A 143698-nucleotide genomic window follows, 5' to 3' on the forward strand; every position below is an offset into this window, starting at 1 on the left:
ATCTCTGTGAGTTTGAGGCCAGCCTGATCTTCATGGTGAGTGCCAGGCCAGCCTGAACTACACGGTGAATGCCAGGTCAATTGGGCCACGTAATGAAACTCTGTCTCAAAATAACAAGACCAACAATAGAAACATGTAGAAATTCAGACTCAGAGAGACTGTGCAATGTACCTGAACCTTCACAGTGCTGAGCATAGCATCAGAAGATCAAGACTGAGGGGCCTGGCTGTGATCTCACGATGACATCTTGGAAACATCAGGACCCAAACCTGGAGAAGGCGTTCAGGCCTGGGGTGGTGTGGTTGAGGAATGGATCGTCAGACGGAAGCTGTCTCTAGCGCTGAGTCACCCTGGCCCCTGGTTGACATGTGACAAGAGGAAGGTGGCTACCTAGGCTTCACAGGCCACTCTGCTCTCTCCTCTCCCCAACCCACCAACCTATGGGTCCCACATACAGGGACCACCACAAGGTTCACCCCTTCCGGTGCCTGTGTAACCAGCCTCCGGGGCATGTGTGCTCTTAGGTTGACGTTGATGCGGTTGGCTGTCATCTCAAAGTTCAGCCACAGATGTGAGGGAAGGCACTGAGAACCGGAAGTATAGGATTCAGGGACTTGTGTGGAAGCAACAGATCTGGTTGGAAGTGTCAAGCTGCAGCAGGAGATAGAGCTGGGAGTGGGGGTGGGAGGTAGAGAGGTAGAGAGGGCACAGCTCCTGGGTCCCAGAGGGGTGGGCTGAGCACAGTGGCCTCTCTTTCTCTTCACCTGAGTGATGTAACATCAGAAGAAACTTCTTAACTGTGGCAAGCCCTGACCATCTGCTACCTGCATGGAGACATTCTTATGCAGGAGACATGAGATAGTGGGGAGGTAGAGGACCGCAAGTTCCTGCCTTAAGATCAAAGAGCCGAGAAGAGCCTATCTGCATGTTTGGAAAAGTCAGAGAGGCACCATGTGTTCACGAAGGCCAGAAGACCATATCGACTTCAGACCCCACTGGGGTTTCTACCTTCTGTGTTCCCACCTGTCACGAAGTTCTGAGTGGGGTCCTCTTAGAGAAAGATGCGGAACAGAGGTGGAGAGAGGCTTGGTGGGTAGAGGGAAGCTTTATCATGTGACACCATTGACAAAGTCTGGCCTCCACCTGCAGCCAGCAGCTCTTGAGCAGTCTGGCTTCCCTGAAGACTTTACTCTCTTACCCTACCGTGGCTGGATCTTCCCCAAGGTTCCAGAGGACATGAGGACTGGAAAACAGGCCACTGTGAACTGGTACCCAACTGAAACATCACAGCAGGCTGCATGTGATCATTGCTCCTGACTCGGACACAGTGCCTGGGCCCCTTGGAGCTGTTGAAGAGGGCAATGATGGCCTGCGGGACATGCAGAAGCAGTAGCAGCCCATGTTGGAGAGCATCAAACCGCCACCTCCCGAGATGGTAGAGTCCCAACATTCTCTCACGGTCACAGTGAGAAAGTAAGGGAGGGGCTCTCAGGCTTTCTCTGAGAGCCTGCCCTTTTTCTCCTGAAGAGAGCGATGAGGTCAGCTTCTGCCCCAAGATCCTTTATTCTCAACCAGGCTTGCCTCCCTTTCACGCTGGCGTGGAAAACATCTCACCTCCCTTTACCAAACCTGCCTCAGAAGGCATCTTCAGACTCCGGTGACCTGGAGCCTCCCATGATGCTCCAGAGCACGTGCCCAACCTTCCTAATGCTATAACCCTTTAAATTGTAGTGATCCTCCAACCATAAAATGATTTCCATTGCTACCTCATAACTGTAATTTGGCTACTCCTACAAGCTACCAGTCGATACATCCAGCAAGTGTTTCTAGGGACACTCTGCGTCCCTGCCTTTGCAAGTCTCTGGCCCTGAGGAACTCACATCTTGATGGTAGAGATAGGAAAATACCGAGGTTTGGAACAAAACAACATGATCAGACATTCCCTGAAGCAGATGCGGGCACAGGAGGGGAGGGGAAGGCTTTGCAAGACAGGCGTCAAATCTAACCATCCAGAGAAATGCTGTCTTGACATTCCTCAACTCTAACTTAATATAAAAGCCCGTGTTGAGAAAAGTCTTAAGACATATGCAGAGACAGGCTGATAGTTTATTTGGTGTCCCTGTGTCTTGTACACTGGGACTTAATATCTCCCAGTGGCCTAATGAGGACATAAAGCCCCTTGGATAGGATTAGTGTGGCCGTGGATTGACAATAGCATGTGACAATCAGGGATTCAGGGTTTTCTATGGAGTTGTGGCTTTCGGTGTGAGGGCTTCTGTTCTTGTTCATAGTGAGAGATGTTTTGGAAGTATCTACTGAACACCCAATTTTTTGTAGCCTCAGGCCCTGTCCAGTGAGTCTGGGCATGATTCTGGCCACAGAACTGAAAGGTTTTCATGGGAGGAGAGGAGATGGGAAGGAAGTCTCATGAATAGGGTGCAGTGTACAGAAGGCCAGAAGGCAGACACACCACTCAGTTGGCCTGCAGACAGATGTGAATGAAAGAGAAAATGTCTTAATGCTTTAACTGGGAGAAGGCGTTTCCTCCCTTCACCAAAGGCGGGTCTCATGGCTTTCCATATCTTCCCACTTACACCGTTATCACCTCAGCAAATTTTAGAACACTTCATCAACCTCAGATGAAACCATATACATTTTAGAGCCTCCCCAGTTCCCTCTGAACCTGGCCCAACTCTAGGAAACCGTGGCTCTGTTCCAACAGTGGAGCAACTAGACGTTGGATCTTGCAGGTTCTGTCTCAACAGCGTCAACCCAGAGAGTACCAAGGCTTGGACCTCATTGGAAAAACCTACCCAGCTCATGTTTCCTTTCTTCCTTCCTCCCTCCCTCTCCCTCCCCCTCTTTCTTTCCTTTCTTCCTCCTCCAACTCCTCTTTCTTTCTTTAAGGCAGAGTCTTGGCCCTGCCTGGCCTCAGACTTACTGTGTAGACCAGGCTGGCCCCAAACTGTCCTCAACCCTCCCTCCTGGGAGTTCAGGTGGGAGTCACCATGCTCCTAGTCATGGCCATCTCCTGACGCTGTCTCTTTTAAGCTCACACACTACCCAAGTTGAACATCCCGGTTCCAAAATGTTTGGGACAACAAGTATTCTGGATTTTGGTGCAGTTTTCAGATAGGGGGGAAATCCAAAAATTTTGTATATCCATTAATAATATAGCTTAAGGAGCTGGAGAGATGGCTCAGTGGTTAAGATCATTGCCTGCTCTTCCAAAGGTCCTGAGTTCAATTCCCGGCAACCACATGACAGCTCACAACCATCTGTAATGAGGTCTGGCGTGCAGACATACACACAGACAGAATATTGTATACATAATAAATAAATATTTAAAAAAATAATATAGCTTAAATTTGGAGCATGCCTTTAACTCCAGCACTTGGAGGCAGAGGTAGGTGAATCTCTTGAGTTTGAGGCCAGACTGGTTCTAATTGAGTTCTGAGATAAGCAGGGTTACACAGAGAAACCCTATCTTAAAAAACAAACTAACAAGTGTGTGTATGAGAGAGAGAGAGAGAGAGAGAGAGAGAGAGAGAGAGAGAGAGAGAAGAGAAGAGAAGAGAAGAGAAGAGAAGAGAAGAGAAGAGAAGAGAAGAGAAGAGAAGGGGAGGGGAGGGGAGTTGGTGCTTGGTTATGGGACCCAAGTCCAAAAAAAGGCATTCCTTTGTGTTTTTGTACCTGATACATGCAGCCTGAAGGTAATTTTACCCACTGTTGTTAGGGAGCCGTGTTTTGACTTCACTTGCCTTGCATGCTAGAATCTTCTACTGTGGCATACCAAGCTTTTAAATTCTGGAGCATTTTGACCTTTTGTGCTTTTGGGTCAGGGATCATCAACCTATATTTTATTTTACTTTTTACATACTTTATTTCTTTTCAGATTTTTTAAAATGTATTTTATGTGTATAGGTGCTTTGCCTGTATCTCCATCTATGCACCACATGCATGCAATGGACTCAGAGGCCAGAAGAGGGTGTCGGATCACCTGGGACTGGAGATAGAGATGGTCGTGAGCTTCCATGTAGTTTCTGTCTGAGCATTAAACCCAGGTCTCCTGGAAGAGTAGCCAGTGCTCTTGACCTCTGAGCTGTCTCTCAAACCCCTGATTTTACTATTATTTATTTATTTGTTTTCATATTTTTATTTTTTTATATGTATGAATGTGCACCCCCTGAGTGCATGGGATAGTTATGAGCTACCATGTGGATGCTGGGAACTGAACCCAAGTCCTCTGCAAGAGCAAAAAGTGCTCTTAACCACTGAGCCATCTCTCCAGCTCTGGCCTTTACCCTTATTTTATTTTTAAACGTGTGTGTGTGTGTGTGTGTGTGTGTTTATCTGTGTGTATCTGTGTATGGGTATGCACATATGAGTGCAGTGCCCTCCAAGGCCAGAAGAGGGAGTCATATCCTCTTGAGGTGGAATTCCAGGCTTCTGGGAGCTGCTCACTATGGGTACTGGGAATGGAACTCCAGTCCTCTGCAGAAGCAACAAGTGCATTTAAGTACTGAGCATCTCTCCAGCCCCTCAACCTGTACTGTATTTCACCACATCCACACTGCGCTGTTTCTGAGCTACTTAGTTCCTCTCCCTTAGGACAGGATCCTGAGTTTATCTAGACCTGCAAAGATTCTAGTTATAAGCTCATTCATTTTCTATCCTTTCTTATAGGAAGACCTAACCATTCTCTCTTTGAACACCCTCTCTCTCTCTCTCTCTCTCTCTCTCTCTCTCTCTCACACACACACACACACACACACACACACACACACACACACACACACACACACACACACACACACACACACTCACACCCTGGCTGACATGAAGCTGGCTATATAGACCACACTTATAGAGCTCTATCTACTTCTGCTTGAGATTAAAGTATGTGTTCTGTGCTCTGTGTTTACTATCTCTTTAGAAAGGAGGAGGCTAAGTCCGTTCTCCTTTTTCTTCTTCCAGCTGGAATAAGGCTATAAAGGCCACAGTTTTTGTAGCCGCTCTGAGTCATGGCCTGGCTTTATAAAAACCATACCACTCAGAGGAACAAGAGACAAAAGACTGGGTCCCTGTCACCTAGGGGTGACATTTTAATCTTGGGTTTCCTACCTCTGGGCTATTGTTTTTGTTTTTTATTATTATTAAAATCAACTTCCTTGAATTCTAACAGACAGAAAGTGAAAAATCACCTATTTGGGTGTGTTTTTCCATATGTGTGTGTGCATGTGTCATGATATTTAAAGTCTAAAGGTCAACCACAGTGTTGTTCCTCAGGAACTGCCCCCCTTTCTGACACCAGATCTCTTACTGGCCTGGAGCTCATCAATTACGTTAGACTGGCTGGCTGGCCGGAAAATCCCAGAAATCTGCCTGTGTCTGCCTCCCTAGCCCTGGGATTATAGTCACACACCAATGTACTTGACTTTTTATGTGGACTCTGAAGATCAAACTGAGGTCTTCATGTGTGTGCTGTGTGCTGGCTAGTTTTATGTCAGTTTAACACATGCTAGACCCATGTGGAAAGGAGGAACTTCAATTGAGAAAATGTTCCCAGCAGACTGGCCTGTGGCGCTTCTTCTTGATTGGTCGTTGATGACGGAGGACCCAACTCACTGTGGGTAGTGCTATTCCCTAGGTTGGTGGTCCTGGAAGTTATAAGAAAGCAGGCTGAGCAAGCCACGAGGAGTGAGCCAATAAGAAACACTCTTCCACGGCCTCTTCTCCAGTTCCTATTTCAAGGTTCCTGCCCAATTTGAGTTCCTGCCTTGACTTCCCTCAGGGATGAACTGTGATGTGAAAATGAAACCAAAATAAATCCCTTCCTCCTCAGGTTGCTTTTGGTTATGACATTTCACCTCAGCCATAGAAGCCATGACTATGACATGCTGCAAGCAGCTTACCCATTGAACCATCTCTCCAACTCTGAAAAGCACCCATTTAAAGTGTTTGGTTTATTGAAGTTTGAGGGATGCTCCTTCCCATTTAACTAGTACCTCAAGATACAGGATAGCTCCAATCCTCCCCCAAAGTTCCTTGCATACTTCATAGTCAGTCACTATTCCCTGGGTAACAACTGTCAGTCCACTTCCTGCCTTACAGATTCATTCCAACAGCGTGTATGTGCACACATGTATGTATGTACACATATGAGTACAGATGCCTACAGAATCTATAAAGGAACATCAGATCCCTGAGAGCAGGTATGAACTGCCCACTGTGGGTACGGGGAGCTGAACTCAGGTCCTCTGCAAGCACAGTATGTGCTTTTAACTGTTGAATCATCTTCCCAACGCCTTCTCTGAGCTACTTTTACCTGAGGAAGAACTAGATGGGCTACCTTGCTGAATTCAACATTTTTTCAGAGCTATTTATTTATGTCTGATGGAGAGAGAACTAAATAGAGACATTGTCTACACAGCTCGGCTCCTAAGCAGATCTGGTGTTTGCTTAAATCCCCATGCTTTCTTGGAAAATCTTTGATTCTCCAACCCTGATTTCCCATACCCCATGCTTTAGGTCAGTTCCCTGGGGAATAGGTCTGGAGTGAAGTTCACAGACAGGAAGGTTTGTTAGAGAGTCCTCAGTGTGTTAAGGTGCATGGATTGGGACGGCTACAACAGAGACTGCCCACCCCACAGGGAGTTCTGATGCTGGAGTGACTTCCAGAGATGCCTGGGACCTTAGTATGTCCAAATAGACTTGCCTCCAGATATAGGCTACCCCAGGTACAGGTAGACCTTATAGCCTAACCTTGGTAGCCTTTTTCATTAGCAAACAATTCCCAGGGAAGAGTCAAGAACTATTGTAGGCAGAAACTGCTCGTTGGTTTTCTGGCCGCCCGGATGCAAGTAATCACACAGAAACTGTATTAATTACAACACTGTTTGGTCAAAGACTTAGACATATTTCTGGCTAACTCATATATCTTAAATTAACCCATTTCTATTAATCTGTGTATCACCACAAGACTGTTGCCTACCGGTAGGCGTCTTTCTCCTTTGGCAGCTTTCTATCCTCTGTGAAAATAAAAGAAGAACCTCTTTTCCAAAGCAACATATACCTAGACCCAAATTTTGAAGTCATGATACCTTTAAAATATATATGTTGATTCAGCTTAGCAACCTGTAAAATGAAATGTCTCTCTGTACTTAACTCATTCACAGTCAAAAAAATTCAAAGAAAACACAATAATATACACAATCCAGACTCTCTGTGTATTTTCCATCTTTATGTGGCTTATTTTATTATCTTTACTTCTTCAATCTATGACTGTCTGTATTTTGTCTCTTTAAAGACTTTGTCTTATTCTTTAAAACTATTTCTTTTTATAACTGTCTATACTATTTTTCTTCCCTCTCTCAAGCCTACATACATTTTTAAACACACTGTGACCTGTTCAGAGGTTTATTTCTGTCTGATCTGCCTTTATTGCAGATCTGTAATCATTTTCTGACAAGGAGTGCTTTTAAAATGGTAAGCAGCTTGGGCGCAGTGGCCCTGGATGCTGGCTCTGCCTCTCTCTGCCTTCCAATATGGCGGAGCTATCTTTACCATCACCTCTGGGACCTCCAGGTGGGAACCATACTCACCACCTCAACTCTGGTAACCATTTGGCTCATGCTGCCCCCAAGTAATTTGCAGCACACTGCCCATAAACCCCAAAAGTGCTCAGCTTCCTGAAAGAGCCAAACTGTTTATACAATTCGCATGAACCAGGAAGTCTTAAAGTTTTTGTTGCTACCACTGAGTCAGGAAGCCTTCTCTTAAAGGAATTGTGCCTCTGCTTGTTTCTAGCAAACAGAGCCCATCTGAGAAAATGCTGCTATCATGAAGCTGTGCTTAACTCTGTTTCTTTTGTGTCTAGAATTTCTTCCCAAGCTCTTTCAGGTTTTATGTGGATCTAATTGGCCCATGTTGGTGTACCATTGTATAGACAGAGACTGCTCATTTGTCTCCCAGTCACTCAGACCTGAATAACCACATAGAAACTATATTAATTACAACACTGTTTGGCCAATAGCTCAGGCATATTTCTAGCTAACTCTTACATCTTAAATTAAGCCATTTCTTTTAATGTGTGTATCACCATGAGTCTGTGACTTACCATTAAGGTTCTGTCTGGCCACTGATGTCTTTCTCCGTCAGCAGCTACATGGTCTCTTTTTGACTCTGCCTACTCTCTCTATATATCTCTGTTTGGATTTCCTGCCTGGCTTTACTCTGCTGAGCCTTTGGCCAAAACAGCTTCTTTAATAACCAATGGTAATAAAACATATTCATAGCATACGGAGGGAAATCCCACATCAAGCCATAAGTCACCAAAGTGCACAGCAGCAGAGAAAATGAGTGTTGTGGCTATGGTAGGAATCCAGGGGGTTCATCCTAGCAGCCGTGACACAGTGTGTGCTGATGAGTGTCCTCAGAGGTCATTTAGATGTGCGGGAGCTGTGTGAACCCATCAGCCTTCAGTCCCCTCTGTGCTCCACACCTGCCCCTGGCAACCGGGCATGTGTGGTGAGTCTCCATGGATTTGTGAGTCATACCCCTTCACTATGCACCCTGGGGAGAAAGCCTGCTGGGGAGATGCATGGTTCTCCATGGGTCAGAGGTCCCCTCCTGGGGACCAGTATTGCCTTGCTTCCTCTATACCTATTATGTGCACTTCACTACCCTCTCCCCGCATTACCCACACCTGAGAGGCTAAGGGTTCTGATTTCTTTTTCACCCTCATTTGTCCAGTAAGCTGGCCTTAGTTAGGCCTAAGTTTCTCCAGCTGCATTTCTGACATCTTTCCCAAAGGTGACTGTCCCTGCCTCCTTGTCTTTGTTCTTTCTTATTTTAAGCATCATTCACGATGCCTTCTCTGGACTTAATTAAAACCTGTGACATGTCGCTTCCTTCTGAGTCACATTTTTTCATCCATTGTGTCTAAGATTCGGCCTTACTTTCCCTACTCTGTCTGGGGTTCAGCACTACCCAGTGTGGTGGTTTGAAAGAAAGTGCCCCCCCTGCAAGAGAGTGGCACTATTAAGAGATGAGGCCTTGTTGGAGTAGGTGTGGCCTTGTTGGAGTAGGTGTGGTCTTGTTGGGGTAGGTATGGTCTTGTTGGAGGAAGTGTGTCACTGTGGGGGCGGGCTTTGAGGTTTCAAATATGCTCTGGATACCGCCCAGTGTCTCGATCCACTTCCTGTTGCATTCTGATCAAGATGTAGCCAGCACCATGTCTTCCTGCATGCCGCCATTCTCCCTGCCATGATGATAATGGACCGAACTAAGGGAAACTGTAAGCAAGTCACCCTAATTAAATGTTTTCTTTTAATGTAATTTCTCTTAAATGTAAGAGTTGCCGTGGTCGTGGTGTCTCTTCACAGCAATAAAAACCCTCACTAAGACACCCAGCATGTGGTCTCACGGGGTGTCTCCTGTCAACAGTGTCACCTCTGACTAGTTAGAGGGATGGCTCCCAAGTTATTACTGTCCCTGGAACGTTGACATTCATATGGCACACCCAAATCCAGACTTAAAAATAAAGGAATGCTCAAGGAGGGTATTCATGCTACTCTAAGGATTATTGTAGGGGCTGGAGAAAAGGGCTTAGCCCTTAAAAGCACTGACTGCTCTTCCAGAGGACCGGGGTTCAATTCCCAGCACCCACATATCAGATCACAACTGTCTGTAACTCCAGATCTACCACTCTCACACAGAAATATATACAGATTAAAACACCAGTACAAAAATATTAAAAAGAATTATTTTATTATTTTATATGTATGTATGTGTACATGCTTATAGGATCCCACAGAGGGCCAGAAATGGAACAGTGGCAGGCAGGCATGGTGGCAGAAGCAGGAAGTTAGCAGATCAGGTTTTCATTCTACAAACAGGAAGTGGGAAAGGAGGAAACAACAGAAATTAGGGTGAAGCTATCAATCCTCAGATCTGCCTCTAAGGACGCATTTCCTCCAGCAAAATTCCACCTCCCATAGGTTCCACAGCCTCCCCAAACATTGCACCAACTGGGGATCAGGTATTCAAACACACCAGCCTGTAAGGGGGCATTTCTTACTCAGACAACCACTAGGACCTTTAATACTTTTGTAGCAAAGTGAATATACTTTATATCATGATGTACAAAGACAAATAGTAACACAGTTCAGACTCCTAGCCGTTTCTTCTGTATTGGCTTTGAGATCTGCCCACGGACACCCGCTTTCATCTAATCGATCTGACCTGCAGGCTCTGGGAGTCTGTGGTTTCCATGTCACTGGCTTCAATCAACATTAGTTCCTCCAGAGTTTGTGGTGACATGCTGGCGCTGGGCTGTGGCGCTTCTGCAGCTCTGTCGGTTCTCTAAGGAGAAGCACAAATGCTGCCCTGGGCTGGGGGCCTGGCCTCGAAGTCTCTCTTGGATGTGGCCAAATGACTTCCAAATCATGATTTTTTTGTTTTGTTTTTGTTTTTGTTTTTGTTTTTTATTTTTTGGTTTTTGTTTTTTTTTTTTTTGTTGTTTTTTTGTTTTTTGGTTTGGTTTGGTTTTTTGAGACAGGGTTTTTCTGTAGCTTTGGAGCCTGTTCTGGAATTAGCTCTTGTAGACCAGGTTGGCCTCGAACTCACAGAGATCTGCCTGCCTCTGCCTCCCAAATGCTGGGATTAAAGGTGTGCACCACCACCCCCGGTCAATTCATGATTCTTATGACAGCATGGGGTGTACCCTTGCCTAGAGGTCTTCTCTAGGAAACCCCACCGTACTATTGCTCACATTGCCTTTCTTGGCCACAGAGAAGGCTGAGAATCTTGTATGTGTCTATCAGACACATGTACTTTTGTTTTCTTCAGTGAGATCCTTTTTTTTTGTTTGCAAGAGGCTTTTCAAGCCATGTCCTGTGATACTTATGACAGCAGAACCCCGCAGGTTAAGTGATGCAGGGGGAAATCCACTTAGATGTCTGTATTCTGGGGCCTACCTCCCACTTAACGTTTATTATTTATGACTTGAAGTAAATGTCTTCCTCTCTGATGTTTCCAGTTTATTCACTCGTGCAATGCACAGTTCAGTAGGTTTTTGTGGATGTACAATGTATGAATCACCGCTTGATGTCCAGAAGAAACCCTGTACCCACCAGCTGCCACTCTCCTCACCCTTTCCCGTTGGCCCCTGCAAACAGGGATTTCTGTCAGGAGTCTCTGTGGGTTACCTTTTCTGGGCATTATGCAGAGATGGACTGTACAGTACACGGCCTTTTGTATCTGACTGCTTTCACTTGGCATGGGGGTTTCAAGATTCAACACCTCACAGCAGGTAGCTGTAGCCCATCACTTCTTTGGTTCATTGATGACCCTGTCTTTGTAGACAACACTTTGTTAACACATTCGTTAGCAGATAGATTTGGGTGGTTTTTAGTGAATCCTCGACTGAATTGTACACACATTTTGTTATTTATGGTCCTCAACCTGTGGGTTGTGACCCTTTTGCCAAACTTCTAGCTCCAAAAATATTTATGCTATGATTCATAACAGTAACAAAATTACAGTTATGAGGTAGCAATGAAAATAATTTCAGGTTGGGGGTCTCCACAACATAAGGGACTGTATTAATGGATCCCAGCGTTAGAAAGGTGGAGAACCACTGCTGTTCAGAACTCTGTCCCATATAAAATAGACCTGATGAGTCGTAAGGTGACCTGTATGCTTAAGCTTTTGAACTGTCAAACTGCTCTCCACAACCAACACTGCGTTGCATTCCCATTGGCTAGGTCTTCCAGTCTTTAGTGCCCTGCTCCTTACCTTTATGATCCTAGCCATACTGGGAGGGACAGAGAATTCACCTTTATGTTCTTCGAAGTTTTGAAAATTTAAATCATATTATTTATTTTTTATTATTATTTGCTTGTGTTTTGGTTTTCTTTTGAGACAAATCTCATGTAGTCCAGGTTGGCCTCAAACTCCTGACATAGCCAAGCCTCTGATTTATGTTTCCCAGATGTGCCATGGCGTCAAAATTTTTTTTTTCATTTGCTTATTGGTCATTTATATAAAAAGATATCAACCTTCAATCCCAAGTCATGAACACTTAAAATTTTTTTTCTAAGAGTTTTATAGCTCATTGATCTAGTTTGAGTTACTTTTTGTATAGGATATGAGGTAGGGACCTAAATTTATTCTTTTTCTATTTGTTTGTTGTTTGTTTGCTAGATTTATTTTTGAGACAGGTATCATGTGACCCAAGCTTGCCTAGAACTTGCTGTGTAACTGAGGATGACCTTGAACCTCTGGTTGACCTGCTTCTCCTGAGTGCTGGAATTACAGCACACACACACGCACACAGGCATACACAAGTACACACGTGCACACACGCATGCACACCTGGTCTTCCAGGTGTCCAGCAGCATTTGTTGAATACACTGTTCTTTCTTCCACTGAATTATCTTTATAGTCTTGACAAAAGTCACTTGACAATATGCCAGGGTTTATTTCTGGACTTTCAGTTTTATTCTGTCCATCCAGATGGTAATTTTGACACCAGGACCATACTGTTTTGATTACTATTGCTTTGTAGTGATGACGCTGCTCTTCCATATGGAAACTAGAAAGCGCACATTTACTGCTTGCCTTGGAGGAAGAGGTGGCAGGTGGTTCTTAAAGTGTAGTCCCTGGACCTGCAGCATCAACATCAGCACCAACTAGAGCAATGGTTTCCAACCTGTGGGTTGCAACCTATCAGATATCCTGCTTGTCGGATATTTGTATCACGATTCAGAACAGCCACAAAATTACAGTTATGAAATAGCAAGGAAAAATCATTATACGTTTGGGGGACTCGGTGTCACCCACAACGTGAGGAGCTGCGGTGGCAGAAAAGTTGAGAACCATTGCTCTAGACACTCGTCAGAAATGCCCTCTCTCAGGCAGTGCCCCAAACTTGCTCCACTAAAATCTCTGGGCCTGTGGCCCAGCAGTCGGCATCCTAACAGGCTCTCAAGTGATACTGCTGGGCGCTAAGGCCTGGCATTCATTGCATTGCATCAGCACTGTCTTGCTGCCCACGGGGACAACCGCAAACACATATGGTTATTGATTGAGCACTGGGGTTGTAGTCAATCCAAACACACTCAATTTCAAAGTTAATGTGGAATGAGAATAAAAAAGACCTCATTCATGATTCTCACATTGATTTTTCACATACATACGGGATTAAGTAAAACGCACCATTAAAACTGATTTCAGGTTCCAGGGAGATGGCTCAGTGGTTTAATGCAATTACCAGACAAGCACGAACACCTGAATTCACATCCCTAGATCCCACATGTTTTAGTTCGCTTTCTCTGTTGCTGTGAAAATATTCTAACCGAAAGCAGCTTAGGGACGAAACAGGTTTATTTAGCTATACTTCCGTGTTACAGTCCACTGAGGGATGCCACAGCAGGCACTCAAGCAGAAGCTTGAAGTAGAAACCGTGGAGGGAATACTGTCTGCCATGGATACTTGCTGGATCAGTCTCTGGCTCACTGGCAAGTGGTGATGTGCACCTGTAATTCCAGCGCTCAGGAGGCAGAAGCAGGCAGAGCTCTGTGAGTTCGAGGCCAGCTTGGCCCACATAGAGAGTTCCAAGCCAGCTAGGACTACACAGTAAGATAGTCTTTCAAAACAAACAAATAAACAACCCCTTCAAAAAATGGGGTGGGGGTCCTTGCTGGAAAGATGGCTCAGTGGTGAAGAGTGCTAGCTACTCCTACGGAAGATTTGATTCCCAGTACCTACATAGTTGCTCACAACTGTCTGTGACTCCAGTTCCTAGGGGTCTGACACCCTCTCCTGGCCTCCAAGGAGCCCTGGCATGCACGTGGCACACAGACATATATTCAGGCAAAACAGCCATACATATAAAATAATTCTTAAAAAAGAAAGAGAAAACCAAACCAAACCAAACCAAACCAAAAAAAATAAAAACCCTCAAAAAACCAAAAAAAAAAAAAACCCAAAACAAACAAACAAAAAACCTGATCCCTGTGCGAGGCACGCACTAAGGACTCAGGGCACCAGCAGCTCAATTTCCCGGAATAGAGACTACAGTGAGAACAGGGGGTGGGTGGGGGGCAGGCAGGTCCTTCCCAGTTTACACTGGTTCAGAATAGTGGTCAGGGCCATTGTTTGTATTTTCTTTGGAGTTTAACTTCTCCCTGAGGGATCTGATGTTACACAGAACCTGGGCTAGCTCTCATTTTTCAGACAAGGAAAAGACATCAGTGCAATGCACAGTGCAGAGCCTCGAGTTGGGGCTTCTGATTTCTGTGGGCGGATCCTGACACCTGGGGACTCTCCCTCCAGCCAGCTGTCAAAATCCACAGTAGCACAGACCTGTAAACCCAACTTGGTGACTGTGGAGTGAGTCCTCCAAGATCAACATTTGCAGTGGCTGAAGTACACTTCATGTTTTATGGAGCCATTTCCCACTCCTTAGTGTGTCTGAGCTGACCTGCCTCTCATCAAACTTACCTGACGGTGGAGTAATCTCAAAGCCATCAGAGTCTTATCCTGTAACACTGACCAAACATGGTACAGCTGGGGCTAGCCCCGGCCTCCTAACTGACATGTTGATTTTTCTATATATGTGCTGTGTGGTCAGGCTGATGGAGGAGGACATAGTGGGCCTGGAAGAGGGCAATGAAGAGGAGAGAAAGGCACCTATCATTTCCTGGATACCTACCACGCTGTAGGCCCTGTGTGTACATCAACTGTTTAAAAACATCAATATCCACATTTAGGAACTAAGAGCTGGAGAGGGGAACAAGATGTCACAGTGGGCAAAGGAGCTTTTCTGCCAAACTTGATGATCTGAGTTAAAATCCAGGAACCCACATGGTAAAATCAAAGAACCGGCTTCTGCAAGCTGTCCTCTGATGTCCACACACATGTCGTGGTGCATGTATATCCACACATACACACACAAGTAAATAAATGTAAAAAAAATAAAAATAAATAAATAAAGGGATGCTGGAAACCTGGATCCTGGGTCAGTTGGGGTGATTTCAGAGAATGTTCCAGGCCTGTCAAAGCAGGGGTAGGGGGATGGTGGATAAGAAGAGGTAAGGGAAGTGTCTCCCAGATACCTCATGAGGTATGTTTTAAGTCCTGAAGGCCCCGCCCCTCTGTCCTGGTGCCTCAGCATCCAAGGTAGGACAGAGAAGTCCCAAAGATGCAGGGGTAAGACCTCCTTAAAGCCATGAGTAGGTTCTGGGACCCTAGCATCAAGACCAAGGAGAGGTGATAGGTATAGACTAGACTGGCCAAGTGCTGGGCTTGAAGGCAGGCCCCTCTACACATAGCTACAACCAAGTTTCTTTTCTTTTCATTTTTTTCTTCTTCTTCTCCTTTTTTTTTGTTTTTGTTTTTGTTTTTCAAGACAAGGTTTCTCTGTATAAAAGCCCTGGCTGTTCTGGAACTCACTCTGTAGAATAGGCTGACCTTGAACTCATAGAGATCTGCCTGCCTCTGCCTCCGGAATACTGGGATTAAAGACATGAATGAGCCACCACCAACCGGCTACACTCATGTTCCTTAAAGTATTATATATGTTAGCTTTTTATTTAATCTTAACATTAAATTTATTTACTCTTTATATGTTTTGAGTGTGTGTGTGTGTGTGTGTGTGTGTGTGTGTGTGTGTGTGTGGTGTTTGGTTTGACTGGGCATCCAAGAAAACCATAACTCCAGAGCCCCTCACAACCAAGTAGGTCCCGATGACTAATTCTGGACATGAGCGTAAGCAGAGATGATTGGGCTAGACTACTTCCAGGCCTGGTACCCCAAAGACCCCCCTGAAGTGCTGCTGCTGCTCTCTTGGCTTCCTTCCTCTTAAAAGATGTTGTGAACTGGTGGTAGCTGGAGGGTTTGCTGACATCGCTAGAGAGAAGCTAGAGGGTTTCTGAACGTCTGAGTGGGGCTTCCCTCTTCCAGGCTGAACTGCAACCTGGAAGTGGATGAGTGACCACAGTACAAAGCAACCTGCCTGGACCGACTGGATCTCTGAAGTCCTCTGCCTCTGAAGTCCACTTGCTGGGGTGAGGCTGCCGAGGGCTTCTTACCTGTAACCCGACATACCTGTGCAGTTGGAAAGGGACAGAATGACCTTCGATAGGGTCTTTGCTGGGTAGGAAGTAATCATGGTCCGAGAGACCACGACTAGCCCGCTAGCATCATTGGACAGGTGCCCTGTAACCTTCGCAGCCATTATTCCCGTGTGTCTTCTGGGTTTAGCTTTGCCCTGCTGCACCAGAAGCTGGAAAGAATGGAGGAGGCCCTGGGGCTGCCCTCCACCCTCCCAGCTGCTCTACTACCGGTTCCCCTGGCAGCCTTCTGTATAGTAGGAGTTCACTAGCATGTTTTTGTGGAGGAGGATTTGAAGGAGGGATTTGAGTTTTTCCCTAGAGACGCCAGAGAGACAGTTTCGTCTCCGCACAACAGGCTCGCCCAGCTCCTCATATAAACTGTTTCTGTGGTTACCTGTCTTCTGGGATGTTTGCAGTGGGTGGGCATGGCAGGTGCGATCTGCCAGGGTATGCTGGGAGTTGATGAAGGAGCTACTGTGCCCCTCCCTGGTACCCAGAAAGCCAGTTGTCCCTAGTATGGGAGATGTCAACCAAGCCCCCCTCCTCACCAGGAAACTGAAACCACACTGAGTGTCAGGGGGGCAAAGCCCCAAAGAAGGATCCTGACCCTCCTCACTGTCTGTTTTATAGGTGGGGAAACTGAGACTGAGAGAATCATTCTTGGCAAGATGACTGAATGAGTTGGGAGAAGTAACTTCAACGGGAATCCAGGTCTTCCTGTCTCCAGGCCAGGCTCTTCCCTTTAACGAGGCGCGGGAAGGTGGGTGATAGGTGCACACGGGACTGGCGTGGAGAGGGAGGGAGGAGGGCCTGGCGGGCGGCCCAGAAGGTGCTGGGGTGCCTAGGGCGACTCAGGCCTCACTTCCACTTCCCTGGCCACCAGGGCCGCACTTCCTGCCAAGAACTGTGGGGGCGGGGGGCGCTGGAGTAAAGCCGGCCCCTCCGGGCGCCGCCTCTCGGCCTCTCCCACACCCGCAGGCCAGAGGCCAAGGGTGAGGGAGGAGGGACCAGCACTCGGCCCCTCCCCTGTACCAGAGTCCCGTGGGACTGACACCCAGCCGGGAATCTGCGAGTGGTCAGAGTGGTAAGAACCAGGGGTCGCGCATCGAGGGTCCAGCAGTGGGTGTGTCACAGGACGGGGGCGTGGTCGGACTGCGGCCGGGGAGGGGCTAAGTCTGGGGGCGTGGTTGCGACGGGGGGGCGGGTCCTTGGGAAACTTGAGTGTCCGCCCCCGCCGTGCGCCCCGCCCCGGCCTCCGCCTCCGGGTCCCGCCTTCTCGTCCCTTCCTTCCCGGGCTGGCGGCGGCTGCGGGTGGTGGACCTGCGGAGCGGCGGCGGTCGCCCACACCTAGCTCCCTCCTGAGCCGGTGGATCCTTTTGTCTCTCCGAGCGGCGAAAGTCGCAGAGCCGACGCGGCGGCTGCGGGCGCACGGACGCCCGAACTCATAGTCACTTCCCTGGCCTCAGCCGCCGCCGAACTTGGTCTCGAGAAGCCGGCGGACCGCGTCCAGTGCCGGAGCCGGTAGGAAAGGGGCGACTGCGGGGCCGCGGGGCTGCGTGGAGGGAGCGTGTGTGTAACCGCTCGTTGCGACCCGGCTGTGTGAGTGCGCGGGTGTGTGCGTACCGGTGCTGATGGTGCCTGTTTCTCTGCGTGGTGGACTTGCAGCAGACCGCGGACCGTGGCGTGGCTCTAGAATGGCGTGTCCTCGTGGGGATCGGTGTGCTCGGTGGGATGTGCACTTTTCAGACTGCGTTTGTGGAATTGTGTGTCAGGGTGCAGTTGCCGGTGGGGACTAGTGCAGGGCAAGTATGGAGGGGGAGCCGCTGTGCGCAGCGTGGGGGTGGAGGGGTGGGCGTGGGCGGTCAGGCCCCCCCAAGCTGAGCCCCCGGTTGGTGTCGCTCGGCGCAGTGCGTAGCTCAGGAACATGATGGTACGGTTAGGACACGACCAGCACAGTGCTTGCCTCATGGGTAGCGGGCATTAATCCTTCCCCACTGGGGGGAAGGGGGGGAGGCCCACAGGGTCCATGTGGGACGCTTGTGGGCTTCTAAAAGGGGTGGGGACCCATGCGGTAGTGATCAGCTCTGGGATAGTGGGAAAGATCAACCGAGCCCTGGCCTTGCCATTACCAGACCTGAGACCTGAGCCAGACACGCCACCTTCTTGGGTCGCAGTTGGCGTCTCTATCTATCAGTACGGTCCCTCTGGAGCTGTCTTTATGGAGCTGAGAACGAACTATGTGCAGTTCTTGACACAGAGTCTTGCACACAGTAGGTGCTCTTCACAGGATTCTCATCTCTTTAAAAAGAAATTTGTTTTGTCTATATTGTGGATGACGCTCTCATTTCCTCCTCTGCTGTGGTTTGTGCCTCCTTCCTGGCTCTACTTGACAGCGAAAGCTTGGGAGATTCGAGAAAGTTTAGGCGGCTGGGTGCGCTGCCTCCTCTCCTCACCGCAGGCTGCGTGGCGCGGCCTTCGCGGGTGTGGAAGCCCGCCGTGCAAGGCACCACCCAGCAAAGCTCCTGCGTCCGCGAAGGGTTCCAAAAGCCTGCGACTACAGACTCGGGAGTCCTTTTGTTCAACAAGTGCCGGGGGGGGGGGGGGGGGTGTCGCTGTTGGAATTCGAGTCGCTGTGTGAAAGTGGCGGTCTCCGTTGACACGCAGTCTATGGTTTCTGGAGCCTTCCTCCCCGCCTGGTCATTGGGGAGGCCACCCTCTGTTCTCCTAGCCTCTACCGGGTGCTCCCAAGAGGAGGGTATTTGCCAGGACTCCAAACCCTGTTAGACACCGCCCCCACCCCCCAAGCCCCACCTGCCTCTGCTCCCATGCAGTCATCCCGAAGCAGGAGGCCGAGGTCCGCGTGGCGCCACTCCTTCCAGTTCCACCCCTTGATTAAAAAAAGAAAAGAAAAGAAAAAGATATATTTAATAGTATTAAAACCTGGTTAAAAAAAAAAAAACCGCACTGCCCTGGATATGCATGCTGTTCTCGACGGTTTACTCAGCCCACTGCACTTCAGCATTTGCTCTGCGCCAGCCCAAGTGGCGAGTGGCGTGTGGGGCTGCTGCCGCGGCCCTGCCAAGTCCCTTGATGGCTTCCTATCGCTGCCTTGTTCTTCTTAGGACCCTTCCCAGTTTAAAAACAGCCTTTTAGCAAGGGAGGAACAGAATCTTTTGATGTCAGGGACTCTCAAAATGGAGCTCTGGTGGGGACTGGGCTGGGCTGGGGATGCCTGCCACCTGCCACCTGCCCTTGTACGGGATGCTCCTAGGTGCTCTCGCAGAAGCTGGAAGACCTAGCAGGCACTGAGACATGGGAACAGAAACCTCTGGTTTGGGTCCTTTGGTTTGTCTCCAGAGCCCTGAGGTCTTTGGGATGATGGCCATCCAGGGATGTCAAGCTGATTTATCATCCTGATTTGATGTCGGGGACTTACTTTAGAAAGCCACCTGTTTTGAGCCTTATAAAATGATTTTATATCCTAAAGAGAAAATGGCTTTTAACTGGAATCTTATCTCCCCCAAATCAGATTTAATAATTATTTTTAAAAATCAATCTGACTTTCTCCGCTCAAAAGACAGACCCAAAAGCTGTCTTGTTTTGTTTTGCTTTCCTGGTTAAAGCCAGCCCTTTGTCTCAAGCAAATCAGTATTTTGGCCCTCTATCTATTTCTGTTTCACTTTTGAAAGCGCCTGTAATTACGGAGCTCTTGAGGTTTTATTGGATAATGTGCCAATGGGAAGGCCCAGGGGCTGTGCCTCTCCCTGTCTCTCAGGATATAGTGCCACTGCCTAACGGGTGGATTCCTTTGAGCCCTACTTTTACAGTGTTTCCTAGGTGAAACATAGCTGTCAATGTGTCTTAACAGATCAGAAGCCATGACTTTGAGAATGGATGTCTGGAGGCTGTTGTCTTGTGAGAGAGCAGAGCAGGTGGACAACCCAGAAGAACAGGGGCTTACCCAAACTCTGGCTAGATACTTACTTGTGACCAACAGTGTGTGTGTGTGTGTGTGTGTGTGTGTGTGTGTGTGTGGGAGAGAGAGAGAGAGAGAGAGAGAGAGAGAGAGAGAGAGAGGAGACAGAGATAGAATGAGAGAACTTGAAGGAATTGATTTAGACATAGACCCAGTCCCCCTCTCTGACCACAAGGCTGTGCAGAATTAGATGTTCCCATGGAGGAAGAAGGGATGGGTCCAGGGCCTCTTGCTAGGTTAGCTCCATCCTTACCCAGAGAGACTGGTTTCTTTTATCAGGTGGTGGACCTGTTTCTCTTAGGCTTTTTGAGCTCAGCACTCACGATCCCAAGCATTGCCTTCCACATCCAGTTCCACACTGGCTAGGCAGCAGGATGCTTTCTGTGTCTTCCTCTCAAACTTCCTCTCAGACTCTGTATTGCCCCTTAGAAATGGTGGAACTCTGGGTGTACCTGTAATCCTATGATAATCCCAGGCCCTCCCAGGGAGCCCTACTTGGGATTGAAGGTTAAGCTATTTGGCAGCTTGGTTCTTTACCTAGATTAGGATCTGGTTTGTATTGGGACCTGTTGCATATTCCAGCAAGTCCCAAGCCACGCTTGTTTGGTGTGAGGGAATGCTTTCAGTTTATGAGTTGCTGGCCCAGGCTTGATGGGGGATTATGTATGTTTTTGGAGTTTGTCAGGATCTGATGTAATCGTGCTTGGGAAGGGAGGGCCCATTTGGAGTTAGGATGAGCCGACACTTGGAGCTTTTAATTGTGCTCTGCCTTGCCCTCCCCCCCAAACCTACAGTTGTTTGGGGCTACTTTGGGGTGTCTGTGTGTCTTTAATTCTCACTTAGTTCTTGTAGTGAGATCCTTTTAGGTTGGGTTCTTAATCTGTGGAGGATGTAATTACATATGGAGGTATCAGGATGGGCTGAGGGGCTAATCCCTTAGTGCCCCTTGTCTACGTAAGAGGAGAACAACGTTCATTTCAAAACAACCTGTTAGTGGGGCAGGTTGTAATATATAACTGCAGGTAATCAATAGTTTGATAGGTAGGACGTTTCTTCAGTGCTGATGAGCAAGGCATGAGCTTAAAGAATTTACACACACACACACACACGTTAGAGAGCCCTACCTTGACCATGTTGGTTCAAGTAAAAATGAATTTCCAAGGCAAAGCTTTACGCCTCAGCATTTATGAACCATGACTAACTGAACACTCCCTTCTCCCAGGCTTTCCCCACTCACCCTCTCCCGCCAGCCTGAGGGCAGGAGGCAGCGGGCAGGAGGCAGTGCTGCTGGGAGCTCTTTTCCTTTACCTTAATGACCCTGGCGCAACGCTCACCAACCTAGTGGTTCTGCTTTCCTGGTACCGTATTTGTTTCTTTGTGGTGTTTTGGGTGCAGCCTAAGTTGGCAAGCAGCCAGGAGCCTGGGGGTGGAGGTGCCAGTTCAGCTCTACCTCTTTCCATTCCGCAGTCTTCTCCAGGAGCCAGCAAGGGGCCTCTGACTAGGAAAGCTCAAGACTGGTAACCACAGCTTGGTGAAGATTCCCATGATCCTAAAGAAGAGGAAGAAAGGGAGCGGGGCCGTAGTGCTGTGGTCAAGTTCTTGTCTGCCGCACCTGAGGCTCTAGGCTCCACCCCCAGGACTGCCAATTAAATTTAAAATGGAGCAGGCCTGGGTCGGGGGGTAGGGGAACTCAACTTGCACAGCCTTCATGGATTTTGCTTCAGTATCCTCGGGTCTCTGTTGAAACCCTTCCTTGCTCTAAGTCTGCCTCAGCCAAGGAGGAGTCCCTCAGTAGGAGTAGCCTAGGCAGTGCACCTGCCGAATCCCCCAGACTGGTAGGTGACACACACCTATGTTAATCCCTTGGCTGCAGCCCTGGTTCCATGTTCCGGGATAGGATATAGGGTTCATGATACCCATCCCAGCTGGTACAAAACTGTGTTGAGCCCACATCTTCTACCTATCGTGACTAGACAATCTTCTCTCCTCAGCTGTGGAAGCTCTGTGTCTCAGGTAGGGATGAGGGTTCTTTTCTGTCCCTCATTGATCCTGGTGAATCTTCAAAGTGAATCTGGAATGCCTGCCTCTTCCCCTCAGCCAGAGCTACCTCCTCCCATGTACTGTGCCTTCTGGTGCTCTTGCTATGGCATTGCCACGAGCAGCTGCGTGTAGGGGATGCACATTCGGGCATCTCGCTCCCCCAGTCAGGTTTGTCCTCTTACAGAGTAAGTGCTATTTCCCATGCTTCCTGCCAGCCTCTTCCAGTCAGGGTCTGGGAAGGCTGGACCTGAGCTTTTATATACCACTGGTGCAAAATTAGGGTCTTAACCTGAGAATGGGGTGGGCAAGTCATCAAAAAGCCTTTGGAGGTCAAGGGACCCATGTAGGGGAGCCCCTGCCCAGGCTAGGAGGAAGGGAGCTTCCAGGGGTGGGTGGGGGGAATGCCTTCTAAGTGGGAGATGAGGGGAGAGTAGAAGGGCCGGGTGGTTGCTAACCTCTCTCTCTCTCTCCTCCAGAATTCTGTAACTACGAGATTCTTACCTCTGCAATGCTGTACTATAACTCAGATGAAGTTATGGCCCTTTTAAGTGTATGGTGCAATGATATTTCTCTCAGTCTACAGTTACATAACCACCACCATCATGTGGTGAAGGCTCCTGAATCTTTTCCGAGTGAGGCTTCATGCTCATGGGCAGTCACTCCCCGGCCCGAGCTCCATCCACACAGCCACTTGTCCTCAGACTCCCTTGCTTTACCTTTTCTCCCTCCTTCCTCTTCCTAGGTTTGAACCGAGAGAGCTCTTCCTCGGGGTCATTTTGGAGTCTTCTAGGTAGACGTGACTTGAACTGGGCTCTTGTCCATCTCATATCTACATGGCGAGCTCTCTGATTGGCTTCCCTGGCCTGTACCTGGCATAGTCCTGGTCCCTAAGATAGGCTCCGAGGACACGAGCCGGGCTGACTAGAGTGAGTCATCATAGTTCTTTCATCCAATACCCAGTAGACCGAGCGCACAGCAGAGTGTTGGGATTTGGGGCACAGGGTGTATGTGCTTGAGATGCTGTGGGGGCCTTGCTGCAATTACCGTCTCCTTCATGAAGAACCTGGGAAGCAAATGGCATCAAATCTGTCTCTTAGAGATAAGAGCGGAGGAGGCCCAGAGCAAAATAAAGAGCCTAAGACTGTCTGTGTCCCGAAAGGTGAAGACCCAGAGCTAAGCCAGGCCTTGTGCCCTGCTTTGGTTGTCACTATGTGCCTGGTGTGACCTGGCCTGGTCCGTCTTCTTGTACGGACTCGTCATCATTTCCTAAGCTAAGGTAGCACCTTCCAGGGCACGAGTGGCACACGGCATGTCTTTGTTTGCCTCCATGTCTGGTCCAGCTGGCAGCAGTAGCTGGATTGTGGCCATGTAGAGAGTTCTCTTGGGACGTAAGTGGCGAGGGTGGGCTCCTTGGGTGGGGGAGTGCTTGAGTATCGAGGTGTGCTCCAACGCTTTCCACATTTCAGAAGGAATGCTCTCCTTGCACTTGTGGGTACTAAGGAAGCTGGGGGAGGAAGGTACCCTGTTTGACCGGGTGCACCAGCAGAGGCGTGAAGTGGCACATGCACCCGTGCGGGCAGTGTTCAGACCTGAGACCTCCAGACACACCATCAGGTCCCAGGCTACTTCTTTCCCATTGATACAGGCAACTGTCATGGTAGACAATGAGGATGTCTTGTTTCCTTCCATTTGCAAAATAGCTTGAGAGAAAACAGGGACGTCTGGCCCAGCTACAGCGTGTTCTCTCTGATGTGTTGTCTGGGAGGATTCTGGGCCCACCTGGACCTTCAGAAGAAAGGTGACAAGTCTGTGGCCACTGTCGCTGGTTAAGCCTCCTTGGATGGCAGCACCTCTGTGCCATTAGATATTGTTCTTCCAAAATTCATGTTGGCGTGTGTGTGTGTGTGTGTGTGTGTGTGTGTGTGTGTGTAAAGGCTACTGGAAGGGAGCTGGGAATGTCTGGGTTTGGAGTTTGGAAGACCATTTTGGGTCTTCTTGATCTCGTGGCTTTTGAAATCCCTTTCCTGGGTTTCCTCTTGCATCTACTGGGTCGCTAATATTGGGGCTTTCCAATATTCCAGATGACTTTGCAAGTTGCTTCTCATGCTCTATGAGGCTGGGCTTCCTGCCCCTTGCCCTGAGAGTCTTGGAAAGCCTGTGCTGGTGTGTTTTCAGGCTGAGGAGGTTTGGTTGGAGTGTTCACTGTCAGACCCAGAGTGGTGTGCTCACAAATTATACATGTTCCTTCTCAGTGAGGGAATGCTCTGCCCTCTGCTTTCTGTCTGCAAAGGGTGGTGCTGCCTGGAAGCAGAACCAATGGCAGTCCTCACCCCTCCCTATCCCTCCCACCCTCACCCCTTCCTGTCACTCCCACCCTTCCCCTTTGCCTCCCTGTACATAATTTTTGGAGGAAACTGAGAACCTCTTAAAGATCGGTCATTTCCAGCACCATGCAGGGTTATTTTTCGTTTGTTTGTTTTCCTATTTACTATTGGGGCATTGTTAGATGCTGTCCTGGGGCTGGAGAGATGGCTCAGCAGTTGGGAGCACTGACTGCTCATCCAGAGAACCCGGTTCAATGCCCAGCACCCACATGGCATCTTACAACTGCCTGTAACTCTAAGATCTGATACCCTCAACACATACATGCAGCCAAAACCACAATGCACATAACTATAAATAAATAAAAAAAATGATGCTGTCCAGCCTGGGGTCCAAACAGGGTTTTTCCACACAACCCTTGTCCAAGTGTAGCTGGGTAGAGATCTTGTTTGTTAAAAACCCTTCCACAGTGTTTGTGTGGGTCCTGTGCTTGATGGCACAGCCTTGATAGGGCACAGCCATGACTTCCAGGTGCAGTATGTGACCTGCATCTGCTGCCTGGGCATTTTCAGTTAGTGAAGTTAGAAGCTAGCCCGTCTGGGACGCAGCCATGTCAGAACTCTGGCCTGCCTGGAGGGTGCCACTGCCTTCATCCTGGAGTCTCAGACAAAGCATTGCTTCTCTTGCTACCCTCTGTTCCTAATGCTATTCTCCTGCTGCATCTGATGTAGTGTGGCCTGATGGTCCCCTGATCCCACTGTCAGGTGACATCCTGTAGTTTGGGGACATTAGTGAGAATGGGGCAGATGAAATAAAAGCACAGGTGAGGGTTCAGGGCCTTTGAGTCAGGGGACCCCGCAATATAGGGGTTCTTTGTAGCCAGTAGCTCCCTCTCATAGCTTGTCTTGGGGAAGTTACTGGCTCTCTAGGAAAATCCTGTCACCAGGGTCATCACTGTCATCACCACCAGACATTACTATCACTGCTCATAGTTGTTACCACCACCTATTGCCACCATCAGAACTACCGTTATCATTACTACCATCACGACAGTCATCAGCGCTGTTATCCCCACTGTCACCATCACCACCACCACCATTGTTGTGGTCACCACCACCACCACCACCACCACTACCACCATCATTGTGGTCACCACCACCCCCACTACCACCATCACCACCACCACCACCACCACCACCATCACCACCACCACTACTACCACCACCACCATCATTGTGGTCACCACCACCACCACCACCATCATCATTGTGGTCATCATCACCGCCACCACCTGTGGTTACCATCACCACCACCACCACCGTCAACACCACCATCATCATTGTGGTCACGATCACCACCACCACCTATGGTTACCATTACCACCACCACCACCACCACCACCATCATCATTGTGGTCACCATCACCACCACCACCACCATCATCACCACCATCACCACCACCATCACCACCACCACTACCACCACCATCATCATTGTGGTCACCACCACTACCACCATCACCACCACCTGTGGTTACCATCACCACCACCACCACCATCACCACCACCACCACCACCACCACCACCACCACTATAATATCACCATTATCACCACCATCACCATTGTCATCATAATCATCACCTAGTCTCTGCATTGATTCAGTCGTTGGGCCATGTTCATGCCTTGAGGTTATGGGTAGTAGTTATGAGGGACCTTGCATAGGATGACTGTAGGCATAGATATCTCGAATGGATGTGTGGTAGAATATTATTCTGTGACTGGCTCCAGAATTACTCATCAAGAAGCTTTTGGGGAAAAAAAATCTTATCCATTTTTTCAGGCCAGTGTTGTCTGGCTTGTGGTATTCTCTATGCCCCTCCGGAGAGCCCAGCTGTCTTGCTTAAGCACTGTTTGCCCACCTGTCCCAAGGCAACAAGCCTCTGAAGCTGGAACCCTGTAGATTTCTCCTGGTTGGCATTCCCTTACTGGCATAGAGCCAGGAGCACGATGGATGCCCAGATGTGTGCTGGAACAACCCCCACTTGCTCAACTATAGGATGGTGATTGCATTGAATTATTTAAAATCTCCACAGCTCGCCTGAGGGGCTTGCTCTGAAGGCTTGCGTGGCCAGGCCAGTGCACTAGTGGCATTTCCTATGTGTGTCACTGATGGGTGTGTGTTTGTTCTGAGCATTTGTTAAAACTGTGGCATAGCGGTCTGGGAGCCATCGAGACTTATGGGTTGCTGAGATGACCCCTGCCCGGCTAATGTCTGGCTTTGACTTGGCATAGAAAGCTTTACTGTCTAGATTTCAGTCTCCTCATTTGTCAGATGAGGGTTTATTGCTGGATAAGTTCCAAATACCCCCGTCAGCTCCACAGTTCAGGAAAAAAAATGGTTTAAAAAAATGTAAACATGTGTGGTAAGACATATCCAGCGAAGAGCATACTGAGAAATTGATGTAGCTAGACTGACTGTAGAAAGAAAGAAAGAAAAAATATTAATGAAGAACCTTGTAGAAAATGCAGACACCTTGGCACCCACGGTGTTGAGAGTGGCAGCACAGGACCCACGAGTGGGGCACAGGCAAGACAGAAGCAGGAGTGGGGTGTGGGAGCCCGGGAGCTGAGCTCTGAGGCTTTTTCTGCTGGTCCCACCGCCCAGCCTTTGCTCTTAACTCCCTGGCAGGTGGGATGACAAGGCAGGGCTCCTGGGAAGGAGGTAGAAGGCAGCCTTGCCCACAGTGGGAGGCCACCAAAGGTCTGCACATAGGCTCAACCCTTGGGCTCTGGACTCAGTGCCTTATTTAGAAGCTGTGTACTGCTCCCACTGGATGCTTTAGGAAGGAAAGCTACTGGCGAGGATGCGGTCCTCCTCATTCTAATGACGGGTTTTCATACTTGGGAGAGTCTATGCTGATGATCTAAGAGACTGGGAGGCGGTGCTTCTTATTGTGATTAATTGTTAATTAGGGAGAGGGCAGCTCCATGAAGTATTGCATAGGACAAGTAATCATACTATTTTTCAGACCAAAGTATATTTAGTGATGTAAAACTCTGACCAGATTTTGCTTCAAATTGATCTTGTGCGAGAACTCCTAAGAATTCCTTTAAAATTAACACACAGTCGGACAGTAGGAGTTAGTTCCTGGAGTTGATCACTGGGAGTTTAAGCATTTCCTAAGTATGGGGTTGGGAACCAAAATATGCGATTATACAGACAGCTTCATTTTACTTAAGTTTGAGAGGGAAAAGTCAAAGGAGGCCCATGGGAAGGAGGTGGCTAAACTGAGAAGAACAGGCAGAGTATGGCTGGGAGCTGAGGGGATGTGTCTTCCCTGCTCTTCTGTGTTTCTGCATAGTCTGAGTTTTCCATAAGTCTGTGACTTTTGTAATTAGAAAGAAAAACAGACTGGAGAGATGGCTCAGCAGTGAAGAGCACTGACTTGAGTTCTGTTCCCAGCACCCACATGGTGGCTCCCAACCATCTGTAGCTTCAGTTCCAGGGGGTCTGATGCCCTCTTTTGTCCTCCATGGGCAGAGACATACATGCAGCTAAATAAATCTAAAAAAAAGAAAGAAAGAAAAGAAAAGAAGGAAGAAAGAAAGAGAGAGAAAAAGAAAGAGAAAGAAAGAAAGAAAGATAGGTGCCAGATGTTGTGACCCATGCTTGTAATTCCATCTCTTAGGTGGAGGCAGGAGGGTCGGTAGTTCAAGGCCAGCCTCAGTGACAGTGAGTTTGAGGACAAACTGAACCTTGTCTAAAAAACAAAATATCACCACCACCAACAACAAAAAAATGAGAGAAGGAGGAATGAAGGAAGGAAGGTTGGTTGGCTGTTAAAGGAGCCTTGGCACAAGTCGTCCTTGCTCATCTCTTCCGTGGCTTACTCTCTTTAATTTGTTTACTCAACTTCCTTCTTATTCCCAGACTGTCTGGAACCCGCAACGTCCATACTTGTGACCGTGTGAATTAATGGAAATGTATCATAAATACACCATTAGAATTTGCTAACTCAATCTAAACTCAATACGGAGTAAAATGCATTAGGTGGATATAAGGGGCAATGTCCAGAGTCCTCCAAGAACTCGGCCTTGTCTCTGCGGCCGAGTGCAGTCTGTTCCCGACCCGCACTCCTGTACTCTGCCTTGTTTGTTTCCCTTGTCTCTTGATCTGAAGAAGGCTTCCAGCTCCTCATGACTTCATATGGAGCATTAATTTAAAAAAAAACTTACTTATTTTGTGTGTGTGTGTGTATGTGTGTGTGCACGTGCACACGTGCGTGCAGTTTTGGAGGTTACAGGACAACCTACCAGGGCCAGTTCTTTCCTTCCACCGTGTGGGTCCAAGGCATCAAACTCAGGCCGTTGGACTTGGCAGCAGGCACCTTTATCTGCTGAGCCATCTTGACAGCCCTCACTTGGGGTATTTTGAAGCCCTGGTGCCAGGGGTCTCAGCTCACTTTTCGTTGTCCTTCTTCAGATACCGTCTCCCGTCCATCTACTCATCAGACCGGCTGATGTGCCCAGTTTCCCTTTCGAGAATAACCTTTTGGGTCCCTGTCCAGCCATTCCTTATGACCTGGAGGTGGGACCTGCTGGCATCCTGCCTTGGGAACCAGAGGTCTCCTCGTGAGAATTCTTCATTTTCTCCTTTGACTGAGATGGTGCAGGCTGCTGCTGACTGGTGCGGGGCCTTCTCAGCCTTAGTTTGGGTCAGGCCAGACTTTTGGTGGCATCCCTCCAAAGGCTGTTATTCCCTGACGCTGTTCAGCAGTTCAGTCTGCCAGGGTCAGGCTATTGAATCAGCAGTGGAAAGTTAAGGAGATGAGGCCGCCATAAGAGAAATGGGCTAATATAAAAATTAACTTTCGGGCGAATGAGGGAGAGAGGTGTTGGGAGATGGGCTGCCTCCAGGCAAGTAGCGTTGCGTGGCGTGTGGGAAACCTAGGGTTGTCTGTGAGGCCAGTCAGTGGCTGCTTATTGTTTCTTGGATTAGATGTGTTTCAAAGCACAGTTTGAAGGCCTAGTCTCTGTATTTATGATATGGAGAAAGAAAATTGCACTTGTCAGCAATATTCCGCTGTGCCTGGTGTATAACTTCAAGACCTTCACTGTAAGAAAACCAATTTTTAAAAAAGAAAGAAACGGAAAAAAGAGCAGGGCTCTAGTGTTCAGAAATTGCTCTTCCTCATGCTGGGTCCTCTGGCAATTCCAGCACCAAGGCAGAAAGTCAGCTTGCCCATCACTGAAGACAGGTATGTTTCTATGGAGACCAGGTACTCACTGTGGTTTCCTGGGTACCCCAATCATCCCAGAAATGGAAGAAGCCCCACCTTAGGCATGTGCATGAATTAACCTTCTCTAGGCAGAGGTGATCTGTTTATTTTACTGGCAGTGTGGTTTCTGACGTCATTTTGCTTTCAGTTCTCTTCTGCTTAATTATTGATAGCTTTCCCCTTCTCTGCCAGAAACACTTAAATGTATTAAGACCATCTACCCAATACAACAAGACACCTTTGGAACCTTTTGCTAGAGGTAGCAAGCTTGTTTAGCAAGAAGAATGAGTTCCCTGTAGATCTCAGCAAATGAGTTCAACCGTTATGGGCTGTGAGCCCAGCCTTGAGCCAGGGCCCAGTACACTATAGGCTCTGGGCTGCTGAGTCTCTGTTAAGGCCATCGTCACTACATTCCCAGTGTTCTTCCATTAAATACCTGAAAGAATATCCTTAAAAGGCCAGGCGTGGTGCACACACACACCTTTAAACCCAGTACCTGGGAGGCAGAAATGGTGGGTCTCTGGTGAGTTCAAGGTCACTCTAGTTCTATCTAGTGAGTTTTAGGACAGCCAGGACTACGTGGTGACAGCCTGTCTCCAAACAAACAAAAAGTCTTGGAAGACAGAGAGGGGCCAGCAGATGGCTTAGCTAGTAAGGACAATTGCTACTAACCTTAACAACCTGAGTTCCATCCCTGGGCTTGCACGGTGGAAGGAGAGAATTCACTCTACAGGTAGGTATGACTTCTACAGGCAATAAATAAATAAATGTAAAATTAAAAAAAAACAGAGGTGGAGAGGTTTATTCAGGTTCACTATTTCGGAGGTTTGTGTGACTAGTCACTTGGCCCCGTGGTGTGACACAGGAAGTGTTGTGGTTGTGGGGGGAGGGAGGAAGATGCCAGGGTCCCATTGTTCCTTTTGGGGACATGCCCTTGATGACCTACCTGACTTCCTTCCACTAGGCCCCACCTCTTGATGTTCACCAAAGCCTGCGGTGTTGCTGTGATTGGGTTTTATCAACCTGACCCAAACCTAGATAAGGCTGGAAAAAGGAAATCTTAATGAAGAAAACGTCTCCATTGGATTAGCCTGTGTGCACGGCTGTGGTGCCTTTTCTCGATTAATGATTGGTATGGGAGGGCACGTCCCACAGTGGGCAGTGCTGCCTCTGTGCAGGTGGTCCTGGGCTGTATAAGGAAGCCAACTGAGCAAGCCAGGAAGAGCATGTCAGTGAGCAGCACTCCTCCACACATTCTGCTTCAGTTCCTGCCTCCAGGTTCCAACCCTGACTTCCCTCAGTGATGGACTGTGATCTTAGTGTTCCAAGATGAAGTAAACCCTTTCCTCCCTAAGTTTGCTTCATGTCCTGGATTTTATCACAACAATAGAAACCTTAATTAAGATGGAAATGGGTACCAGGCTGGTGGGGTATTTCTGTGACCAACCTGATCATGTGTTTTGGGAGAGGGTTTGGGTTGGAAAGGCCATTGAGTGCTCAAATTTTAACGGGCTGTTCTCTGGGAGCTTGTGTAGTTTGAGGGAAGTAAAGACTATCAGGGCTGTATCAGTCATATTTTGAGTTAGAGTCTGTGGTTCTGACCAGCTGGAGCTGAAGGACTGACTGTGATTAACAAGACCAGAACCACGCAAGTGAAACCTTTGCACAGCTGAGACAATCAATACTGGTTATCTGGGACTGAAGAGTCAGCCGTGATTGAGAAGAGACCAGCATCATTGAGGAGAAATCTTCTGGGAAGTGTTTCCTCAGAGTCAGCACACAGAAGCTATCATACAGATGGGCCAAGGCTGTACCTCATGCTTGTGGATGAACTTCATAATGTTTAAGAGTCTTCCATGTGGTACAGGTTTTGAAGGCATGAAGGGGTCATGGAGAACAGCTGAGACTTGGCCCTGTGAGAGGCCAGGGGAGGCCATTGGTGCAGGTGCAGCCTTAGTTGCAGTAGAAACCTCAGGACTGAAAAGATCGTGGAGAGAGTTGATGCTTGGCACCATGTGGCAGGGTCAGAGTCCCTGAAGAGAGTCTGGTGGTGAAGGTGCAGCCCAGTTGCCCTGGAGACCCCAGCATTTTGAAGACACTAGTACCGTGGGATGACCGCCAAAGGGCAGCTGCAGGTGTCGAGTCGGGCCAGCCTGAGCTGTGAGATGAGAAATGTGTTCTGTGGTTGGAACTGCACAGGCCTAGAAGATCACGAGTGAGTCCCAGATGTCTGATAGTGAACAGTTTGGACTTTGATTTTGCTTCGATTTCAGTGTAACTGTGTCCTGCTTGGGTGTTTTGAGGAAACTGAACTTTTAAAATATTGAAAGACTGTGGGACTTTTAAAGTTAAGCTATTTTTTGGTTGTTGTTGCTACATCAATAGACGATCTTGGGGACAAACGAGAAAGGAAAGGTTGTAGTTATAGTGATGTGTCTATGTGTCAAGCTGTAAGTTGGACGTGTTGGTTTTGTCAGCTTGTTACAAACCTGGACATAGCTGAGGGAATCTTATTTGGAAAAATGCCTCTATAACAGTGGCCTGTAGGCCAGGCGTGGTGGCACACACTTTTGATCCCAGCACTTGGGAGGCGTCAGAGGCCAGCCTGATTTCCAAATAAGTCGTAGGGTAGACAGAGCTACACAATGAGATGCTTTTGTTGTTGTTGTTTGTTTTGTTTTTGGAAGTGGCCTCTAAGCAAGTCTGTGGGTGGGGACATTTTCTTGATTAATGAAGCAGACAGAGCAAGCCACTGTTTCAGTTCCTGTCTTGGCTTCCATTGATAATGGGCTGTGACCTGTCAGCTAAAATAAACCCTTTCCTCCCCAGAATGCTTTGATCCGGGGGGTTTAACCACAGCAATAGAAAAATTAATTAAGTATATGGGCCTTTGGGGATACTTAGTCTGAGCCCTCATAGCCACGGGGCTTTATGAAGATGATAGGCTCTTGGCTCCCTGCCGACCTGTGGGTGGAGAGGGAGTACATGCCTTGCTGGGATGATCCAGCAGCTGTGTGGTAACCACCCTAGTTTACCATAGAAACCAGGCGGCATTAGTGCACGCCTTTAATCTCAGCCCTAGAGAGGAATATAAGACAGGAGGAGACAGCTCTCTGACATAGTCTCATTCTGAGATTCCTGGAGGCAGGATCGCCATTTTGGACTGAGGTAGAGGTAAGAGCCAGAGGCTCACTGTTTTGCTTTTCTGAACTTCAGGCAAGCATTATTTATTAAAATACAAATGAAATATTACTACATTTCCTCTTTTTGTCTAAAAATAAAAAAGAAGGCTATAACTAATATAAGAAAAACTATATACAATAAGTACAATGACTATATACAATGTATATAGGCAATAAACATCAATAATGTCTAGTCCATTTGCATTTGACAAATAACATAGGCTCTTTTTATGATAGTGAGACATGTCTGCTCCTGGCAGCACCAATCTACTTCAGAGAAGATAATGGACATCAAAGAAACTCCACATGGAGTTTACTTTCTTTGTGACAAAAGTCAACTGCTGGGCAAGAAAATGTCCTTGCCTTGACTGCTGACAGTATGCTGTACTAACTGGACAATCAGGGCACAAAAGAAAGTGACTGCCAAACATTGTCAAGACAAGGTGGGACAGCCCTTCAGAATATCCTGCTTCACAGAAATGTCTGTTGGATATGCTAGGCCTGTAGGCTGAAGATGGACGCCCCAACATTGCAGTGGAACTGTGGGTGACCGTCCAGGCAGCTGGCTGTTTCTGTCATTTCTCACATTTTTTGGAAGTTGTTTGATTGCACTTCTTGCTTACTCAGTTAATATTATTTCCTTCTTGGGTCTCTGAGGGAGTTGAATACTAAATAGTTGTAGTTATAGTTTTCCTTGTTTACCTGATACAGAAGGCAAGTTATAATAGAAAGTAAATTAGGTATAAGACTTTGGAAGGAAAAGAATGAATTAAAGTATAATTCATATACCACAAAAGTCATTGATTAAAAAAATTCTTTGGTACTAGAAAAATAGCCCAGCAGTTAAGAGCACTTGTTGCTCTTATAGAGGACCTGAGTTTGATTCCCAGCATCTACATGGTATCTCACAACCCACCTGTAACTCCCAGGCACTCATGTGGTACATATTCAAACACATAAAATAAATCATAATTTTTTAAATGCACAATTCTGTCATTTTTAGTGTACACAGTATATTGATACAAATTGATACTGTCTGATTTTACCATATGTTCATCACTTTAAGAAAGACATCTAGTAGGCATTAGCAGTCCAGTCTCTCTTGCCCTGGGCCTGCAAACCCATCACATGTGTTCTGTTTGCATGGATTTGCCAGCTTTGGACATTGCAAGTAAACAGAACTATCAAACATATAGCCTTTTGTGTCCAGCTACTTCTATTGAATATGCTTTGGTGCTTCCTGTGGGCATGTAGTACCACATGCAGAGGTGCTCTGTGCCTTTACATGGCACTGTGATAGTTCACTGCAGGGATATGTGTGTGGTGTGTGGTGTGTGTGTATCCCTGGATGATGACTTTGACCTATAAGGTAAAATGAACTCTTTCTTCCCCAGATGCTTTGATCTAGTTATTTAACCATGGCAATAGAAACCTAGGTAAGACTAGTATATGGACCTTTGGGAATATTTAGTCCTAACCATCATAGCCACAGGCTCTATGAAGATGATAGGCTCTTGGCTCCCTGCTGACCTGTGGGAGGATATATATGTACACACACACACACACACACACACATACACACACACTCCTTCCTTTTTCTCCTTTGGATTGTTTGTCTGTTGATGAACATTTGGGCTGTTTCACTTTGGGACATTTGCTTACAAGTCTCCATGTGGACATAGGTTTTGTTTCTCCTAGGTATGTAGTGAAATTCACTTTCATAGAGTGTGACCAAGGGAGGCAGGCAGAAGGTGATCTTTGAGGTTATTGGCTGCCTGCAAGCCTCAGTTTGTGGGGTTGCAAGTGCGGAAAGCCCTTCTGCACAATACTAGGAAACAAAGCCTGACCTTAGCCACCCCCAGCCAGGGAAGCCTAGACAGTTCAGCCAGGAGACATTCAAGGTCAGTGGAAAGGGCTCCTGGTTCTAAAGAAAGCCCCCCAATCCCAAAGGCTTTCAGAGCATCTATCTTATCCTGCCTGGAAAGCTGATATAATTTCTGGAAGTAGGGTGGCCTTTTTGTGACTTTATGACTGAAGATCCTGGATCAAGGCCAGCAAAACAGATAAACAAACTATGTCTTTTTTGTTTGTTTGTTTGTTTGTGCCTATTACTCTACGCGGATCTACAGTGGACGGTGGGAGACTGTGTGGGGGGGTCGTTCTGCAGGCCGCTGGGCGGCGCTGACTGACGGTCACGGAACTACATGTGGTGCCAGGCCAGGAATCGAACTCGGGTCCTCGGGCAGAGCGGTCGGGCGCTCTCCCCCTTGAGCTATCTCTCTCCAGCTGACAAACTAGGTCTTTGATGGCCTCTTCCACTCTGAGCTCTGTAGTGTAAGGCAGAGAAAACCCTTTTTTTTTGTCTAAGCCACTGTTTATAATCAAATGTGTTCTTCATGGATTACATGCCCAGCGCAGGGTGTTTCATGTCTAGGTCCCCAGATAGATCACTGCTGCTAGGCACATATCGTGGCTGGCTTGGGAGACTTGCTGGTCCCTTCTCTGTTATTTCCCTCTTCTTAACAGGCTAGACTGTCTGTTGGTCACCAGGACGCGGGGTCACCTAGACGGACATAAAGGACTTTGGTAATTGCCATTTTGCTGCTCTGTGCTTTCGTAAGTAGTGTTCCTTCTGCTGGGAACACCATTCCCCCTCTACCTATCTGTACCTGGCAGTTGGCTACGCATCCTTCTAGTGCTGTGCTGAGGAATGGCTCAGTGGACAAGATCACTTGCTCAGGAACCCGAGTTTGAATTCCCAGCAGAGCTAGACATGGTTTTAACCCCAGTGCTGGAGGCTAGGCAGTAATAGGGGGATCTCAGGAGTTAGCTGGCTGCTAGGTTCAGTGAGAGACCCTGACTGGAGAGAATAAGGCCGCGTGTAATGGAGCGGGACGCTAGACCTCAATGGCCTCTCTGTGTGGACGGGGGTGTGTGGATCCGAATGCACACATTCTAATACACCACACAGGCAGACACTCATGCACACAGATACAAATTTAACAAGACCCAATATCATAGGCCATGTCACCTTCTTCTTCCTGGAGTGCCCTTTGTAGTTTTTAATCAAAATGGTGGAATGGCATCTTCTAAAGAAACTGTCTTTCTTCCCAGTTGATGGAGTCCCCAGAAGTGCTCAGAGAGCAGGGCCTAAGCAGGCCCTCTTCTTCTCTCTGCACCTAGTCTTGTTCTGGCCTTCATTCAGCCTGGGATGGAAGGAGCTGAGGCAGAGGGAGGCTGAGATTATTGCGGACGCTGATGTGTTAGACACACACACACACACACACACACACACACACACACACACACACCTACTACCATGTGCCCGTACTCCAAAGCGCCCTGCTTTAGCAGCCATGAACTACAGCAACAGTGACAGAGTCCACTGTCTGAGCTTCTTGTGTGCTAACCTGGGTAATGGTACCTGTTCATCACACAAATAGGAGTGCCTACTGCAGGCCTGGGCTCCTTCCAGGCCTTTGGCTCTCACCAGTGGAAAAGCATCCTTCTCCTCTCTGAACGTCATTGTGGCTCCTTCAGAGACACCCTGGGTGTTGGCTCCTGTCTTCTTATCTTTCATTTCTCAGTAGGCTCCAAGAACATGGTCTAAAGGATGGACTTCAGGGGCCAGCGAGATGGCTCTCTGGGAAAGATGCCTGCCTCTAAGCCTGATGTCCTGAGTTCAAACCCCAGGACCCGCGTGGTGAAGGGAGAGAACTGACTCCTGCAAGTTGTCACCTGAGTGCCACACATGTGCCATAGCATGCATGCAAGCACACACACGCAATAAAAATAATAATGCTATAAATTAATAAATCATATATAGATATTCCCTGTAGCGCCTGCACTACGGGACGGTACACGAGCTGGGAGCTAGGCTGGAGATTTAAAAACACATGCACACACAGACATGGGGACACGGGTCATCCTTGAAACAAGAATGCCAAGAATGCCCACTTTATTGTGTTCAGGGGCAGCTTATACAGGGCTCTGGCCACGCCATGACCCAGCTCTCGGGATCTTTCGGCTGCAGCCACCAGAACCCACTCCTCTGTCTCATGTTCAGAGCAGCTGCAAACACAGGAAAACAAGTTAGCTCAGGTGAGGGCAGCTCAGAGCATCTGCAAGCAAGTTATTTACAGGAAATTCAGGGTCTGGGGGTCCACAGCCCCCAACAATTCCCCAAAGGTTGAATGTCAGCAAACAAATAGCCATCTTAGGAAAAGGAAAGAATATTGAACAAAATGAGCAAGTCCCATTGTTGCATCGCGGCCTTTGAAAAGGACCAGCTACATCTTGCTGGTTTGGGGGGAATGGGGGTTCCTGTGCCCGGTGCTGTAGATTCACTCCTCCCTGTCTTTAGGGGTGAAACCTAAAGATGTTATGTAAAATCCAATTAAAATAAAAATTAAATGCAAATACTGATTCATTGTAATGTTAATTTTGAGCCCTGGATCAATCAGAGGCTGTGGAAATGCCAAAGTTGTTAAAGCTGTGGTTGCCATGGTGACGGTGCTGCACAGAGAGGGGGGCCTTGTGCAGAGTCCTTCTGGGGGATTGCTGTCTGCTGACCTCTGCAGGGCAGGGTAGGGTTCTGCAATTTGGGCCCTGGGTGTCAGGAGACCTTGTGAACATGCGCCCGAGACTCCGTTCATCTACACTACCTGCTGGTTTCCGTGGGAGAGAAAGCCACCCTTTCTGCCTCAGTTTCCCGTGCTTTAGAAGCAGCCACCCCGCAGTTTGTGTCCCAGTAGCCACTGAACACTTACTTGGAAATTATGGTGTTTATTGGTTCTGAATCTGCCCCTTAAAGTTCTTAGCTCAGATGAGGGCAGGGACAGGCCCTGCCATTCTGTCCAGCTACCCTTGATGACAATGGCAGTGTTTCCGTTCTATGGTCTATGGCTGCTTCTGTGGGCCTCGCTGGCTTCTGACTCCGAGTGCCCCTTGCCAGGCATGAGGATCTGAGTTTGGTTTCCATAATCCATGTAAAAAAGCTGGATATAGTGGTTTGTGTGTGCAACCCCAGCCCTGGGGAGGTTGAGACAGGTAGACTCCTCTGGGCTTGATAGCCAGCCAGCTTAGCCACTTGTTGAGTTCCAGGCCAGCAACAGATCCCGTCTCACCAACCAAACTGGATGGTGCCTGAGGAATGACCTCTGACCCCTCCACATGCACGACCAGTACATGCACACCCATGTGCACCTGCACGCTCGTGAATGCACACGTGCACACACCACAAAAGCATTGGGGTTCAGAAGGTGACTTGTCTGTATTTCCTGGGCTTTGTGGTGGCAGTGCCAGAGTAGGCATGGGGTCCCTGGCTTTGGAAGGCAGCTATGTCCGCTGCTATACTGCTTTACCTGCCTCTGTATCACCAGCACACATGCTCTCCTATTCTTCCCGTCCTTAGAGTGAGTCTGCGGAGAGGTTCGTTTTAGTGTCACGTAGATTGGCTTTGCGTGGAACAGTGCTGGATCCAAGACGATCTTGGTGTGTTTGAGGGAGCCGGTCTGCTGTGGCTTCCCGCTGCAGCCTGTGACTTTAAGATGCGTGGCACACAGCTGCAAGCACATATTAAACACCTGCCTGGGGTGGACCTGGCTCCCAGCCTTTATCAGAGTCCTGCTTTTTCTGGCTCAGCTGGGGCTAATTAGTGCCTCTACCGGCTGGCGTTGGGTTCACTTACTGGCTGTGTGAAACTGGCCTGGTCTTTCTCCATACTCCGTGAGGCCGTTGGGAAATGAAGCAGCTGTTGGGACTTTTAAATTGTGTGGGAAATAGGCTGCGGTTCTGATATCTAACCTGCACAGCCTCTGAACCATCGTCTGCAGTGCGGCTGTCTTTCAGGGCCCTGGTACTAAAGAATGGATGGAGGTCCCCAGAGTGCGCACTGTGTGTCCCCCCCCTCCCCACAGCAACTAGAGTCCCTTTCAGGGCCCTCATGAGAATAAGACTGGGAGATTACAGGTTCCACGGGGAGCTTTGCTCGCAGTCTGGCTTGTGGCTGTCAGGGTTAATTAACAAACCTGTCTTTCCTCTGAGTTTCTCCTCCACGTGGATGCATGTGGTGGGGGTGTGTGGTCTTCCTACCCAAAGGCAGTGGCCAAGAGGCTGTGAATAGATGCACCCAGTCTGCCGGGTGGAAAGTGACTTGGGTGTGTGTTAAAGGAGGCTGGCATGCCACCCTCGGGTTGTGACGGGAAATGGCAGAACCCTACAATAGGACCTGCTTTGAAAAATCTTAATGGCCCCTCTTTGGAGGTGGGGTTGGGGACAAGGCTGGGAATTAGCTACCTGAGTGTTTACGCCTTCATCCATATTGCTGCCCTGATCTTACCCCTCACCTGTGAAGGTAGGCGTGCTGGCTGGTTTCATGTCAACTTGACACAAGTTAAACTCATCTGAGAGGAGGAAACTTCAATTAAGAAAATGCTTCTATAAGATCAGGCTGTAGACAAGCCTGTATGTATGGCATTTTCTTAATTAGTGATTGATGGGGAGGGCCCAGCCCATTGTAGATGATGCTATCCCTGGGCTGGTGGTCCCGGGTTCTGTAAGAAAGCAGGCTGAGCAAGCTGGTAAGCAGTACCCCTCCATCGCCTCTTCATCAGCTCCTGCCTCCAGGTTCCTGCCCTGATTGAGTTCCTGTCCTGACTTCCTCCTATGATAAACCATCAAGTGGAAACCTACGCTGAATAAACCCTCTCCTCCCCGGGTTTCTTTGGTCGTGATGTTTCATCACAGAAATAGTAACCCTAACTAAGACAACAGGTGAGGCCATTCTGGCCAGAGCTCCAGGTTAGGGAGCTGAGTACTCGCCCAGGAGGAGCTTCTACTGAGTCTCCCTGGTACTTGTTTCTCTCTCTCTCCAGCCTTAGTAAGGAAATGATACTCTTGTGATTTCTCCCTTTTGAGCAGAATTTCGACCACGCACACACACACCCCAACCCTGTGCATTAGAATTGGCCAGCACTTGCTAACAGATGCCTGAGGCTCCTAGCATGGGCGGCTGGCCATCGCAGCCTTTCCTCCCGTGTCCACCCTGTCTCCCAAGGAGTTGGACAGCCGCCATTCACCAGATGTACACCCCTCCTTTCAGGCCCCAGCTTTTGGTCAATTCATGCCCTTCTTCACAGAAAGAATACCTCGGCCTGGGAGACTCCCTCCATGAACCCGTGGTCCCTACACTGCAGTAGAGGGGAAGGAGGGAGGGAAGTGTAAGCACCTCTCAGCAGCAGTAGCCCGTTCTGTGGCCTCCCTCTGACCTCATGCTCTGTACACTGCACTTGGAATCTCGCCTCACCTGCCACTCCTGTGACATGCAGCCAGAGCTGAGCTGTAAAAACGCCTCTCAGCGCTCCGCTGGAGCTAAATGATTCCAAACGCACATTCTATAGCACTTAGTCCTGCTAGGGCAGACTTGGCAGTGCCATCCCTGGGGTCACTGGCTCTCTGGAGGTGACCTGTGGGAGACCCAGGTACTTCTCTCTGTTCCTACAGAGTGGAGAGTATGTTGGAGTTGGACCTCTTTTCATTTCCTGAGTTCCCAGCCAAGATGGGTCTCTGAGCCTCAGTTTCCCCATGTGTGAGTCATATTGACTTGCTTGGAGTGTCGTGGGGAATTCTGTGAGCTTTCTTTTTTTCTTTTTTTAATCATACTCATGTGAGTTTCTTATTTCGGTAACACTGGAGAGGGTTTTTTTTTTTTTAAATTTTTATTTTTAAGCCCAGGACAGAATCCAGTTTGTCAGAGTCATCTGTGGGCGTTGGTAGCCTTACCTTCAGCAGGACTTGAATTTGGCTAAGAGCCCTGGCTTATTCCCGTGGAGAACGAAGATATTTAGAGCCAAACTGTGGGGGGCTTAATTCTCTGGGAAGCATTTGCTGCAGACAGCGCTAACGTTAATGACTTGCTATATATGTCTTCACAAGGGAGTGATTTGTGGCTGACGCCAGACCCATAACTTTCCATTTCCCAAAGCTTCATTTATAATGGCCCCTTAGATTTAGGAAGTAAGAAGGACTTGAACTGATGGGGTTTCGGAACAGGAGTGCTATGGGGGGAGCTGGTCCTGTGGGACACTGAGGTAGCCACGAAGACACCACTATCTCTTCAGGAATGGTCCACAGCGAGCAGGCGATGACCGAAAACCTATGTTATGGAAAAGGATGCAGACCCAGGGAGGTTCAATGATTTGACCAGGTTAGCAGCTCCCAGGTGACAGGACTGTGACACCTGTGACCCTCGGTCTAGAACAGAGCTTCATGCAGGGCAGCTGCGACGTTTGTGTTCCAGCGTGATGGCTTGTTTCACGTGCCAACTTGACTGGGCTAAGGGGCATCTAGGTAGATAGTAACGTGTCATTTCTGTGTATTGCTGGAAGAGAGCATGGGAGCCAGCAGATAGAGCAGAGGCATTTAGACCAACAGATTCCCCAGTGTGGGTGAGTATGGTATAGTCCTTGAGGGTCTAAAGTAGTCACACTAACCAAATGTATTGGTTATTTGTCTTGTTGATATGACAATATAATTTACAAAAGGGTTTACTTGGGTTCCCAGTTTGAGGGTACAATCCATCATCGTGGGGAATCCAGGACCTTGAATCAGCTGGTCACATTACATCCAATCAGGAAGCAGAAAGAGAAACAATGGTGGGGTGCTGGGCTGCTGCTCAGCTCGCTTTTCATATTTTGTTTGGGTCCACATTCCAGCCAATGGGACGATGCTGCGCACATCAGGGTGGGCCTTCCCATTGCAGTGCCGTCACTCTGGAAACACCCTCTTAGATACACCCTGAGTATACAACCAGTCTCCATGGTGATTCTAAGAAGTTGACGATGAAGATTAATCATCACCCAGCGGGGAGAGTGGACATCATCGCTCCTCTTTGGACACCAAGCTCCTGGTTCTTGAGTCTCTGGATTTAGGTAGAATCCCCAACCAACTGGTTCTCCTGAGCTCCAATTTATGGGCAGCAGGTTGTGGGACCTCTCAGCCTCCGTAGCCATGAGGACCTCATCCTCTTGCTGTAGGTCTCTAGCTTACAGTCCCTGAATCCTTGGAGAGCCCTCACCGATTACAGCAGGATTTGAGCTACTTTCCAGCCCACACCTTCTCCATTCAGGATGTTTGGTTATGGGACAGGGAAGTGTTGTTGGGGACCTAATTATGAAAATTAATTGGCTTCTGTCGTACTGGGGCTTGGGATGTGATATATGGACTTTGGGGGAGCACACTCAGCCTCTTATACATGAAAGTGATAGTTTTCCTAAATAAGTGACAGCTAGCAGCATTAACCCTAGAGAAGGGAGAGCTTTGGATACCAGTCTTGTTCTCTCTAGGAATGAGCTTCCTGCCCACCCCTGTTGCCTGTCGAGACTGTTTTCTCCATGCACGGGATCTGCCGGTCTCTATGTGTGGAAATGCAGAGTCCCCAGACCATGCCTGGCTTTGCCAGCCTGTTAGCTGCTGGCGGCTGAGCAGTTTACACTTTTAGTGTAGATTCTCAGCCCTCCATCCACCCGCGGAGTGTCTCCTCAGCAACTCCTGGAAACCCCCCTCTTCCCCGGCCCTTGCTGTCACAGCTGAGGATAAGGGCTGTCCCCTCCAGCACTGTTCTCTAGCCCTGTGTGAGGCACACAGTCCTCAGACCGCTCTTTGGAGATTTGCTTGCAGGCCGCAAAGTGCGGTTCCCTCTCTGGCACAGGCTGGCATCCCTGTGCTACACCTGGGGTTCTGGCCACTTTCCCAGGAGTCCTCGGCTGCCTGCCGTTAGCTGAACATGCAGCCTCTGCCCTCTGATCTTGAAGACTGGTTGTTTTGTTTTGTTTTGTTTTGTTTTGCCTCTTCTACCCCAGAAGAAGAAGAGGTACCATCGCCAAGCACAGGACTGGATTCTTTCTTTACTGTTCTTGTTACCTCTCCAAACCTGGAGCCCCTGAGAAGTGCTAGCTTGTAGGATAGAAGAGGTCAGTGTGGTTCTCAGTGGGCAGAAGATGTATTCTTGGGGAGCGGGCAGGGGATGTCCCCTGGAAGCAGTAGCATCCAGGCCCTGAGGTAGCTCAGATGGAAGCAGGCCCCTTTCCGTGTGTGCATCAGTCTGGGCGCTCTGTCTGTCTGGGTAGTTCATTTGCCTCCGCTAGAGCTCCAGCACACCCCTCAGCTCCCTTTCTCCTCCCGAGGAAGTCTTTCTAGTCATCTATGAACCTAGAAAGGTGGCCATGGACGGTGTTACCTCAGTCCCCAGCTGAGCTGACTGTCCCTGCTGGGCTTTGGCAGGGAGGGGAGCCCCTTGTCCCTGATACCATTTCACAGGGTTGGATCTGCTTTGCGGGTCCCTGGACTGCCGGCCCCCCAGGCTCTGCTCTCACTCAGGCTTGTGAGGGGCTTACAGAAGGAGCTGCTGTCTTTCAACTGCTCTGAAGAGAGGCTGCCGGGGCTGCAGAGGACCTCTGGCCCTCCCGAGTGTGTGTTTTATTCATGTTCCGGAAAGGTTTAATTAATACAAGCCTTACCCCAAATTGGGGGTGTAACTCAGTTGGTAGAATGCTTGCCTGGCATGCCTGGAGCCCTGCATTTAACTCAGCATTGCAGAAAGCCATCTGGGGTGGTGAGTATCTGTAGTTATATTCCATCACTCAGAGGTAGAGGCAGGATGAAGTTCAAAGTTATCCTTGGTTACATAGAGACTTCAGGGATAACCTGGGCTATATGTACCCCTGTCTCCCCTGAAGTTTGGAGACCACTAAGCGGGACAATCTCCAGGCCCTTTCACCTCTCACCCATTGCTCTGGAAACCTGCGTCTCTTCTTTACACCTTCTGGCGTTCCCAAGAGGTCATAGGTCAGGCTGGGTGGCCTTGGGTCTGTGACAACCCTGACAGCCATGTAAGATGGTCAACAAGTAAAGTACTTGGTATGTGGGAAGAGCCTGTGACAGGGAGACTAGCATCTGTCCCTCAGATGGCCTCCCCACATGTCTCAGGCTGAAGACACTCTGTAGAGGGGCGGGCAAAAGCCACACTCCTGCTCCAGGGCGGTGGCCAGGCCTTGGGCTGTCATTATCACTGACCCTCCGCCCTCAGCCTTGTGGATAAGGGCTACCCTAAGAGGGGATGAACATGGCTTTGGGAAAGAGTGACACATGGGTCCCCTCTCAAGTTACATGGAGGTGGCAGATGCTGGGGGCAGTATACTACCATGTTCCCTGGTCAATAGGAAGGACACCAAGAAGAAGCCTATGATGTTTCCATCTCACTGACAAGACCTGAGGTAAACTGAGCTCAGTGCCAAGTGAGTAGTTTTCTCAACAGAGCCGGTGTGGGAAGGCTGGATTCAGAAGCCTTTAGTCAGGGGCGTTTACCTTTCAAGCACTTGTCAGTTCAAGGGAATGTGTCCGACTCTAAGGACAGACACAGGGCATCTCAGGGCTGTGAGGGGATTGTGGAGTCACAGACTGAGGGGTTCCTGGGACATTGGTTGAGTTGGGCCATGCCTGAGCTGGGCCATGCCTGAGGCCTACTGCAAGAGGCCCACCATGCTTGGCCTCTGCCCCTGTTCTTCCTCAGCCCTCTGAGCCCTGTGGATGATAGACAGAATTTTCTCATTTTAAAATTGATTGATTCCTCTGGGATGGAACCAGCCACTCAGAGGGTTGAACCGTGAATCAGGTGGCCAAGAGTCATCGTCGGGCCTTTCTACCTGAGCTCAGGGGTGGAGTTTAGCGTCTTTCTGACCCCTGTTCCTGTTGGCCTAAGTTGCAGGTCAAGCTGGTGCTGGAGCACGGCTTTTCACACCCGCACACACATCTAGGTCAGGGACTTCCTGTTTGTCACCTGGCCACACACCCAGAGTGGGAGCTTCCTGTGTTCCAGGTCTTCCCAGCTCAAGGCTCAGGATCTCACCTCTGCCCCTGCTGTCCAGTTTGAGTTGGAATTTTTTAGCACTCACTCTCAAAGACCATGCGTTCTGGCAGTCAACCCTAGCCATTTGGGCTTTGATTTGGTTTTATTTATTCTTTGACACGGTATCTTACCGGGTCACTCTGGCTGGCCTAGGACTTGCTATGTTGATAGACAATGCTAGCCGTGAACTCACAGAGATCTGTCTGTCTCCTCGTCACTAGTTCCGTGATGAAAAGATCTGATCTGCCACTGCGCTCAGTCTTGGTTTTGATTTTTGAAGAAAAAAATTAAAAATTTTTGTTTTGGTTTTTTGTTTTCTCTGCTTAGCCTTGGCTGTCCTGGAACTCGCTCTGTAGACTAGGCTGGCCTCGAACCCACAGAGATCCACCTGCCTCTGTCTCCCGAGTGCTAGGAATCAAGGCGTGCCCCACCACACCTGGTTTGAAGAAAAAAATTTAATTCAGTTCTTACACACAAATTTCGGTAAGACTAGAAAATGCAGAAAAGCAAATTAAAAGAAAATATAAAGAGCCTTTTCTCCACGGCCAGCGAGTTGGCTCAGCAGGTAAAGGCACTTCTGTATTAGCTCTGACAACCTGAGTGTGTCCCTAGGATCCTCACGGTAGAGAGAACTAACTCCTACATGCTGACTTCACACATGTACTTTGGTGTACATTCCCTCCCACACATAAACATGTACGCACACCACACACAGATACAGTTCTGACAAGTCTTCACAATTCTCCCAACTGTCTTGGTTGTACCCTGACTAGCATGCTGTTTAGCATGTCTCTCCATTTGTTTCTGTCCATGAAAGGAGTTGCTCTGTCTGGAAGCAGAGTACACAGTCCAGCGGCCTCCAATGGCGCCCGGCTGGGAAGGGGTCAAACCATCTTATTCTTATTCTCCGTGGACACCTGAACATATGGATAAATCAGTGTGTGTGTGCTTCAGCTAAAACCCGAGTCTGCTTGCCCTTTATTCTGGTGGAGTGTCCTGCAGAGACCAGTACTGTCACAGAGTTCACTCCCTGTCCCTCTCGCCTTGCCCTGTGCCCGGGGAGGAGTGTGGGTCACACCCACATGACTTGGTCTTCTCTCCACACATGTGCAGAACCGTAAGTGAGTTGCAGCGTCTGCACGTTAGATGTACTTGTGTGCCATGCTTCCTGCCAGGTTGTCTTTTGCCAGGACAGAGCATTCAGTGATAACACTGTGGTCCAGGGTTCTGGGGGGCGGCAGGGGTGTGTGGTAGACAGTGCTTTGCAAACATTGGTTCTTCTTCTCCCTTTGTCATCTGCATTTAGGTTGGTTCAGTAGCTGTGATGGACATCTGATTCTCATGCATGCAGGAGGCTGCCTCCCTCTGCATCCCTGTGTCTTCACCCTTGTGTGGTCTCCATCCCGGTGTGGCCCGACCTTAATGGTTTGAGTCTAGAAAATAAAATACAGTGGGACTAGGTATCACTGATACCAGAGTCTAAGGCTGGGGCCACCATGCTGGGTCTTTACTTTTTTAAAAAATATTTTTGTAAAACTGGGATGGAGTCCAGGACCTCATGCATGCTGCACAAGACCTCTGTGCTGAGCTATATCCCCAGCTCCTCTCATTTTCTCTGGGATCAAATGCCCTGGAGGAAGCCAAATGCCCTGTGGAAGAACCTCAGGAAGAGTCCCTGCCTGTGGGAGAACTGAGCCTGCCTGTGGGAGGATTGACCCATCAGAGGATGAGCTCAGGGCTAGCATTAGAGCAAGGCTTGGACCACGCCCCCTCCCTGCACTTGGCCCTAAGGTCTGTGGTTCCAGGGTCTGCTGCAAAGCTCCAAGTGCAGCCAGGTCCTCAAGAAGGCCCAGCTGTGTCCCCATAGCACCTTGGGGGGCTGCCCTCTGGCGACCAGTGACTTGCAGCTGAATGGCTTAATCTGCATTAAGGTATTGCTGAGCATCCTTGGGCTCGGGGGACAGATTTGCTATTTTTAGCAGGGAGTGTGATAAATCCTGTTAGTCTACACAGTGGAAGAGAGGGGTTGTTTATCGCGAAGAGTGGCTTAAGAACTATCACGACTCTGCTACGGGACCCTACCCATGCCACCCCACTTATATGAGATGTTCCAGGTAGACAAAGGTGGACCTGTTGGAATTTCTGTCTGAATGCTGAAACGCTGTTCAGCTCTCCGACCTGACTCGTTAATTTATATTTCCTCTCGGGACCCCATGGAACTTCAAGTCTCTGATTTGGGGGCCAGAGGAGAAACTGAGCCAAGAATAGTGTAGCCTGGGCCTTCTTGTGTAGGCTCCTCATCTTTGTGAGTCTCGTCCCTAGCTCGCCTTACACAGCTGCAGTGATGAGCTTCGGGGACAACCCAGCAACACAGTGTAAGCTCCGGATGCCATGTGTCACCCCGGGATAGTTAAAACCCGGCACAGACAATGACAAATGACAGAGGAGATGTGGAGCCATCGGGACCCTTGTGCCCTGCCAGGGAGTGAGAAGCAGTGCAGCCGCCTTGAGAAGCCCTTTCATGGCTCCTCAGATGATCGCACACAGAGCTGACAGATGACTCCGTGGTTCTACCTCCAGGCAAACAGTAGAAAAGTGTGTGCACACAAAGACCCGGATATTCACAGCAGCCTTATTCCTAATAGTTCCCAGTGTGGAAACAGCCCAGGTGTCCGTCAGGTTAAATGGATAAAAACAAAATGAGGTAGATCCATACAGTGGAATATTACACAGACATAAAAAGAAAGGAGACGCCCATTGACTCATGCTTCCACATGAGGGAATCTTGGAGATATTATATTCGGTGAAAGAAGCCAGACACAGATGACGGTATATTGTGTTACTTAAATGAAATTTCTGGAATATACAAATCTAAAGACACCAAAAAGTAGAATGTATTTTGGGGACAGGGAGGAGGGAGACCAGAAGTGACTGCTGATCTTCCTTTTGAGACAACAAAAGAATGTTCCTGGGGTTAGACAGCTGTGGTAGCATACTACCCATGAGTCAGCTGGACGCCGTTGGGTTGGATAGCAACCAACAGTAAAGAACAAGTCACTTACTGTACATGCACAGTGACTGGGGTTCAGGTCTCCACACAGAAGCCGGGCAGATGCGGTGGTCACCTTAATCCCGGAACTCAGGGCAGCCACAGGAGAGTGCTCCCTAGGACAGTCAAGTCGGACAGCTGAACCCGCCCGAACAGGTGAGCTCCAAGCTCAACCCTGCCTCTGAATGATGCGGAGAGTGATCGAGGGCACTCGATGTTGACTTTGGGCCTCCGAATATACACACGCCACACACATCACACATATGCACACGTGAGAAGAAGAGGAGGCAGGGGAGCAGGAGCAGGTCACCTTAGCAGTACCACCACCACCATGCAGACATGAGAAGACAGTATTTTGACAGGCAATGGGGAGTCTCATAAGGGGATGGAAGGTAAACTGGGGGATATTATCCTAGCTATGAAGAGAAATGCATCAGGCAGGGATAGCTGTTAGTTTTACAGGGTTATAAATGAGCTTGCTTGAGCAATCTTTTAGCCTTGACTTTCCCATTTGTAAAGTGGGATTACTCCCACTTTGTAGGGCTACTATGGGCCTGGAGGCTGAAGATGGTTGCCCCAACATTGCAAAGAAACTTTGGGTGACTGTCCAGGCAGTCAGCTGTCTCTATCATTTCTAGAGTTTTTTGGAAATCATTTGCAATGCACTTTTTGTTTATTTAAGCAATACTTTAAACTTCTGTTGTCTTTGATGGAGTTGAAGACTAGATAGTTATAGCTGCAGTTTTTCTTAGATATGCTAGAAAGTAAGTTAGGTATAAAATTTTGGATTTACTAAGATAGGATAGACTTTGGAGTATTTTCTTTAAATTTACCAGACACAGGTGAACTGGAATTCAGTACACTGTGAATGTAATTTTTATTTGATAATTGTTCTTATTGCATACAATCTTACTATGTTAATGTAAAAAAATTTTCATTTTTGTTTAGAAAGAAAAAAGGGGAATGATGGGGTCTATTATGTTCAGGTGTGTGACTTTTGTTTATGCTGCATCTGTTTAACTGTGTGAAGCTGTGATTCTTTGCCTGTCTAAAACACCTGATAGGACTGATAAAGAGCTGAATGGCCAATAGCGAGGCAGGAGCAAGGGTAGGCGGGGCTGGCAGACAGAGAGTATAAATAGAAGGAGAACCGAGGAAGAGAGCGCAATGAGAAAACAAGGAGAAGACATTAGGGGTCAGCCACCCAGCCACCCAACCAGCCATGGAGTAAGAGTGAAAGCAAGAGATACAGAAGTAAGAAAAGGAAGACGTCCAGAGGCCAAAGGTAGTCAGGGATAATTTATGTTAAGAAAAGCTGGGTAGAAATTAGCCAAGCAAAAGTCATTCATAACAAAGACTAAACCCCCATGCGTGATTTATTTGGGGACTGGGAGTCAGGCCCCCCAAAAGAGTGTGACATCACACAACGTAGGGCTGAAGACTTTCTGGGGTGACAGTGTGTGTCTCCCTGCTCTGGTAGGTGTCACAGGTGGTGACTCTGATGATTGTCCATTGCTTATGCCCAGCACGGGACTGAGTACCAGATGTGCGTGAGGAAGGTAGAACAGTGGCCAGACCCCGACCTGTATCCAGAGTCAGCTTGCAGGACCCTTTGCCACAGCCTGCTTGGAGCTGTGGTCATAGAGTTTGTCTCACTCCCATGTGTCTCACTTGAAGCAGCTCAGTCAATCAGTGCTGTCTCTGCTTGATAAGGGACCAGAAAGTGACTTCACAGCAGCGGCCCAGGCAGCCAGAGCGCGATGATAGTGGGGCAGTGCCGATATTGGCTCATAGGTGCGGTACCAGCAAGGAGAATATGAGAAGCATGCCGAATACCTCCTGCTTGCCTGTTCCTGGCACCCCTATGAACTGGTTGTTCGACCCCCAGGTTGAGGACTGCTAGCCTAGAGGAACCAACTCACTCAGCAGGTCTCAGAATCTGCTTGCTCACCCTGTACTTGGCGGAGCTTAGCAACAGGTCCTGAGGAGCAGTCCCTGGGGCTCACAAGCCTCCTGAGGTGACTAACTGTTGGTCCTTCCTGCTGTTGGAGCGTCAGAGGCCCTGGGGCTCCTGTCCTTTGTCTTGTGATGTGGGGTGTTCTTGGTTAAGCCCAGATTAAGATGTTTTCTTGTACTACAAAAACAAAAAATTTTGTGTTTTTGCATTTGCGTGTGTATGCATGTGCCTTAATTAGGGTTGCTACTGCTGTGATGAAACACCATGACCAAAAGCAACTTGGGCAGGAAAGGGTTTGGCTTACATATCTTGAATCCTGGCTCCTTGAGGGAACCTAAAATAGGAATTCAAACCAGGCAGGAACCTAAAGACGGGAACTGATGTAGAGGCTGTGGAGGGGAGTTGCTTACTGGCTTGCTCAGCCTGCTTCTCTGTAGAACCCAGGCACCACCCATCTTGGGCTGGGCCCTCTCCCATTGATCACTAATTGAGAAAATGCCCTACAGGCTTGCCTGTGGCTCGATCTTGTAGAGGCAATTTCTCAACTAAGGCTCCCTCCTCTGGGATGACTCTATAGATTGTGTCAAGTTGACATAAAACTAGCCGGCACACGTGTGTGTGTGTGTGTGTGTGTGTGTGTGTGTGTGTGTGTGTGTGTGTTTTCCCACAGTAACATACAATGACTTCCTATCACCCTTTTCTTTACACTGCTGATATTTGGGACTGAGCTCCTTCCGGAAGCCAGTCAGGGAACCGTGGCTTCAGCTGAGCTCTTAACCAACTGAGAGGGGCCTGTAGAATTTCCTGTCTCTGTGAACCAGGTGTCCTGACGTGAACAGGAGGGAACACGTGTGCTGACTGTCCTCAGGGTAGCCTGGGACCCAGGCTATGGAAGATGAAGCAGGACATCGTAGGCTCTGGGCTAGAAGTTGTGACAAGGACTTAAGCCTGGTGTTTCCAGAAGGCGCTAGAGGAATGTTCCGGTTGTTATTGGGCTTTGCATACCAGGTGACTCAGAATACTCTTTACCATGGCCGAGGGTGGCTCGGAGGTCAGCAGCAGTGGGCACTGGCTTACTCCCTGGGTATAGGAGGATAAGGTGTGGAGGGGACTGAGCTGGGGGCACAGTCTAGATGGAATCGATCCAGTCTCACACAGCCAGAGTGCTGCCCCCCCCCAACTTCCTACAGTGATGGCCTTTCAGATGCTGGCTCACCTCTCAGGACTGAGTAGGGCCCTGCAGCTTGCTGACACTCCAGGTCCTTGTCTCCCTGTGCCCACATTCTATGTGGCCCCTGACCCCTGGAGCTCTCCTGATCATGCCACCCATGTCACAGGCCTGGACTTACTCCTCTGGGTTAAGCTGTCCCACTTTTTCCTCTCCTTGCAGAGCATCTGGTGTAGATTCTAGATTTGGCATTGATGTGCAATAGATTTGGAATAAATTATATGGCCTGGTGCAGCCAGCCAAGGAAGGACCTCTTCCCATACTAGGGACAGGTTCTCTAGGGGTCCTGCTTCAAACAAGCTGCCCTGGGCACTGTCCAACAACCCCCAGGTCCAGATTTGTACTAGAAGTCATGGCACAGACCACTGGGTACCATGGGGTTCCCTGGGTTCAGCCTTAGCCATGATGGAGTTGGGAGGTTTGGGAGGGGAGGAGTGGTGTCTTGAAGCAGAAATTCTTTCTGACACGTGAACCCTCCCAAAGCCTCAAGGAGTAGGGGTGAGAGGTCCCTTACTGTAGCATCCTGTAGTTGGAAGGGGTTGTATAGGATTAGAGACAGTTTGTTCATTGCTAAGAAACATCAAAAAATTGGCATAGATTGAGTGAGCACTGGCTGGGGTGGGGCCTCATATTGGAGCCTCTACATGGTCTGGGCAGGTCTGCCTTGCCGTCAGTCAAGACTGGCCAGCCCCAGCTCCTGGACACAGCCCAAACAAGACTTAATCCTTCGCCTTCTTGGCTTCGTCAATGGGAGAGTGCATCTGTATGTGTCAGGGCCCAGAACAGAGTCACCAGCGTGGAGCATGGGGAAAAGTTTCCCGCTGAAGGAGACTCTGGACTGCTCAGGACATCACCATGTTGACATGGGAGGGGCTCAGCTGAGTGCGTTCCAGGCACAAGGAACAATGTGTGCTAGTGTGCCGGGGGCCTAGTGTGCCGGGGGCCTAGTGTGCCGGGACCTTGAGATTGGCTCAAGGCATGCCTTTTTGTGAGCGCCATCAATCTCTGCTTGGGTTTTGTTTGGTCTCCCTCCCCAACTTTCCGAGTGCAGGGAGGCACAGTTCGTTCCTGCCACATGCAAGTCTCTGTTCTGAGGCTGGAATCCAAGGCTGTGGTCTGGGAGTAGCATTTGCCTCTCTTCTCAGAGGCTTTCCCCACCCTCCTCTTCGAAGCAGGCCGTGCTATGGAACTGAAGCGAGGTGGGCCGCCTTGCCTTTGACAGCTGGCCTGAGGCTAGGCATGGAAATCAGTGCCCTGCCACGCTGAGGCAAGAACTGCCCTTCGTGTAGCCACGAGTGTGGGAGTTGCTCTGCTTCCAGACCTCGGCTCCTCTGCACCCTGGAAGCCACTGTGACCACGTGTCTGTATGGAGCAAGCCATACCGAAGCCGGTGCGATCAGCCTCGGTTGTGCCGTCCCGGTATCGAAATGACTGCAGTCGTGGTTGCTAAACATTCATGCGCACCTTCTCTGGGGCCACAGACTTCCCTGTGACCCGAGAAGTTCAGGAAGCCAGCCCTGGGCTGTGTGGGCTGCCAAGTTTCACTACTGGCCTTCTTAGGTAAACCTGCACTTCCCCTCTGCCTGCTAGGCGGGCACAGCTCAGCTCTGCTTTGCCCTCTGCAGTTTAGAAATCTTGCTATCTTCAAAGTGGGCAGGCTGCTGAGGCAAGGGGCCCCAAGTGTCTAACTGGGCTGGATGCCGCAACTTGAGAACAGTTCAAACAGACCTCACCTAAAGTCAGTTTAATACCGAGGTGCTGACTTCCTCAGGATGCTACCTCTCAGGCTGGGAACCCCACCAGGCAGGAGGATTGCCTTTCTGTGGAGATCAGGACAGCTGTTGTCTCCAGTCAAAGCAAGGACCAGTATTGGACCGGAGAAAGAAAGAAGGGAAGAAAGGAAGTGGCGGGAGGAAGAGATGGAGGAGGGAGAGTAACAGGAGAAGGGAGGAGCAGAAGGGGGAGGAAAAGAAGAAAGAGTGTGGGGTGGGGGTGTCTTTTCTCAAAGAAGATCTAGAGTTTGAGAATTTTAAGATTTGTTTTATTTTGATTTTATCTCTGTGTGTGTGTGTGTGTGCATTTGTGGGTGTGTGCGTGCATTTGTGAGTGTAGGTGCTTACAGAGGCCAGAGATTCCTCTAGAACTGGGGTGACAGGCAATTGTGAGCTACCTGATAGGGGTGCCAGGAACCACACTTGGGTCTTCTGCAAGATCAGTATCGCAGTTAGGGTGTCTATCACCGTGACCTTTACAGCTCTTATAAAGAAAACCATTTGTTTCGTTAGGGCTGGTTTACAGTTCAGAGGTTTAGTCCATTGGTGTCATGGCGAGAAGCAAGGCAGCGTTCAGGCAGACATGGCTTTGGAGAGGTATCTGAAAGTTCTCTATCTTGACCCAAAGGCCACAGGAGGTGGGTGAACTCTCACACTGGGCATGGCTTGAGCGTATCTGAGCGTCAAAGTCTGCGCCCACAGTGACACACTTCCTCCACACCTGTCAATGGTGCCACTCCCTCCAGAGGCCATTCTCTCTCAAAGCACCCTAAGCAGTAAGCGCTTGTAACTGTTGAGCTATCTTTCCAGCCCTATTTTATTTTTTAATTATATGGGTGTGTGTGTGAGGAGGGGGGACACACACGCATGCACTTGAGTGCAGGACCCTCAGAGGCCCAGAGGAGGACGTAAGATCCCTTGGAGCTGGAGTTACAGCAGAACTTGTGAGCTGCCTGGGGTGGGTTCTGGGAACCTGCGTCAGGGCCTCTGCAGGAGCAGCCCCTGCTCATACCTGCTGAGCTGCCGCTCTAGCTTACCAAGGCCACAGTTTAAAAGGGGAGCATTTGCTCCCCTTCTGATTTGTCCTTCGCCTACCTTTGTGCCTTCCCTGCCAGAGACTTCCCTTTCCTCTAACGCGCCTAACCTAGCTTCACACAGAGGCCCATCCTGCCCTCAACACCCTCAAGTTATGTGCCCCCTTTCTACCCTTTGACCGAAAGGCCCATCCTCCTGTCATGACTTTCTTCGAGGGACAAGACACCTTGGTGGCAATTCAGAACGACGTGCGAAGAACCCGCCCTGAGATGCTAAGTGGATTTTCTAGCTTCCGCTGTCTTTGGCCACAGACATATGCCTATGCCTAATGCTGGGTCTGCAGGGTCAGCCTGGAGCTGTATTGAACCAAAGTTGAAGGACAGAAGTGAACCCAGTTCTCACAAAGGTTTTTTTTTGTTTTTTGTTTTTTTTTTGACATGGATATCTAGTGACATCTAAAATCCTCCTGCTGCTCCCTAGAGGGATTAACTGAGAGAGGTGGGGACTGGGGGGTGCTGGAACAGGAGGAAGAATGGTCTACCTTCAGGGCTGAGCGCGTGGTTGTCCGTGCTCTTCCTCGGCACATGGTTTCTGTGCAAGGCTCTCCCCACCACCACCGTGGTCGTCCTGAGGACCTGCTCTGCTTATGGGCACACCGAACTGGTTCTCCATAGGGAGGCTGCGTGGTGCATCCTGCAAGGAGTGCCTGCATGGAGCATCCTGCATCTAGATAGCATCCCGCATCTAGATAGCATCCCGCATCTAGATAGCATCCTGCATCTAGATAGCATCCTGCAAGGCGCATCCTGCTTGGAGGATTCTACGTGGAGCTGAGAGCCAATTGTTTTTTTTTAACCAGTTGAGCTGTGTAGGACCTCGATGAAACTTCCCTCTTTGAAAACTAAACCAAATGCAGACCGGGTGGCTAAGCCACATGGATGACTGAATGTCACAGTGAACCTTGTGGCTTTCATCTCCCAGGCTCCTGGTCCTGCACAGAGCACCAGGGACATAGTCTTTGATGTTGACCCAAGCATAGCCATCTTGGAACAAGCTAAGCTGGCACAGACGGGGTGGTGATAGCTTTGAACCAGGACTAATTATATAACAGCGCCTGGATCTCAGGCCCCACCTGGTCAGACCATTTGGCGGTAAGGGAACCCAAAGTGCTACCAGGTGCCTTGGGATTAGCTTGGGGCCTATTTATTCAGGAAGTGAGAAAGGGCACACATCTGCTCATTGGAGCAAAAGCAAGCCGAGTTCCTAAAGTCGCCCCGTCATTGTCTTGGTGGAATTGTGGAGTAGCTTCTTGGATGTCACTCTTTCAGGCCCTGAAATGGAGCCCTGTGTAAAGAAATGAGAAAAGTGACCCGGGCATCCACAGCCCCCACTGTACCATCTGGTGGCTCAGGATTCTTTTATAATGAAATGAATAAGGAGGCTTCTCACACTGCACATTGTATGCTCTCTCTCTCTCTCTCTCTCTCTCTCTCTCTCTTCCTTTCTCTCTTTCTCTCACGTGTGTGCATGTTCATGCGCGTGCTCACAACACACACACAGCTTGAAGCAACAACCTCTGGGAATGTTTTGCTATGTTTTGGCGTCTTTTCTATGTACCCTGGGTACATAGATGATATATTTAGCCAAAGCACGAGGGATAATTTGGAAATAAATGAAAGTTTGAGTCTGTGGGCACAGCTGACAGTGTCTGGGCCCGTATGACAGACAGCCAAAGATGTATTGCCTTGGTGTCCTCGGGTCTCTGGATTCTTCCAGAACAGGCCTGGCACCTGCCTGTCTTTGTTCCTTTTATAGGGAGGTGGGTCAGGAGAGTAGTGTGGATCAGTGATGTGGACAGAAAGGCCAACTGTAGCTCACGCCACGCCAGAAGGCCCTGAGAACATGGCAGGAGAAACTTTAACCCCAGGAGGAGGTAGAAGGGGTCAGACCCGGCCTGCTTCAGGCTCTTGAAGCCCACAGGCCTATTCAGGGCTGGCCCTGGATCCCTGGGGAGGCGGTTTCTCATCACCAAATTTGAACATGTCTGCCTGTTTCCACCTCCACCCCAAAGTGGTGCCAATTCTGTCCACTTGGCCACTTCAGCGAAAACAAACCTCCAAGGAGCTTGGAGTCGACCCGTATCAGGAGCCAGTCAGGGTGTGAACGGGCTGTACAATTGGGCAACTAGCCAGCCAGTTGCCTCAGACTGGAACCAGTGGTATGTCCTTGTGTTGGCAAATGCTAGCTAGCTAGCGTGGAAGGCCTGGGCGGGTTTCCACCCTGACACGAGATAAAACCAGCACTCAGTCGTGCTCCCCCCCCCTTCTGCTTTTCTGTTTTCATTGCAGCCCTCATTCTACTCCCTAGACAGCCCAGCCTCCTCCCTCCTTCTGGTGGGGCTCAGGCCCTCTTGCAGATGGGAGAGTTTAAACACGTGTTCTCTCCCTCTCTGCACCCCACCCACCTTTGGCTTGCAGAATGCTGCAAGCTGTTTATCCTCCTCAGAGGAACACTGCAGCAGTAAACACTCAAGTCTCCCAAACGCTCGCTCACCCTTCTGGGGCGCTGCTGGCGGTAGACGCTGCTCAGGTGAGTTCAGCTTCATGGGTAGTGCAGGTGCCACCCAGGGAAAAGGATGATGCCCGCTCCTCGGGTCTGGGCACTGGACGAGTGTCCTCCAGGACTTGTGTGTCTCTTTGTTTTGTCACGCGGCTGTGTTGGGCTCGTAGTGGAAGTGGGACCCGGAAGACGTGAATCACAAGGGTTTCACAAGTGAAACATGACTCTTTGCTTCACTGTGGTCCCCATCACATTACCCCCCCCCACACACACACACATACTCCAAGCTCGGGTCCCAAGTGTGGACCACCGTGTGATGGTGACGATGGCAGGGAGGAGGGACTGGGTTTAAAACCTTGTGCCAGGACTGGAGAGATGGCCCAGCAGTTAAAAGCTAGGCTCACAATGATAAAATGATAATGATAAAAAAAACCCTCTATGTCCACTGACCTACTAACTCTTCTTTTGAAGTGGCTCTTGTCACTCGGGGCTTCCAGGACATGGAAGAGGTGGGGCGCCATCCCCAAGGGGGATACACCTGCTCTTTCAGGCTCCCCCAGACTCTCTCGAACCTTCTGCTGGTCCCTATCTTCCCAGGTATGAGCACATGTCTCTCATCTGACTTCTTATCCCGCACTTGGGGGAGAAGGCCCGGAATCCCCAGACCTCCTTGGTGGCATCGAACTCCACCAGGCACCTGGCACCCAACATGGACACATCAACTTACCATCTCAGTCCCTGGGCGGCTCCTCTCTCCACCTTCACCTGCATCACACCTATGCCTCTTCATCTCCATAATTCACACAACCCAAGGCTCGGTGCAGCAGTCCATTTCAGACCTTTTTCGGAAGTAGTCACGTGGGCAGGGAGGGAAGGGCAGTGTTAGGACCACCTCAGAGTCCTGCATGCAAGTTTGTGTTCCTGCATGCCTTGATTCAGTTATTAGATGCCTGCTGTAAGCCTCGCCTATGCTGGGGATGGAAAAAGGAGGACTAAGGATTAAGAGCCAGCGAGACAGACTTGGAGCCAGCAATTTTATACACTCTAAGTAGCAACACTACGTTTCTTTTTAAAGTAATCTGGGTTTTGGCCGTCTCCCAGGAAATCGGATGTGTGTGGTGTGATGTGGCTTGCGCCTGTTTGGTCTAGTAGCCCAGCTTCTTTGCCAAAAGCTCACTGTGAAGTCCTCAGCAGCTGGACCGCAGAGGTACATGAAGGGCCTACCCAAATTTTAGGCAAATGAAGGAATCTGTTTCAGCACTGATTAACTCCCGATGAGAGCAGCCACGCCCTGGATGGATGCTCGGTTGGTTGCTCTCTAATGTTTCCTTTGTATTTTGCTGCTCCAGCACCCAGGAATTTTCTTGGCTCCCATGATGCTGCAGGCCATGGCAATGGGTGTTACTGAATTTCTTCCCAATATTACTGTGTCAAAATGGAATGCAAATCTTAAAAAAGAAATTTTATCATGGTTTTCCATTACTCTAAAAGTAATAACAAGCCAGGCATGGTGACTCATGTCTATAATTCTGGTCCTTGGGCAGCTGAGACAGGAAGATTGCCATGAGTTCTAGGCCAGCCTAGCCTAGAGTGCTTGATCTCCATCCTTTAAAAAAGAAAAGGACGGCCTTGGGATGTGGCAAGAGCTTGCTTCACATGCGCAAGGCTCTGGATTTGAATCTCAGTCCCTTATGTACCGGGCTTGGGGACATATCCCTGTAATCCCAGAGCTTGGGAGGTCAGAAATGCAAAGTCTGTAAAAAAGAAAAGATTAAGGTTGGACTCCATTTCATGCTGTATAAAAAAATTAACTCAAAATATACCCAAACCTACATGTAATAGGTAAGTCTAAACACTCTTAGGAGATAAATGAACCCAGGCTTGACCTTGAATTGAGCCATCCATGCTTAGATAGGAAAGAACAACATCCAAAGAAAACAGATGAACAGCTGTGCTTCAGAGGACGCCACTGGGAAGGTGAAGAGAAGAACCAGGCTGCCGAGGCTCAAGGATGCTGGACTCGTATCGGACTATGCAGGGAACTCTTCGGATGGAGTCGCAAAAGATCTTCACAAAAACGTGGGCTTTTGTCATTGCACTGACAAGATGTTTACAAAAGCTGCTTAAAGAAGAATGTGTGGCTAACTAGTGGCTTAGCTCTGCACTCTGATTCTTCTGGCAAGCTTTTATTTGTCAGAGCACAAACAAAATATCACTATAGGGTTTCTTCTTACAACAGATTTTATTTGAGGTGTGTGTGTGTGTGTGTGTGTGTGTGTGTGTGCATTGTCACACATATGGAGGTCAGGACAACTTGTGGGGGTTGGTTCTCTGCTTCCAACCAAGTAAGTCCCTGTGGAACTGAGCCCTGGTTTCAGGCTTGGTATGCTAAGCACATTTACTCACCAAGCCGTCTGATGTGAATTTTCTTAGGAGGGAGACTAACATGTTCTACCATGGACTGTGGTAATGACCTCACACCTCCGAAGCTGCTACATACTTCCGACATGTGATCCGTGTGCTCTGTGTGTTATCCCTCGATGGAGAGCTGAGTTAGTTGCACTGTGCTGGGACACAACACCAGGCAAAAATCCGTTTCTGGAAGGAAGGGTTAATTTTGGCTCTCAGTGTGAGAGGGCACAATCCCGTCACTGTGGGGAAGGCATGGCGGTGGGGACCCAAGGCAGCCACAGTCAGGAAGCAGAGAGATGGGTGCTGCTGCTCAGTTCAGCTCTTTTCATTCGCTCTGGGGCTCCAGCTCGATCAGTGGTTCTCAACCTGTGGGTCCCGACCCCTCTGAGGTCGAGCGGCCCTTTCACAGGGGTCACCTAAGACCGTCAAAAACCACAGAAATTTACAGTATGATTCATAATGGTATCAAAGTTACGGTGATGAAGTAGCAATGAAAATAATTTTAGGGTTGGGGGTCACCACACCACGAGGAACTTTATTCAAGGGTTGCAGTATGGAGGACTGAGAACCACGGCTCTAGATCATGCAATGGTGCCGCCCACGTTTGGGGTGAGGCACCCCTCTTCAGTAAAACCTCTTTGGGAGCAGCCTCCTAGTCACATGCCCAGGGGTTTGTCTCCTAGGAAGTTCTAAACTCAGTCAAGTTGAAGGTGAAGATTGACCATCACAGGAGATTGTTGAAAACCCTCAAGAACTTAGCACGGGAGCTCTGTTTCCACTCACCCCTTTCTTTCTTCAGTTCGCACTCCAGCGGGGAGAGATTTCAGCGGGGAGAGATTTCCTCCCGTGCCTTCCCTTCAGCCTCTCTGGGACCTTCTTTTCTCCCTCAGAAGGAACCTGTGCGCACACTCATGTTGCTACAGTGTTACACCCAGTCCTAGATCTCTTTAATGCTCCTTGTGGGCTGGGCTCCTCGTGGGCTGCGCTCCTTGTGGGCTGCGCTCCCAGTGGGCTGCGCTCCCAGTGGGCTGCGCTCCCAGCGAAGCTTGTGTTAAGATCCGAACTAATTGTCTTGGGACTGGGTGACTGCATCTCCGTTAGTGGTCGAGGCTTTGCAAGCTGGGGCGAGATCCAGGCATGATACTTCCTTGGCAGCTGCAGCCATCCCCGAAGTTCATCTCTGGGTGTCTGAGCATCAGGAGAACCCCAGCAACTGGTCAGGGTAGGCGCTGCGGGGAAGGAGCTTCACCTAGTATTTTCCCAGCAGGTGGGGCCTCTGTCCAGGTGTCAATCATTGGGGCCTTTTGTACATCATAGCAGAGAGAAAATCTGCATCCCGGCCAGCTAGGGTGCTCTTTAATAGTGAATTCTGTTCCTTACATTGTGACACTAGCAGAGTCATTGGAGTGGGGTGGATCCTTTAGTAATTTTTGATTTGCACTGGTCAAACTTTGACCAGTGAGAGAAAGCAAACTTTGAAAAGGATATGTCAGCTGTCTGAAAAAGTGGGTTGGACGTTGGTTGACCAGTCTGAGCAATGTAGAAACCAGTCTCAAACAATCAATTGATCAATCAATCATGGTGGCAGAGAAGAGCCAGTGCTATCCAGTCCAACAATAATATCTTTGTATTCAAGGTCAAGGTGGAATGGAAGGGAAGACCAAGACCAGGCCAGCATTGGCAGGTAATAGCCACCTGGCCAAGTTCCCAAACCCCTGGCTTTTCTCTTTCTCATGTGCCTATTTCCCCATATTTCCTTATCTTGTACCTTTTTCTGCCTTGGGAGCTGAGTGACATGTGGCCTGTGTGTCGTCTGGCCAGAAGGCTATGGCAGATGCCACTGAGTAACCCCGCAGGGCTGCTGAAGGGAAGGACCCCCCCCCCCCCCAAGGCTCAATACCCTCAGAATCCTCTCTGGTTCAGACATCCGTGATGACGTGTCTTTTAAAACACGCTAGCAAGAGCGGAGATGCCTCCATATCTTTATTAGATCAACCAGCAAGAAGCCAGTGTTCTAAACATCACGATGCTGCTTCCTTCCCGCTCCCCATGTCTCCTCCCCACTCCTCTGAGCTGTTTGCAGAACAATGTTATTTACCCCCGTTTGTTTTCTCCACCTGATGTTTGGAGAAGAAAATCAGGAGATCGTGCTTTCCCTCCTTCCTCACCCCATTCCCAGCATCGCTAACAATAAGACGATCTTCCTATGAAACAGCAGCCTTCTCTGTGCAGAAAAAGGTGTGCCTTAGCAGGAGAGAGAAATTATAAAGGAGCAGTTGGGAGGGCTGGAGAGGCATAGGAGAAAGCTGTTCCCTTGTGCAGGACCCTGGCTGTGGCCTAGGGCCCTGTTGCTCCTGGACAGACTCTGAAACGTACCCTGCCTGGAGACTCCTTCCAAATTTACATCTGACCCACCTTGATGCCTTGTAGTGTGGCATCCCTGGGAAGGGGCCTCCTCTTTCCTTATAGGGAGAGTAAACGCTAGATACGAGGAGCGTAGGCAGGCCCCATTTGTAGCCTGAAACATGGCTACCATTGCTGAATGTCGATGGCCTCAACTTGGTCAGTAGAAAATAGGTGTATAGTACCAGCAGGGTGTTGAGACAGCCCTGTTTCTTCATGGAGAACAGGGGTAAATTAACAGTGAAGGAGACTATCCTTGGAATTTCCTAGTAACCATGGAGTAGTCTCATGGTGAACAGCTATGCGCAGGTGGCTTGGGGAGGTGGGAGGAGCCTCAGTGCTCTCTAGATGTATGATTGGCAGGACTGGGTGGGTCCATCAGGCAGGCAGTTCTGAAGCAGAGAATGAGAAGGTGAAAGGTGCTGGCTTTGTTCCCAGAGAAAGTGTCTTTAGGTGCCTGGCTCATGGCCTCTTTCTCCCTGTTTCTCCCATGTATCTGCGGGCAATCTTTACCACCCTTGGCTTACTCACCAGCAGGATGGGGCCAGCAGACACCTTCATGATGCCAGGCTTTGCCTTGAGTTGGTAGATCACTCACTGCAGGGATATGCTATGAGCAGATATGAGTCCTGCCACCATGGAGCCTACCCAGGCTGTCGGCCAGGTAGGCTAAAGTGGCCTCCACTTAGACTACTACTCAGGACCAGGGAGACTGACTGTGGGGAACTGTCCAGGGCACGGCACACTGGCACAGCATAGTGCAGGACCAGGGAGGCTGACAGTGGGGAACTGTCCCAGGGCATGGCACACTGGCACAGCATGGTGCCAGGACCAGGGAGGCTGACTGTGGGGTACTGTCCTACGGCATGGCACACTCGCACAGTATGGTGCCAGTACCTGGGAGGCTGACTGCAGGATATTGCCCCAGGGTGTGGCCCACTGGCTCAGCATGGTGCTTCAAGGTTTTCCACAGGCCCTTGATAATAATCAGTTCACAGGGAGACCTTGGTTAGTGACAGAGCAGGGGCTAGCCAGAGAGGTGGAAGATCTGACATGGAAACCAACTGACTCTCAATTTGCGTATACCGTATAATGAAGAAGCCACCAAGACATAAAACCCCTTCCTCCCTCCCTTCCCTCCCTTCCCTCCCTTCCTTCCCTTCCCTTCTTTTCCTCCCTTCCCTCCTTTCCCTCCCTTCCCTCCTTTCCCTCCCTTCCCTCCTTCCCTCCTTTCCCCTCCCTTCCCTACCTTTTTGTTTGTCCTTTTTTTTTTTTTTCTTGACAGGGTCTCATGTAACCCAGGCTGGTTTTGAACCTCTGACCCACTGACCTCTCCCTCTTGACTGCTAGGAGTACAGAAGTGGATCAGCACACCTGGTTTAGGTGGTGGGTGAACCATGAGCATTCTGCCGACTGAGCTACACTCACCTGACCTTTTCCTGGAATCACAATCTGTGATCCTAATGGCCTTCAAATAATTGGAAGGGAGGAATTCCAGAGAAAGATCGGGAATATCCCATCTTCAGACTGGACCCATCCTGCCTTCAAACTTAGTGAGTGATTCTTGGAGTTAGTGCTGGGATCAGACAGGGAGGACCCTGTACTCCAGGTTGTCAGTCAGGACATCTGGGGACAAGAAAATGACAGCAACCAGAGCCTTTAATGGCAGAGTCCTGGTTCCCCAAGAGGCCAAGCCTCAAGTTCCTTGGTGTCTGTTTCTGTGGACACACACACAGGATGGGTGAAAGGCTAGAGAAGAAGAGAATGGGGTGGGGGGCTTCCCACCGTGCCCCTGCCTCTGGCTTGCAGCTTTCATTCATTGGGGAGGTGACCATGACGGAGGAGCCTGCTCTGTGTTCAGCCCTGTGTTCAGCCCTGAATGTTCAGAACTGCCGCTGACTGTGCAGCCTGAGTGGGAACAGTCAGTTCCTACGCTTGTCTGTAGGGGTCAGCGGGCTTCACCCTTGTATGATGATGTTTCTTTACAGCGGGTGTCCTGCCCCTCCCCAACCCAGACTCTGAAGCTGCTCTGTTGGTCAGAAGGCCGCCAAGGGATGAGGTGGTTTGAGCCTGGGTTTGGGCATATTTATGGTGGTCTGTCTTAAAGGGTGTGAGTCAGAGGGCTCCTGGGCAGGGAGGGGCTTCAGGGCCCTATGCATCATGGGGAATCGGGGGGGCGCTGGTTTCCCAGAGCCCTTCTGTGGTTGGTTTTTTGGTTTATTTGTTTTTTAATTCCAACACAATATTTCTGAAGTGTGCTTTGGTATGCTAGACCTTTTACTTTTCCAAATGTCATATCGAGAGTTGTGGACCCCTTTGCAGTTTGACCCCTCTGTGGTCATGTGACATCATGGCAAGGGACATGTTTATGACTTGGAGTGATCTGTAGATGGACGAGTGGGCAGAAGTCTTAGGGTTACCCTCTAGCACCCCTACTTCAGCTACTCCGATGACTTTTTAAAGTATTTATTTTCCTGGGAATTGAACTCAGGACCTTTGGAAGAGCAGGCAATGCTCTTAACCTCTGAGCCATCTCTCCAGCTCCTCTGATGACTTTGAGATTCCATTAGTCTTGCTTAGGAGCTTCTGGAATGGGTTCCCCGGAAACTGTATTAACACATTGCCACCTGCACCCCTAATGTGGCTTTCCAGTACAGAGCAGGCTTGGGGGGCAGGGTGCTAGGGAGAGAAGTGTTGGGAAACAGGATATGGGGAAGCAGCGTGCTGAGGAGGAGGGTACAAAGTTAATTCTCCCAGACCTATGAAGTATCCTGATTGAAGCCAAAATCTTAATTTAAAAGTATTTTCTTTTAACTGAATTTGGTAGCGCACACCTTTAATCTCAGCAATCCCAAGGCCAGCCTGGTCTACAAAGCAAGTTCTAGGAAAGACAAGACCACACAGAAAAACCCTGTCTGAAAAAGCAAAACAAAAAATATTTTACTATTTAAGTTATACGTATATGTGCATGCGTGTGTGTGTATGTATGTATGTGTATGTTGTACACATGAGTACAGTGTTCTCAGAGGCCAGAAGAAAGTTTCAGATCCCCTGGAGCTGGACTTGCACACAGTTGTGAGCTCCCTAACATGATTACTGGGAATTGAATTTGAGTTCTCTTGAAGAACAGTACCCCGCTCCCAACCACTGAGCAATCCTCCAGCCCTGGGAATCTTTATTTGGAAGGTGCTTGGGTCATCTCTGAGGTCAGTCACGGCTTGGACACCCTTGGTCAGGTCAAAGGACTTGTTTACTCTCCATGTTGCCCCTCGGGGCTGTGGCTAATGAATTCCTACTTCTGGACCTTGATCCTCTTGTCTGTTAAACAGATTGTCACCCCTTTCCTGTTTGCTGTCTGTTGGGGTCACCTAGAGTGTACAGAACATATAATGCCTCAAGGCTGGTTCCCTGTGTGAGCTGGGTGAGTGATATCTACACTGGGCTTATGAAATGATGGGCAGGACCCGGTGACTCAGAGTGCCAGGATGTGGGAAAGTTTCCTGGGGAAGATGCCAGGCCAGGGTCACAGGGCAGGCCCGGGTCACAGGGCAGGCCCTCTGGAGGAGTGAGGAGTCTGCATTAGATCCTCAAGGGCGCCTCGCCTAGAGGTGGATCCTCTGTCCTTCCTGGGAACAGGCTCCCAGCACCCAAGATGAAGAGGGCACGGAGCAGAGCCATGGACTATATCCTGCTTGGGGTACATCCTAGCAGGTGTGGGGGTTGGGCCTGGGGCTCACAGGCTGGCCCCTACCAAGGTGACTTTCTGAGCATGAAGGAGTGGCTTTAAGCTAGGTACACGGGGATTAGGACAACACCCTCCTGCCCTCCTGGGTGTTCTGGGATGTCAGGGAAGGGAGGAGATGATGTAGCCCAGTTGCTGGAATGTTGTGGTCCAGAGGTAAAGGCTGGGGCTTTGTGGGCTTATTCAGGAGGCCGATGGGTAAGTTCCAGGAAAATACCTGGTGAGATGGATTACTGGTGAGACTCCTTTCCGCTGTAAAATGTCCTCCTCGCTCTATGCCACCTCACCCCCCAATGCTGCGTCACCCCCATGCCACTTCACCCCATCCATGCCGCCTCACCTAAGAGACTCCTCTTTTACTCACACCCTTTCCTCGGAGAGGAACCAAGCCCTCAGCATCCATTACTGCCTGCAGCCAGCCCTTCATTGTCTCTGACATCACCCAGGTGCCACCAGATAGGCCGCATATGGCCTGATGAACATAACCTGAAAGATACCCCAAGCCCCAGCCGCAGGATGGCAGGGATTTCTTGGTGCCTTAGCCTTCCGTGCTGAGTTCTGGAATTCAGTCAGCCAGCTTGTCTACACAGGGAGGAATGAGGTCTCCAGGAGTCTGGGTCCTCTGGCTCCATTCTGATGTGGGATCCTCAGACTGTAGGGCTCTTGGTCATCTCAGTGGGTCCTGGGGTAGGATGGCCCTGCTGTGAGCCCCATCAGGTAGGAGAGGGCTGACAGAGTTGGGGTGTGTGTGTGTGAATATCTGCTGTTTGAACAGGCAGCACAGAACCAGGTGAAGATAAGTAAATCTTCCCCTCAAGGGGCTCTTTCTGGGGGCCGAATCCAGGGTGGCTGCCCCTTTACTGTCTGGTGGGTATGGTTTTCTTCAGCCACTGTGTTTGCCTTCTTTTCTTAGCTGCTGACTAATCCAAGTTCTCACAGTAGCTAACCTGTGGTCCTCATCTGGACTTCCCACTGTGGGCAAAGGGGGCCCTTCTGTGCTCTCTTCATGAGCGAGCGGGTTGGTCCAGCAGCCAGGTCAGGATCTCTGCATTCTGAATTCATTTCCTCTCCCTAGCTCTGTGTATGTCTTCACTTGCTGGGTGTGTTCTGTGTTCTGTGAGCCTCTCATCAAGCTCAGGCTAGACTTGTATGTAGACCAGGATAGATACCACATGACAGAGGTACTCATTGCCTGGGTCTAGAAAGAGACTCACAGCTTTCCACGGCCTGGCTTACTAACAGCCATTTCCGGTGGTCATCTGAGATGTCCTACGCCTGATCTTACCATGCCTGGCCCTTTTGTGACTGGTTTCTCCCCCATAGTCTACTGTGTGTCTTTGCCCCACCCAGCCTCAGTAGCTCACACAGAAACAACTTCAGGGGCTCTGCACTCGTGCCCGGCCAGCTCTGAGAACTTTCACCAAGTGCTGTGACTGCTCTGGCTAACCTACATCCGGGGCACTCGCAACTCCAGGATCGGCAGCCCTGGGTATCCATAGTCCCGGGCATCCTGCATTTTGGGGGTGCCCACAGCTCTAGGCTCCTATGGCCCCCTGCCTCAACAGCCCAGGTGTCTCAAGTCTCAGATGCCTTTTACCTTATACGTATTAACAGCCCATGGCGTCCTGGTACCCACCATCCCCGGTCTTAAGCATAGTCCTAAGCACCCTGCCCCTAGTTTTCCCAATAGCACCTAGCATCTCGAACCCTGCATGCATATCCTTCTCCATGACACCCACAACCCTAGACTCCCACATTTCCTTATCCCGAAAGCTCCAAGTGTTCTCTACTCCAGAACTTGGCCTCCCAACAGCCCTTGTGTCCAGAGCCCTGAGCTTCCTGCAACTCATGTCCTGACAACCCTGAGTACTCTGACCCCAAGTTGTAAGAGCCCTGGGCTCTCTATGTCCCCACAGCCCCAGGCTCCCTATACTACATGGTGCCCTGACTTCTTGCTTCTTCACCAAACCTAGCTTGATGTGATTTTCCGGCATACCTGTCTTAGAGCAGAGCCTCCAGGTCAGGGGAAAATACCCGCAATTGGGGTGCCTGATCTAAAGTCAGGGCAGCCTTGACTTTATCTGCATATGCCCAGGGCTTTGCTAGGATGGGAGCAGCCAGTGCTGGGTTGGTGCAGGGTCCTTCGATGTGGGAGGATAAGGCTGTTTGCTGGTGCTAAGAGAGGGTGTGGGAGCCACACAGTGATTGACGTGGTAAGGACCTGGCAAGGACCTGGCAGAGGAAGCCAGGAGAGGAACTGAATGGTGCCCCTGAGGCACAGGAAGGAGACATTTCTGAAGGATAGTTCTAATTGCTTCTCTGATATGCTGTCATCTGAAGGGTCTGTGTCTGAATGTACTGACCTCCTGACAGTTAGATGTGAAATTATATAGGTTGTGAGCAGCTGGCATGGGGTTCTGGGAAAGGCATTTATTAGCATTTTCAAACTAAACTTAAAATATTCTTATTATATAAAAAAACTCATAAATATCCAGAAGGAACTTGAAAGGTAAAACACTAATAACCACTACCAGCTCGCATGCAGATTTAGATGTAAATGTTAGACTTGGCCAAAATTGCCATATAAGTGCCAGAGAAGTCCTGGAGCCCCATGGTGCCTGGGCAGGTTCCACAGAAGACCTTGAAATTGGTGTCACAGTGAACTCCGTGGTGAAGGGGAGGGGCTGGCGAAAGCTGTGACAGTTGTCATTGCTAACCAAACAGTAAGCTGAGCTTTGACACTTATCTGTGCTCACCACCACCACCACCACTGGCCACCACCTACCCTCCCACCCTCATCCCCACCCCCACCCCTGCAGGAGTCCTCAGCCCTCTAGGCATGCCTGTTTCCTTTCCTGGAACTTGGGTCACATTCTTTTTGGTTGGCATGCCTCCTGAACCGTGGCCAATATTTAGCCACCCTCCTTGAAGTCTTCATCCTGTGCCAAGGGCTCCTTGAACCTTGTGGCCTTGACCGTCCATGGTCACACGGGCTGGGGCTGAAGGTCAGTGTGTGCACGGGGACCCTGACAGGAGCCTGTTTACTGAGCCGCTGTGCTTCCTGCACCCGCAGCTCCAAAATGACATTTCAGGAATTGAATTACCGACATTTCAGTACTTGCAGAATCCAGGAATAGATTATTTGATTATATCTGTTGGAAGTCATCCCCACAACCGACTTTGGTTTCTCAGCCAACAGCTAAACCGAATGAGGAGGGGGAGACATCAGGGGAAGGCCGTCATTATGTGGCTCTCCCAAATGCACATCTCACAAGCAGGCAGCAGCTGGTGGCTTGCCCCTGGTCTGGAAAAACCCCTGAACTCTGCTGCACCAGGCTGGACCCAGACTGTCACTGCATCCCAACAGGCACAACATTACTGGGCCAGTGTATGTCACACTGCTGGGTCCATGCAGACTAAAAATGCCATTTTGATGGGTACTGCAGCAGCCCGAGGCACCTCTCTCTCGCTCTGTGGGACCAGGAAGAAGTGGGCCATTTAGGTCTGCTGTGTAAAGTCAGGATCTGTGGCCTGATTTCTGCGACAAATCTTTCAGGAGTTGTGTGGGTCTTGGGGTTCCTATCTTTCAGGGCCCAACAACTGTTGAGGAAATCTCTGACTTTGCTTGGTATATGGAGGTCCCAGGAGGCACTTCTGGGCACTGCAACAATGTCTCCATTTGGAGTTCTTATCCTAGCAACAATGTTTCTCTTTGGAACTTGTAACCAGCTTGTGATAGAAACATAGACACTTGGTGCTGCGCTGTTGGGGCACTGGCTTTCTGCTTGCTTCATAAATGGAGCCCATTGGAGACACTTGTGAACACTTGTTCTGGGTCAAGAGCAAGTTCATGAGTACCAGAAGAATGTAACTCTCTCCCCAGGGCTCCCAACACCCAAGCTGATCTCTGGCAGGGCCTGATGGTAGCCTAAGTACAGTGGGGGAATAAACTTTGTCCCTTAGAAGCCGTCACCATTTGCCTATTAATCAAATAGTAATTAATAGCTCCTCCGGGGAAAGCTGAAATGAGCTATAAGGAGGCACAGACTCAACCAGACAAGAGCTCGTTATTCAAGGAGATCAACTTAGAGTTTTAAGAAAAGAAGGCCTGTCCTCATTAAGCCACCCCCAGCGTGTCCTTGAAATGTACTACTTCTTGACATCCTGGAAAGAAAAAAAAACCAACTCTCATTGTGCAGGCGTCTACCTGGGCTACTTATCTTCTAGAAACAACCGGGTTGGGCCTTTGGAGTGGTGGGGCTCAAATATGATGCTGGCGTCCCACCACCTCGCCTTTTGTAGCGCCCTGGGAGCTGCATAGAAAACCCAGGTCCCCTTCCTGTTTGTGTCCCTCAATGTCCTCTTCCTTTCAACCCAGGGACCTGCCTTCCTGGCCGCCTCATTTCAGCTCCTTCCAATCTGTTTCCCATCATTCCTGGAGCAGACATGGTGCCTTCATGGTGGAGGAGGGGACAGACAGGCAGCTGTGTCACTGGCTGGTGCCTGAGGGTGCATGTGAAGAAATGGCTGAGGGAGATTTGGGGAGTCAGATGTCTAGTCTGTCTTGGCAGACTTAAATAGCCTTATCTAGGCTATTTAGTGACTTTGTCCCCAGCTGTGAGAGCCTTAATTCCTCGTAGTTCATCCAGGAATTCCCAACTGGGTGCAGGCAGGAAGAGGTGCCAAGCTGCAGGGAGTGACAGGTGTAGGGCATGTTCTGTTTTGTCTCATGCTTGCCAACCCCAGAGCTTGGCACCTCAGAACTGAATGGCACCCGTGAGCTAGCTTTTGGTCAAGGCTACTCTGTGAAGTCTGGATACTCAGGACAGGTTCCAGACAGTGAGGTGAATGCTGGCCTTGACCTCCTGTAGAACTAAGGAGTAGCATGGTTGAAAACTCCCAGCATGCTTTTCTGTGTTCTGTGGAGCCTTGCCTCTGGGAATACCCAGTATTGATGATGTTGAGGAAGACTTGTACTCAGGTTCATCTCTGCGCCAGCCAACCAGCTGGCCTTCATCTCCTGCCTCAGTTTCCTCATCTAGAAAGGAAAGCGATCTATCTTAGGTCACACAAATGGGACCTGTCACTGGACTGCGACATTGCAGGTGGGAGCCAGCGTGCAGTAGAGGTTGATTGTGTGGGCAGGGGAGTGAGCGATAGAAGCAAAGCTACAGGAGTGGGAGGGACCTAGTGAATGACTTGGTTTATCAGTGGGGTGGCGGCGGGGGGGGGGGGGGTTCCTGCTCTAGTGCTAAGGTGGGGTGTGATGGTCATGTGAGGCTGCCTGGCTCTTGGAGGGGAAGCTGGTCTAAACGCATCAGCATCTTAGACATGATCATAGCCCCTGAGCCATGGGGCTGGTCCAGCTGGAGTCCACATCTGTCTTGTAACCTTGACCCGGTTCACAGGATTCCCTGGGAGCTCTTCTTCCAGTGCTCTTCTTCCGGTGTCATCTACCCTGTCACTTTGTGGTTGGTTCTCTGTCCTCTGAACTTGCCACCTGGGCTCACAGGCCTGGGTAGAAACTGACTTGGTTGTTGCACAGAAGGGAGATTTTGTGGGCTCTGTAGCCCCATGTCCAGTGGCTATCTTAAGGTATCTTAAGGTATGGAGTCACCTGAGGGCCCTACCTGGAGGTCCCAGGAAGCTAAACCTTATTCCAGTAAAAGATCAGAGGGTAGGGGGTGGGACTTCCATGTTCTTCCCCCTAGGGCAGCCTCCCTGAGCCTTCCTGTTTCAATCCCGTGTGTCTGGAGGCCCCCCTCCAATCCCCTCCTCCTCTTCTGGAGGGCTCACCTGAATAAATGTGAGAGCAGGGCCAGTGCACCTCTCCCCTGGATGGCAGTGGTGAGAAGACAGGGCAAGCATGGGCCCTTGTAGGTCCGAGTTTCTCTGCTGACCCCCCCTCCCCAGACCAATCCCTGCCCTTCCTTTTCCATGGTCTTTAAAGATGAAAAAGATGTGCACAGTGCTTCCTTGGGAACCTTGTCACTGTCGGCTGTGCAGTGAGGTGTACCAATCTCTCAGCTAGTCCAGTTTGGGCTTTACCTCTTGGATCAGTCTTCCACTGCAGAGAGATCCAAACCATCACCTTCCCGTGGCCGAAGCATGGCTGGGAAGCTGGTGCTTTGGCTCTGTGGAGTTGAGATTGGAGAGGATCCTATGAGAGACAATCTACTGGAATCCAGAGAGTCCACCAGCACATATTGAGCACCTACTGCATGCATCCCTTCACTCATTCACTCATTCATTCTGCCTCGATAGTGTGTCCAGGTTGGTGGGTTTTAATACTGGGTGAGCTTTGATCCCTCAGGGGGCTCCCAGGTGGGAGGTAGGTGATTGAGCAAGTGGGTATGACACAGGGTGACAAGCACAGTCACCAAAGCAGAGCTCAGTAATAGATGCCACATGCCACCCAGGACCGCTGTTGCGGGCAGTCTTCCATCCCACCCGACTGGATTTCAGCATGGTCCCCTCACTCCTGCACACCTGTTGCTCTTCAGGCGGCTACCACTTACGGTGGCTACAAAGAGCCTCTCCTGTTCCCCACCTAAGGACTGAACTCCAGGTGTGTTCGGAGTCACTTGTACCAGTTCCATCCAGCAGCATGGCTCCCTGCCCTTTCCTGACTCCAGCATGCCAGCGACCCTAGGGAAGCAAGCCAGTGTTGGGCAGCCTCCTCCCTAGGCCTCTGCCTGCCCTCGAACCGGTGCAGCATCCAGAGGCTTTGAGTGGTGCGGTCTGTGACAGGTGAGGGCAGCAAGTCTCAGAATTGATTGGGTAATCAGAAGCTGGTAATGGGTGCCTGGAAGCAGGTGAGGGCACTGATTCCAGGAATGTCATGAGTGGGACTGGAGATGGGGAAACTGAGGCATGAGGTTGCGGGAGGGGCGGCACAAGGGCGGGGCCCCAGGAGGCTCTCTGCTTCTGACACCCATGCCTCCTGTCCATGAATAAAGCATGAGGAGGGGGGAGGGGTGGGCTGTGCTGTCATCCTCATCGTCTGACTCCATAATAGAAAAATTAAAATTTAAAGTGTTGGAAAGTGACGAGTGACAGAAACGTTCCTAGAAACTGGAGATTGTGCGGCCGAGTGGCTCTCGGAGAAGATGACATCAGACACCCACGTCCCCGGGAGGGGTTTTTTAATGTGTCAGTATTTGAAGCCAAGGACACACATGGCAGCCTTTGTTCTTTGAGCCCCTGGAAGAGGGGGAGGCTCTGTTCTCACCACCAGCCTCAGGAAGCAACTTCATCTCACTGTGGTCCCTATGCTTTGTGACACAGGCCGTCTCAGCAGCCCTGGCCAAGCTCACCAGTGCTTGAAATCCTTTCATCCTGTGCCGGAGAAAGAGCCTCTCCAGTTTGTCTCCAGGGTTCTTAGCCTAAATCCAATTCTTTGGACCCCAGGGTCCTTGGGAAATTTGGCTCCAGTCCCACTTCCTTCCTGGGGTGGCTGCAGGTTGACAGGGTGATGGGTTTTGGCTACAAGGATCTATCCGGTTGGCGTTTTTTGTTGCTTTAGTGTTTAGAGACAGAGTCTTGCTCTATAGCCAAGGCCAGCTTTAACTCTGCCCTCTCATCTAAGCCTAAGCGTATTGGGAGTGCAGATGTGTGCCGTTATGTCCAGGACAAGGTCTGTTTTCCTACTTGGGCTCTAGGAAAATCTAGAATCTAGCCAAATCCCTAGTCCCCACCCACTCCCAGGAGCTCAGAGTAACCTGGCTGGGCCTGCCCAGGGCAAGCACTTGTCTTCCGCTGGCCTGCTGGGCTCCAAATGCTACGGTCTCCCTCCTGAAGAGTGTTCCAAGTCCTCCCCCCTGAGTCAAGTTGAGTCCTCAGGTCAGTGGGGCAGAGTGCCAGAGCCCCAGGGACAACGGGCTGCACAAAACACTTACTTTAATTAGAAGAATTATGTAAAACAGATCAGAAAGTTGGCAAAAAATATAGGACACACACACACAAAAAGTCACTGAGGGCCACCTCCTGACCCAGCCACACATTTGCCCCGCCCTCTGGTGTGACTGTTTGCTTTCTCACAGTATTGGCATGCACACTGGCAAGGCCACGTGTGGTCAGCTTTCTTGAAGTCTGAGAATTATGAGAGAGAGATGCTGCTTTTCTCTGGGATGAGATACAGCCATCCGCCTGGATGGAGACAGTGGGTGGAGTCCCATCTGTAGACACTGGTGTACCGGGTTCACAAATATTAAATAATATTAAATATTGCAGAGTGGAGTCCCATCTGCAGACTGGTGTACCGGGTTCACAAATATTAAATAATATTAAATATTGCACAGAGTGAGGTGCAGAGTGAACAGAATAGCTGAGGTAGCTTCCTGTGAGGGGCAGGTGTGAGGTCCGGAAAGCAATTAAGAGAGAGACATTGGGCAGACATCTGAACCTGATAGCATCGAGGCTTTGCCCACCCTTCCTGGAAGCCCCACCACCACCACCAAATCTGGAATCCTCTTGATTATTGGCTCTTACTGTTCTGTAAGCTGCACCCCCAGGTAGAGTCTGACATTCTGTGAGGTGTGGGTGTCTAGGACTTCAGCACACAGAGACCATACAATGGGACTGCTGGATTGAAGAACGAAGAAGGAAAGAGCAGATGACCATGTGGGGGGAGGGGCGTCCACAGGCCATGGAAGGTTGGACAGTTCTGGGACTAAAGCCCTCCTTCCCAATGAGCTGTTATGAAGAGTATAAAGGGGAAGAGAGGGGGAGGAAGGGAGAGGGACCTTATTGTTTCAGAAGCTGTGGTGACTGAGGCGTCTGCCCTGTCCAAGGTCTCCGGTGTGGGTGCTTACTTTTGCAGACCTGTGACATCATCCATTATCTTTTGCTTAAAGCCCACCTTTTCATCTAGTAACATTGCAACCCTCTAGAGAATTCACTGTACAAGAAGGATTCGCCAGGTTCTCTCCTGTCCCCATGCCTATGCCCCCTCCGGAGCCTGGGGTGGATTTGAGGGTGCTTGGGAACTTTGCTTGTGTCAGAACTGAGGAGTGGCAGGGTGTCTGTGTAATGAGAGGCAGAGGGCATGGATCCAACCTTCAACTCAACGCCCTTTGAGACACTGAAGGCAATGTATGCGGTAAGGGAAGGACACGGTTGAGACAATGACATTGTTTTGGGGGTGTGACTGTTGGGACAGATAAAATACGGAAGTGGAAATCAGCCCTGGTTGTGAGCCCTAGATCTTCCTCTTAGCAGCTGCCTGACCTTGGTCAAGTTATTCAATTTCCAGACTTTGCTTTCTTCAGAGGACTGGACAGGGTCACACCCTCCCACTGAGTCAGGGACTGCAGGCCGAAGTCACTCTGTATAGAGCTCCGGAGCACCGAGGCACCAAACAAGGGCTGACTCCTGGTCTGCCTTGTTTTGTATTTTGAGGGGAAAAAAAATGAGAGAATCAATTGGAAAACCAGCAATTAATAAAATAATTTAGGAGAGTAATTGGGGAGGTGATAAATATTCATATATGCTAAACCACTTATTAGCATAAGTTTGAAAGATCCATTCTCCTGCTAAGATTGTGTTGGGTGGTTACAGAGCACGGCACATTTCTCAAAACTAAATGAATTTTAGTTCATTTCACTTAGAAATGATGAGATTTATTGTAGGTAAAATAAACTTGATTAAAAAAAAACAAACTTAGCCTGGTATAATGGCACATACCTGTAACCCTAGCAATGAGGAAGCTGAGGCAGGGAGATGGTAAGTTCTAGACTGGAATTAGTCCCAGTCTCAAAAACAAAACAAACAACAAAATTTCTTTTTAATGCAAGCAGCCCGAATGGAAATGTCAGAGTCTAATATTAAAGGGAAGCATGTTTGATCTCGATGAAGAAAAAGACATCTAATTTTTTAAAGAATTTTTTAAAATTCTTTTTAATTATGTGTCCATGTGTGTCTGTGTGTGGAAACAGATGTCCCTCACATGGGTGCAGTCCTTGGAGGTCAGAGGCCTCAGATCCCCTAAAGGCAACTGTGGGCTGCTCAGCATGGGTCCCCGAAACCAAACTGTGGCCCTCTGCTAGAGCAACCCATGTTCTTAACCACTGAGCCACCTCCCCAGCCCTGACACCTAGTATTTTGTTAGTGCTTTCCCTTGTGATAGTACAATGTGCTTCTGGGTGGTGGTAGCACACGCCTTTAATCCCAGCACATGGGAGGCAGAGGCCGACGGAGCCCTGCAGCCTGCTCAAAGAGCGAGTTCTAGAACAGCCAGGGCTACACAGATAAGCCCTGTCTCAAAAAAAATAAATTAAAAAAATATTTTTAAAGATTTACTTTCCTCATTGCAAGGTTAGTCCCAGGCCTCTGTCTCTTGAATCCCATAGCACATACATTTTTCTTAATGCTTACCATACTCAGAACACACACACACACTCACAAACACACACATACACAAACTGTAGCCTGTTTAACCTAAACATGTCATCAACTGTGTGTTTCTGTTTTATTAGAAGTATCTTTTGTGGCCCAATTTTGAAGAGCTGGCAGGGTTCCTACTCTGAGGATGTACTGTAATTTATTTAACCCACACCCTGCTGTTCACAATTTAGGCTGTACCCTTCTAGAAGGTTCTCCTGAGGAGGCAGTGAGAAGCACAGGCTGTGCCTCACAAATAGTGTATGGAGAGTAGCTAAGTAGAGCTGCAGCAACGATGCAAGTGACCCCATTTGCCAGCCCTGTGGGGATGTCTTAATGTCCCTCTTCATTGACTTATGTTTAGAGACGCTTCCCGTGAGCTAGCGTTTGCTCCCCGGCTATGTACACCCTGGCACCGTTCACAGGCCACCTGCTAGTGTCCCAGTATCGCGGCAGCACAGTCGTGAGACCCAGGACTCCTTCTGCCTTTTTACGTGTTCTGAGTCACCTTGTGTGATTTCTCCATGCTCTCGGCTGGCCCTACATCAGCCCTTCAAAGCTACTCTAGTGCCTACTTTCCTGGTGGCTTCCCCCATCCTTTCCCATTGATGTAACACAGTACTTCCAGAAGATTCCTGGAAAAGCCTCAACTCAGGGGAGGCTGGAGTGTAGGCAACTCCTTGTGACCTCCACACCTGTTCTAGGTCACGGCTGAGCACTCCCAGAGCCAATGTGGCGAGACATGGAAGTGACCATCTGGTCATGGGGACTCGCTAGTCTGAGGATCTACCAGTCCAGAGGGAAAAGTAAGCCTGTGGCACATATGAGGAGAAGACCCTGGGGTCACAGCTGGAAGGAAGGCAAAATGCATACTTTATGCTGAACGCATTTCCTCTGCAACATAATTGACAGACCTGTGACCTGGAGTCAACTGAGAAGGGAGGGCAGGGTGGCACTGGTGCTTGGGGGTGCCTTTGCAGGATTCCTGCTCTGGGCAGTTTGAATCATGGCAGGATGCTGAGTGTCGCCTCCTCAATGGCATTCTCTGACATGTTTCAGTGTGGGTGTGCTGTTCGGGATGCTCAGAGGGAGCAGTGAAGGCAGTGTGAGGTTTCTCTGTCTCAGTGGTGGACAGTTGGAAGGCATGGGGGCTTCAGAGAGACTTGGCTGTGCCTTAGTCCTCCTGTATCTGCAAAGAAAGCTGAAAATTACAACTCTGGTGCAGAGCTTGCTAGCACATGTGAGGTCCTAGGTTCGATACCCAGTATTAAAAATTATATAATAGTAATAATAAATAAAGAGAACTTTTTTGAGACAGGGTCTCATTATGCAGCCCTGGCTGGCTTTGAACTTGCTCTGTAGACCAGGTTGTCTCTATGTCCAAAGTATTGGAACCAAAGGCACGAGCCCTCATACCCAGTCTTGTAAACAGGCAAGTTCCAAAAGTACTTGGACTTGAACATGACTCGGCCCTCCCAATCCTTACGCCCCTCTCCAGAGCTATCAGGGCAGTAGACACCACACTGATTCTCCCCAGGGACCTTCACGGAGCTACAGTGTGCAGGCAGGAGCAGCCCTGCCATTTCCCAGTGACTTCTGCTGCTTCCTCCTCCTCCTCCCTGTTCTAAACTCTCATCGCATCCCTTGTTTCTCCAAAACATTGTGAAGATGACCAAAATGGGACTTGCAAGAGAAAAGGCATTTGGGACCCAGTGGTCCCAGGAGGTGAGTGCTTGCTGCTGCTGCTGCTGCTGCAAGGGGACCCTTGAGGCTTGTCAGACTTGGGGGACACAACAGACAGGGCTCCCTTCTGAGCTGTGGATGAAACAGTTCAGATTCCACAAGCACTGACTGCTCTTTCCTCAGTGGCAGCTGAGCGGGGGCTCAGTGGATGGCCTGCCTTGCTGTTGGACATCTGTCCGTGAATGCCAGATAGCTTTGCCTGGACCACATCAGCAGCTTCAGCCTCCGCCTTTATAATGTGGTACCACTTATCAGATTGGCCCAGGATGGGAGGCCGGGAAGCTATTAAAATTCCAGAAGCGTTGGTGAGTTAAGACGACAAGACAGGAAGGAGAGGGAACGTGATAGGGCTAACGGCAGACTTTGCACTGTGCTTTTAACATGTAGTCGCTTGTTCACGGGAGAACAAGAGCAAGAAAAATGCAAGAATGCTGGTGCTGGAGATGTAAGGGGATGCTCGAAACTGACGCTCATTCTCAGCACAGCTGCCCAGGATGACTGCAGCCCTGAGCAGGAAGCAGGAGCCCTTGGTGCCATCCCCCTCTACCCCCACCCCCCCAGAACAGGCATGCCCTCCTCATTGTGAGGGTGGACCTGCTGGCCCAGGTCTACCTGGAGGTTCAGTCAGAAGGGATGCCTAACTCGGCAAAGCCCTGTGCGTTTTTCTCATTGCACAAATGCTATGAATCAGGCTGGCTGCAAGTCTACCTGTTCTGCTCTTTTGCAATGGTGACTACAGTTTAAAAACTCCAGCTGTCACTCAGCGAGCTGGGCACTGGCTTTGCTGGCATTGGAGACACCCCAGGCCTATGCTCTGAGGATGGGGAGATGTGTGGGCGAATGGGTGGAAAAGCCATGTGTGTGTCCTGAGATCTTGCCGGCTTGAGGTCTGGAGTGAACAGGGAGGACCTGCTGGGACAGGGCAGTGAGAGAGCTTTATTCTTTTGTCTGTGAATTGAGGAACTCCTGGGCTTTATATCCAGCTGTTGCTGCTGGGGCAAGCCTGTAGGCGCTGGGCCAGAGGCTACCGACTGTGGTCTGTTCTGGACCAAGGAGCTGAGTGCTGACCACAGCCGCCCTCACTGACTACTGCGGGTCACAAGCCCCAGCCTCTCCAGGGAATGCAGCCTCCTGGTTGGGTGGAGCATTTCCTGGAAAGCTTCTGCCAGGACTGCCACACCCCACACCCACCTCCCCCATATTAATAGTCACTCACTGGCTCTTATTCAGGACTTTGTGTGTTACCTGCTCTGGGAAGCTTTCCTTGACCCTATGTTAGGTTGGAGCTCCCTCTGTGGCTTCTGTCACTCATCTACCCAGGACCCATACGGTTCCACTCAGAACCTCTTGGGGCTGTTGCTGCAAGGACCAGGAATCATCCTTGTTCCCAGACATTTAGGAAAAATCCTGACACATGCCAGGAGCCAGGTTAAATGTGATGTGAATACGTGAAAGAAAAGGCGGATGGAGATCATCACTCTGGTAGAAGTTCAAATATCGTGGTGTCTGTGATTGGGTCCCCAGTATCGCTGTTTATGTGGGGGCAGAGGCAGTCGCCAAGGCCTTGTCGGAGCAGAAAGAGACCCTCTGTGCTGGTTCTGTCTGAGCTGTCCAGGAGCCCCTTGTGGTGACTTCTAGGACATACAGGGACCTGATACACTGGTCTGGGTGCCATCTGAAGCTCTGAAAGAATTTCATGAGGACTGAACAGCGGGTGGCCTATCCAGGGCCTTGCAGTTCCTCCCTCCCATTGGGAGACTTTCATGGCTGGCTCGACTGAGACAGTGTTAATGTGTTAGATGGGACTCAAGGGACCAGACTGTTGGCCCCCCTTTTCCCTGAACAACTTGAGGGTGTCCTGATGTCCTCTGTGGCGGCTCCTACACTGGTCCTCACCACCACCAAGGTATAGTGGTACTGCAGTCTCCAGATAGACTGGTCTGCAGTGAAGATTGGTCCCACGGTTGAATGTGATCCAGGTGCATTGTGGGAATGTGTATAATATCACAGTGCGGCCCGTTATGCTGTGCAGTTAATATGCCTCAGGAAGAGTCTGAAGTGACATGATTACAACTTGGTTTGTTTGTTTTTCTCTTAAAGGACTGGTGCCGTGTGATCTGAAGGGTGATGTAACAGTAAATTAAGGATCAGTAGATTGAAGCAGTGAACTACCACTGTGTATCTACTAGAATGGCCACTGTCCAAACCTTTCGATAAAACAGCTAGCAGTAGTCTCGAAATATTAAATATGTTCTTACTCTATGATCCATTAGTCATCCTCACCTTTATTGCTACCTAAAGAGGACCAGATGTATGCCCACAGGAAGCTTACACACGAGGAACCCCAAGTCCAGCGGCTATGGCCTAAGTTGACCTTCCCAGCCACAGGATCCCACCATAACCTGCCATGTTGCCACAGTTCCCAAGCCACGGGGTCAAAGAACCATAGACTGGGCTTCTGAGACTTCTGAGCCAAAGTAAACGCTTTCTGTCTCGGAAACTGATTGTCTCAGCTATTTTGATGGAACGTTGATTCCGTCGTACCTTTGCCACTGGAGTCCATCTACCGCCCTCAGGCAGCGGGTTGTGGGGTCCGCGCATGTCCAGGCATCTAAGCTGCAACCCTGTTGGTGTTTTGCGCTTTGCAGTTCTTAGGGTGGGGTGAGCTGCTGTTTGTGTGTAGCCCATTCTGCAATCCCTTTCACCCTCACCCATGTGATGCCACAGATAACCTCTGAACAGTCCTCCCCCCCGTTGGTGAGAACAAGAAATGTCTTCACCCACGACCACGTTTCCCTCTGAGAGACATTAAGCCACCCACTTCCTCTGAGAACTGCTAAAATTAAAATATGTATGCATAGTTTATCCACATGTGTACCCATTTCCGCCCACACACATGCAAACATATACATACACATGCCTTTATAATGGTAGCTCAATTGGCATGTCTGCTTTATACCCAGAACCAGTCCCCTGAGGTTTGCCCCAACCTGTAAGCCACATTTTCAGTCACGTGTGGGTTGCAGACAATCATGGGCCTCCACGCTTGAGGGCGGGGATGGCTGGACGATCCTTTCCTTCAGCCACATGCATAAGTCGCTTCTCACACAAGGAGTGGGCACGAGGCCAATGTGAGCTAGAGTGACTGCTGCAAAAGAGTCCTTGTAGAAGCTGAGGGACAGAGGGACAGAGGGACAGGATGCTCCTCCATGTGGATCAGAATGGATGCAAGACCCCAGCCCCAGGAGAAGCCCCGTTCCCTAAGGTGTGTTCTCGAATATTCTCATCGCTTCACTGCGAGGCAGAACTCTGACCTGTTCTGGACAGGTGAAGGTGGGACCTCCAGACTTAGGCATAGCTGCTCTCTCTCTGCCTGAAGGTGTGCTGGCTGCCAGGCAGGGCCGTGTTCTCGGCAGTAGTACCTTCCAGCAGGGCTACAGTTGCTAGCCCCAGGCAGGTCACCAATGGCCGAGTTAGGTGAGGGGACAGTGAACTTCATGGTACGATAGGAATGGGGTAGGGGACAGGAGCTTGGGGCCTCTCTGGAGGGAACCTCAAGACCGATGTGAAGAAGAGTTCATTGAGAAGTTAGAGTGTGTTCTGGGCAGAGGAAAGAGTCCATGGCATGCCAGAACTTGGCGAGAAGAAAACCTCAAGACTGTCAGCTGCGGTTAAGGCAGGGAGGCCCGCTGGGAGGCCTAAGCACGTGGATTGCTTTGTGAATGACCTCTTCTTTCCGGTACCTGCTGGTCCCTTGGGGTCCTGACCCAAGGCTGTTAGTGGTGTGGTGTGGCTGCCGTTGTGACTGCTGGGGTGGGGGGGGTGACTCCAGAACCCTGGCACCTCCTGCTGGTGGCCTCAGTTCCATGTGCTTTGTATGGCTGGGAGCTGCTAAAATTACAATATGTATGCATAGTTTATCCATATGTGCACACATTTCCACCCACGCACATGTACACACACACACTTTTTTTTTTTTTTTTTTTTAATGGTAGCTTTGGATTGGCAGCCTGCTTTCAACTCAGAACAATTTCTGGAGATTTGCCCCAACCTGTAAGCTCCAGGCTTCTTTCCCAGCACGGGGGGGGGGGGGGGGGGCGTTGTGTGCTCTCAGCAGGCTCTGGATACAGTGATTCCGGGGAGCTGCCCCTGTGGCTTGAGGCTGGCCTGAATCAGGACTATGTTAGCTGAGCAGGACTGTTTTAATTTGTGATACTGAATGCACACAGTGTGGACAGATCCTGGGGAGCTGTCAAGATGGCGATGGCCGAATCCTGTGTCTACCCACACCGGCATGGCTGAGCGGTGTCGCTAACAGGAATCTCATGCCTTTGGGGTGCCCATGGTGAGGCGGCTGTTGCAGGAATGTGGAGGCTGCTCATTTGTGGGGAATGAATAATTTATTTCTGTTTTCGCATGGCTTATCCCTTCATCGCAGCCCAACATCCTGCAGGTTCCTGATTAAGGGACTTTGCAGCCTTAATCCCCCGTCTTTGTGATGTGTTTCCAGGCGGCTGCTTCACAGGCTACACTTCAGGAGCATCTTTGTGCACTCTCTCTCGCGCGCTCTCTCTCTCTCTCTCTCTCCCCCCCCCCCCACCTACCCAGAGACTTCAATCCCAATAATTCATCAGCTCTCTGCCTCCCAGGTTGGCTGTCTCCAGTGTTTGTATGTGAGAAGCTGAAAGCTGCTCATGGCCACAGACACCCCAGACGATGGTTGGTCATGGCCCAGCCTTAGCCCCTGCCTAGGTCACTCACCTATCTCCTCTGAGGTCCCTCTGGCATGGACTCATACATATGCCGTTCATCCTGCCCAGGTTACTATCCTGGTCCTCCTTCGAGTCCATCGTTCAAGAATCCACCATGGCCGAAGACAGTCTGAATTCTAATATTCAAAACTGTTCATAACTAGCCGGGATCCTTCTGAGCTGTCTGTGGATTCGTTGTTCAAAGTTTAGGAACGGTCTTCTCTAAGAGGCATTTGGAGACTTGTGAGCCCAGGAACAAGATGACACCCTGTACCTGCTCACCTCCAGGACAAGATCATGAACACCCAGGTGGCTGGCAGGCCTGGTAGCTGGCTTGGCCCTGGGTGGGACCTGAAGGGACAGTGTTTGCTGTGGACGGGCCTGACACCGTGGTTCTGTACACTGTACACAGCAGGGTGCTGCTCCCAGCCTTTAGCTTGAATGGCCATGTGTTGAGAGGGTGTTTGTGGGTTCATCATCTCATGGGGTCTCATGGCTACCAGAGGAAGGACAGTGACGGTCCGGGGCCACCCGGTGACATATCGAAGTCCAGGTTCAGCATGCTTTAGATTCCTTCCATGTTGAAGGGGTCACCCCCAACTCACCTTCCACATTCCTGGTACTCTGAGAACCTGGGGTGGACTCAGGACAGCCACTCTAGGGACACTGTGGCCATTGTGCTCCTGAGTAGACTATAGTGATAATTTGTTCCAAACCGAATTTCATCCTCTCCTCCAATTTCATTGCTAATAGAGCTGCCGCATGCCTAGCAGTGGCACTCACAGAGGCCTGCAGCCCTGGCTCGTATGACAGGTGACCACTGAGTGACCGCAGGTGATGTCAGGTGCACATTTGGAAAGGGCACTTGTTCAGGTATAAGCCTTTATCTTGCTGTCCAGCCACAAATGGAAGCATCTGCCTCTCCCAGGAATTTTGTTTTCTCATGCTGCCACACATGGCCGTATTGGCCTCACCTGGGCTCTCCTGGGTATATGACCTGGCCACACCTGGCCATACTGGTCTTAATAGGGCCACTCCTGGTTATACATCTGGCCACACCTGGCCCTGTGAGTTAGGGCCAGGACTCTTTCTTTCCTCTTAGAATCCTCTGCACAATTGCAAAATGACAGGGTTGGACCAGATGGATGTCCTTTTCCTTTGCCTTACCCATCGAAGCCTTGGCTAAATGTCTGTGTTCACAGATGTTGTGGTCCCACAGTGGAAGGAAGAGCAGACTACTTTTCCTTCCCATTCTCCTGAGACGCTAGGCTCTGGAGAGTGTCTGAGGTGTCCTGCTGAAGGCCAGTGTCCCCTCAGCTAAGATGGGAGAGCTTGGTTTCCTGTGGTCATCACTCCATAGAACAGAAAGTGCCAACGCCATCGGGAGCAATCACCCTACCTCCCCAGGCCCATCACTGTTCCCACCATAGCTGGCCGTTCCAGTGTTGGCAAAGGTTTTTGACCACCTTCCTTCTAGAGTGGGCACCCTTGAGAAGAATGCCAGAGTGGATATCTTATCGCCTCTGTCCAGGGTCAGCAGTATTAGGTAGACATGGTGGGAGGTGACAGTGGCCCTGGCTGAGGAGGGGTCCCAGAAAGCCTGTTATGAGAAATGGGCCACCTTTATTCCTACCCCATGGAAGGGCATGAATGGGTGAGCATCGGTGTTTGGTCTCATACTGGTAGCATGTAGAGATGGTGCACTCCCACCCAATGAGACAAAGCCGGAAAGTCTCAATTCACTGCTACCCTGGGATCCATGGACCCTTTAATCTTTCCCTCTGCTGCCTGGCGTTTTTGTTTCTAGTTTTCAAAGTTCTTCTACAGCAACATTGCTTAAAATGTGAGTTCTTGGGCTGGCTAGATGGCTCAGCAAGTAAAGGAGCCCACCGCCAACACCTAATTTAAGTCCGGTCCTCAGGGCTCACATGACAAAAGGAGAACCGACCTATGAAAACTGTCTTTTGCCCTCCACATGCAGCCGTAGCACAGTGTACCCTTACCACACACACACACACACACACACACACACACACACACACCTATACATACCACGCGTACCCATACACATTATACATGCACATTCACACACTATAGGCACAAACGCTTGCACCCTCCCCAAACACATCCACACCCCGTATACACATGCCTCCACACACCCATACACATGATATACATACTCACATAACCACACACAGCACACATACACACTATATACACACACATACCCATACACAGCACACATGCACACACACAAACACCTGCACCCTTTTCCAAACACACACACTTACACATACATACATACACACACAAACACACGCACAATCTAAATAAATACATAGTAATTTAATTTTTTTAAAAAAATGAGAGGAATGCCCAGTGTTTAAGTTGCACTAGGTGTTCCCCAAACTTGATACATTGAAATCCTAATTCACAATGGGTGGTCTCAGGAAGGTAGGGACTTCGGGAGGTAAATTAAGACAGGAGGGCAGAACCCACAAGGTGGGATTAATGCCCTTATAAAAGAGGCAGAGGGCTACCCTGCTCCCTTACCACACAAGAACTTGGTGAAGAACCAGAAGCTAGATCTCACCAGTGCCCATCCACACTGGCGTTTTGACTTTGGGTTCACCGCAGAACTGGGGCCAGAAAGTAGGTTGTTTAAAGGCACTAACTCTGTGACGATTTGTTATGACAGATCAGTTAAGATCCAGAGCATGTGAGCGTTTGTGTCTGGCTTCTTCATTCACCATTGTCTGTGTGATTAGGTGTCACCCAGGAGCGTTCCGATGACTTTGTAGTACTCTGTTGTGTGAGGATGCTACAGCTTCCCTCCTGGTGAGGTGTAGGTGGACATTCAGATAGCTTGCAGGTTGACGACGGCACATGCCCTCCAGTACATGGGGATCGATTGACCTGCATGAAGGAGTTAGACCCCTGCATCAAGGAGAATGCAAGGAGTCAGTTACCCTTAGTTAGCAAATATCACAGTCTTTCAAAGCAGACGTAGATGGCAGGTTTCATGGTCTGTTTGCTTGTTTGTTTACTTTTGAGACAAGGTCTCTTGTATCCCACGGTGGCCTCAGATATGCCGTGTAGCCTTAAAAGTTTGATCCCCTGCCTCGACCTCCTGAGTACTGGAATTGTAGGTGTACACCTATGTCTGGTCTGTTCAGTGTTGGGGATTAAACCCAGTACTTCACGAATGCCAGCCACACTGGTGAGGGGCGTGCAAGCAGGAGCCACCGTTAGGCACTGCATAGTCTTTGGAGCTTGCAAATTTTTATCATCAAATTCCTAGGCGTGGCACTGGCCAGGACTCTGCCTTGCTCAGGGTTGGACTCAGTTCACTGCTGAACCCAGCTGTCCTCCCAGCCCCTTCCCCTTTTGTGAACCAGGCAGCCTGAGTGGTCTCATCCAGATTTGGCTGCCACTGTGGATGTACAAGCTGTGTGCTGTGGGGTACAAGCTGACGACGTCTGCATGACCTATGGTCTCCTTTATGACCCCGTTGCTTTTTTATTTATTATTAATATGGCTATTGCTTTTTGTTTGTTTGAAACAGAGTCTTGCCACGATGCTCACACTGAGCCTATGCTGTACTATATAGCCCAGGCTAGCCTGGAACTTACAACCCTCCCACCATAGTTCCCGACGGTAGGGTCACAAAGTGTCCGCCATCATACCCTGCAGTAAGTCAGTTTCTTGAATGGTGAAATGAAAGAAATGTCTCTACAGAGAGAGGTCATTATCCGCATAGTATCCGAGGGTGTTCTGTGAGTCACCGTGCTTATTACCTGGAGACCGTGGTTGGCTGAGTCACTTCCAGACCATAGTCACTCGGGAGTCGTCAGAATCCCAAACCATCTATCTTGGGCTTCAGAGCCCACAATATTTTTTTTTCCCTCCCTAAGGGACTTTGCTTCCTAATTAAGTTGAGCTTCAGAATATATTAAGACAATTTGTCATCTCTTGAGCACACATCCGGTCTGTGGGAGCGGGCTGGAGAGGCCATTTCCGGGTTCCCTGCAGGTCTTGGAGGTAGTGCAAGGCATGACCTGGGCAGGGCTGTGTTTGGGGGCTGGGGAGAGACTTCTCTAGCTGAAGGCAGGAACAAGCAGCTCTCCAGGTCTGGGCCATCAAGAGGCCCCAGCCACAGAAACAGCCGAGGACTATGAAGATTCTTAGGCTACAGCTGTAGAGCTGTGGGTGCAGCTGGGATCTTATGGACCACGTATCCTGAGGACTGGCCCTGCATAGCACCCCCAGATCCTGGAGCACCTCTTGAATAAGAATAAGGAGACCCCACACACACAAGAGCTGTATCTAGCAGCCTTCCTAGCGTCAGGTTTCTATCCGAGTGAACCTATTAGACTGTGTACTTCTCAAAAATGAGGAGGTGGCCCTGGACCTAGTACACATGCTGGCTGGCCCTCAGCCTGTGCGCCCGGCGATGCTGGGGGTCCCCGAGGTACCATGCTAGCTCAACCTGAGGTCTGTTCTTTAGGGCTGTGCCCTGGATGGGAAGCTGCCTAGTTCTTGACAGCGGCTAGATTGACACACCTGCTCTGCACTCTCCGTCTGTGAGGGGTGATGGTGCGCACTGGGAAGCCCTGTCACTTGTGTCCTTGTTCCCATGGCTCTGTTCTTCGTCCTTTGTCCTCTAATGTAAAACGGTAGAAAGACTTTGGCTTAGATTCCCTTTTTCTTTTGGCGGGTGTCTTAGTTAGGGTTGCCATTGCTGTGATGAAACGCCGTGACCAAAATTAACTTGGGGAGAAAAGAGTTTATTTGGCTTCCACTTCCATATTGTAGTCCATCATTAAAAGAAGTCAGAACAGGAATTCAAACCGGGCAGGAACCTGGAGGCAGGGGTTGATGCAGAGGCCATGGAGGGGTGCTGCTTACTGGCTTGCTCCTCATGGCTTGCTCAGCGTGCTTTTTTATAGAACCCAGGACCACCAACCCAGGGATGACACTATCCACAAAGGGCTGGACCCTCCACCATCAGTGACTAAGTTAAGAAAGTCCCCTACAGCTGGATCCTAGAGTGACGTTTTCTCAGTTGAGACTCCCTCTTTCCAGATAACTCTAGCTTGTGTCAAGTTGACATAAACTAGCACTATGGGGCTTTGGAGATACAGTTCCTATATCCTAAAAATTTCCATGTCTTATATGTCATGCAAAGTAAAGGTAACATAGTTCAGTTGGTGGTGGTCTTTTCCCAAGTGTGTCCAGCCATCACCATAGTCATTTTCAGAATACTTTCATTGCTCTAGAGAAAACCTAATGTTTTAGACTACAGCCTTGTTCCCCCAGCTCCAAGAACCACTAACATGGGCTGGTGATGTGGCTTGGTGGGTAAAGGCACTTGCCCCACACCTGAATTTAATCCCTGGAACCCACATGGTAGAAGGAGAAAACCAACTCCCAAAAGTTGTCCTCTTGACTTCCATGTGCACACACACACACTACCCCAATAATAAATAAATAAATAAATAAATAATAAAATTTGTAAAGGGAAAGATAGTTTTTCATGTCAGATGGTTTTGACGTTCTTGTTAAACTGTATGTGTAGGGTCAGTTGGTTGACTTTTGAGGCATGGATGGAACCCTAGGTCTTGCTCATGCTAGGCAGGTGCTGTCTCTGGCCTGTATCGATAGTCCCAAATGTACATGTTTATTTCTGGACTCTTGATTCCACTTCACTGCTGTGTCTTTCCGTTGGGAGGTGTGGGTAGATAGCTCAGATGGCTTTGCTGTGCAAGTGTAAGGACCCGTGTTCAGACCTCAGGACCAGCAACAAATGTTAGGTGTGCATGGTGGCTCTGAAGGTCCAGATGGGATCATTGAGTCAGTTGGCTACCTCAAATGGCTATACCGGTGAGCTCTGTGTCCAGCTGAAAGCCCTTACCTCACTGAGCAAAGTGGAAAGTAATGAGGGAAGGTTCCTGACATCAACCTTAGGCCTCCACATGCATGTGCCTTCACACACACAAAACACACGTATGACCACACTCTGCACATACAAGAATACAAAGAAAATTGGGAGGCGTGAGTAAATACTCTCTTCTTTTTTATAACTATTTTTGGCTACTCCAGGTCCTTTGCGATTCCATATGAATTTTAAAGCCAGTTTTTCATTTTCTACAAAGAAGTAAACTAGGTAGGGCTGCTGACAGGAATTGTCTTAAGTCTGTGAATCGGTCGGGAGAAAGGCCGGCTTAATGTTAAGTCTTCCCGTTTGTGAACAGAGAATGCATCTGGAGTTATTTAGAGCTTCCTTGATACCTTTCAACAATGCTTTTCCTCCTCCAGGCCTGGTGCTGCATAGATCTTTGGAGGCTGAAGCTTATGGCCAGTCTGGACTGGACAGCAGGGCCTAGGCTAGTCTGGGTTATGTGACAGAACTTGTTTTTGTTTGTTTTTGTGTTTTTGTTTTTTAATGAAATTAAATAAACAAGCAAGACAATGCCTTCTTATTTCCAGAGCAGAATTGTTTTTTTGCATTTCTTATTGAGTATTTTTTCTTAGTATTTTTTGGGGGGTAGGATGCCATTGTTTGGAATTATGTATTCTAATTATTATTGTCACTATTTCCACTGTTTGAATTTTGAATTGCAAATTTCTAAACACAGTTATTTTTATCTATTGATCTTGCCTCTAGCAGCCTTCTTGAAAAGTGAAGCGGATTCATCAGAAGTGCTAATTGCCAAATAATAGTATCAGAAAATGAAGTAGTGTGCCTCTTCCATCCTTGTACTAGATCTTTCATATTTGCATTTCTTTTCCTGCTTTATCGCCCTGCTGGGAGCCATGTGATTTGGACAGATACGGCTAGGGAGACAGCTCAGTGGTTAGAGCATGAGGGACAGAGTTTGTATCCTCGAAATGCCAAGGGGTGTGGCAGGCCACTTGTAATGCCAGCTGTCGGGGACCAGCTTCAACAGGTATACCACTTGCCAGGGTAGGGGCATGGGGATTAGAAAAGTTAGTAAAGAGAATGAAGACACCAGTAAAAATAATAAAAACAGAAGCATAGGCTAGTACTGGGAGGGAGTTCCAGTGAATACTGAAATTTGCCCATATTTAATTTTCCAAACACTTTTATACCCCAGCACAATGGGGGAGAAGGACAAGGACGGCTTTCACATGACACAGAGGACAACTAGAAGAGTTGCTTGCTTCAATACTTGAGACATCAAGTCATCAATTCTTGAGAAAAGAAGTCTGTTGTTTAGACAGTGAAGCCACCTACACCAAGTATCCTGAACTCAAACCTCTAAACTCAAAAGAAGGAGCAGAAGTGTGCTTGAATTCTCTGGCCTTTGATCAGGGTGGAGTAGATCTACCTCCGTGGGCCGTCTTAACGTCCAAACACTAAATACACACACTAGGTCAAGCTCAAACTCTCTGACCTTCAGACAAGAGTGCAAAGGCTCACATGTTGGAGCCTCCAGAAGAGACAACGCAAAGCTGGCTAGACAGGTGAGCTCTGGATTCAGTAGAGGAAGACTGGGGACATCAGCCTTGGGCCTCCACACATGTGCACATGCGGAGAGAGAACTACCGAGAACAAAGAGGCACCACTGTCCGAGTCTTCACCCTAGGAGGCATCGCTGCTCGTTGTAATGTTAGCTGCGGTTTTTCTTTTCATAGCTGCCTTCCGTCAGGTTGCAGAGGTTCCCTTTCGTCCTGTTATCCACATAGTGTTTTCATTGTAGAAAGGCATTGGATATTGCCAAGTGCTGCTTCTAGTTCTGTCCGGGTGAGCACGTGCCTTTTGGTTGTTACTGCTATGCTATACTACATCAGCGCATGCAGAGGTGCTTCAGGCAGGCATCATTGGCACGGCACGGTGCACATAACGTGTGCTCAGAACCAAGGCTGTAGCGAAGCCTCACAGTGCAGCATGTCTCATAGATTATATGTGTGACTTTGATTTGTTTTTAGTCATTGCATTTGATCCTCCAAACCTTACCCTCACATTCAATGGCTTTATACGAGTGTGTGACACACAGTTTAAGGAGCTGGGTATGAAGGTTTATCAGTGGATAAGGATACTTGCCACCACTCCTGATAACTTGCATTTGATCCCTGGGATCCACATGGTTGGAGGCAGTAACCAACTCCTCAAAGTTGGCCTCTGACCTTCACACATGTGCCTTGGCACACACATGCTTACACATATGGAAACACACATATACAAACACACAAATTTAATTACAACAAAAAAGCTGGGCATTAGGTCAGTTAATTTTCAGATGGTAAATGGCAACGCTTGCACTCCTGGGACAGACATCACCGGGCATGGTGAACGATCCTTTTATATATTGCTTCATTTGACCTGCAGTTTTGTGAGGGATTTTTGACACCATATTCTTAATGAGAATGGCTCAAGAATTTTATTCTCCCTTGAAGCCGGTCTCTGGTTCTGTGTCACGGTAGTGGTGATCTTTTTCAATGCATTGAGAAGCACACCCTCTTTTTCTGTCTTCTGAGGAGTTGGTAAAAAACTTTAGCTTTTTATAGTTCTGGCGTGAAGCCATTTGGGTGTGGGCTTTTCATTGTGGGGAATTTTCTCATTGCTTATTCAGCCTCTTCATTCCTTGAATCCGCTTGTGCCTTTTTTTTTTTTTCTTGACAAATGATATTAGCTCCTTTTCTCATTGCGTGACCAAATACCTGACCAGAAGTGACTCAGGAGAGGACAGGCTTATCTGGGCTCGCAGTTTGAGGGGCTACAGTCCATCATAGTGGGGACAGTGTGGCAGCAAAAGCATCAGGTGCTTCCTCACACCTGAACAGATCAGGAAGCAGAGAGCTGAGTGAGAAGAGGCTCCAGGCTCCAGCCTCATAAGCCCCCTCCCCCCACAGCAAGAAAGACCTCACCCCTAAAACTCTACACCCTCCCCAAACAGGCCACCAGCTTGGACTGTGTGTTCAAACACGTGATCCTATGTGGAAAGTGGGAGGGGAGGTTTGCTGTCTGAGTACTCCATCATCAAACCATAATACGGGCCTTGCTTTGTAACCTGAGCTGGCCATATTCACAGTCCTACCCCGAGTGCTGGAATGACTGGCCTGACACCACACACTCAGCTAACTGTGTCCCTTTTCGGTTGGCCTAAACTCCCCCAAACCCTTCCAGAATTGTTATCATTGAGTTTTTCCTATGTGCTGTGCTGTGTGTGTGTGTGTGTGTGTGTGTGTGTGTGTGTATGCACGCACTAACTCACATAATTTTAACTTAAAAACTTTCAATTAGGAAGTGTCATTATCTCATCAAGAACTGGAATAACAGGTTGGGGCCACACACTGGGGACAAGGCTCTGAGCTGGCCAGAGGGTCTTGTTGCTCTCTCTGCCTGTCTACTTCCCCTCCATCTGTCCCCGCTTTGTGGACCTAAATGGATGGGTCAGGCTTGGCCACAGCCGGCCTTAGGTCTGCCAGACACAAAATGCTGGGCTCCCACGGAAAAGGAGAGGTGTAGAAAGCTCCCTGCGAGAGATTGGGCTCTGGTGCAGCAGTCCTGCCTTGCTCCACATCAGCTCCACACAAAGCCCAATGCCTGTGCATCCTTGGAGCAGCAAGACCTTCATCCCGGGGTCTGTATGACTCACCCATCCCTCCTTCAGAGGAAGAGACTCAACAATCTGTAAGACAGTCGCAGACAGAAATCAGGACCCAGCAGACATAGCTCCACATAATTATTCCCGCCTAATGACTTCTGCTCCTCGAGTCCGTCTCCAGCAATGACTGCAATCTTTATCTCTCACTGGAAAGCCAGGGAGCCCCTGTGGCTGAATGATAGGGCCAGGAAGAAATTTGCAATTCAAGTTAATGGAGTGTTCACCAGCAGCCTTGAGGGTCTCTGGAATGGAGGGCTCTCCTGCAAGGGAGCATGGGATCCGAGCTGGCTGGAAGGGATGGTGGGGGGCAGGATGGGGGATCTTCCTCGGGAATTCTTCTCACTTCCCTAGTCATATTAGGTATCGTGGAACAGAAGACACAGTCGAACTCTGTGTCTTTAAGAGTTTCATTATCCTGTAGGGACCTCTGTTCAGGTACAGTCAGATCCTTAGCTTCACCCAGCAAAGAATTCAGCACAAGACAGCATAGAAACAGACTTGGAGTTTATCAAAAAGAGTTTTTGTTTGAGACAGGTTCTCGTGTGTCCTAGACTGGCTCTGAGCTTGTGATCTCCCCCTTGTCAAATGGTGAGATTATGGCTGTGTGCCACCATGTCTGGTTTTATGCAATGCTGAAAACTTGTGCCCAGGAGGGAAACCCTCTCTCTCCCTGAGAGGGAAATTTTAAATGTGGATTTACAGGCAGTGGTGACTTTAATCCCAGCACTCAGGAAGCAGAGGCAGGTAGATCTCTGTGAGTTCAAGGCCAGCCTGGTCTACAGAACAAGTTCCAGGACAGCCAAAGCTACACAGAAAAGCCCTGTCTTGAACCCCCTCCGCCCCCACCAAAAAAATTGAAAAAACAAGAGTTGCTACAAGGAGAAACAGGGCTCTGGAGGTGGCTAGGAAGACCGTGTTTGCTGTACAATCATAGAGACCGCGTTTGAGTTCCCAGAACACATATGAAAAGCTCGATGCAGTCATGAGCATGTGCAGTCCTCGTGTTCCTACGAGGAGACGGGAGAACCCCCAAAGTTCACAGGTCAGTGAGCCTGGCCTAATGTGTAGGGTCTACCTCAGATGAGGTGGAAGGCCTGGGCCAACACCTGAGTTTCTCCTCTGACTGTGCACACGTGCACACGTGCACCATGGCACAAATGTGCCCATATTCACATGCATGAATGTACACACATACATATATATGCTGAATAAATAAGTCAGAAGGAGAAACGGTCCCTTATTGTGAGCAGTCTGATTTTGGTGGCCCTGACACTACACCTGCTAAGGGATGTTAAGGGGTTGAATGTAGTCCTGCGCTAAACCAGACAGAACGGCAGCCCTGATGAATCACGAAGGTGGCTTGGGCCACCAGGATGTTTCATTGGAAGCAACACTTAGTGATCTTGTCTGGAAGATTTCCAGAAACTAGAGAGGAGTCAGGCCATGTTCCAGGTCATACAAACCCAGGCCTTGGCCGTGGTTCATTGCTGTGTAAAAGAAATAGCATTTCTCTGTTGGCACCCTTCTTGGTGAGTCTTCTCTGTTCTTGAATTCTTGATTCTCAGCAGGACAGTGGCTTCAGCCAGGCTCCTAGTGAAGTGCCATCCTTTCCTGGTGGCTCCACAGCCTTTGTGGCTGAGGTCACGGGGTGTGCCCAAGGTCATTCACTGACTAGGCCAGTTTGAAAAAGCTTCCTCTAGGCCTGTCCTGACCCAGCAGGTTCCCCTTAAGCATGGAAACCTCTCTAGGGGACAGGGAAGGCTGACACATAGTGCTCTCTTGGGTTGGGAGTCGCCCTCTTTAGTGAGCTGTGACTGGCGTGTGGTCCCCTGGTGGTCGTGTAGAGCTGTTCCCAGAAGGCTGGCGATGGTGGGCTTTTGTCACTGAACAACCAAGGCCCCTGCAGCTGACTGAGAGCCAAGTGCTTTATTGGTCAAGGCTCTTGAGAGCAGTGGTTCTCAACCTTCCTACACTGGCGACCCCCCAACCATAAAATTTTGTCATTACTTCAGAAATGTAATCTTGCTACTGCTGGGAATCATGATGTAAACACTGATATACAGGCTATCTGATAGGCGACCCCTGTCAAAGGGTCATTTGCCAACCCCAGGGGTCGTGACCCACAGGTTGAGAACCACAGCTCTAGAGGCACAGCACTGATAGAATGGATACATCTCACCAAGAGGGCTTCTTAAACTGGCTTATACCATAGGACAGTGTAGTCCAACAGTGGCTGGCCATACGCTGAGAGTCCTTTCTGCTCAGGACACTGACCTGGATGTGTTAATAGTCTCAGTCTGGTTCTGAAGGTGTGGAGGTTCCTGGAGAGCTTCTGGCCTTCAGAATATGTCAGGGGACCAAACACCTGGGTTCTGATGAGTGAAGGATGGAGACAGCATCGGAACTAGGGTACATACACCCGCCAACGAGGAGGGCAGGCAGGCAGGCGAAGGCTGCCCTTGTGTCTGTGATGCCCACTTCCGGGGAGTTCTGGTGCCCGTGGAATCCAAACAGAGGGTGTCAGACCCCCTTGGAGCTGGAGTTGCAGGCATTTGTGAGCTGTCTGTCATGGCTGCCAGGAACAGAGCTCAGGCCCTCTGCAAGGGCGGCATACACTCTTAACCACTGAGCACTCTCTAGCCTGAATCTGTAAACCTTTTCAGTTAACATCTAAAGTATTTGGTTTTCTCAAAGTGGGTTTCTCAAGGTCACCATCGCACACATGTGCCATTGTCCATTGTTCTCATGCGTTTCCCTTTGCCTCTCTGCCTCCTGCCTCCTCCAGCTGGTTCCCTTCCTTCTCTTGCTTAGCACTTTCTGTTTTCGTGTCCTGTGTATCCTGACATGTACCACACTTCTTCCCTTTCATGTCCTGTGTATCCTGACATGTACCATACTTCTTCCTTTTCATGTCCTGTGTATCCTGACATGTACCATACTTCTTCTCTTCCTTGGATCCCTTCCCCTCTTGGGCTCTCCTTTCTAGTCATACTCACACATACATACACCCATCACCACCAGCACCACACCACACCACACATACATACACATACACACCCCTTTCTGAATGTGACTCTTTTCCCTTAGCAGCGATTTCTAGTTCTTTCCATTTTTGGGCTAGTATCATGATTCCGTTTCTCTTTGTGATTGCGTGAGCTCACGACTTGCATGCCCTGTTCCCTTTGTTAACAGCAGTGAATGCAGGAAGTGGGGGTCTGGGCTGAGAATTTGCATTTTGGGTGTTCCACTTAGCCACGAATGACACAGGCATGTCCCAGAGACGCTCCCTTCTCAATAAGGCCCTGGGAGCATGGCTCTTGGCCAAGGTTGTGGGGAAAGCAGAATGAGGAAATCGTGACTGGCTGTACACCTGCCTGTTAAGTTCTGCTGCAGCCACCACACTGTGGGTTCCGATGACCTTTCATGGGGTTCTCCTTTTCTGCCATCTACTTGGGTCTTGACCCCCTGAGTGTCAGTCAAATCAGGACTCTTGGAACTCACTGAGGCTGGGGTCTTTGAAACACCTTGAGAAAGCATGGACAAGGTTGTGTGGTATAGGACGATCTTCTGTTTGTGTGTTGCTTTTATTGGTTGAATAAAGAGACTACCTTGACCTAAGGGCAGCCCTTAGGTGGGCAGAGTAGACAGAAGAGAATGCTGGGAAGAAGGCAATGTGGCAGACGCCATGGCTCTCCTCTCCAAGACGGACGCTGGTTAGACTCATGCCGGTAAGCCACAGTCAAGTGGCGATACACATTAATGGAGATGGGTTAAACGAATATATAAAAGTTAGCCAATAAGAGGTTAGAACTAATGGGCCAGGCAATGTTTAAATTACTACAATTTCTGTGTGGTTATTTCGGGGGGGTTAAGCTAGCCAGGTGGCCAGGAGCTGGGCAGGAAGCAGCCCGCTGCTCCATTTACTACAGGTGAGCACAAGAGATGCTGAGGTCAATGAAGCTAGCCTGTATACAACACAGTAGACATGCTTCCACACACACCCGTGAACCCAGAATATATGGCTCGAAGCGGGAACGCTAGTGTAAGCTGTGGACCTGAGTGACAGCAATGACAGTGATGGGACAGATATCTCATTCTGGTGTAGGGTGTGGGCCAGATGTGCCCAGGGGACTAGAGAGACTCATTGCTTAAGAGCCCTTCTGTCCTTTGACTGACCCAAGTGCAGTTCTTGCCATGTTGGGAGGCTGTAACTCCTGTTCTAGGGAATCTGATGCCCCCTAGTGGCCTCCACAGGCACCTGCACTAATGTGTCTATTCCCACACTAATGTGCATGTATCTGGTGGGGAAGTGTGTGGCTTTTCTAGTCCAGATCTTGAATTTTTAGGGCTGAGTCTGAGGTCAGGGCTATTCCTTTGTAAAGCATGGAGTACTAGGCACCTGCAGCGCCTGACTGGGTATTGATGCAAAAGAATGGAGTCAACATATTCCTGACTGTGTGGTGTCCAGTCAGCCGGGCTGGGTGGGAGGAGGGCAGAGACACAGTCCCCCTGTCCCCACCCCCGTCTGCAAAGCAAGGGGAGCTCTGGTCCTCCTGTGCTTCAGACACCGAGGTAGACCAGAGCTTGGTATAGGAAGCACATAGGAATGGGATCATTGCTGCAGATAGAGGGACCATGGACTAGAAGGGGAAACTGAGATTGGACTGTAGCCAGGAAGAGAAGCTGTGCTCAGGTAACAGGACTTTCCAGGTCCCATCCTGGCTGTCCCTTGGCTATTGAGTCAGTTAGCAGCTTCTCTAAGCCCAGTTGTCCCCCCTCAAGGAAATGGATGTGATGCTGGGTCTCTCTCCTTGGTCTGTCCTGAGGACCTCAGGGGACAAGGTCAGCTTTCAATGAGGTACTATTCAGGAACGTTCTCATAATACTGTACACTTGGAAGGGGACACCAATCCCTAGACAGGGAAGAAAGAGGTAGCCTACAGAGCTGGCCCTCTACAGGGGCTTTGGTTGTTGGGCGTCCTGGAAGGCAGAGTGGCTCTTGATGCTAACGGGGTGTTTCCTTACCCCAGATGGTAAGGGCTTGTGTGCTGTCTGAGTTGGGATGTATTGGCTTTGTTTTTTGTGTTAATGTGCATTGGTGTTTTGCCTGCATGTAGGTCTGTGTGAAAGTGTCAAGTACTAGAATCACAGACAGTTGTGAGCTGCCATGTGGGTGCTGGGAATTGAACCCCGAGTCCTCCGTAAGAGCTGTCAGTGCTCTTGACTGCCGAGCCATCTCTCCAGTCCCAGAATGTATTTTTACTCAATGTGCACATTGGAATATTTTCTGTATACCCTGCACCGAGACAGAGAGGCCTGACTGGGGCAACTGGGACTTTGAGGAGGAAACCTGGGTAAGCCCAGGTGGGGGCCAGACATGGATGCTCCTCTGTGCCTACCAAACCCAGCCTGGATGTTCAACCAAGCCTCCTAATGACCAGAAGGGACAGAAAGCAGGGCACCACACACAGGACTGCATCTCTGATGGTCCAGAGTCACACAGTTGAGTTATAATTAATATTTCGAGCCAGGTTTGTGTACTGGGGAGCCGTAGTCATAACTGGTGCTCACACTGGCTTGGGATAACGGAACCCCAGCTAGGCGGCGTCGGGAAGGCAGCGTCTCAGAGGCTCCTGTTAATGGGAGATGGTAGGAACTGTACACATACACACACCCTCAGCTGTGCGTGGGTGCCAGTGGAGGGAACCGTGTGGGTTCATCCAGATGTCAGCGTCCCACGTGACCTATGGTTTTCTCTTCCAGGGGCATGGTCTAGCAGCCTGGTCAAGCCTGTGCATCAGCCCCCAGCAGTTCTGACCTGTGCTCTGTCTTGGCCTCCACTTGACCCTAGGTAAGTCACCCTGAGGCCAGTGGGCCTGCAGATGATTAGGGCTGTGGGCAGAAGGGGTGGCTCTTATAGAAACTGTGTGGGGACAATCTACCCAGCGCTCTCAGGGGACAAGTCAGGAAACTGAGGCTGGGAGGAGAGAAGAACCCTTTGGGGTTCCGAGTTTGACTCTCTTCTTAGTCTCTCTGAGAGCATCACTGTGCCTGTGTTTGTGCTGTGAGTTTGTTCAGGGAGCAGAGTTGGGAGCTCCATATAACAGTATAGGGTGGAGAACAGAGGCCATCTCTCTCCTGAGGTTCCTCTTCCCTTCCCTTCCCTTTGCACCCCATATGCCAAGTCCTCCTCCCTTGCCTTCCCCCAGGTCCTTCCTCGGAAGGGGAACAGCACCCTGAAGGGGAGGGTCCAGTGTGCCTTGAAATTATCCCCAGAATGAACCAGGCCTTAACCGTGTGGCCAGCGTCCACCACTTTTGTTTGAGAGGTCATGTGTATCGAGGTTCTTGCAAATTGAGGAGGACAATGTCAAGTGGTACTTCCATCTGTGGCTCTAGTAGATACAGCTCACCAGGAACTTGGGCCATCAGCTCCCAGCAGACCTGGGTGTAGCTGGGTTCCCCTCCCCCAGACACCCAAGCAACGCTAGCATCAGGCACAGGGTGTCTTTGGGACTTCCTGTGGGTGGAGTAACTTTTCCTGCCTTCACCTCCTGCCGCCTATCACTTGCTCCCCCACATCCCCTGTACATGCTGTCCGAAGGAAATACCCAGAAAGAGCCTCTGCCTTGGAAGGAGGGTCTTCGGGTCCTCTCGATAGACATAATGGCATGTGGAGGGCAGAGAAGCAGTTGCCCGAATCTGCATAACTGAGCACCATCTACATATGTGCTCCCAGCCCTGGGGTCTTTGCCTCCAGTTGCCACAAGCACACAGGGGCATGACAGGGTCCTGCCGAACCTGGGAACTGATGATGGCTGGGACAGACACAGAAGTCAGACGAATGGGAGTCAGAGCCCGTGGGATCTCTTCTCATCCTGAGGCCCCTTGGTATTTGATGCACACACCCCTGCGCTCAAGGAGGAGGGTCTGGGTCAGGTGGTTAGTTCTAAGGTGATGTCAGAACATTGTCATGGTGTCAGGCATGGTGTCAGGTGGGAAGACCCCACCACCACCCCGAGGATGGACAGACACCTCCTCCATTCCCACTCTGGAGGAAAGCCTGTACAACAAGCCTGGGGCACAGCCTCCCCATTGGCTGCCCACCCTGGCAGGCAGTGTACACACACAGGCTCCCCATTGGCTGCCCACCCTGGCAGGCAGTGTACACACACAGGCTCACCATTTATTGAGAATATGCTCTGTCCCCAGTGAACTTGCAGGCTGTGACCTCCAATGGCAAAGGAAAGCAGAGTTAAAGTTGGGACCTTAAACTCATTTTAATATGGAGAGAAAATAAAGTTGTAAAGAGAGTTAGGGCAAGAAGGCTGCGTGTTGAGGCTTCCCTTTTGGATAAAGTCTTCCACTTTGGCCTCAAGAGATGTGACTGAGGAGGTTTGGGAGCAAAGGCCCAGCAGCAGCTGTCAAAATGGATATAGAAGCCATGGAAGGACCTGTGTGGCTGGAGAGGATGAGGAGATGGGTCAGATGGATGGGAGGGGGGAGGTACGAGTCACAGACTCAATGAGGAGACGGGATACAGCCTGTAGCTTGAAGCTCACCGTAGACCGAACAACAGCCCTAGGTGTAGATCGTGACCTCTGCTTACAGGCTTCAAAGATCAACGCTGCTCACAGAGGCCTCTGTGGCTGACAGCAGCATCTAGAACACCGATTCTCAACCTGTGGGGTCGCGACCCCCTTGGAGTCGGATGTCTGACATCCTGCATATCAGATATTGACATTACGATTCATAACAGTAGCAAACTTACAGTTAAAGAAGTTTTTGACGGGGGGGGGGCAACATGAGGAACTGTATTGAAGGGGGGCAGCATTAGGAAGGTGGAGAACCACTAGTGTAGAAGACGGTAGGGGAGTGGCTGGAGGCTGGCTGTGCTATAGCAGAGAGCCACTAGGCTGGTCTCTTCTGTGATGATCCCTACCGCAGGATGACCAGCTCAAAGATTCCAGGTGACATCTCAGATCACCGTGACCTTCCTGGGGTGGACCCCACCCATGGGGACCCTCACAGTTACAGGGTAGGGTATAGAGAAGGGAAATCTTTCCTGTGATGAAAGTCGTGGCTTATTTTTAGGACAACAATGACTTGGCAGTATCAATTCCTCTGGGTGCCCTCTCCAACTTTGCTGGGGAAGATCGTGCCTGGAGAATAGTGTGAGCAGTTGTGAGAACACGTGCAACAACAGTGCACTTTGGACCCTATCGTGGAATTCTCGTGGAATTCTCGTAGGGATGTAAACCACTGCCCGAGGGGCGGGGGTGCTGTCCCTGTCCTTTTTGTATACCTGCTTTAGAACAGGCTTCATGTGAGCTGATGCCCTGGGCCTCCGGTAAGCAAGGCCAGCTTGGCTCTTGGCCAGTTGGAGAACAATTCAACCTCGAGTCACCTGGGCTCAGTGACCCTATTAAGACAGAACAAGGTACACTGTGGCAGACCTGTGTGCAGGAGGGTTGGATTTTCCCAGCCAGAGCTAAGCCAGTCAGACACCTCCCACCTGTATCCTGGCCTCTCCAGGTGGGGTCCACATCCATCCTTCCCCCTGCTCCTCCACTGGCTCACCCTGCGCATGTGTCCCTGAATTCCTGGGGTGGCCGAGGTTTCACATTCCTCTCTAGCTGATCTTTTGAATGGTCTTGGACTTCCACAACCCAGTATGTCAATTTTCAGACTGGAAATACTGAGAACACAGGAGACACTTAAGTGTTTGCTTAGTGGCAGTTGCCGGGATCTCCAGGGTGCCCACCCTTTGGCTAGAGTTAAGACTATGGCTCAGAAAGGTCAGGTTGGGATAGAGCTCAGTTGGCGGAGTGTTTGTGTAGCAGGCGTGAAGCTATGTGGGTTCCATCCCTTCTGAACTGGCACAGACCTATAATCCTAGCACTCCAGAGGTGGAGGCAGGAGGATCAGAAATTCAAGATCATCCTCAACTACATCGCACGTTGGAGGCCTATCTGGGAAAAATGAGGTCCTGTTTCAAAAAAGAGGCAGGGGCCGGGGTGGGGGTGGGCAGGCTGGACCAGACCATACATGGGTGACAGGTGCAAGAGTTTGAGTGGGTGAGGACTGTGCTGTGGGCCATAGAGTCACCATCAGTGGCTGGGTCTCTGGGACCTAAAGGAGTGCTCAGGCAGCCTGTTCCCTCCCTCCGTCCCTCCCTGACTTCCTTCCTCCGCAGTGAAACAATTACTGTGACCTTCCTGTGTTTGGTTGTATGTTAATTGGTCATAAGATCAGTTCCAGCTGTGCCCTGGGGAACTGGAACCCAGCCTTGTGCCCTGGGGGTGAGGGCGGGGCAGTTGGTTCATCTTGAAACTCAACCTCTGTGTCACCACCCTCTGCCCACCACCTGCCAGGATACAACCTGGCAGGACAGGCGCGGGCTCCATGCAGAAGGAGGGGGCCCAGGTCTCTACTGTGCAACCAACAGAGAGCAGCTCACACAGCCATGGTCCCCGGGCTTTGTGTTTGCTCCGGTTTCATATAGTAGGTATTCAGTTAAAGCCTGTTCCTGGGCCTTCACAGTCAGGTTTGGGCATGGCTCCCAGGCTCCATGCAGAACCTGTGGCTTCTGGCCCTGTGATATCTGAAAAAAAATAAATAAATAAGGACATGACTGCTCCTGGATACGTGGAGGAGGAGGCTTATTGTAGGATGAGGGAGAAGATAGCCAGAGGCAGGGACTTCTGGGAGAGTCCAGATTGAAAGTGACCCCAAGCCAGTCATGTGGGGAGGGCAAAACCAGACCAAGAGGCCAGGAGGTAAAGGGTAGACCACAAAAGGACCAGAAACCAAAATGGCTGGATTAAATAGGGAAGGACAGCCAGTCTCTGGGCTGGAGAAGTTGAGGGTAGGGGGCGGAGCATGCCAGCCTGAAGGGCCCTGTGACAGGTAGGGACTGCAGGCTGCTGGAAGTACCTGATGGCCAGGTCCACTTCCATATGCTTAATTGGTATCTCAGCAGTTATTTTCCCAGGGTTTCCAACAGTATCAAGACTCAAAATAGCCAAAGGTGGCTTTTCTGAGCTGCCCACACGTTTTCTCATAAATGTCTTCCTAACTGGGCTCACGACTGTGACTGCTGGGGTCCCTGAGGGGCTGCAGGCACAGCTCATTCCTCCACCCAGTGTTAATCTGCAAGAACTGGGGGTGGGAGTGGGGGTGGGGGTGGTGATCTATTAATGAGCACAGCTTACTGACTTTATTTCTTCCCTGAGACATTAGGAGCCAAACAGCTCCTGAGGTGGTTCCCCGGAGGTTTTCTTCTGAGCTTAAAAAAATCTAACAAACAAAAACCCAAGTTTGTGAAGTGGGTAGGGTAGCTATGCTTGCTGCCCCCAATCTACAAGCTCCGTTGGGGACCACCTATCGCCGGGGTCCCTTGCCCTGAGGACAGATCCATGTGTTAACACACAGCCATAACATTTAAGGTGATATTTCTTCTTAGCTTCTACCCAGGGCATGTTGTTAGAATATGGTCAAAGCCCATTCACTTGAGGTGCATGAATTCAGACTGCTCCAGTTCACTGGGGAGCTAGGAGTTGGGACTCTAGACGTCACTCAGGCGGGGGCCTGGGAGGAATGTAGCTTTCTTCTGTCGACTGGGGGGGGGCGGGGGGGGGACGGGACGGGACGGGACGGACATGAATGACAGTGAACCTGCCGGACAGGAGGAACACAAGAAAGGGACATGGGAGTCTAGACGGGAATTTGGCTTCTCAGTACCTTAGAAGCCTGCCCTATGGACAGGACACATTTTAGAGCTGGGATCCACCTGCTCAGGAACAGAACTGTCCAGAAGCCTCTGGAGGGAAGTAAGAGTTCAAGGGAAGCCCTCCTCGACTGTTCAGAGGCTGGCAATGATCAGAGTACCCGGCTAGTAGGTGGATGTTAATCTGTCATTACAAACAGCAATACATCCCAGTAGCTTCCTGTTTGTGTTTTTCACCCAGACTGTAAACTTCAACCAACCTTCAAGAAAGGAATCTGAAGGCCTTGGGTTTGATGGTATTTATTTCCTCTTTCTTTCCCTCTCTTCCCCTCCACCTCACTTCCTTCATTCATTCATTTATCCTTTCACATTGTTCTGCAATTTTCTAGACTGTCCCGGGTCTTCCTATTATGTTCTCGACTGTTCCGTGTTGTTCTATGCCAATTCTGTTACTGTTGAGTAAGTATTGAGTCATTCATCGTGCCTCTTAGTGTGCCTAGAGAGGTAACAGGCCCAGAGCAGACAGAGACCTTTGGTCCCTAAACCTGTGCCTACCAGCTCTTGGAACTTAAGAGCTGTGAGGGGCTCCTGCACCCCAGGAGAAAACTCTTGAGTCTTACCCCATGCATGCCCCCAAGGTCGATGCACCCCAGGTAACACATTCCACATTCTCACTTTCCTGCCATTTGCCTCTGAGCACACCGTGGCTCCCTCTGGGAATTCCTCTTTCACCAGTCAGCATTTCCCTGTCTGCCCAAGATTCAGGTCATTCCCCTTGCCCATCTATGTACTTTTGGTAACAGGAGAAAGAGCAGAGAAAGGAGTGAGTGCATGAATGAGTGATGAATGAGTGAACTCATTCTTGTCAAGAGTAGCAAGTTCCCCGGGGGAAATCCTACTGAGTCCAACCTGGTGCTCTGGGGACTCCTCCTGACCTGTCACTGGGACAAGAAGGGATGGGGACCTTTGGGTAGTCAGTGGGTCAACACATCATTATGTGAGGGGAGTGTGTGCGTGTGCATGTGCGGTTTTGCAATGTGTACCAAGGGCCCCTATCCCTCACAATAGGGACCTATTCCCAAACAGTGGTCATGGGGTTCCCAGCACATACCCTAACATTAGAGAAAGGGTTTTCTTCCTCCTGAAGTCCCACAGCTGTGCCAGGAAAGCCCTTAATGCCTGGGCCCTGTACTAACCTTCCCCTTAGCCAGTGTGAGCCTCCACAGTCCCTGCCCTGTTGTTTGCCTGGCTGCGTCCTTCCTTCCTTTCCCCTCATTTCCTCTTTGAAGTACACAAGTTAGAACATCAGTGGCTCCACCCCAGGGATGTGTCCAGATCACTGTGACCCCAGGCTCTCTGCCAGCTTTCAATGCCACCGCGCTAGATGTGACCAGCAAGAGGAGCTTTTCTGGGCCTGCGGCTTCCCGCCTCGTGCTGCTCAGTACTCTGATGGAGCTCGCTGACCAAGCCTGGGATCTACCCAGGAAAAGCCCAGCCATTTCCACCACCATTCATTTGTCTGGCGTTTCAGTTTGTCTCCGTCTCCTCGTAGCTTCCACTTTCCTTCCTGTCATAGAAATAGTTACGCTGTAAACTCAACAGGCAGGGACCTCCGCTCTCAGTTTACAGTTGGGAAGACGGGAGTCAGAGAAGTTGAGCCAGCCAGGAGCAAATGGCTAGAAAGACAGACCTAGCAACCAAGCCCGCATGCTCCATGGTGGCCTGGCACAGTGAACTGCAGTCCCCTTTAGAGAGGCTTGGTCAGGAGCCATAAGAGGTACTCTGCCCTGCTGGATGCTAGGCCTGGCTCAGGGCCCTGGGATTCCTTCTAGGCCCTCCCAGGAGTGTTGGGTGCTGGCCACTGGCCAGGGCAGCCTAAGTCACGAGCTATACAGAACCAGTCCTGGAGGACTGTCCCATTCCCTTGTGCCCTTAGGGAAAGAGCATCGTTGATATAAACTATCATCCCACCCATTCAGGAATCCATGTGGGAGTCTTTCCACAGCCGACCCAGGATCCCCAAAGAACCTTCCGCACCAAGCCTGGTGTGCCAATCTGAGCCTGGGTGCCGGGCAGCAAGACAGAGAGGCCTCTGCTGGCTTCTTCCCACCAGAACTGACTACATAAGGCTTCCATCTGCAGAGGGGCTGGTGGAAGAAAACCGAGGTCTCTGCCCATCTCCAGCTTGTGGTCTTACACGCCCTTCAAAAGAACACACAAGGCATGCTGTGCACCGCTAATCTCAGTGGAGTGAGGAGGCTCTCAAGTTCAAGGCTGGTCTGGGCTATGTAAAAAGGCCGTTAGAAGAAGTGGAGAAGGGGAGGGAGAATAGGCTGGGGTTGGGGCTGTTGGTAGCATGCTTGCACAGAAGGTCCATCCCTCAGCACCACGCAAAACAGATACGGCGGTGCATGGCTCTAATCCCAACCCTCGGGAAATGGAGGCAGGAGGCTCAGGAGTTCAGGACCAGTTCAAGACCCTGTCTCAAAAACAAGAATTGTGGGGCGGGGCGATCCACAGAGCTTATTTATACTCAGTCCCCGGGAGTAAGACTGTGTCTATGTGATGTTTGTTTCTGTGGCCCAGCCTTCAGCTTCCACAATGCAGCTGAGCATCGCAGGGGTCCTGAGCTTTTTTTGACTAGCTAACTCACCAAGGTTTCTTTTCTATAAAGCTGGCCATTAGGAAGGAAAGTCGGGGGCTGGACATGCCTTACCTTCCATGTCTTCCCAGCTCTCCCCATTGCCAGTTAGTTCCTGGTGTGACTGGGCTGGTCATCTTCTTGGTTGTGTTCCACGTTAGCTAGCCAGACTCTGTCTTGTGGGATACGGCCACTTCCTCACAGGGCCGCTCTTACATGCTGTAGAGCAACACAGCTCTTCCCCTCCCTCACTGCTGGTAACTAAGTGCCCAGATGTCCCACCGGTCCCATGCAGAAGCAGTTCAGCCAGCACCCAGAGCTCCTTGGTTGATAACCTCATGGGAAGGAGCAGGAAACCTTACTTGGGACACCATACCTGGGTTGTCCAATCATAGGGACAGCCACATCTGACTAGTGAGCCATCCCTAGTGTGACACATTCCTAAATGTCTCCCCTGCTGTGTCTGTGCCAGAGTGGAGGTTTCTAGAAGACCAAACCAGAATGTGCCTTCTTGTAACTGCACATCTGAAGAGGCCGCTTCGTCATCCTTGTCCCTAATCCTGGAGGTCACACATGCTAGAGCGCTTGGGAGGGTGGGAAGAGTCCTTTCGTTCTCCTGGGTGCCATGCTCTGTGAGTCCAGCACTGGAGGATGGAGGGGGGAGCCTAATCCCAGGGTCCTTCTGGTCAGCTAGTCTAGACGAAACAGTACGTAGTAATCTCGAGGTTCAAAGAGCCCTGATTCAAAAACGTGAAGTGGAGCTGGGGGGTGGGGACAAAACCACAGTGAGGTAGAGAGGGATTGAAAAGCAAAAAAAAGTAAAAATCATCCCAGGGGCTGGAGGGATAGCTCCATGGTTAAGAACAAGTTCTGCTCTTCCCAGCACTCATATGCTGCCTGTATTTCGAGTCCAGGGCTTTGACCTCATCGCCTGACCTCTCTGAGCATGTGGCCCACAGACATACGCATGAATAGAAATAAAAACAATTATTTTAAAGAAGGAAAATCACACCCTGATGTCAACTTCTGTGCTCTCTGCACATGCTTATGGGGCAAGCATGCATGCATGTGCATGCTTGTGTGAATGTGTGTGTGCGTATGTGTGCATGAATCCTAGAGGCTTCCCCAAGAAGCAGCCCCAGTGCTGAAGGGATTCCTCTCTGATACAGAAAGGAAGGGTGGAGGACTGTGGTAGAGGACTGTCTATGCAAAGGCCCTGGGGCTGAAACATGCTTACTAGGGTCTAATGAGAAGAGCAAACAAACGATGCCTTAAAAGTCGAGGTCCTGAGAGAAAGTAGCAAGTCCCATCAGGGTGCTGAGGACATTGTGGAGTCTGGGAAACCTGCCCCCCAGGGAGTGAGGAGATGTTTGCCTCTGAACGGGCTGCAGTAGGGGACAGGAGCCTCCTGGGCGGCTGGAGTAGGTGTGACCAGGAGAAGCAGCCACCCACAGGGCCCTCTTCCTGTTACAGTGGCAGTTTCCTCTTGGGAGTTTCCTTTTTCTTTTTCTCCACCTCTTCCTATTCCCTAACTCATGTGGAGTCTTTCAGGTGGGAGAGTGCAGGGAAAGGGAGGTGGAGTCGCGCAGGGTGGGGACTTGCCAGCTGCCCCCTTTCTCTCTCTGACATTACGCTTTCCTTGAGCTGTTTAAGGGTGACATGTATCAGTTCGTGTGTGATAGGCAAGTGTCACAGTGTGTATATGTAGGAGAAGACAACTTGGAGGATTCTGTTCTCTCCTTCCCACATGTAGGTTCCTCAGGGTTGGTGGCTTGGGTCTTTACCCAAGGAGCCATCTTGCTAGCCTGGCCTCCTTTTTTCTTTTAATCACTGAGGCTTTGGGGGAGTTGAGAGTATGAGCCCCTGGGAAATGGCTCAGGAGTCAGGAAGAGTTTGCAGTGACAAGCCCTGGCCTGGAGCGGCTCCATCTGAGACCTGGCTCTGTGGCTTTGGTGGCAGGTTGGCTTTGCATCTGGGTACCCACAACACCCTGCCTCCCCTAGATCTCACCGGGGTTGACTGTTGTCACTCAGAAGAGAAGGGAGCCTCTCCTACTGCCGCCCTCTGCCTCCTGGCTGGGGTCAGGCTTCAGGTCCCTTGCAGCTGGCTTCCCTAAGAGGTCCCTGCAAGCAAGCGAGGGCTGTGGACCTGATAGGTACTGAGATGCAAACACATTATCTTTCACACATGGCATCAGCGAGCGAAAGAAGCACAGGACACCGTAGGGTGCTAATGGACGGGAAAAGAATCTCTGTCTGGCGGCATTAGCTCCAGAGTCGTCGGTACCATCGCTTGGTGCTCCCCGGTACTGTCCACCAGAAGTATGCATATGTAATATGAGATTTTCCTACAACCACATGGGAAGAGGAAAGAGAAACAGGGATGAGCAATGTCCACAACCTGCTTTTTAACCCATTATATTCCAAACAGGCCCACATCCTGTATATTTTACCCTGCAGGCCTGTATGAGTTTGGAACAGTGATTCTCAACCTTCCTAAGGCTATGACCCTTTCCTATTCCTTGTGCTATGGTGACCCCCCCCAAACCATAAAATTACTTTCAGTTGCTACTTCATAACTGTAGTTTTGCTACTGCTATGAATATAATATAAATATCTGATTGCAGGGTGGTCTTAGGCGACCCCTGTAAAAGGGTCATTTGACACCTTGGGGTGGTGACCCACAGGTTGATAGTTTAGACCCACTATGCGGTTTTGCCTGGCTGGAAGATAGAAACGGGTGTCACTCTGCTAGCCTGCGCCATCTAGTGTCCGTCAGCCCTCAGTGCATCTTCTGTTACCCTTTTCAGGGCAGCTGATTGTCACTCTGCAGAGAGCTGTAATACAGCAGGGGGCTGCAGGCTGCTTGAGTCTCACCTGCAGAAAAACAGGTGAAAAACAGGTTTATCTGGAGAAAAACAGGACATGGGTCCAAGTTGTTCTGGAAAATGCAGTCACCCCCAAGACGGGGTCTCATCAACAGGAGGAACTTTCATCTGTGGGTCACCATGCAGAAGAGCATAGTTGACTTCCTCGGGATTTTGTACCCAATCCCCACCATCTTCCTCCAGCGTCTGTCTAGCAGCCCTGAGCTTTAGCGGGCTGACTGATGGGAGCACTTTCAGCAGTGGAGGGAAGTGCCACTCGTGTTTCCAGTTTAGCGTTCAGCTGTGGCTAATGGGACATTGGAGCACTGGCTTCCCAAGGGCCTCTCTGAGCGATCAGCAGAACTATACCATCAGCAAGGCTTACTGACCTGCTGTACCGAGCTTGGGTTAAATGTTTTCGTAGAGCTCCCCAGCTGCTTGTTTACTTTTCTTTACTTCACAGTTCAGTGTGTTAAAGACAATAAGAGCGGGGGGGGGGGGGGGGAAGCAGAACAGAGAACAGTGACCCAGGAAGAGGATGTAGGAACTGTTAGCTCCCTCCCCCAATTCCCATTACGGTGAAGTCAGTTTGGACTCCATGTCCTCCACACTCCAAGAAGGCTGCTGGCTGTCTGTCTGCTAGAAGCCCTAGTAGAATATGAAGTGTTTAAGCCAAAAAGGTGACTATGTTCTTCCCGAGGACCCTCATTCCTCACCCCCTAAAAGATGAAAGCAGGGCTGTCTGATCAATGAAGCCTGGGTTCATCTGATGGCCCGGGAAGCATCCACAGTGATGCTCCGTCCCTGCAGAAGGGCTTGTGTTTTGCCAGGTATTTTCCCAGACAGCTGAACATCAATAAGGCTGGCTCGGTTGCTTAATGAAGAACAGAGGGTCATGGGGCACGCGGCACCGAGCCCATTTAACATCCTCTGCTGCCGCCGCCTGAGTGCCTCCAAGAGAGCTAAAATGAGGTCTTTTGTATTAAATATTTTATCCAGGTCTTTGTTAGGCTCCTGTGAATGAGTGCCAGGAAGTAAGTGTGAAGCTGCCAGCATTCATGGGCTCCACTTAACCGTTTCGTGGAAGTGAGCATTAGGAGGCCATCTTGTGACATGGCTAAGGCAGCCACTTTGCTGGCCAGGAGCTTCAGCGGGTGATACCAGCTAAGTGCACTTGGAAACTCACTGCCATTCAGGATGTTGGCAGGGAAGGGGCCCAGGATCGAGTCCAGCCCAAAGGATGGAGCCCAGTTCTAGTCACAGCCCGCCTGACCATGGTCTGCCTCGTGTGGGACAGGCATCTTCTGTCTTTCTCAGTGGGACGGCTCTGCCAACTCCCTTGTGCTGGAATCTCTGTCCAGTCCTCCCTGGAGCCTCCATCGTCTCCCAGCATCCTCTTTGGTCTTCAGTTTTGACTCTAAATGCCATCTTCCTAGGCAACCCCAACTGGCTCTCCTGTCTTCCTCAGTGGGACGATTCTGTTGACTCCCAGCTGAGCCAAGTGAGAACCCCTTGTGCTGGAATCTCTGTCCAGTCCTCCCTGGAGCCTCCATCGTCTCCCAGCATCCTCTTTGGCCTTCAGTTTTGACCCTTAATGCCATCTTCCTAGCAAACCACCTAGTTCTCTGCCTAGGAATGCACTGTGGGAGCCCAGGACACTAGAGAGTAGGGACTACAACCCGAGGTGACTCAAGAGTCTATACAAGAGCCTGAGAAACTGGAAAATGCCGAGTTAAGGCCCTGCCCACCCGCTGGAGAGCTACCCCAAAGCTGTCCTAGCAGCCCAAGCTTCCACATGCCAGGAAGGATGGGTGTGGGGCTCTCTGTTGCAGGGAGTCTGCTTTCTTACCATTGCTCCAGTGGTCCGGCTATCCCATTCTATGACTGTGCTCCTTTGTCCCAAGTCTCTGCACAGAATCCTCCTCCCCTTTGGAGTCAGAAGGGGTGTCACTGTCGCTGATCACACTTGAGCTGAGGGTTTCTATCACTCAGGCTGGCTGGCTGCTGGACATGCACACATCTCAGCAGCGCTGTGCATCATTGAGGTGTGTTTGTCCATGTGGCCTGGCAGGGCGGGAGGACTCTGCCCCATGTAGTCCTCCAGGGCTGGGGCTTTGTCTAGTGCCCTTCTTTTCTGAAGTTTCAGAAAAAGGCCAGTCCTACCCTCTCTTCCTCTGTATCCATACCGCTTACGCTGTCGGTCCTGGGTTCTTAAGACGGCCAAACTTGTTTTCATTGGTACCTCTTTCTTTGAAGAAATGTGGATGCAGGAGCAGAACTTAAAACCATTGCTCTTCTCAGACTCTTCTCTCTTCTATGTCCCTGGAACCTTGGAGCCTCGGGAATAGCCCTGATGCATGATTTGGAAGTTCCTGGGTGGTCTCTTTAAGCCTTCATTTTTGCATCCGAAGAGGATCACATGGGCTCTACTGGATTGCAAGATTTGTTAAAGACCTTCCTGTCCCCAAATTATTGAAGTCTGAGAGCAAGGGTGTGTGTGTGTGTGTGTGTGTGTGTGTGTGTGTGTGTGTGTGTGTGTGTATACTATAGCCACAACTAGAGAAAGGGTGTGTGTACCATATCCATCCACAACAGCAAGAGTGTCCAAAACCGGGGCTGGAGAGATGGCTCAGTGGTTAAGAGCATTGCCTGCTCTTCCAAAGGTCCTGAGTTCAATTCCCAGCAACCACATGGTGGCTCACAACCATCTGAAATGAAATCTGATGCCCTCTTCTGGCCTGCAGGCAGACACACAGACAGAATATTGTATACATAATAAATAAATAAATATTTTTTTTAAAAAAAAAGTGTCCAAAACCAACACAAAGCACCCGCTCTGCCAAGCAGCCTGACCCCAGGAAGAAGGTGGTGAAGGGTGGGCAGAGGCACAGCGCTGAGGTCGGGAACTGCTGCCTCTGGGATACTTGGGAAGGAGCCCGGAAATCAAGCATGTCCTCCAGCAAACGCCGAGGCTCTCTGCATGGTGGCTTCCTCTCTGCAGACATCCACAGAGCGGGTGTGAGGAGCTTGGCATTTTGGGAGCATCCATAGGATGATAAATCACCCGACACAGCAGCGGCGTGTGTTCAATGAGGCGAGGGGGATGCTCAGCGCGTGAGCTGGGAACCAAGGGGCTACGGCCAGGCTGTGGGGTGTAGGGTGACAGATCGGGAAGAGGAGCCACAGGCACAGGGCAGGCTGTGACAGCAGCGCAGCTAAGACCACATTACCCACCCTGAGACTGCTCTGCCCACACAGTCCCATCGCCAGGCAAGCTGGAGTCCAGTTCTGAGGTTCTGCAGCTCCCTGGGGGTCAGCGTCCTTGTTAGTAGGATGTATCTGATATGTGAAGTGTCTAGTGGACCCCAGTCCCAAGACACATTGTAAGTCTCCCCATGAGAATTCAGTGGCCAGGGCCTTATAGCCACACAGTTCCTCTGGGTCTAGGACTGGCTATCCCCAGTATTAGTATCTGAGCAGGAGACCCACCCCCCAGCTCAGTCCAACCCTGCTTCCCTGCCTCTCACCTCCTGTGACCCCAACCTCTTCCTGTTCTCTGGGGTCCCACTGCCAACCTTGTTTTGTACAGTTGTGTCTCAAGCCTGAGGGCTTACTGAGGGCCCTCCGTTGAGAGTGACATCCTAGCAGCCACCCTCTTGAGCCCCTTCCTCCGGATGTTTCAGTTCCCTCCCTCCCTCCCTTCCTCCTTCCCCAGTCCACATTCCTAGAGGACCCTGGGCAGCTCTTTTTAGACTTCTTATCCTGCTCTGCTTAGGGATTCTTTAGACCAGCCCTCTCTAAGTGCCCTGCCTTCCCATTGTCATCGGCCCTATTCTTATCCCTCCCACTTCCGTGTTCCGGTGTGGCTTCAGTTTTACGTGCATCTTGTTAATTGAGTTTCCAGAATGAATCACCCACAATAAAACTAGGACATTGCTATCTCTTCCCAAAGAATCCCAACATGCCCTTATGACGGGTGGGGTGAGTCAGAGCCCTGGGTAGTGGGTCCCCTGGAGGGCAGCCGGCTCCTCACCTGGGTGCTCACCTTAGGTCTGCTGTGACCCCCTCAGTGACCAGTGACCACATTTGTCACTGATCCAGCAGTTGGCGAAGGGGGCCTCAGTGGGCTCCTGTGCAGATCTGGATGGAGCTTCTGGTCATCGGCCAGGGAGAGGTTGACTGATTTAAGGTGGACCTGTAGGTGAAGCAGAAAGAGGGGGCTGTAAACCCCCCATCGAAGCAGGACTGTGAGACGGGAGCTGAGTATAGAAAGAGAAAGGATCTGACATTCGGCCATCTCCAGAGACGCTGTGTCTCTTTATGAGGTCCTCCAGCACCCTACTTCTGCTGTTTTGTTTGTTTGGTTTTCGATACCAGGTTTCTCTGTGTAGACCTGGCTGGCCTTGAACTCACAGAGATCTGCCTCCTGGGTGCTGGGATTAAAGGTGTGAGCCACCACCCCGTGCCCTACTTCCCTGTCCTCATTCTGAAGCCCCTTCCAGACAGGGCTGAGCCTAAACCATCCTGTTCTATCAGTTCAGAGGTTCTTAGACTTGACACCCCAGCCAAGGAATAGAGGCTGGGCTACTATGGTTTTTGTGTTTGTTCCTTGAATAGATGGTGTAAACTAAGGGGCCAGGTTGGAGAGATGGTTCTTGCTGTTCTTGCAGAGAACCCCAGTTCAGTCCAGTTTCTAATTCCTACCGCCAGTAGCCTTTAAGTTACCCACCCACTTGGGCGTGGCCTCTTATATTATTTATGCCGATGTAAAGTGCACACCGCCCCACTTCCAGAATTCCCTACTACAAATACCCAAAAAGTGGCTCACAACTTCTGTAACTCTAGTTTCAGGGGATCTGGTCTCCTAGTCTGTACCAGGCATACAAGCCATATATATAGAAATACAACTATCATACACATCAAATAAATATTCTTAAAACATTGAAGAAAAAAAGGAAAAAACGTGAACACAATTCAGCACCTTAAAACTGCAGATATAGCCAGGCATGGTGGCACACACCTGTGACCCCTGGAGGGTGAGGAGTGTAAAAATTATTCAGCTACATTGTGAGTTTGAGACCAGCCTGGGCTACAGGAGACCCTATATCAGAAAACATCAATAAGTAAACAAATAAAATTACAAAGGAGAACACAGCAAGAAGCCATTCAAGGTCCATATCTATCCAGCCCTCTTTCATCTTCAGCCAACGTTCCCATTTCTAGTAAGTTCTTCCAGAGGCCCGCTCCACACCTGGGCAATGGCAGCATTTGCCACGTGCTCTCATATATGACCCCTTCCATTTGTAGGATCTCTCTCAGACAGGGTCTCAAGTAGCCCAGACTGGCCTTGAACTCCTGATCCTCTTGCCTGCATCCTCCAGTTCTGGAATTACTTGACATTTGTTTCTTAATAGCATATGATGGACAATTGAGATGCTTGTGAGCACCGGTTATCTATATAGGCGGGGATGTGTTTAGATAAGTCTGTGTGTGTTTTCAAAGACACTATCAAGGTGTCTGTGTTGGACGAGGAAGTTTAAAGGTACCATAGTCATATAGATAAGTAAAATAAAACATGTATATACAAAGCTAACAACCTGGGAGGGAGGTGAAGAAAGGGGATAGATGTGACTAATATTGAAGTGTGTGGGTCTCATCCCCCTTAACAGGATCCAGCACATATTGTTTGGAATTCATGAGCCTCGAAACAGTTCAGAGTGGTTTCCTTTGAGACTTGGGAAGGGGCCGCCTACCCACCCTCATTCTTTATACGCCTCAAAACCAACTGAGCCCTGCTCATGTGTTACTGCCGAAGTAAGAAAACAAAATTGAGGAAGTGAAGTGAGAGCAGTGTTAATGTCCAGCGACAAATTACCCCAGCATCTCACATGTAGGCCTCATGGGAGACTGAGTGGGAAAGGCTTTCCAATGGAGCACCGGCCTGGATTTCCATGGGGGCCTGTTTCAGCCGTTAACATTCAGACCGACATTCCCCAATCGATGCTAATTCTAGATCCTCCCTGCTGGAGCAATATCTCAGACAGAATAAAGAACGGGACTCGCTCCAGGCTTCCAGGTGCCTCTCTCCTCGGGATAAAAACAGCATGATGTTGGCTGGTGACCTTTCCTGGTCGATGATGGGCAGGGGGCGTGGGGTCTGGGAGAATTTGAAGCCTGCTCATCCTGCCAATGTTTCAAAGCTTTATTAAAAATATGCTATTCCACCCAGACAATCTGGGTAGGAATGGGGTTGATAACCAGCATTGTTTAGAGAATTAGGTGTGTTGGTAAATGAAGTAAAGCTTCCAAAGGCCAGAGCCAGGCACCCGATCTCCGTCATCATTAACCGTTCCCTGAGTTCACTTAGGATGGATGTCAGTCCGTCTGTAAATTTAACCAAGCTGTGTTAGATGGGAACATGGACCACCACTACCCACCTGTTCAAGCATAGTTTACTATGTGGCATTAGCAAATGTATCTGTGACATGAAACACACACACACACACACACACACACACACACACACACAAAATGCCCCAAGAGAAAACGTAGGTATTTCAGAGCAAATCTGATTTGGGTTCATGTTGCCCTTTTGCCCAAGCTCATAAGCAGAAGCGTTTGTCTTATTCCAAAGGATGGTCTTTCTTTCTTCTTGGAGTGTTCTGTTGTCTGGCATGTTATGTGAAACTATTATATACTTTCTGATCAGAGGTGTCCAAGACATGCTCAGAGTCTGAGTTTGCACAATCATGGTCTTGAATACCTCCGACCCATGGCACTGGACACACAGGAGACCTTGCTTAGCCAGCTTGGTGGTGGGATATGATAGGCATCCACAGGCATCCCAGGCATCCGCAGCTGACCTTGTGTCTTGCAGGCTTAGTCTCCACTGCCAGCTGCCATGGGCAAGCAGAACAGCAAGCTGCGGCCTGAAGTGCTGCAGGACCTGCGGGAGCACACGGAGTTCACCGACCATGAGCTGCAGGAGTGGTACAAGGGCTTCCTCAAGGACTGTCCCACCGGCCACCTGACGGTGGACGAATTCAAGAAGATCTACGCCAACTTCTTCCCCTACGGCGACGCCTCCAAGTTCGCCGAGCATGTCTTTCGCACCTTCGACACCAACAGCGATGGCACCATCGACTTCCGGGAGTTCATCATCGCGCTGAGTGTGACCTCTCGGGGCAAGCTGGAGCAGAAGCTCAAGTGGGCCTTCAGCATGTACGACCTGGACGGCAACGGCTACATCAGCCGCAGTGAGATGCTAGAGATAGTTCAGGTACTGGCAGTGGCAGGGCCAGCTGGAGCACAGGCAGCCAGCACCCCCATGCCCAGCCCTGTGCTCTTTATGATCACCATGGTACCAGCTCACTCCTCAGCTCCCTTGCTACCATGTACACTAAAGAGCTGCAGGCCCTTGCAAAAAGTAATGATAAAAGCCCAGCTTTCATTGATCGCTTGCTAGACATCAGGCCCCCACTGAGTTCATCAATCAGGTTTATCCCCAATCCTATAAAAACAGGTCATTTTCTGCTTTTAATGAGATCCGAGGCTTCGATAAGTGATTGCTTAAGAATTTTTAGAGCAAGAATTGGAGAAATGGCTCAGTGGGTAAGAGCGCTTGATGCCCAGGCATGAAGTCCAGAGTTCAAATCCCAGTACCCATGTAAAAGCCAGGAGTCGGTGAGCATGTCTGTAACTCTAGAACTAGGGAACAAGTGAGTCCTGTCCCAGAAGCTTGCTGCCCAGACTGCCTAACAAAAATGGCAAGCTTCAGGTTCAGTCAAAGGCAAAAGGGAACGAGGTGGACACCAGTATTTCCCCTCTGGCCTCCGCATGGGTGTCTTTGCACACACATGTATAACTTACACACAATTTAGCTTTCTCTGTAGGTTGGGGCCTCCTGTAGAAATCAGAATAACACAGTAATGGATGAGGCAGTGGGAAGTCCTGCATGGGACCAATGCTTATGTGCCCCCTGCATCCTTCCGCCTTTGTGCTTTAAATCATCTCTATGTCCAGACCAGTGAGGCGGTTCTGTAGGGAAAGGTGCTTGCTGCCAAGCCTGACAGCCTGAGTTCGATTCCCAGGACCCACACAGGGCAAGCAACCCAACTCCCACAAGCAGTCCTCTGATCTCCACACAAGATCTGCCCCCCACATGAGTAAATAAAGGAACAGATGAATAAGCAAATAGATGTGTGCCGTGCTAGGCCCAGCAGGTACAGGTGCTAATACATTGTATTATTAGGGAATAAAAACGTCTGCACCTCCAGTAATATTTCTCTTTCCAGAATGTTTTCCATCTGCAGTTTGTTGAATCTGCAGGTGCAGGACCCACAGGTGGGCAGGGCTTACTGCATTTGCCCTCCCCTCCTCAGCATTCCCAGCCTCCCAAATCCATTATACCTTTCGAACACTGTCCCCACCCTCGCCTAGCCCTGGAGTCCTGTTACTCCACCATTCCAGTAGAGCTGTATCCTGTGCTCTTAAACACCACCTAACTTTTCCGACTCTCTTTGTCCAACACCTTGTCTCCGAGATTTGTTCTGACTGGAGAAGGGTCCGGCCTCAGAGAGGGAGCACTCTGCCCTGTCTGTGCCCATCCTCCGCACTCCTGAGCACACTCATGAATGCTCCTTTGCAGGCCATCTACAAGATGGTGTCCTCCGTGATGAAGATGCCCGAAGACGAGTCCACGCCGGAGAAACGGACAGACAAGATCTTCAGGCAGATGGACACAAACAATGACGGTAGGGACATGAGGGCTGGGGGCATGGCGAGCACTGGACGTTTGGGTGAAACTGTTGCTGTCACAGATGTGTTTGGGAAGTGCCCTCTGCGGCCCTACCTTCCCCCCACCCCCAAAGCTGGCCCTGCCCCTTCCTAAGCCTGCTGTGCCCCTTTCCCCTCCCACGTGATTCAGCTGTGCTGAAGAAAGACTGGAATTCAGGGTCAGGGACATCTACCCTGCATCTCGTGCCCTCCCTATGGCTTTATGACAACGGGCGTGTCCCTAGCCCCTCTGAGCTGTAGGCTCCATGAGTTAGGCTCACGATTACCATGATGTAACACCATGGCCAAAAACAACTGGGAAAGGAAAGGGTTTAATTCACCCATGGTTCCACATAGCAGATCATCATGAAAGGAAGTCAGGACAGGAACTCAAGCAGGGCAGGAACCTGGAGGCAGAAACTGGTACAGAGGTCATGGAGGGGAGCTGCTTCCTGACTTACTCCCCATGTCTTGCTCAACCTGCTTTCTTATAGAACCCAGGACCACCAGCGTAGGCATGGCACCACCCACAATGACCTGGGCCCTTCCCCATCAATCACTAATTAAGAAAATGACCTGCTGGCCAGGCATGGTGGCACACACCTTTAAGCCCAGCACTTGGGAAGCAAAGGCAGAGACAAGCAGCTCTCTGAGTTCGAGAACAGCCTGGTCTACAAAGTGAGTTCCAGGACAGCCAAAGCTATACAGAGAAACCCTGTCTTGAGAAAACAAGAAAAGAAAACGTCCTACAAACTTGCTTATAGACAGATCTAATGGAGGCATTTTCTCAATTGAGGCTCCCTCTTCTCTGATAGCTGTAGCTTGTATCAAGCTGACATGGAATTAGGCAGCCCGCATGTTAACGGAGAGAGTGGTTTTACTATTCTCACAAGTTTGTTTAGGGAGCAGAGGCAGGGTTACTGATGGTCTGAGAGGTGAGAGACTCAATCAGAGGACTTTTGTGTCCTGGGATCCTGCCGAGCTGGCCAGGCTTCTTGCTATCACCCTGAGGTGCAAGGCACCCCAGGCACTCATGGGAGTCATTAGGCATGGAAGCCTCATCTGTCTGTGACCATAGTACCAAGGACTCTGAGGTCCTACCATGGCTGCAAAAAGGCAGGTCTCACCAGGCGGTGGTGGCACACACCTTTAATCCCAGCATTTGGGAGGCAGAGGCAGGCAAATCTCTGTGAGTTTGAGACCAGCCTGGTCTACAAGAGCCTGTCTCGAAAACTAAAAAAAAAAACAACAACAAAAAAAAAAAAAAAACGTGGGGAGAAGTCCACGAGGACATGACTTATGTCCTCCTTTGCTTTGACTGTTTCTTGTAGGACCCCAGCAAGGGTGAGGTAGCCGCTTGCGGTGCACTGATTCTGCCTGTCTGTGGCTTTGTAGAGCCAAGACTGATTGGCTTTTGTTCCACCAAGAAATGCAACATTAAGGGGAAAAAGGCTCCCTGGGTTGTGCTGAGATTCAGTGTACGCTAATGCACAGGAAAGTGCTCTGCACAGGTGAGCCGAGGCCGGGGCTCAGCAGGACACGAGGTTCCCGTGGAACTGCAGACAGCAGAAAGCTCTTCAGACAGCAAGGAAATGCTTTCAAAACACGTTCACACACAAAGCAGACAGCCTCTTGCCTAGTGCTGCCTTTGGGCTGGTCTCAAAAAACATCCTTCACTCGCTTGTCTCTCATGGCTCCAAGGCTTTGATTCTGACACCATATTGAGGCTTGGCCTTCCTCTCCGCGAAATGGGGAGAACCCCACTTGCGTGGGTATGAGGCTAAAGCGGCACCATGCCAGTGGCTCACTTAGCGTGGATGGCACACTATAATAAAAAGCTGCGGCTGTTGTTCCTGACTGTCAAGGCCAGGAATCTCGCCAGCTTCAGAGGGGACGGTGGACAGTGGGGACTGTACGTGTCCCAGTTGTTTATGTTTCCCTACAGAGGCCGCTGGACAGAGAAATCGTTCACGTAAGCCAGGGGCCCGTTGCTAATGCTCAAGAAGGGAGGAGGCGGGGCTACAGAGATGCTGGGTCCAGATAGGAGGGCAGCAAAGGTGGGCGGAGTTACCACTCATCCCCTGGAACTGGCCAGAGTCTACAGTAGGGGGCACTGTGGTGGTTAGCTTTAACTGCCAACTCAACAACAGGCCTTTTTTGGTTTTTCAAGACAGGGTTTCTCTGTAGCTTTTGGACCTGTCCTGGAACTAGCTCTTGTAGACCAGACCAGACCAGACCAGACCAGACCAGACCAGACCAGACCAGGCTGGCCTTGAACGCACAGCAATCCACCTGCCTCTGCCTCCTGGAGTGCTGGGATTAAAGGCATGTGCCACAAATGCCCAGATTTTTTTTAAAGATTATTTGTTTGGTTGGTTTTTGGTTTTTCTTTGTGTAATGGCCCTAGCTGTCCTGGAACTCACTCTGTGGACCAGGCTGGCCTTGAACTCACAGAGATCCCTCACCTCTGCCTCCCCAGTCCTGGTGCTGGAACTGAAGGCGTGCGCCGCTACCACTGGCTAGATTATTTATTTTGTATATAAGTATTTGCCTGAATGTCTGTTTGTGTACTGCGTTGGGTGTCTGGTGCCCATGGAAGCCAAAAGAGCACTAGGTCCCCTGGAACTGGAGTCACAAGTGACTGTGAGCCACCGTGTAGATACTGGGAACTGAACCCAGGTCCTTTGCAAAAGCAGCCAAGTGCTCTTAACTGTGGAGTCATCTCTCTAGCCCCAGAAGAGAATCTTTTTTGTTTGTTTTTTAGCGACAAAAATTTCTGTGTTGCCCTGGTTGTCCTGGATCTCACTCTTGTAGACCAGACTGGGCTTGAACTCCGAGATCTGCCTGCCTCTGCTGGAGTTAAAAGCATGTGCCACCACAACCTTCCAGCTCAGAAAAGAGTCTTAATGAAGAATTAAGTGGTTCTCTTGGCTGGGTGGTGGTGGCACACGCCTTTAATCCCAGCACTTGGGAGGCAGAGGCAGTTGGATCTCTGTGAGTTTGAGGCCGGCCTGATCTACAGAGTGAGTTCTAGGACAGCTAAGACTATACTGAGAAACCCTCCCTGTCTTGAAAAACCAAAAAAAAAAAAAGTGATTTTTCAACCTGTGGTTCTCAACCCCTTTGGGAATCAAATGACCCTTTCCTAGGGGGTCACCTAAGACCATCAGATATTTACATTATGATTCATAGCAGTTATGGAGTAGCAATAAAAACACTTTTATGGTTGGGGCTCCTCACAAAATGAGGAACCGTATTAAAGGGTCACAGCATCAAGAAGGTTGAGAATCACTCTGCTCTAGATCACGTCAACTTGTGGGCATGCCTGTTGCGATTGTCTTAATGGTTAACTGAGATGGGAAGGCCCATCACCACTCTCTAGGCGGGGTGGGGGTATGAGGCTGGACCATGAGGTGAAAGGAGAAAGCAGGTCTTGACAGCAGGCAGCCAAGCAAGCACCCATGCATTCATTCTCTCTGTCCTGTGAGGCCTTAAAATGACTGACTCCCTGCAGTGACGGGCTGTGACCTAGAACTAAGCCAGAGAAACCCTCCTCTCCTACCTTTCTTTTGGTCAGGAAATCCCTACCACCCCCAAAAGAACAGGGTTTCTCTATGTAGCCCTGGCTGCCCTGGAACTCACTCTGTATACCAGGCTGGCCTCGAACTCAGAGATCCACCTGTCTCTGTCTCTGCCTCCCGAGTGCTTGAACTAAAGGTGTGTGTCATCACCCCTGACTTGGTCGGGGGATTTTAGCCCAGGAACAGAAATGGAACTTGACCAGCACCCATGGTTTGTCCTCAGCCGCCCCAGTGCCTGACTCTCCAGGCCTCCAGGTGGGACTGGCAGCTTCCTTCAGACCCAGAGTTCATTACCAAACCTGATGATTTGAGTTCGATTCCCAGGACCTACATTTACATGGTGCAAGGAGAACCAGCTCCTGCAAGTTTTCCTTGGAGCACATGTATGCCCACACACAGTAAATAAATGTGTATACGCATATGTAAAAAGAATTTTAAGTGCCCTAGAAGTGGATGGAGAGTGGATATTGTCCATTTTCCAGAAGGTTCCAGACAAACCTGAGACGCTAATCCTCTTTCTCCCGCTCTGACCCTCAGGCAAGCTATCTCTGGAAGAATTCATTAAAGGTGCCAAGAGTGACCCGTCCATTGTCCGGTTGCTGCAGTGCGACCCCAGCAGCGCTAGCCAGTTCTGAGGGGAATGGGCTTTGGGACAGTTGCGGAGAAACACAGGCTTGTCCTGCCATCTTCAGCTTTGCTTGCAAAAGTGGATTCCTCCGTGATCTCTGATTTCTCCTGCTCTCCTGGGACCTGGGTCCAAGCAGCACATCACACCCGCCTGGCCGACTTGACTCCCCTCTACCTGACGAGTTCAATGTCCCTCCCCTCCAGTCCAGGCCGGTTCCTTCCAAGGGTTCAAGTGTTCTTGGCTGTCGGGTACCTCCCTGCCCACAATGGGCCTGGAGGCCATGACGGATACCAGGCAGGACTTTTCAGAGTTACATGATCCCAGGTGACTTTGTGGGCTGGGTGGGGATGAAGAAGATGGGGAGTAGACAGTCAAGCCCTTCCAGTGCATGGCTCCACCTCCCTTGTTCATTTTCTCTGACCAAAGCCGCTTGCACGTATATACCGTGGTCTCCTTCCTTTTACTATATGAGTTACGTGTACAGTGAAGTGGACTGTAACGTTTAGGCCCTGTATTTAATGCCTCTGACTGCCTTTGAAGCATGGTCCCCCGTGGCCTGTGTTCCCCCCTCCACAAGTCTGGCTGTGCTGTGGTATTTATGCATTCTTGATTTGCCCGATTCCACAGGAGATACATGCATGCCCAGGGCAATGAACATCTGCCCTCCGTGCTGCGAATACAGATATCTGTGTGTGCTCCGTCCTTCCTGTTGATTGGTCTGGCATATTAAAGTGATCAAATAAACCAAGGCCTGCGAGTTTCCTATTTTGCCGTGAGCACCCTGTCATGGTCCTTCCCCTCTCCTATCTTTAGCAAAAATGGGTCCTTGGCATTGAGCTGTTGTTGATGAACACAGCCCCAGGGGTGCCCCGTAGTCAGCACTGTGTCTATACATCTTCTATGCCTGTTTGGCAGTATCTGCCCAGTGCCAAGAAAGACCTGTGAAAACAAAGGATGGCTGTTCTTGGCAGATCTGACTTCTGACTGTGGCATGCCGCCTCCCTCACTTCCTCTCCCCTTCTGACTTAATCATCAAGATAGCAGGGATGCCATGTCCAAGAGAGGAGGTGCAGCTTAGGGACATCAGTGCTACTGTGAGGAGGCAGACCTGGGTTCTCAGCCTCATCTGGTGCCATCCCTATATCTGCCATGGGGATGTTCGCCTCTTGTGCCCAGAAGCCATTGAGAGCAAATCGCTGCCTCCTTCCGTGTCCCCCACTGTCTTAGTCAGGGTCACTATTGATGTGATGAAACCCGATGGCCAAAAGCAACTTGAGGAAAGACGGTTGAGTTCACTCAGAGCTCCATATCATAGTCCAGCAGCAAAAGGAGTGTGGGCAGGAACTCAAGCCAGAGTAGTATCTGCTCTTCATGGTTGACCCTTCTCAACACCCCAGGCCTGCCTAGGACCCTTCTCCAAGGGGTGGCACCTCCACGTCAATCATTACTCAAGAAAATGCCCCGCAGACTTGCCTACGTGCCAATCTGATGGAGGCATTTCCTCGGCAGTTTTCGTTTGGTGGGTTTTTTTTTGTTTTTGTTTTTTGTTTTGTTTTGTTTTGTTTTGTTTTTTTTGAGGCGTGTTATCACTGTAGGCTTGGGTGGCCTGGAGCTTATGAAGCTGACCTCAGACTCACAGAGATCCACCTATGGAGGTATTTTCTCAATTAGGGCTCCCTCTACCCAGATGATGCCTGGCTATGTCTAGTCGACCAAAACACACAAACCAGCACAATTGACTTCTTATCAACTTGACACAAATACATCACTATTAAACTATAAACTTTCATATTTTAATTCCCAAGACCTTATGTTAATGTCAGTATTACTATATAAAGCACATTCCAGCATTTAAAGTCCCAATAATCCTTAAAACTTTTAACACTTTAAATGTCCAAGTTCTCTTTAAAAATCCCAAATCTCGGGGCTGGAGAGATAGATGGCTCAGAGGTTAAGAGCATTGTCTGCTCTTCTAAAGATCCTGAGTTCAATTCCCAGCAACCACAAGGTGGCTCACAACCATCTGTAATGAGATCTGGTGCCCTCTTCTGGACTGAAGAAAGAATACTGTATACATAATAAACAAATAAATATTAAAAAAATTCCCAAATCTCTGGCATAAGAACAGACAGGAGGACCAATGGGAACTGAATAGAAGACCCAGATATCAATCCACACATCTTCGAATACCTGATCTTTGATAAAGAAGCAAAAAATATAAAATGGAAAAAAGAAAGCATATTTAACAAGTGTGGCTGGCATAACTGGATATCAACATGTAGAAGAATAAAAATAGATCCAAATCTATCACCATGCACAAAAAAAAGAAAATTCAAACCCAAATGAATCAAAGACCTCAACATAAAGCCAGCTACACTGAACCTTGTAGAAGAGAAAGTGAGAAGTACACTTGAACACATTGGCACAGGGAACCACTTCCTAAATAGAACCCCGTGCAGCACAGACACTGAGAGAAACAATAATTGGGACCTACTGAACTGAAAAGCTTCTGTAAAGCAAAGGACACAGTCAACAAGACAAAACGACAGCCTACAGAATGGGAAAAGATCTTCACTAACCCCACATCAGACAGAGCTCTGATCTCCAAAATATACAAAGAACTCAAGAAATTGGACACCATTTTTATAAGATGCACAGACAAGAAATTCTAGGTGTGTACTTGTTTACACCTTTAGAACTTAGGTTTTTGTTTTTTTTTAATTGAGAAACCGTGAGTTGTGGAGCATAATCTTACCCTTGAATAACTGCAGTAAATTTAAGAATTGATGAGCAGGTAATGTGTTATAGAAAATTAGTCTCAAATCTCAAACTGTTTTCTTCTGTGAAGAATGTTTATTTGTACTATATATTCAGCATTTGCCTTTGGGTTTTTCCTAGCTGATGAAATATTTGATAGAGACCACTGGGTGCTTCTTGGCATATTCAATGTGCTAGCATTTTTTAGTTTTGATAAACACCATTGCAGGCAATGGGATCGTGCCGGAGAAATCTGACAGCTAGTGTAGATGATCACTTAGCCAAGGCTTCAAACACAAACATTTCCTGGAAATGTCTTCAAATGCAATAAAAAATTTTTTAAAAGAAAAAAAAATTGGACACCAAAAGATCACATAATCCAATAAAAAAAAAATGGAGTACAGACCTAAACAGAGAACTCTCAACAGAGGAATCTAAAATGGCTGAAAGACACTTAAGGAAATGTTCAACATCCTTAGTCATCAGAGAAATGCAAATCAAAACAACTCTGAGATTCCATCTTACACCTGTAAGAATAGCCAAAATCTAAAACACTGATGACAACTTATGCTGGAGAGGTTGTGGGGAAAAGGGAACACTTCTGCATTACTGGTGGGAATGCAAAATGGTACAACCCCTTTGGATGTCAGTGTGGCGATTTCTCAGAAAGTTAGGAAACAACCTTCCTCAAGACCCAGTAATACCACTTTTGGGTATATACCCAAAGGATGTTCAATCGTGCCACAAGGACATGTGCTCAACTGTGTTCATAGCAGCTTTGTTTGTCATAGCCAGAACCTGGAAACAACCTAAAAGTCCCTCAATTGAAGAATGGATAAGGAAAATATGGTACATTTACACAATGGATTACTACACAGCAGAAAATAATGACAGCTTGAATTTTGCAGGAAAATGGATGGAGCTAGAAAGCATTATTTTGAGTGAGGTAACCCAGACACAGAAAGACAATTATCACATGTACTCACTCATAGGTGGTTTTTAAACATAAAGCAAAAAAAGCCAGCCTACAAACCACAATCCAGAGAACTTAGACAACAATGCAGACACTAAGAGAGACTTATATAGATCTAATCTACATGGGAAGTAGAAAATATAAAAAGACAAGATCTCCTGAGTAAATTGGGAGCATGGGGACCTTGGGGGAGGATTGAAGGGAGGAGGGGAGAGACAGGGAGGGGAACAGAGAAAAATGTAGAGCTCAATAAATATCAATTTTAAAAAATCCCAAATCTTTTAGCCATAGGTTCCTACATAAATCAAAAACAAGTTAAATATTTTCTCACTCAAGAGGGAAGAAGAGCCACAATCAAATCAAAGCAAAACCCCAGTCCAGAAGTGTAAATACCTCAGTATCTAACATCTGGAGCCTACAATCTTCTGGGCTCCAAAGGGCTTAAGTGGCTCTAATTCTGGCACCACAGTACACAAACAGCTTCGCTTCTCTCGTGGACTCAGGCTGGGTCCACCCTGCATCTGCCACTATCACTGACAGATCTCCTATGATCCAGTGTGCTGAGAGAGGTTCCTGTCCCACCTGGTCCCACGGCCGTTCAGTCACAAAGAAACACACAGAGGCTTATATTCATTATAAACTGTTTGGTCTATTAGCTCAGGTTTATTATTAACAAGCTCTTACACTTAAATTAGTCCATAATTCTTATCTATTTTTAGCCACATGAGGCGTTTTCATCTTGCTTCCTCTGCCATCTAAGTGGCAACTGCAATCTGAGCCTTTCCTCTTCCCAAATTCTCCTAGTCTGGTCACCCCCACCTATACTTCCTGCCTAGCTACTGGCCAATCAGTGTTTTATTAAACCAGCACAAATGACAAATCTTGACAGGGTACAAGAGCATTGTCCCACAGGAGTCCTCTGTAATGATACTGCCCCTCCACCAATGAATGATCTCCTGGCCTCTCTTCAGGAACTCCAAACCTGCTATGTGGTGCCAAGCCTCGGTTTCTCTCTACGGCACCTTCAACCCTGCAGCTTTCTGCAGCCTAAATCACTACCATATGGAAAACATACCACCAAGTTCAGTGGCCAGCCTGAGATGCACACGGCCTTCCCCACGCTGGACCCCGCTTCTACATGCTTGACCCTGTGGAAACACTTCCCGGCAGAGTTCACCTCAGAAGTGATGGCCTCTTCTAAATCAGAGCTGGGTGGTGTTGTCCCAGCAAAGCAGGAGTTTGCCTCAAGTGCTGGTATATAGTTAACCATAGCTGGTCCTGCAGTCCCTTCTTGCCAAAACCACAGGTTCTGAACACAAAGCAGTATCCCACAAACAAGTTAAAAGACTCTTAGAGTCTTTAATTCCCTCTGAAACATCCTAAACCAGGCCTTCTCTCTCTCTACACTCCCAGAGAACTACCATTAAGCTTTGAGTACTCCATAGAGTCTCCCAACACTTTCACAATCTCCCCCCAACCAATGTGGTCAAGTCTATCATAGTAATACCCCCACCGTTCTATTTTGCATTCAATTGCTGTCATAAACACTATAACCAAAAACTACTCAGGGAGGAAAGGGTTTATTTCTTCTTATGGTTTATAAATCCATCATGTTGGGAATTAAGAGCAGGAACCTGGAGACGGAGACCCCAAAGGAATGCTGCTTACTGGCTTGCTCTTTTTGGCTCATTCATTTTGCTTTCTTATACCATCTAGGACTGCCAGCCTATGGATGGCACTACCCACAGTGGGCTGATCACTCCCACAGCAATCATCAAGCAAAAATATGCCCCACAGACACACCTACAGACAATCTGATGAAAGCATTATCTCAGCTAATGTCCTCTCTTCCCAAACAAGCCCAACTTGTGCCAAGTTGACAAAAAAAAAATCCATAGTGAATGTGATAGAAGAGAAAGATGAATGGAGGATGGAGAGACGGGTAGGCGGGTTAATCTGCTGATTCCCTAACTGGCTGTGTGTAGTAGATGCAGTGAAGGTGACCGTGGAGACAAGAAGACCCCAATATCTTCAGCCCTGTCACGCAGCAACCCAGAGCCAACAGTGTGATTCCAGTTCAAGCCTGAAGGCAAGGGAAGGTCAGTGTCCATCTCAAGATAAAGGGTAAATTCTACACACACACACACACACACACACACACACACACACCCCAGTATAGTGATTTATGTTTAGTCCCAGTACTCTGAAACCTAAGGCAGTAGGATTGCCAGAAGTTAGAGGCCAGGTTAGTCATACAAGGGCCAGGCCAGCCAAGGCTACTTACTTGCTGTCTCCATGAATAAGACCTTGTATGGGGCTGGTGGAATAAGGGGGAAATAAACCAAGAAGGAAGAAACTGGCTACAGTTCCTTGTATGAGGATCCTAGTAGACACTGCCCCATCGGGAACTCATTCAATCAGTGTGGTTCCTCAGGTAAGCAGGCTGCTGCTGCTGCCCAGGGGAAAGAAGAAGGAAATAGCCCCAAATGATGGTGGCCACATGCCCAGAAGCCCAGCCCACCAGAGAGGAAGACCCAGAATGAACCTTGAACATTCATCCAAGTCTTCTGCACAGCAGGGATCCCCTAACAGGCTCTTCAGCCTGGGTGCAAACACTTGTGGGGTGGGAAGTACCACCTCAGAAAGGTCTCTGGGACCCCAGAACTTCTGCTGTCCTGTGCAGGCATCTGGGGAGGGATAAGGGTCTAGTGGCTGTTGAATGAAAAAAAGAGAAAAAGTAAAGGATATGACTGGTCCTAGGTATCGTAGATAAAATGGAGACATAGCCAGGAGCGGGAACATCTGGGAGAGCCAGGAGTGGACATGACCCCGAAGGGAAGGGTACAGGGAAAGGGTGGGGGGGCTAAGTACATCAGTCAGGAGGCCCAAAGACAGAAGAAGGGAACACAAAAGACAAACAGGTAAGCAACTGCTGGGGGGAACGCAGCAGCCCCTCTGGGCTGGAGAAGTCTAGTATAGCAGCCGGGGTATGCCGACCAGGAGGACCCTGTAACAGATAGTAGACCCTGAGGGATGCTGGGAGAACCTGGCAGCCAGATCCGCTTTGATATGTTAAGTAGGCACCTCAGTCTTTTGTCCCGGGTTTGAAGCCTAACAGTTGTGCGGCTACCTTTACACCGCAGAGGGATCTGTGATTTTCCTTGCCGAGCAAGGCTTCTTCTTGTGCCCCGACTCAAAAGCACCGCATTGCCAACAAGATCTTCAGTTTTCTGCCAGCTCCGCGTGTGATGGGCTGTGAACGAGTCACGTGACTGTTCTCCTCCGGAGCTGTCTGTTCTGAGAACTGAAGTACTGAGCAACCCACTGTCATCCTGGGGCAGATGAGGTGCCCAGAGGCAGGGCCAGACCTCAAGCTCTCAAGAGCAGGACTGAGGGAGAGCTAGTGGTTGCCAGGCCCATCTCCACAAGACCCTGGCTTCTACAGGGGTGCAGCTGTAAGGAGAGCATTGGGTACTGCAGATGGGAGTGGGTGGGTGGTATGGGGGGGTATGCAGAGAAGAGAGCCTAGGTGGGCTCTGTCTCTGGTCACAGTCATTTACCTGAAACAGCTGCACAGTGACACACAATCTCTCGATCCCACCCTCAAGGTACTTTGGGGACATATAGGCCAGATCTGTATGCAGGGTGCCTCATGGTGTGGGCATAGGGATACCTCAAGAAGCCAGCATGGCCACAGGCATTACCCACTGAAGGGACAGGCAAAGAGATAGTGAAACAGAGGCCAAGGAGGACCCGCTGGTCTGTCCCTGGAGGTGTTACGGCCTGAAAGAGGGGTGAGACTGGGGGGGGGGAGGGGGACTCTGGAAAAGTGCCCAGAACAAGTGGAGCCTGGAACCTTCATTCAGTATGGAGCTCAGTCCCTCGCTGTCTAGCTACATCTTAAACACTATGTGCTGCTGCCCCCTGGTGGTTATGACCGGGAAGACTGCCCAGGGTTGCACAGCTATCAGGAACCTGGTCCTGGAGCCTGGCCGCTTTGTTTCCCAAACCCTTTGACTGAGGGCGATGCTGAGGCTCATGGGAGTACCTAACTTGAAGTAACTAGAAGCCAAGGCCAGGATCCTGGTGCTCAAGACTCACAACCACAAATAAGGTCTTTGAATAGGGTCAAGGCATTATCTTGGATTTTTATTTGCTAAATATGACCCTTCCTGCCTATAAACCCAGAGATGAACATGCACAGCTGCCAAGACAGGCCACACCACAGGCAGCCCAGGGCTTACCACGTGGGCCACCTAGTAGAGGCACACTCCTGCCCCGACTTTCAGCCCAGCGTTTTCTAGCTTCTCTCAAACAGAGTACCTTGGCTATCAAGTATGGATTCCCAGCAGGCTCCACTTTAGAAACACTTAAGGTCAGCTGGGCAGTGGTGGCATATGCCTCTGATCCTCGTACATAGGAGGCAGAGGCGACAGGATCTCTGAGTTCGAGGGAGGTCTGGTCCCAGAGCAAGTTCCAAGACAGCGAGGGCTACATAGGGAACCCCTGTCTCGAAAAACCAACAAGAAAGAAATGCAGGCTCTGGTGGAAGCCTCCTACCACAGAGGCCAGACCGGCATCCTGAACCACCCCTTCTCCCCACCAGAGCCCACCCAGCATAACCCCAATAGCCCCTTCTCTCCTTGTCACCATATCCCAGCCCACACCTCTGGTGGAAACTCCTACTCCATCATAGCCCAGGCCAGCATCCTGAACCCCAGGTGAGACTGCCCCTCCAACTCTGTTGGAAGCCTCCTAGCCCATCAGAGATTATACCAGCTCCCTGAAAAGAAGGCAGACGCCTTCTACCCCACCAGAAGTCAGGCCAGCATCCTGAACTCCAGAGCACCCTGGCCAGACCAGAGGTTGCACACATAGCCAGAATTCCAGCCCCAAACCTGGGTAGCAACCCACTGCAGATCCAGAGGGCTGTCCAGACCATCAAAAGTCCAGCCCCCAATGCAGATAGAGACCTCTCACTCAACCACAGACCACTGCAGCCAGAAGACCAGTGAAGAAAGCACCCATTCGACAAATTCAAAAATTGGCACTTAGACCTATACTCACTCCAAATCCAGATGTCTAAACATCAGTGTGTAAGAGCACCATCAACAATAGCCAGGGCCACACGTCACCAGAGCCCAGCCATCCCACTGCAGCAAGCCCTAAACATTCCCACACAGCTGCAGCATGAGAAAACAACCTTAAACCAACTTTCTGAAGATGATAGAGTTCCTTAAAGAGGATGTGAATAAATCTCTTAAAGAAATCAAGGAACAATCAAAAAATTGGAGGAAATCAATAAATCCCTTAAAAAACATCAAGAAAATTAAGAAAAACCAAACAGTTGAAGGAAACAAAATTGTTCAAGACCTGAAAATGGAGATAGAATAGACACTGCATGAAAGAATTCTGTAAATGGAAAAACTCTAGGTCAGTGAATAGGAACTACAGACACAAACATCACCAACAGAACACAAGAGACGGGCGAGAATCTCAGGTGTTGAAGATATGATAGAAGAAATAGATACACTGGTCAAAGAAAATGTTGTATCTAAAAAAATTCCTGATGCAAAACACCCAGGATCTGTGACACTATGAAAAGACCAAACCTAACAATAATAGGAATAGAAAAGGAAGAATCCCAGCTCAAAGGCCCATAAAATCTTTTTAACAAAATCATAGAAGAAAATTTTCCTAACCTAAAGAAGGACATGCTTATAAAGGTAGAAGAAGCTTATAGAACACCAAATAGATTGGATCAGAAAAGAAAGTCCCCTAGCCACATAATAAAACACTAAACACACACAATAATCAAAATACTAAACACACAGAACAAAGAAAGAACATTAAAAGCTGCAAGAGAAAAAGGCCAAATAACATAATAAAGACAGATGTATTAGAATTATACCCAACTTCTCAATGGAGACTCTAACAGCCAGAGGGTCTGGACAGCTGTGCATCATACTCTAGGAGACCACAGATGCCAGCCCAGATTACTATACCCAGTAAAACTTTCAATCACTATAGATGGAGAAAACAAGATAGTCCATGATAAAGTCAAATTTATACAATATCCACAAATCCATAGAAAGTACCAAAAGAAAAACTCCAAGCCAAGGAGGTTAACTACATCCACAAAAACACGGGCAATCGAGGAAGCAAGATGTGCCTGCCTCACCAAAAGAGGTATCAAGCCACATGGCTAACACAGACAAGAATAACGAGCTAATATAAGTTATAAGAGTTAATAAGTCTGAGCTACTAGGTCGACCAGTTTATAACTAATGTAGACCTCTGTGTGGTTTCTTTGGGGCTAAACAGCTGTGGGACCTGGTGGGACAGAACACCTTAGTCAACAGAATGGTGCCCAACGTGTGGACAACTGCATCCACATACAACCTGAGAGAGCTTGGGAAGTAATTCTAGACACAAAATGACAGGGTTAAGAACAGCTTTTTGTTGTTGTTGTTGTTTTGTTTTGTTTTTTTTTGAGACAGGGTTTCTCCGTAGTTTTGGAGCCTATCCTAGAACTAGCTCTTGTAGACCAAGCTGGCCTCAAACTCACAATGATCCGCCTGCCTCTGCCTCCCAAGTGCTAGGATTAAAGGCGTGCACCACCACCTCCCAGTATGCATGGCTTCTTGATAGCAGCAATTTCTCGGGTCTGCTCTGCTTGCTAGAGGCAAGCACTCTCATTTAAGAGAGGTTTCCTGACTCAGCTTTAGCTGCAAAACCTTGCAGTTCTTTTTTAAGAGGTTCCGCCACAAAACACTTAAATGGTGTTGATGCAAAGCTGACTGCATGCTTTTTGGTTGTGACAGGGATCTTGAAATGTCATGGAGTTGTGGCAATAAACATGGCTCCAGCCGGTACCTCTGCCATGAGGCTGAAATCTCATAAAGCTAAGGAATGGACTGGATCCAATCATCAAAGCCACGACTTTAATCCTAGCCATATCATTTAGCAAATTAAAGATTCATGTGGTCAGAAAAAGAGAGATGCAGTAAAGATAAGTTTCAGAAGAAAAAGCCTCTAAACAGTTTACAGTGTTCAAAAATATATGTAGACTTGGGAGAAAAAAAGAAAAAAAGTTAAAGTTCCTAAAAAAGAAAGAGAGTAGTTGGGTGTGACGGCACACACCTTTAATCCCAACACTTGGTAAACAGAGGAAGACAGACCTCTGTGAGTTCAAGGTGTGGTGGGTGAAACACACCTTTAATCCCAGCACTTGGGAGGCAGAGCAGGTGAATCTCTGTGAGTTCAAGGACAGCCTGGTTTACAGAGTGAGTTCCAGGACAAAGATACATAGAGAAACCCTGTCTCAAAAAGCCAAAAATTAAAAGTAAAATAAAATAAATACTTTAAAATAAAGCCATATAAAAACGGAAAACACACAGAGAATCTGGATACTGTATGTTATTATGCTCTCTTTGAATTTCTTGACAGCTGAGGAAGGAGAAATAGCTGCTACAAGACATTTAAATATAAATGCTGCTGGATTAATAAAACAAATATTTTGTAAATGCTTTTACTTCAAAATTGAAGTCAAAAGATATGTTACCTTGGAGAAGAGGTTTTGCTTTTGTTTCCGCAGAAAATGATAGGCTATGGATTTATTCTGGGCTAGGAAAAATAAGGTTTGCTAAAGTTTGAGAAATCTCTGACAGGAGTGGATGGCCCAGATGTCCAAGGTCTACATCCAGAACAGCCTCAAAGCTGCTGGCTGAGATGATCAAGCCTTATAGGACATTCCAGTTATGACTTGATCATAATTCTAAATTTTCTTTAGGTCCCCATAAGATTATCAGCACCCCAATTCAGTAGGAAGTAGCCTGAAAAACTATGACCACATTCCCAAAAAATGGACTATGGATATTTTCCTTTGTTTAGAATGTTGGTTAGAAGTTGTTATGGATAATGGTCAGGAAAAAAAGCTAAATAAAGGATATTAGATTCAGAGTTCTTGTTCTTTAAAAAAAAGGGGGGGGATTGCTGTGGGACAATGGTTTTACCCTGTAAACATTTCTTTCTTGTACTTGTTTAATAAAATGCTGATTGGCCAGTATCCAGACAGGAAGTACAGGTGGGACAACCATGCAGGAAGTAGAGTTGGGATGAAGAGAACAGGAGAATTCTGGGAAGAGTAAAGCAGTCTGCAGTCATGACCCAGCCTCAGAGGAAGCAAGATATGACTGCCTCACTAAAAAAAGGTACCAAGCCACATGACTAACATAGACAAGAATAATGAGCTTTAATATAGGTTATAAGAGTTAACAAGAAGTCTGAGCTACTAGGCCAATCAGTTTATAACAAAAAAAATCATGGGCAATAAATAATCTCATACCAATATAACCGAAAAACACCCCCCCACACATACAAAACCACCACCAACTACAACAAAATAAGAAGAATTAACAATCATTGATCATTGATATCTCTCAATATCAATGGATTCAATTCCCCAATAAAAAGACACAGGCTAACAAAATCAATGTGAAAACATACAAGAAACACACCAACATCAAAGATAGACATTACCTCAGAGCAAGAAATTGAAAAAAAATTTGCAAGAAAATGGCCCCAAGAATCAAGATAGTGTAATTATTCTTATGTTTAACAAAGTAGACTTTGAACCAAAATTAAGAGGATAGGAAAGACACTTCATACTCAAAGGAAAAATTCACCAAGAAGACATCTCAGTTCTCAATATCTGTGCCTCAGATACAAGGGCAACCATGTTTATAAAGGAAATACTACTAAAGGTTAAATTACACATTGACACTCACACATTGATAGTGAGAGACTTCAATACCCCACTTTCACCAATGGACAAGTCATCAAGACAAAAACTAAACAGAGAAATACTGGAGCTAACAGACATTGTGAATGAAATGGAGCTGCAAGCATCTGCCGACTATTTTGTCCAAACACAAAAGAATACACTTTCTTCTCAGCACCTCATGGAACATTCTCCAAAATTCTCCAAAATTACCACATACTTGTTCACAAAGCAAGTCTCAAAAGATAGAAGAAAACTGAAATAACCCCCTGCATCCTATCAGACCGCCATGGATTAAAGCTAGATTTCAACAACAGAAACAAAGCCTACAAACTTGTGGAAATGAATAACTCTCTACCAAATTACCACTGGGTCAAAAAAGAAATATTAAAGACTTCCTAGAATTCAGGGAAAGTGGATGTACAAAATACCCAAACCTATGGAAGTGATGCTCAGAGGAAAGTTCATAGCACAAACTGCCTGCATAAATAATGTCAAAGAGATCTCACATTAGCAACTTAATAGTACAGCCAAAACTCTAGAAGAAAAAGAAGCAAATGCACCAAAGAGGAGTAGACAGTAGAAAATAATCAAACTCAGTGCAGAAATCAATAAAATAGAAACAAAGAGAACAATCCAAAGAAGCAATGAAACAGAGTTGGTTCTTGGAGCAAAGCAACAAGATAGACAAACTCTTATCCAAACTAACTTAAAGGCAGAGAGAATAATCAAATTAACAAAATCAGAGACAAAAAGAGGGATGTAAAGACTTCTAGGAAAGTCAGAATTGTTAGATCATACTTCAAAAAACTATAATCCACAAAACTGGAAAATCTAAAGGAAATGGACAATTTTTTTTATAGGTATAACTTAACAAAGTTAAATCAAGACCAGATAAACAATTTAAATAGACCTATAACCCCTAGGGAAATAGAAGCAGTCATTAAAAGTCTCCCAACCAAAAGAAGTCCAGGCCCAGACAGTTTTAGCACAGAATTCTACCATGCTTTCAAAGAAGAGCTAAAACCAGTTCTCCTCAAAGTGTTCCACATTCTCGAAACAGAAGGAACCCTGACAAAACCATTTTATGAGGGACACAGTCACCCTGATACCCAAACCACACAAAGACTCAAGAAAAGAGAATTGCAGACCAATATCCCTCATGAACAGTGATGCAAAAATAATCAATAAAATACAAACTGAATCCAAGAACCCATCAAAAAGATCATCCACCATGATCAAGAAGGCTTCATCCCAGAGACTCAGGGATAGTTCAACATACAAAAATCTGTCAATGTAATCCACCATATAAACAAACTGAAAGAAAAAAATAACATGATCATCTTATTAGATGCTGAAAAAGCCTTTAACAAAAACCAACATCCCTTATGATCAAGGTCTTGGAAAGATCACGGATTCAAGGGATATACCTAGACACAATACAGGTAATATACAGCAAGCCAATAGCCAACATCAAATTAAATGGAAAGAAATTCAAAGCAATTCCACTAAAATCAAGAACAAGACAAGGTTGCTTGTTCTCTCTGTACCTATTCAATATAGTACTTAAAGTTCTAGCTGGACCAATGAGATAATTAAAGGAGATCAAGGGGATACAAATTGAAAAGGCAGATTCAATGCAATGACCATCAAAATCCCAGCAAAATTCTTCAAAGACCTCGAAAGAACAGTACTCAACTTCGTATGGGAAAGCAAAAAAAAAAAAAAAACAAAACAAAAAAACAAAAACCAAACCAGGATATCCAAAACAATCCTGTACAATAAAAACTTCTGGAAGCATCACAGTCCCTGACTTCAAACTCTACAGAGTTACAGTACTAATGGTACTGGCATAAGAACAGACAGGAGGACCAATGGAACCAAATAGAAGACCCAGATATCAATCCACACATCTTCGAATAGCTGATCTTTGATAAAAAAGCAAAAAATATAAAATGGAAAAAAGAAAGCATATTTAACAAGTGCGGCTGGCATAACTGGATATTAACATGTAGAAGAATAAAAATAGATCTATATCTATCACCATACACAAAACTCAAGTACAAATGGATCAAAGACCTCAACATAAAGCCAACCACACTGAACCTTGTAGAAGAGAAAGTGGGAAGTACACTTGAACACATTGGCACAGGGAACCACTTCCTAAATAGAACCCCGTGCAGCACAGACACTGAGAGAAACAATAATTGGGACCTACTGAACTGAAAAGCTTCTGTAAAGCAAAGGACACAGTCAACAAGACAAAACGACAGCCTACAGAATGGAAAAAGATCTTCACTAACCCCACATCAGACAGAGGTCTGATCTCCAAAATATACAAAGAACTCAAGAAATTGGACACCAAAAGATCACATAATCCAATAGAAAAAAAATGGAGTACAGACTTAAACAGAGAACTCTCAACAGAGGAATCTAAAATGGCTGAAAGACACTTAAGGAAATGTTCAACATCCTTAGTCATCAGAGAAATGCAAATCAAAACAACTCTGAGATTCCATCTTACACCTGTAAGAATAGCCAAAATCTAAAACACTGATGACAACTTATGCTGGAGAGGTTGTGGGGAAAAGGGAACACTTCTGCATTACTGGTGGGAATGCAAAATGGTACAACCCCTTTGGATGTCAGTGTGGCGATTTCTCAGAAAGTTAGGAAACAACCTTCCTCAAGACCCAGTAATATCACTTTTGGGTATATACCCAAAGGATGTTCAATTGTGCCACAAGGACATGTGCTCAACTATGTTCATAGCAGCTTTGTTTGTCATAGCCAGAACCTGGAAACAGCCTAAATGCCCCTCTACTGAAGGATGGATAAGGAAAAATGTGGTACATTTACACAATGGAGTACTACACAGCAGAAAAAAATAACGACAGCTTGAATTTTGCAGGAAAATGGATGGAGCTAGAAAGCATTATTTTGAGTGAGGTAACCCAGACACAGAAAGACAATTATCACATGTACTCACTCATAGGTGGTTTTTAAACATAAAGCAAAAAAAAAAGCCAGCCTACAAACCACAATCCAGAGAACTTAGACAATAGTGAGGACACTAAGAGAGACTTACATGGATCTAATCTACATGGGACGTATAAAAAGACAAGATCTCCTGAGTAAATTGGGAGCATGGGGACCTTGGAGGAGTGTTGGGGGGGAGGAGACAGGGAAGGGAGAAGAGAAAAATACAGAGCTCAATAAATATCAATAAAAATGTATAAAAAACAAACAAAAAAACCAGATTGGAAAGGCAGAAGTCAAAGTATTTCTATTTGCATATGATATGATAATATACATAAGCAATCCACAAAATTCTACAAGCAACCCCAAAAATTTTTACTGGGGAACTCCCATAGCTGATAAACACTTTTGGTGAAGTGGCTGGATACAAGATTTCAAATAAATCAGTATCCCTCCTATATACAAATGACAAACTGAGAAATCAGTCAGGGAAACACCCCTCATAGTAAGTCATAAACAATGTAAACATCTTGGTATAACTTTAACCAAGTAAGTGAAAGACCTGTATGACAAGAAATTAAAATTTTTGAAGAAATAAATTGAAGATATCAGAAGATAGTAAGATCTCCCATGCTCATGAATTGGTAGGGTTAACATAATAAAAATGACCAAATTACCACAAACAATCTACAGATTCAATAACCCCCCCATTAAAATCCCAACACAATTCCTTTTAAGATTTATTTATTAAGTATGTAGTGTTCTCTCTGCATGCATGGCTGCAGGCCAGAAGAGGGCGCTAGATCTTACTACAGATGGTTGTGAGTTACCATGTGACTGCTGGAAATTGAACTCAGGACCTCTGGGAGAACAGCCAGTGCTCTTAACCACGGAGCCATCTCCCCAGCTCCCCAACACAATTCTTTGCAGATATTGAAAGAACAATACTCAACTTCATATGGAAAAACTAAAGATCGAGGATTGCTAAAACAATGCTGAATAAAAGAACTTCTGGTGACATCACCATCCCTGATTTCAGTTTCTACCAAGGAGCTATAGTAATAAAAACCACATGGTATTGGCATTAAAAAAAATAGATGGATCAATGGAATAGAACTACAGTCTCATACACAAATCTGCACACCTAGGGACACCTAACTTTCCACAAAGCAGCCAAAATTAGTCGTGCAGTGGTGGTGCATGTCTTTAATCCCAGCAGAGGCAGAGGCAAGCAGTTCTCTGTGAGTTCAAGGCCAGCCTGAGCTACAAGAGCTACAAGAGCTAGCTCCAGGCCAGTTCCCAAAGCTGCAGAGAAACCCTGTCTTGATAAACCAAATCAAACAAAACAGAACAAAAAGGGAAATGCAAATCAGAACTCTGAGATACCATCTTACACACGCCAGAATGGCTAATATCAAAAACACAAGTGGTGGGCACACCTTGAATCCCAGACCTGGAGGGTTGGGTGGGGGGTGGGCAGAGGCAGGTAGACCTCTGAGTCTGAGGCCAGCCTGGTCTACAGAGTAAGTTCCAGGACAGCAAGAACTGTTACATAGAGAAACTCTATCTCGAAAAACCAAAATAAATAAATAGATAAATAAATAAATGAAAACAAAATAAACAAAAATAATGTTGGAGGAGAAGCCACTTGCTTGGTTCCCAGCTGCCCGGCTACCTTAGACTCGAAATAATCACACAGGAACTGTATTAAATAAAACACTGCTTGGCCCATTAGCTCTAGCTTCTTATTGGCTAACTCTTAAATCTTAATTTAACCCATCTCCATTACTCTGTGTATCACCACGAAGTTGTGGCCTACAAGCAAAGTTTCATCATGTCTCCAGTGGCGGATCCATAGCATTTCCCTGACTCCGCCCTTCTTCTTCCCAGCATTCAGTTCCATCTTCTCTGCCTACCTAAGTTCTGCCCTATCAACAGGCCAAGGCAGTTTCTTTATTCATTAACCAAGAAAAGCAACACACAGACAGAAGGACCTCCCACACCAAACAACCACAAGTGACAGCTCATGCTGGAGAGGATATGGAGCAAGCAGAACACCCCTCCATTGCTATAGTAATGCAAACGTTTATAGCCACTTTGGAAATCAATATGGTGGCTCTACAAAAAACTGGGAACTGATTTACCTCAAGACCTAGCTCTACCACTCCTGGGCATACACGCAAAGGAGGCTCTACCATACCACAAGGACACTTGCTCAATCATGTTCATAGCAGCTTTATTCATAATAGCTAAAACCTGGAAACAACCTCCATGTCCCTCAGCCTAAGAATGGATAAAGAAAATGTGGTACATTTACGCAATGGAGTATTACTCAGCTGTTAATAATGATATCATAAAATTTGCAGATAAATGGATAGAATTAGGAAAAAATCATCCTCATCAGTGAGGTACCCAGACCCAATAAGACAAACATGACATGGATATTAGCTATGAAGTAAAGAATAACCATGTTGCAATCCACAAACTCAGAGAGGTTAGGTAACAAGGAGAGCTCATAGAGGGATGCTTGGATCTCCCTGGGAAGGGGAAATAGAAGAGATTTTTGGGGGTGGACTGGGGGTGGACTGGGGGTGGACTGGGGGTGGGTGGGATGGGAACATGAGGGATCAGGTAGCAGGGGGCAGTGGAGGGGGAGAGTACTGAAAGATGCGAAGGGAAAAGAGGGGCATTTGGGGTGAACTAGAAACACAGTGCATGGGAAATCCCCAGGAATCTACAAAGATGACCCCAGCTATGACTCCCAGCAGTGAGGAATACAGAGCCTGAGTCAGCCATCTCCTGAGACCATGCAAGACTTCCAGTGGAGTGATGGGGACGTTGACCTCCAGCCACATAACCTTAAACCTACAGTCTGTCCTGCCTACAGGATGTGCTGGGTAAGAGTAGCCCAGAGAAATAGTCAACCAACAACTGGTCCACACTGAGACCCAGGCCACAAGAGGGAGCCCACCCGACACTGCCTGGGACACCAGCACACCTAGCACAGAACCAAACATGGTTGGGGAAAAAAAAAGGCAACATAAAGATGCCTAACAATATTCCACTGTGCTCAGAGACTGGTGCCTAGGCCAGCTGCCATCAGAGGCTTCATCCAACAACGGACGGAAACAGATGTAGAGACCTACAGTCAAACAGTAGGCAGACTGGGGAATCCTGCACTAAAGCGGGAGGAAAACTCACAGAATCAACTAACCTGGGCTCATAGGAGCTCAGGAGCTCACAGAGACTGAACCAACAACCAGGGAGCCTGCATGGGACTGACCTAGGCCCTCTGCATATATGTTACAGTTGTGTAGCTTAGTCTGCTTGTGGGACTCCTAACAGTGGGAGCAGGGGCTGTCATTAACTCTTTTGCCTGCTTTTGGGACCTTATTCCTCATAATAGGTCACCTTGTCCAGCCTTATTATGAGTTGCTTAGTCTTACTGCAACTTGACATGCCATGTTCGGTAGCTATCCTTTCTGAAGAGAAACAGAGGAGGAGTGGAGGAGGGGGCAGAGGGGAATAGGGAGGAACTGGGAGAAGAGGGAGGGGGAAACTCTGGTTGGGATATAAATAAATAAGGGGGGGTGGGAGAGACAGTGTCTTAGTTAAGGTTTCTATTGCTGTGATGAAATACCATGACCATAAAAAAAGTTGGGGAGGAAAGGGTTAATTTGGTTTATACTTCAACATTGCTGTTCATCACTGAAGGAAGTCAGGATAGTGTAGGACCCAGCCATGACAAGCTCAGTAGAGGCCAGAGCATCAGTAGTTTACCCTAAGGCAATACCTGGTTCTGAAAAAACCCACAAACTGAGACCACCCAGGCACCACCTGGGAACAGACCATCCAAAGGAAATTCCTAATGTTCCAACCCTTGTAGATAGGATCACCTGCCGGGACACCCCTAGACAAATGTCAGCCAATCAGGATTGAACCCGTCACCCCACACCTGCTAATGTAACTTTTCTGGGTTTTGCCTTTAAACAGTGCCCTCTAGAAGGGCAGGGTACCTTCTCTTGCTGCTGCACTGACGTGGTCCCTGCCGGCTTGTAAGGCACACACAATAAATCTTGCTTTTGCATTTCAGTGAGTCGGTCTCCCTGGTGGTCTTTTGAGGTCCCCACAGACAAGGCATAACAGACAGGAACTCACACAGGACAGAAACCTGGAGGCAGGAACCGATGCGGAGGCCATGAAGGGGACTTGTTTACTGGCTTGCTCCCCATGACTTTCTCAACTCACCTTCTTATAGAACTCGGGATCACCTGCCCAGGCACCACCTACCACGGACTGGGCCCTCCCCCATTGATCACTAATTGAGAAAATGCCTTACAGTTGGATCTCATGGAAGCATTTCTGCAACTGAGGCTCCTTCTTCTCTGATGACTCTAGCTTGTGTCAAGTTGACACACAAAACCAGCCAGTACAGACAGACAGACTTTAGGGCCAGGCAAACAAATCTGGTCACCCCCAAGCAAGCAGCAAATGTGGACTAAAACCCTTCTACTAACAGCAGCAGTGTTAGGGGTGGGGCTAGAAACGTCCTAGTTACTAGTTCTGCTGCTGCTGTGACAGAGCACGAGGGGGGAGGGGTTTGTTGGTTCACAAGACCATCAGGGAGGGAGCTCAAGGCAGGGACCTCAAGGTGAGAAATGGAGCAGAAATCACAGAGAAATGGAGACACGCTGCTTAATTCTGGGCTCTGCAAGTCCTGCCCGTGGCGAGTCCGAGCAGCAGCGCTGGCTCTCTCCCACTGTGGATGAGGCAGCAACAGAGGCACTCTGTGCCTAGCCACAAAGGGGCCCAGTCTCAGCTGGGTCTGTACAACTCCCAGTTCAACTTCGTCCATAGCAGGAATGAGGTGCCAAACTTGGCTGTGTTCCAGGGCCACAGGTGCCTTGGGCTGCCCCTGCCTGCTGCCATTCCAACAGGGAATGAGCCAGGGAGTTTCAGAGGCTGGGAAGATGGCTCAGTAAAAACACTTCCCTTGCAAGCATGAGGTTCCAATTTTGATCTTATGGGCTGACAGCCTAACTCCAAGTTCAATGAGTTCTTTCTCAAGAGACTGAGTGATATAACAGGACACCTGACACCCTCCTCTGGGCACTGCATACATGCATGCATGCATACAAGGAGTATACCCCTCCCAATACACATACATATGCCACACACACACACAACATATGCACAGCTATACCTGAAGAGCTATGGCATATTGTTTTAAACTTATATTTAATCAACTTTAGTTATGCTGTAACCATAAATTACCCTTCAGTGATCAAGGAAGACACCAGAGGTTGGACTCTATCCTCCACACACTTGTGTGCAAAAACATGTATAAGCACCCACACAAACATACATGACTTATACATAAGAATTGAGAAAATTCTGGGTGTGAATCTTAGCATTCACTCACAAGACTGAGGCAGGAGGATAAATTCAAGGTTAGAGTTGAATCCAGGTGGTTGTTCTTTAAGCTACCATCACAGTAAGTGAGCAAGCCTGTCTTCAAGGGCATACCAATCTCTCCTTCTGTGGCAAGAAGGAACCCAAGACCTTGAGCAGGCTAGGCTACCATTCTACCAGGGATAAGAAACTGCCTTTGCAAGTTAGACAGGTGAGAAAAATCTGTTCCTTCAAAGGTCAAAAACACATTCAAAAAACTAGATTTAGGGCTGGAGAGATAGCTCAGAGGTAAAGAGCACTGGCTGTTCTCTCAGTGACCGAGTTCAATTCCCAGCAACTACATGGTGGCTCATCTACTTTGGTGTCCTCTTCTGGTGTGTATAGAACACTATACATAAATCTTAACTGTATCTAGGGTAGCAGAGATGGCTCAGTGGTGCACTGGCTGCTCTTGCAGAGGACCCAGGTTCTGTGACGCTTTCCAAGTCTCTACAGGCATGAGGCACCACATGGTACAACCTGATCTATATAACCAATTCTAGGCCAGCTAGGGCTGCACTAAACCCCAAGGCTTTCTTTCACCTTTCCCAGCAGCCTGAAGAAAATGAGCCCTTTCTCGGGTGTCTCCCCCCCCCCCGCCCCCGTCCTTTGCCTTCAGTGCTTCATCTGCCAAAGGAGCTGGAGACACCTTAACTTTTCCAAATGGCTATCCAGTTATCTTAATTACCAACAACCTAAGTCTGGACTGGGGCCTATCCACTGCTGTAATTAAGTTCTCACGTGATGCTATGGGCGGCTGTGGGCATGGGTACCACCGGAACCTTTCTTTACCCATAACCAGTGGCTTCACTCTATTTCTTCCCTCCCAACTCCAGCCACAATCTTGGCAGCTCCCAAGAAAGTTCACAACTTAGCAAATAAAGAGACACGGTCCTGAGCCTGGGGCAGGAGATGCTTGGCCATGTCTGTGTAGTGGAAACCTTGAAGGCAGCTGACAGTTGGGATTCACTTCCTTGCGTAGAAGGGCACAGGCAGCACAAACTAGCTGGCTTTAGCCCTGTGGGCAGCTGCCCCCTCCACATGCTCACAGGGCTGTAGCTTTCAGGCTACATCTAACTTTTTGCTTATTTGATGTAGGGTCTGTTGTGTAGCAAACACTGGTCAAGACCCCAGTGCTGGGATTCCAGGCAATGGCTGTCTCTCCTGAGTTTAAGAGTCTGCCACACTTTCTCCACAGGAAATGTGTAAATTGAGTAAAGATTATAAAAGGTCAATGGTCAAGGTAAAGATTTACAACACAGTAGTTGCTGTTGAATTTATTACAGGAAGTTGGTTGCCAAGTGCTGTATGATACTTCCAACTCATTACTAGGTGGTGATGCAGGCCAAGCCAAAGGTTGAGGAACATTCCGGGTTTCTGCAGGCACGGTTCCAAGAGCCTGAGATGTGGTCAGGACATCAGGTCACCAGACGGATGACATTCCTCACCAACAGGCTCTGGGCACCGACTTCACAGCCAGGTGCACACACTCAGGGCTGGCTAAGCAGACTGACGCTGTGTGTAGAGGGCGTGGCCCCATCCCATCCACCCTTTCCTTCTCTGCTGTGCTGAGACTACAGCAGCCTGTGCAGGAAGTGTGTACCTTCTTTAAGGGACACTTGCAAACATTCCCTGATGCCCAATTATTTCAAGACAGTTTATTTCCAAAATGGGTCACAACATTAGCTTTTGGCCCATTCTGCCAAATGTACAAGCTACAAATGCTTGCTTAGCAGCTGAGGGGCACACGTTAGTATCATGTCTGAAAAGTGATAAAAATCCATATAAAACAAATATTCAAAGTTTCCATAGGAACACAGGTAAGTGTGACCCATCTCCTAGCCTTCCACACTGCATCCGTGCCAACCCTATTCTTACAAAGACATTCCAAAACTAGCGGTAATTAAGTTAAATGGTCCCCCCAAATCCCTTAATTCAAGCTAAACTTGCAGGTAAGAGCTACAAGAATGGCATCTACACATTGATACTAGTAGAAGCACAGGTTGCTGGGTGACGGTCCATCCCACTCTCCTGGGCACAAGACATGGG

The 143698-nt window shown here is 48.9% G+C and overlaps 2 protein-coding genes across 3 annotated transcripts in view; one reads left to right on the plus strand and one right to left on the minus strand.

Moving 5' to 3' along the window:
• Window positions 1–17157: 17157 nt before the first annotated feature.
• Hpcal1 (hippocalcin like 1) lies at window positions 17158–121451 on the plus strand. Of its 2 annotated transcripts, none has more exons than XM_048439767.3 (5): window positions 17158–17205; window positions 97252–97339; window positions 114601–115002; window positions 116371–116476; window positions 120617–121451. In XM_048439767.3, exons 3-5 carry the CDS (start codon window positions 114625–114627, stop codon window positions 120712–120714), a joined length of 582 nt encoding a protein of 193 aa, XP_048295724.1. In that variant the 5' UTR covers window positions 17158–17205; window positions 97252–97339; window positions 114601–114624; the 3' UTR covers window positions 120715–121451. The 2 variants fall into 2 exon arrangements, with proteins under 2 accessions (XP_048295724.1, XP_087763357.1); XM_087907231.1 differs by lacking the exon at window positions 17158–17205 and adding an exon at window positions 17403–17642.
• A 21442-nt stretch (window positions 121452–142893) lies between these two features.
• The window catches only part of Odc1 (ornithine decarboxylase 1), a 6489-nt gene continuing 5684 nt past the window's right edge, over window positions 142894–143698 (minus strand). The window contains exon 11 of the mRNA XM_048439765.3: window positions 142894–143698. This exon is cut by the window's right edge and continues 70 nt beyond it. Coding sequence (XP_048295722.1) covers window positions 143624–143698 — 75 coding nt within the window. The 3' untranslated portion in view covers window positions 142894–143623.

This window comes from Myodes glareolus, chromosome 6, assembly GCF_982192425.1.
Source record: "Myodes glareolus chromosome 6, mMyoGla1.1, whole genome shotgun sequence".
Classification (NCBI taxonomy): domain Eukaryota; kingdom Metazoa; phylum Chordata; class Mammalia; order Rodentia; family Cricetidae; genus Myodes; species Myodes glareolus.

Excerpts from the sequence above, each read along its gene's own strand:
- Hpcal1 (XM_048439767.3), top strand. The coding sequence starts at position 114,625 with ATGGGCAAGCAGAACAGCAAGCTGCGGCCTGAAGTGCTGCAGGACCTG. Across the intron at positions 115,003-116,370 it reads AGATGCTAGAGATAGTTCAG|GCCATCTACAAGATGGTGTC; the intron begins GTACTGGCAGTG and ends GCTCCTTTGCAG. Across the intron at positions 116,477-120,616 it reads GATGGACACAAACAATGACG|GCAAGCTATCTCTGGAAGAA; the intron begins GTAGGGACATGA and ends TCTGACCCTCAG.